At 47.2% G+C, this 144,179-nt stretch overlaps 1 protein-coding gene across 1 annotated transcript; it reads right to left on the minus strand.

Annotated features, from left to right (window-relative positions):
• Positions 1-14,396: 14,396 nt before the first annotated feature.
• LOC146832889 (peripherin-like) lies at positions 14,397-79,128 on the minus strand. The gene is made up of 9 exons (XM_085600334.1): positions 78,304-79,128; positions 61,690-61,750; positions 60,807-60,902; positions 53,123-53,287; positions 51,591-51,716; positions 43,908-44,128; positions 43,473-43,522; positions 30,620-30,699; positions 14,397-15,944 (listed from the first exon to the last, which is right to left on the minus strand). The coding sequence occupies exons 1-9, from the start codon at positions 78,825-78,827 to the stop codon at positions 15,897-15,899; spliced, it is 1,371 nt and encodes a 456-aa protein (XP_085456460.1). The 5' UTR covers positions 78,828-79,128; the 3' UTR covers positions 14,397-15,896.
• Between the last annotated feature and the right edge of the window lie 65,051 nt (positions 79,129-144,179).

Below are 144,179 nucleotides of genomic sequence, written 5' to 3' on the forward strand. Positions count from 1 at the left end.
TAGTTGGTTTACACAACTAAAGGCTACTCTCAGGCATTTCCTTTGAGGGGCGGCTCTGCTCGGGCTGCTTTGTGGACATGTTTTCAGTCAACCTACTGCAGTGGTTTGGCAACACCTGATATTCAGGCATACTCTGCGGCATCGTACCTTCTCATTTTAAACAATTGGTGGTACGGAGATAGGTCAGACCCCCCCTACGTGGTCGAACGGTGGCTAATGGGTACCACATCTTTACATTCAGTCCTGTATGCTGGTCTGACCCTGAGGGCTTTGCCTCCGGCGACTGCCACGGTCTTTCGGCTCTGGAGATGCACACTTCGGCAGCTGGGGTGGTGGGACAGAATAACAAAAGAGGCTCCTCTTTGGCATAATGGCCTCATGCCGCAGCTGGCTGTCCTTCCTGGCTTCTCTGGTTGGAAGTCAATAAGAATTTCTACCGTGGGGGATGTCCTTCATGGCCAGACACTGAAGTTCTTTCAGGAATTACAGCAAGAATATGCAATGCCCCGATCGCAATTCTACAAATAACTTCAATTCCGCTATGCCTTCTCTCCATATTTAGCACTCCATGAGACCATACCCAATTTTAGTCCTCTTGAAGCCAAAGTATTTATGGGAGAATTAGGGGAACACATGATCGCCAAAATCTACCGCACACTTGTCACAATTAGCCACACAATGCTGTGTAAAACACGGGAGGCCTGACAGTCTGACCTGGGCCCATTGGATGATGAGGACTGGACTGAGGCGCTGGCATCCCCACGAGGTGCTGCCATTATGACTCGACTATGATACATACAGTTCAAGTACCTACACCGGTTGTATATCACAAGATATCGGCTTTGGCGGGCAGGGCTCATCACTTCTCCGCTTTGCTTGAGATGCAGAGCGGCCGACGGTACCTTCATCCACACAGTATGGTTATGCACATCACTTTCGGGGTTCTGGCATGGGGTTGTTACATGCATGTCGTGGGTTTTGGGTTGGGACATCCCTCATTCACCCAGACTAACCCTTTTACATATAACCGACGAAATTGAGGGGAACATCTATAAACGTCACCTACTGCTACTGGGCCTCACACTTGCGAAGCGAGACATTGCAAGGGCGTGGAAAGATACCTCCCCGCCCTCTCTTGGGGCTTAGAAGAAGGGTCTAGATTTCTGTAATGGGCTGGAGATACCTGTATTCACTGCGATGGGTTGTCCTCGAAAACATCCCAAGATATGGAGGAGATGGGCAGACTTCCGGGGGATCTACTTGGAACCTATTCCAGACCATAAGACGGATTTATGTTAAATACAGCTGGTATATGGTGGGATGTACAGATTATGAGAATTTTGATTCTGCATTCATGGGTTGATTTTATATGCTCTATATTTTACAGTGGACTAATGACACTTCAGTTAATTGTTATTGCAATATGTTGTTATGCATATGATCCTTTGCATATTTGGCTATAAAAAGTCGACATCAATATTTGTACTATATATACTTTGCTGCTATGGTATAAGGCCTTTACAGGAGTATTTTGACTGTTGACAATAACATTTTGTTGTGAAAAAAAAATATTCACCTCTCCTCTTTCGTTATCGCTCACAACTGGCTGCATTCATCCCAGTCTGGGTTTAGGGCGGGTTTCAGCACCGAATCCGCCCTACTCGGAGTCACAGAATTTCTGAAGCAAGAACTCGATTCTGGTGGGACAGCCGCCTTATCCTTCTGGATTCAAGTGTGGCTTCGATACGGTCTCACACTCCACTCTTTTGGATATATTGGAGGCTTCAGGCATTGCCGGCACTGCCTTGAAGTGGCTATCCTCCTTACTGAAAGATCGAACTTTTCAGGTCTCATCAGTTAACAACACCTCTACTATTCTAACCCTGACCTCGGGGGTTCCACAGGGTTCTATTCTGAGCCCTCTACTGTTTAACATCTACCTACGCCCCTTGATGGATGTGATTGAAGAATCTGGTCTCACCATTTTTTCTTATGCGGACGATTCTCAGATTATTTTCTCACTATCTGATGCTCAAAATAAAGATCCTTCCCCTCTCAGCAAGGCTTGGTTAATGTCGCCCTCTGGATGAACAGCATCGCCCTCAAAATCAATGGCAATAAAAATGAAAGTCCTGATCCTGGGAAACAACCCTAAAATTTGGGGCGTCAACTACTGGCCCGCCTTACTGGGGCCTTTACCTGCACAGGTGGATAAGGTTAAGAGTCTCGGATTCATTATCGATAAAAATCTCTCCCTGACACCGCAGGCCTCCAAGCTTACAGCCTCCTGTTTTTCCATTCTGAAATGGCTTAAGAAAATACTCTGGCTGATTCCCCTAAACTAACAGAGAACAGTGCTGCAGGCCCTGGTTACGCCCAGATTGGTCTATGGGAATGTACTGTATCTGGTTGCTGATAAAGCCTTGATTCGTCGCTTGCAGATCATCCAGAACACAGCTGCTCACCTTCTTTTCTGTCTGCCGAGATACTCTCCCGCCTCCTCCTTGCTTCATAAACTGCACTGGCTGTGGGTTGATAAAAGGATTAAATTCAAGGCCTTGTGTTTCATGTTTCGTACTAGACACAGTCTCACTCCTTCTTATATCCAAGATCTGGTGTCTTCGTATGTCCCTACCCGAGCGCTGAGATCAGCCAATCTCGCACTGTTTACTGTGCCCAGGTTTTGCAAAGCTTGTTTGAAGGGGTTCTCCTTCTCCGTTATCGACCCTAAAATCTAGAATTCCCTTCCGATTGCTCTCAGATCCTGTAACTCACTGCTTCAGTTTCATAAGAACCTAAAAACTATGCTTTTCAGCGGCCCTGACTGAACCTTCGCCACCTTAGGTATTCTTTCTCTTTGCTCCTGTTACTGTCCGCTGATAGCACCGGCAGACCCTTTTGGGTAGCTGTGCGCTTTACTAAAAAATAAATAAAATAACCCCTACAAGAGCACCAGAGACCATGCCGAGCAATGCATCTGTTCTCTTACAAGATGCTGACTATGATAGGTAGGTCTCACCAGTGACATTTGTTGACGCAACACTTGATGAGTGGCTTGATTCATTGTAATGTTTGAGCCTCCAAAGGAAGAACTTCCAATATTACAGAGTGCCTCAGATGAGCAACCAATTGCTGGTCCGTCAAATGTGTAGGCTAGCAACAGCACACATGCATTATTTTCTTTCTTTAAGGACCACACATGTGCTATGTGTGCATCCAATGCCATTGACATATTCTCCGATGAGGATTGAAATCAACATCTGAATCACCCACTGACCTGCATCCAACTTTTGCACCACAGAGACTGTACAATGAACTGGGAGAACGGTTTGTGAACAGACTCTTTCTATTTTTTTCATTCTCTGTTTTATGCTGCATATTTTTAATCTGATCTATTTTTATCTTCAATGGTATGTTTAATCACTAAATCACATCTCTCTTTAGGACACACTTTAGACCAATGATACTCAAAGTACGGCCCGGGGGCCGCATGCGGCCCTCCTGACCTTTATATTCGGCCCCCTGGGCAGCAGCAGCACTGGGCTGCCGGTTACTCGACTCAGCACTAACATGAAACAAGCATTGGCATAGCCAATAGGTCTCGCTTTTGGGACCTTATAAGTGTTTAGCCATGCAACAGTTGCATAACTAAATACTTATAAGGTCCCAAAAGCAAGCCCTATTGGCTATGCCAATGCTTGTTTCTGTTTATTACTGCTCTGTAGTAATGGCGGCGCACGGGTGCCACCATTACTACATAGAAGTAATAAACAGGAAAAAATAAAACTGTCTCACGGAGAACATCAAAGTGGCACACCATAGACCACATTTTGCAGCCCCCGGGAAAATATTTGGGAGTACCCATGCTTTAGACAGACAGCGTTTTACATTTAATCATGAATTGTTTGAAGCAATGCAAGGCCTAAAAGTATTCATGCTGTACTTTGTTCATCTTTTATGTATGTATATGTGTATTTATATATATGTATGGATTTCCTTACATGCTAGCTAAAAACCTATAGGTTAAATTCCACCCCCCATTACATCACATTCAGACATACAAGCCAGGAATGACTTCAACACCCTAAGGTCCGACTCCATTTTAAGTAGTTCTAGACTCCATCTTAGGTAATGGGAGTTGCTATTTTCTCAATTTTATGTAATGTTAGTTGCCATTTTCCTCAATATATGCAGAATCAGTGTCCTGTTTGCCATTGACGTAGATGTTGTCTGGCCTTATCATTCCAAGGACTGTGAAAGCATTAAGCCGTTCAGACAATGACATAGTTATAACACCAAAAAGGGATATCCGTCTGGGACAAGTGTCTAGTTATCACAATGTCAAGGCCAAATTAGAACAATCACAAACATATAGCCAAAATAGTGTAGTCTGAATTGACGTCCATTTACCTCATATGTTCATAAGTATACGTCTTGAATGCACCTTTATGCACATAATCTATGTCAGACATTTCTAAGCATGTCAGAAATTCCAATCTCCGATAAGAATTTGACCCCTTGTCGGGAGAGGTCCTTCACCCAGATTATCACACAAGATACCGCCACAGATGGTCTTGACTTCTGCCAGCGCATCAAGAAGATGCTACATTGCACTTGATGCAGATAACGAGCTGAGGCCAGGTGAAAGGCTGCTGCTATGTCGTCTGTTTTTCTTTTTCAGAGAGCACTGGCTTCACACCTCACTAAAAACCACAGCTTTTGCTGTCAACAAGGTATGCAGTGTGTTGGTTTTCCCTAAGAAAGTCTAGATTGCAAGTTCCACTTTCCATGCTCTCCTAGTCTAATGCATAGAAGTAGGGTTTAGGGAGTTTGGTTTTAAATGACATTTTCACTATGTTAGAAATGTTCATTTTATTCTCGTGGTTCACAATGGGCCTATATGCTTTTTTGTATGATATTTTGTGTGCTTGTTTTAGATGTGGTGAGAAACTGGTTTGTCTTGTTGCAATAAATGCATTTAGTTTAAAATTGTCTATTCTTCTTAGTAGCCTTCGTGTGTGTGATATTGTGAAGAGTGAAATAGATTTGTTTCTGGTACCACGAAGCCCCAGATTCCAGTTTAGGGATTGTTAGAAAGGATTGCACTTCAGTAATGCATTGGGTGGGATTCTGTGGGGATACAGCATTCAGTGCTGGTGCATTGAACCAAGTTTGCCTGTGTCACATGTAGGTGGGAAAGCAAATCTTGTGGAACTATGCCAGAGTCGTAGTTTATGCAACAATGCAATGCAGATGTACTGAATGCACCTGACTCTAGTCAGACTGTCATCGTACAGATGAATGCCCCTGACAAAGAAGTTGGAGTGGTGTAAGCTCAGCGAGGTAACAAAGGTAAATAGCGCCCAGTAACCTTTATTAGTAAAAGCTTATAATACAAAGATAGTGTGGGCAATGTGTAAGTTCCACCATCACTTCCTTAGCACTAGGTTTGCAGTGCAAACAGATCATATGCTGTTGCATTGAAGTGGTTGAAAGCTATGAAGGGAGAGAATCCCAAGTTGTTGAGATGGTCTATCTCTTTGCAAGGGTTAGATTTTGTAGTGGAGTACAGAGCTGCACTTAGGCACTAGAATGCTGATGGACTTTCCTGCCGGTGTTACCGATCTGATGACCCAAACGTTCCAGGTTAGAAGTTGGTTCGGGATAGTCTGATCTGAGAAGAGCATTTGTTGGGATGGAAAGTCCCTCGTACGGTAATGAACATGTACCCCTGCCCTGTGCACCCCATCTACAATGATATCTCCATCCTTGGTAACACTTTTTGGTCTTGAGCGAGAATGGATCATGCATTTGTGCTATGACTTACGTTTGTCTCATGGACCACGGTCTGCTTTGACTGGGAGGGGCAACCAAAGCGCTACCCTCAAGTGGTGGAAGGCTACTGCCTTCACCTTAAGAAATGGCCCCAATGGGCCAAAAAAGGGTCAGTGTGCAAATGTTCTATCTTTTGACTATCTATGACTTTTGAAGGTGGGTCATCACTGTGGTAGCTAAAATAAATGTTTTTAGAGTGATTGACTTGCTTCAGGATGTCCAAAAAAACAACATTTTGAGCATGAGTAAAAATCTATTTAAAAACCTTATTTGGTCACTTTCAAGGCCTTAAAAGGCTTCTTTCACTTCTAGGTGTGAAATAAACTAAATTTTCTGTTCATGTGAAAAACGCTGTAGTTTGGTAGAAATCACTGATATCAGCCCTTAATAAATGGCTCCAAATGTCAAAAATGGTCTGTTGTGCAAATGGTTCATCTTCTGACTATTTATGACTTTTGGAGATGGATCATCACTGTGAGAGCTAAAATCAACATGCTTACAGGGTGTTTTATGCTCCCAGAATCTAAAACATCAGATTTTGAGTATGAGTTGAATTCTAGAGCTTATTTCGTCACTTTAGAACTTAAAATTGGTTATTTTATTTAAGGGTATGAAATAAGGGCCATTTGGTCTCATTTTCTGTACACATGAAAACTGTTGTATTTTGGTGGAAATCGCTAATACCGTCCAGGCCATAAGAAATGGCTACAAACAGACAAAATTGGTCCTGTTTCAAATGTTTCATCTTTTGACTAATCATGTCTTTTGGAGACGATTCACAACTTTGGAGGCTAAAATCAACGTGTTTGGGGTGATTTTTGTGCTGCCACAGAGCCAAAACACAAGATTCTGAGTATGAGCAAAATTCTACGAAAAAGGCTTATATTGTCACTTTTAAGGCCTTAAAAAGGGTTCTTTCACTCCAGTATGTAAAATAAGCTCCATTTTGGGTCATTTATTTTCTGTTCACATGAAAACTGCTGTATTTTGGAGGAAATCGCTAGCATCGTCCTTTAATAAATGTCCCCAAAAGGCCAAAAATGGTCAGTTTCTAAAAGCTCCATCTTTTGAATATTTATAACTTTTGAAGGTGGATCATCATTTTGGGAGCTAAAATTAACGTGTTTAGAGTGATTTTCATTCTCCTAGAGGAAAAAAAACAAGATTTTGGGTATATGTTGAATTCTACAAAAAAAGCTTATGTGGTCACTTTGAAGTTTGTAAAAAGACGTATTTCACTTCTGGGTGTAACACCAAGGCTCAAACACCTAACCTTTACATTATGGGACAGATTTACTAAGGGTTTGCATTATCCTTATCAATGTGACACAAGGCAACGCAAGCCTTTAACTAGGATTTATTAGGCCATGCAAAGCCACCCTGCGTGACATAGTAAATTCTATGGAAAGCAAGGCCGCACATTTCACTGCCTTGTACTACCTTGTGGAGGAAGGGGGTTCCATGGGTAGAGTGTGGGTGTTCTTATGCACCCCCTTCCCGCCGGTGACACAATCCCAGATTTACAGAAGTCTGTAAACCTGGGATGGCGCCAAAATTGTGCTAGTCAGCAGCACACAAAGAGGAAATGCCTTTCAGGATTGTTTTTGTACATTGGCACTAGGTAGCCATAAGTGCGACAGCTCTAGGTGACAGAAGAAATGCATTATAGATTTACGAGCCCCGTGCGCCACATTTGCGCCACCGCTGCATCACTTCTGTGACGCAGTGGCGGCATAAACCATGTGCTACGTTGCGCCCTATTTACAATGTGACGCATCTGGGGGGGGGGGGGCGTTCCGGCGCAGGAACGCCTCGGAAAAGTGCCTGAGTGAAATCTACAAGATTTCACTCAGTCACTTTTCCGACGCCGCTGCATCAAAACCTTGCGCCTGCTTGAAGCAGGCGTAAGGCGTGACGCACCATGTTAAGGATAGGCCAGGTTGGAACAGTGCTGGAGTTGCGTTGCGCCTGCTACACCAACTCCAGCACTGCGCCAACCTTACGCCGGCAGATGCGACACGCATCTGTTTATCCATGTGCCATGATGCGCCGCATTGTAAATGCGGTGCATCTGTGGTGGCACAAGGGTAAACTTGCGTCACGTATCTCTCCTGGCGCATCCCTACTGATTTGCAGGGATGCGCTAGGAAACGTAAATCTGCTTCTGTGTATTCCTTCTCTCTCTTTCATGCAACGCAAGGTTGTCTTGCTATGTTGCGTGAAATATTGGTAAATCTACTCTTAGGAATCTAAGACGGTAACCTCTAGGCCACAATTTACTTTTGACCATGTTGGCTTGAAACATAACTATGGCACTCAAGTCTAAAACACAAGTCAGTAAAAAGCTATAGGCGAGCCTATACTGGAAGTTGTATCATTTACAGAATAGAAGGAAGAGAGAGAGCGTGAAAACAAAACATACAGAGTGCAAAGAATAATATTTGACCACCAATAAAATTGAATATCACTTTAAAAGGTTACTCATTGATTTTTGTAACTCTATACAATTGACCTGTCACTAGACCATGGAGACACCAAACTTTGAGCCCTTGACCTTCATATTGAGCTTCTAAGATCTTAACCACTAGGCCACAATTTACATGGTGTGCCCCCCGGTGTGCATGCACCAACTTTCATGCACGGCATGGACTGCACTGTCCATGGCGTGCAGGAACGGGTTTTGGAGCTCCCATTGCGCTGCCTTTCTAATAAACACCACCGTGGGACCACCAAAGGACTGCCCACCAGGCCACAAGAAAACTTGTAATCTGGAGAGCGGCTGGCGGTCAAGTTTGGCGGTGTGGGAGCGGGGCCCCAGTGTGGCGGCAGCTCCCACACCACCAACTTTGTAATCAGGCCTTAAGTGTTCGAACCTTATTGTCTCCAAGGTCATGTATCTGGTCCATTACAAAGTATTTCCATAATCAACAAGTGATTTTCAATCTTATTGATGGTCATGTATTATGCTTGGCACCATGTATTCTTTATTTTTACTCTCTCACTTCCTTCCTCCTACTCCTTCAATGATACAGCTATCAGTGTACACCCACCTATGGCTCCAGATTTACTTGTATTTTAAAGTCAGGTTTCATATTTAATATTTTGATCCAACATGTTAATGAGACACGTGACTTGGTGGTTAAGATCTTAGATTCTCAAAGTGAAGGATAGGTGTTCGAACCTTTGTGTTTGCATGGTCATGTATTTGGTCCATTACAAAGAGCTACGATTAGTAATTTAAAAGTTGAATTTCGTTTTTATTGATGGCCAAATATTTTTCTTGGTACTATGTATCTTTTATTTTCACCTTCTCTCTCTCTCTTCCTCATTTTCTGTAAATGAAACAGCTATCAGTGTACACTCACCTGTACCTCCACAATGATTTCTAATTTATAGTCAAATGCCATAGTTATCTTTTGAACCAACGTGGCAAAGAATATCTTGAGGTCTAGTAGTTCAAGCCTTACACTTGCAATCTGAAAAGTAAGTGTCTGAAACTTGCGGTCTCTATGGCCGTTTGTCTGGTTCACTACAATGTGCTAACATAATCGACAAGTGATTTTCATTAGGTCTGACCTAGCGTTGCAGCGCACATGCGCTGCTCGCTTTACGAGGCATATTGTAGTAGGGTATGTAGTAGAAGTGGAGTGGAAGCCCCGCCCATCTTTTTCATTGGCTGGCATCATCTTCCATGGTAAACGATGGCTTCCGATTCCATATGAGGCTTCTTAGTCCCTCCATGTTACCGCCCTGTCTCCTTTTGGGACCGCCCTTCAGGACTGTATCTTTTACTTGTGGCGTCACACGGGCTCCATAATTCGGTAAGCACTCTTTTATTTTATTTGCAGTGTGGGCCTCTTTCACTTTCGGGACCGCGTTTGTTTATGTAACTAATTTGCTGCGGGATTTTCCAGACGGGCCGCTTTCACTTATGCGGCCGCGCTTGTTTTATGTCCGCAGAATCGGCTAACACAGCTGGTTAATGTGCCTGCTGCAAAGATGTCTGCGCCAGCGGTAGGAGGTTGTAAATTCTAATGGTGGTGGGGGGCAGCTGTTTATCTTTCCGGTGGAGGATTAAATGAGTACCCTTGGCTTACGTTTACGCTAATGGATGCTGTTTCACATTTGACCGCAAGTAAACAGGGCCATGACAACTGTTTCTTGACTCTTTAGTGAATGTTTGTATTCTTGCTTTCCGGTGTGGTTTGGGGGTGATGCAGCATTTCCATAGTGCCTACTACCCCCAACGAGGTCACAGTTTTCTTCCGGATGGATGAGTAAGTTATCACTCTGTTCCTGGTGCACAGCGTGGGTTTATGTAGTGCGGCCTATATGTGACATGATCTGTACGTCACATCCTTGTGGGACTGGTCTTCATGTTGCGTGTGAGGTCCGAGGAGCGCACAATATGTGGTGCCCCAAAGCATGGAGTGAAGCAGCCAGATGTGAGGGGTAGCGCTGCGATGCATGCCCTAGACGTGCTTGTGCAGCAGGGAAGGGGCTTTTGCCTGCTGCAAAAAGCAACACTTTTGTTTTAATAGGGTAGAAAAAATTGCTTCCACCCTTTCATGAACATGTTTTGTATCATTATCCATGCAAATTTATTGTCTTTTCAAAGCAATAAACAACAAAATGATGGAAGGAATGCTCGACTGTAGCTCAGCTGTTGATGATTGGTTGGTGCCGCATTCTCGGCCATAGTTTTTTTTGCCTCTGTGCCACTCTGAACAGACACCAGCCATATGCAAATCTGTCCTGCTCCTACAGGATAGTGCAGCTCAGGCTGCCCTGCTAGGACCCCTCCAGATGGGAGCACTAGAAGCTGCGCCCCCTTTCATAGCAGTACTTCTAGTGAGTGGGCGCTCCTAGTTCAGAAGAGCCCCAAACACGCCGCAGCGTAGAGCTTGGATGTCTTGAATATGAAACAATCCCCTGGTGAGACATGTACAGATCAGAAATGTAATATAATGGACTACATCTTAAAATGTAATAGGTAGAGAACAGTAGCATTAGATGTGGTGCATAATTTGCCTCTAGTCATATAATATGCGGTATAATTGGCATTTCCTTTCCACATAGTCTCTCGTTCCATCGCTGCATAAATTAATTTATCATGATGGTCCTCGAATACACTACAATTGCAGTGGTCACGAGTGCAACCACATCCCCTCGTCAACAGTGCAAGAACTTTCTGTGGTCCAGGCAGAATAGCATTTTGTTGTTGGAGCACTCCCACCCACTAACTAAAAGCCCATTGTGGGGGGCCTTTTCTTGTAATTCAGGGCCACTTAGTGTTGGAACTTGAAGTCTCCCTCCTTAACCCACTTATAGAAGTACAGCCAGGCACTGGGGACATACGAGTATTGGTCATGGATGAGTGGTGTTGTAAGGCTTTCACTTGGCCCTCCTTGGCCATGTTCAGAGTTTCTACTTCCTCACTCCATGGGGTTTATTACACACACCTCGGTGTAGGGGGCACGCACGCGGGGGGGGGGGGTGTTATGAGTATCAATGAACATTTGGCACAAACTGCCTTAGTTTTAGGCCTCTAACTCTGCTCCAACAGGTACGACCCATAGAGATGTAGTGATGGAGAAAAGAAAAATAACACTATGATTGAGCAACAGTTTCTAGGCGCTTCCAATCATGCCACCACCCTGTTAGGCTAGCAGGATGGCTCAGTGAGTTCACGTTCACCCACTGATATATGCAGTTATCTGCAGACCGCAGGGTTGATTTTTGGCATGATCTGCTTGACTTTCCATTCTTCAGGAATGCAGGTGTGGAGATAAAATGGGAATTATATGCTTCTGTTGATAATACAGCGACAATCAATGTGCCTGAAGTCGTGGATTTCAGTCCGACCCGAACTTTGAATTACATTTTTTAGAGGGTGGTAAAATGAGTGTTTCTATTCTGGGGAACAATACAGATTACCCTTGCCCTTTACAGAGGTCTCTCTCGCTACAACTCCTTGGTATCTTTGCGTCTCTGAGAAGGTGGCTTTGTCTCTCTCTGCAGAGCTGGGCAGCCCCCCCCACTTCCCACCTCCCATGTGGGTGCCCATTCCTCCCAGCTGAGGAACTCGACCGGATCGAGCCAGCCTTTCCCACACCGGGATCTTCGCATAAACATAACAAGCATTTGCAATGCAATAGGTCTCGCATTTAGGCGAGTTTCAGCTATTAACATTGCAAATAACAATGCCTTTTATTTTTAATTTCGTTTTTAAAACCTAAATAAACGGTATTGCTATTTACAATGCCAATAGCTTAAACTTGCGTAAATGCGAGACCTATTGCATTGTAAATGCTTGTTTTTATTGGTGGTCAAATGATATTCTTTGCACTATGTATGTTTTATTTTCACCCTCTCTTTCTTCCTTCCACCCATTCTGTAAATGATAAGCTAGCAATGCATACCCACCTATAGCTCCACATTTACTTGTAGTATAGAGTCGAACGTCATGGTTAGGTTTTGATACAAAATGTTAGAGACACTTGTGGCCTAGTGGTTAAGTTCTCAGTCTCTCAATATGAGCGTTCAGAGCCTTGATGTCTCAATTGTTAAGTGTTTGATTTATTACAAAGAGTTAATGTGAGTAAAGTGGTCCATTATATTGTGTGGTTGTGCAACCTCACTGTATAGTGAACTCACAAAACTGTCTTGAGTCCAGTTAGGCTTGTTTGCAAAACCTTTGCTCAATCTTGAGTATATTGAGCAGCAAAAACATTGGTTCCTTTTAACAGAGCCTAGGGGCCGATTTGGGTGACAAACATGCACTCGGACAACTATCTTGGGTCCAGAAGACTCTGATGCAACCTTTGAGCTTCAAAACTTGGTCTCCCAGGCTGCGCTTCAGCGTTCAGTGCTTTCAGGCAGTCTTGGCTATCAAGTCGCCAAGGCAGGCTTCTTCAGCTTTCGTAGTCATGTAGCTGTAACAGAAAGTCATCCAACGGACACTTGGGAGTCACTCTTTCTGTCTGAGGCTCGGGGATGACTCTTCCTCGAGCAGGACACTACAAGCACAGCTCATTGCTAGCCCAGGAGCAGCAGGCACAGTCCAGCCTTTGATGGAGATTCTCTTTGCCTGGTCCTGGGAACATCAGGACAGTTCTTCTTAGGTTCTCTCTTCAGTATAGATGTGATCTAAGGTCTAGGTGGCAGGGGTGACACTTTTATGCTCACAATTTGCCTTCGGAGGAATTAGTGCCTCCTAGCCAATGGGATACCAGGTTTTCTCCTGCCTGATGAGAACTTCCTGCAATGTACTGAATGTAGCTATCACAGAGTGTAATATTCTTCCCATTTCCAAGATGGCAAACCTCTTTTCCCGATGTGTGACACTTGGTAGCCCACCCTAGAAGTGTGCTTACCTGAGGGCTACATGCCCATGGGAAAACTGATTTGGCAACTGTTTCCCTCTCTCCGTCCAGGTCGCCAAACTGTCTACCAGAACAATAGAGCAGCCCCTCTTACGTGTGGGTCCACCATTTGCCCTTCAGAGGCGGCTTCCCCTATGAAGCTCGCCTTTCGGACTCACACCCTGTCATGGAGAGGTAACACCTCTTTGAAAGGCAGACCACTATTGTGTCCTCTCCTGAGAGGTGTTCACACCTCTTCCCAGGAGGGCAGAAGGCAGTCTTGTGGCCAGCATATGGTAATGGCCACTGGAAAACTCTGGCAACAGAGCTGCAACTTTCTAAAATTGCCATTTACTCCAAAATTAAATTAAATTAGACTTGGGTATCAAGTCGGGTTTAATGTAACTTTTCTTTTGATACCTTGAAGTAACCACTTTAGTAGTCCCATTCAGAAGTTAGCTCAGCTGAGTGGTCAGTGTGTAACTCCGTACTTGCCAATGAGGCTACTAGTCTTTCCACAGTAAAAACAACAGTTTGAGGTTTTTTCTGTTAGGATATATAAAACGCAAGTCCTACTTTGTAATATGCAGCACCCTACCTTAAAGCTCGATAGGCCTAACTTAGGGATGACTTATAATACTAAAAGGGTAGGTCTGGACTTAGTCATTAATTTCAATGGCAAAGTCTAGTTACCAGTTACGATGAATCGCAGACTGTATGTGCCATTTGTACTTTGTATACCAAAAAATAATAACATTTTGCTATCAAAAGGAAATCCACTCATTTATATATGAATGTTTACTCAATTCTGCTACACATAATAAAAACCCAAGAACATAACCCTATTTGACCTGCCCTGGTGTTGGTCAAGAATTGCTTACTTTTCTATTATTGCGAGACCATGCGAAAGTCTGTAAAATTGACTTCTGGTCCTGAACATCTGTTCTGCATTTTGAACCTTTGTCCTGCAATGTAACAGTCACTGTCCAGAATTTGCCTCCATACCAGGTGGTTACACTACTTTTGTACATACACAGTTACCGTGGTACGAATGCGCAAATACGGACTGTGACCAGGTTGTGCACCATGCCTTAGACACATACATAAACTGCCAAGCTGATGCGCAACTACACATATCTGCCAAACACAGGCACTGCTTCAACACACTCACTTATTTGCCCACATACAAGTCAGGTCTCAGGTTAGTCAATATGAACTTTATTTGCTGGTTAAGCAGACACATGGCACAATAACATTGCAGCGGGGTATTAGGGGAGCACCAGAATTCTCCTTTGCTCCAGGCATTCAGAAGCAACATAGTAACCCTAGTGGCATTTATAATGCCCAGAGCACAGAACTCTGCCTACTCATGGAGGGAAGGACACTTGGTTAGGAGAGAATGAGAGATGCCGGAGGCCTACAAAGAAAATCCCACAAGAAGAATGTTGAGCTGGTTACCAGGCTCAGACACCATTGGAGGTGTGGTAGCAGAGGTCCCAGGGTAATACCCATTTGGGTGAGTGAGAGCAGGGTTCCTAGCCTGCAGCTCAATTTGGTGATTGGAAGTAGGAGCTTCGGGGGATCTTTCATTGGGTGAATGAGATAAGGGGTAATGAGGTTGCACTTTCATTGGATCAGCTAGAGAAGGGTTCCCAAGCTAATGTTTACATGGATCAAGGGAACTAGAGGTGCCAGGCTTGGTTCAAGAGCAGTAGTGCGGCAGAGTCAAGAGCACTGCTTAATTTGAGTTTGTGGTTTCCGGTGCTCAGCACTGGCACTTAATTGTCAACACCGGTACTTGTGACTGTCTGCCACAAGGTAGCGCTGTCTGAGATGACCACAACAACAGTCAATTTTTAACTCAATATACATTACAAATTATTATTACCTGCCGCATAAGCCATTCTTATAGTTTCGGGGGCTGAAATAGTCGGAATGGTCCCACTTGTAGGAGTGTGGTGGTTAGAAGGTGTGTTGTTACTATCACTGGCAGCATGGCAGGGGTAATGTGTGGTGCAAGCTGCAATGGTCTCCTGATGAGAGCCCTGGCAATTATTTACAAACTAAGCACTGGTCAAGAGAGCTTCTCATTAGATGGGAAGATATTAAAGAACGTAGATGACCCTTCCTTTGGATGAGGTGTTCTCAGACTGTGCTTCCACCAAGTAAGCCAGAGTTTGGGGTCCTAAGATGAGCCTCTGTTATGTTGAATGGGATTGTGGGACATGGGCGTTCCAGGCTGAACATCTATTGGATTAACGGATACATAGTTTTCTAGGCTTAGACTCTAGGGGTGACTGAAATAAGGGGGTTGATGATACACACACCATAGGATGAGACAGAGTAGGGGGTTCCAGCCCGTGCTCTCACTGAGTGAGAGTGGGGCTATCCTTTATGTTCTAGCTCTATGTTGAGCATTCAGCTGGAGTCCCTCACATTTTAAATGAATGGACAATTATCTCACTGCAAAGAATCCCTTTACTGCTTCACACTCCCCCAAAGCAGGCCAATCAGGCCTTTTAAGAAGTGTTCTTTGAGGGCCAGGGGAGGTCCATGATGGGAGAAGAGGTGAGTTTCTTAGTGTGATCAATGAGTTCTCTGCAGTGAATATGCCCTGGGCTGTTGTTGGCTTAATTTAGTTGTTCTCTTTGGGATTTCCAGATGCCGTGATTCAATTTCCTGTCCTTTGGATGAAGGTCACTTATCCGCCTCTGCTGTCTTCTCCTTCCTGGACTCAGTCACCACCTAACAAACAAAGAGAGAAGTTTGGAGGTTTGGCATGAGTGCACTACCAGAAAGGGAAATTTGAATTCCTGAAACACTAGCTTAGCAGCATGATGTATTTTGTAGGTACATAAACTTTACATATTCCCACATTCTAGAGTCTGAATCCAAAATATATTCTAAATATTTGAAAAATACCCATAAGGGAGTTAATTTAGGGCATTTTTGCAATGGTACATGCATCTTATGGAATCTGTCAGAACCATCATGTGAGATCATCACAAACTTTCTTTCCTTTCCTTGTGAGGAGGCTGTGTGTGCTGCATATAATTCTTTACTACATGTCAAACTGCAAGACTAGTGCTACAACTATGAAACTTTGTGGAGCTGAGCCCTAGGTTGTGAGGCTACTTCCTGGGATAGAACAGCATCTTGTCTGCCCTAATTTTGTCTTGTGCATGTCTCTCTTTCCTAAGGGATTTCCTGATTAGCTTTCCATCCAGATACAAGGGGTCCTCCATTTTGGGTAAAAAAAGGTGACATAGTTTGGGACATAACATTAAGGTCAAACAGCAAACAATGGGATGATCTACTGAGCGTGGTTCTGAATGTTTCCAAACAATTATTGCCCTATGTCACTACTCTATGTTCTGTATATAAGCGGTCATTCACAAGGGTGGGCTGATGTCACTATGGAGACTCTCTCATAAACAAGTGCTCCATCTCTCCACAAATTCCATCCCTGTCCCCTTTGTGTGCAATGCAAGGCAGTGACAGAGAACTACTTGTCAGGAAGACCCATCTGTGGTTACATGCGCTCTTAGAGCGGCATATTATGCCCTCAAGCTATTGGTGAGAGATTGAAATGGGGTGAAGGTTGGGAGGTGGATGGTTATACTCAATGTTTTTTTCTCTGTAAATCCGAGCCCCTCTAGCATAGGGCCTCGTTTGCTTTTGGTGTGGATGTTGGTTTTGCTTTGTAACATTAGAAAAAGTAACACATTACTGTTTTGTATATGTGATGATTATTTTCTGTTCTGTCAAGAGACACAGCTACTTTTATAGTGTAAAAAGATATGCAGGCTATCCAGTATTAGGTTTAAGCCAATAATAACGGATAAAACCCACCGAAATGAAAATAGCCCTCACCAGTGTAAACATATAAACACTGAAAAAGCACCTTTACTACCACAAACTGAATGCCATTCAAAGAAAGGAAAAGGTGAGTGAAAGAGTAATTTTTATTTCTTCCTGAAGGTGCTAATATAATGTAACTTATACAAGGCAGCAGCAAGAAAGATTGGGCTAACATTATTCTGCTTGAGTTTTGTTGTTTAGAGATGCCACTAAAATATTGTTTCTTCGTCCTTTTGCTTTTTGTTTTTTTTAGGTTTGTGGTCTTTAGTCTAAAGATGCAGGGTTTAGAAGCATGTTTCAGGTCTTTCTTAACTATTTTTGGCAGGGGAGATATTTGGTAGAAAATGTTGCTAAGGGAAGCCTCCAGTACCTTTTAATTACCTCAGATCCTGATAGCAGGAGGGAGGGGAGAGAATGATGTCATCTTCCTGGTCAGATACACTGCTCTGCGTTGGGAATACAAAGGCAAGCTGGTATTAAAGAAGGCTCCCTTTGCCAGGGAGTTTGTATTCTGGGACCTACCGACATTCAGAGCACTCACAAATTCGGTGACTATACCCCTTGGCGGGGAGCTGTGTGTGAAACCTTAAGAGACCTATAACCCAAGGAAGAATTCCTATCCTTTGAAGCCGCCCAGGATAGTTTTAATTTGGGAATGGGACACTTCCTCCAACATGCCTGTCTAACGGCTATCACTTGGGATATATGGACCTCATTCATGGTGGCCCGACCTCTAACAATAATAAAAACTGAGTTTCTCTTCTGTAACAAGTATAAAACCCAGTATATTTTCAAAAACGTCTGACAGTGTAGTAACAGAAATGTGTTTGCCCATCTGTCTCGTCATGTTCAGTTAGCAGCTTCCATGCTTGTCAGCCGATCCTCGGCCATCACCTGTAGTAGGTTAACAAAGATAACTGTAGAAATGAAGTGATCGTCTAAAATTATGAATAAAACCATACTGCCTATGATAGCTTCTCTAGTACATTTTCATTACCTCAGATCCTGATGGCAGGAGGAAGGGAAGAGAACTATGTCACCTTCCTGATCAGACACGCCACTCTGCTGTGGGAACGCACTGCCAAGCTAATCTTGAAAATGGCCCCCTTTGCCAGGAGGTTTGTGTTCTGGGACCTACCTGCATTTAGGGCACTCACAAACCCAGTGGATATGTCCCCTTGGCGGGGAGGTGGGTGTGAAACCTTAGGAAACCTATTCCCCAAGGAAGAATTCCAATCCTTGGAAGCCACAGAGGATAATTTTAATTTGGGAATGGGACACTTCCTCCAACATGCCTGCCTCACGGCTATCACTAGGGATATATGGACCTCAATTCCAGTGGCCCGACCTCTTCAAGCACCTTTCAGGCTTTGCTGGAACTGGTCAAACATTTGCACAACGCCATGTTCAATTTCCCTCAGGGCAGGTATCAGTTCTGTCATTCGATGAGGTCAATGTGAGTATTTTCCATCTGTTGTCTGCACCCTGTTAGTTTATACTCCTTTTTTAGGAGCATCCGTGGCTAGAATTTAATTCCCAATATGTCATCTCTAGGTAACCTCTCGAGCCACTTCCCCCGCTGTTGAGGCTTCCCTGAACAAGTTTTTGGGGTAGGGCATATAGATTTCTGTGGTGTGTGTTTTTGTGTGTTTTACTGACTCACTGCCTTTTTGGCACGATTGCGCTCAGATGAGCAGTGTATTTATTACTTCACAACCGGACCACAACTTGTAAGCCATGCTTTTTCAGGCATATCCACACCTCGTGTGCTCTGGTGTGTTTGACCCTCTCACTGCCATTACGTTACGTATGCGCACAGATGAGCAGTGTGTTTGTCACCTTAAAGCCGGATTCCGACATGTATGCCATGTTTGTTCAGGCAAGTCTTATCTTCGCATTTGCAGGGTTTAAACCTATTGTTACAGGATTAACAACACTTATTCAGACCTATACATGTTGCTTATTTCTCCTTTTCTCAGGTTGGATACTGATACTAAGGTGGTCGACTTCGTATAGGTGCAGAGCCGCCCTGACCACACACTTGAATCTGGGTATAACTACAGGGTTTATTAAGTGTCGCTGTCTTGAACCCCTGTTTCACTATTTCTCTCTTTTTAATATTTGCATGATCCTGAAGAATCGCCATTGGATCCATTAGGGACCACAATGGGCGTGAAACATTTCGACCTGAAATTACCATTTTCATCACTTAGCATCCTGTTTATTATCACGACTTGCACTGAGATTCACAGAGGAAAATACTCCCAACTCTGACAACCAGGTCACGAGTACCCCTCTTTGCTTTATTTTAAGCATATTGCACAGACCTCAGAATAAAATTCTCTTAGGGTACCAGTACGATATTTTTAACTCACTCGCACTATTCCCCACACACCCACACTCACCACTGCGGCGTTCCTCTGAAAAGACCTCCGCCAAAGAGCCCTCTTGCGGGGCCCGTGGGGGACAGCAGTGCCACCCCCACGAGGAGCAACGCCCAATGATGAAGCATGACCCTCTTATGGGTATGTGAGGTCACTTCTCTAATCAGGATAAATTCCCCCCTCTTCTCTTCATATCCAACCATTAACCCATAAAGGAGTCAGATCTCCTTTCACCTACACTTTAGGCGGCCAAATGGGCAAGCTACTTTATTTGGAAAAGTAACCCTCCAGTGATAGACACGTCTGACCTTGGGAGCACCGGTACTGGACCTTTTTCCGCTAGTTCCCAGTCCCCCCTCTTTTGTGTTTTTGTCATGTCTGTGGACAGCCCACCTGTACTGCCCACCTCTAGAGCGGCTTGCAATGGAGAGGTTGGGGTACAAATTAAGGACACACAAGAATATTTTGGCCTGGTGCAATCTGTCTCCAGCAATGCTAGATTCAAGCTCTCACTCACTTTCACTTTCTGCATCGTACTTACATAACACCGGTCATGCTATACAGAATAGACATTTCAAAATCCTAGCACTGTCCCAGTTTTACCATCCAGTGGCCTCTTTCTTACATCTTGCTTGGTACTGCCCAATGGTTTACATTTTCTGGATGAGGGCGGTTCTAAGGGTGATGGTGGTGGGGACAATACTCAGCCCGCAGAAACAGTTACTTGCCTTTTGGGGGACATTCGGTGTAGAAAAGATCAAAATATGGCTTTTAAATTCTTACATTTACTCAATGTTCTCACCAAATGGCTTGTTGCGATTACCTGGTTGGGTACGCTGGGAGGGGGAAGTGGGCAGTAGCTGAGATTTGAGATTGAAAAAGTGCAGACATGATGAAAAACTGAGTGAGGACCTGGATGTTTGGGCTGGACTGCTGCCACCTTCCTGGACTCCTCAGGTTCCCAGAAGGACGCCGTGGATGAGGGAGACGATTCTTCACTTTGGATGGATGCTTAGATTTTACCCCCCGCTTCCTGTGAACCCATGATACCGCTTCACCATGTGCGCCTTGCATATTGACACCAGATGCTGCATGTTATCCTATGTAATTTGAATCCTCACGGATTATGATGCAGACTTTGTACTGTATCACCCTGTGACTATGTGCTTGATGCCAACTGATTGTTGTAGTTTTGTTTCTGTTTTCTGCTGATCTTGACAGTAACTAATGAACACATTTTTTAAAGTGGTCTTTTGGCATCAGGTGAAGGCTGTCAGATGGCTCTCAGATGACATCTTGGACAGCAGAAGAACAATCCAAGGCACAGCCAGTGTTGCCCTTCCAGTTCAAGGATGCGGTACTAAACGTCTCCCTCAACTTTCAAAAAAATGAATCTTTGAAGATGCTGATCCATAGACGAAACAAGATATCTGAAGATGGTGCCAAATCAAAAAACACCCAGAGTTTTTCAGCCGATGGCATTAGTCGGACTACGGATCGCTCCCTAGTCAACGCCCACTTTGTTATTTTTCCAACGTTTGAACCCCTTTACAGACTTTTGCACTAGGTGTCAGAAGGGTTCAAAACACGTGGATCTAAAACACACTTTATGGATAAATCTTTCCTTCGCTCCAATCCACCCGCGATATTCAGTTACAGAACCATCTCCTATCCTGGAGATCTTGGGTGCTTTAGAGCCTGGGGGCTCTTCATGCTTCAAATTCTGGAGTCTCAAAAAGAAACAAGCCCACAGTGCATTGTCAACACTCCCACCGTTTCAGGGATGGCAGTGTCTCCTCTTCCATCCAGGATTGGTCCTTGACAATGACATAGAACGTCTCTTTCCTGTATGGGCTTCTCAGAACCCCCAATACACTGATATGTGTAGACCCTGTGGCTGACACATTGGATTGGAAGGATTAATAAAGCCAGCCATGAAAAACCCTATACATACCAGCCTCAGTGTTCAGCAACTTTCACCAGCCTGCACTTGCTTGCTCCAGGACCTAAAACTCTTAATATTAGTACAGCTTTGTCTCACCTCCGCCACCCGCCCTTAAAGCGGCCCAGTACAGAATGCTCCCAACTCATCTCTGCCCGGGCCATTGAAACCATCCATGCTAGTGTGTCCTTGACTCTCTAGGTTAGAGACAATAAACCATCTAAGTTATTAAAAACAATCTCACCTCAGACCACATTTCTCTGAAACCATCTATGGAATTGTGCCACTACCTCACCTCTGCCTGTGGGCCCTAAAACCCTTCTATGTAGCATACCTTGCATTGCACTTCTACCTCAGGCGCAGATGCCCTTCATGTTTAGTATATCCTTACCACGCCTCTGCCCTCAGACCCTACAACCGTCCGTGCTGGTATGCCCTTCTCTCACCCCTGGCCCAAGACCCTGAAACCCTTCATTTTGGCGCCTCACACCTCTGCCGTAAGACCCTGCATGTTAGTATGTCCTCATCTAACCTTTGAACACAAACCCTAAAACCCTCCATGCGATGTCAGTATCTCCTCTCTGCCCACAGGTTCTACATTTGTATATGATAGCATACCCCATGCCCCCAGGCCCTAATGCCCTCCATGTTAGCATATCCTTATTTCACCCCTGCCCTCGGGCACTGAACCCCTCAACGTTAGTATATGCTTATCTGACCTCTGCCCCAGGCTCTAAAACCCTCCATGCCAGTGCACCCTGCCGCTCATCTCTTGTCCCAGGCCCCAAGTCCGTCATGTTCAGAGCTCCCAAGTTTTGAGAATTCTTAGAATACTTGGTGGCATCACAGGAATTGATTACACAGACTTTAACACGAAGGACAGCATGAAAAGTGATCAGTGAAATAATACAAAAATAAGCAAAATGAATGTAAAAGTAATAAAATAACACCAACACGTCCTAATATTGCCGCTGACCGCGGACCCCGCAGGGGGCCACTCGGCGGTCGGCGCCTTAGTGGCCCCGGGGCCCCGGTCACCCCTCCCCACTCTCTCCTTTGGGGGGGGGGGCAGGGACTCAGATTGGTGCCCCCCCCCCCTTTTCGTGTCAGGGCCGGAAGTGACGCGGAATACGCGTCACTTCCGGGCCCAGGTGTGAGGGGGAGGCTATTTAGCCTTCCCCCACCCTCACTGGCGACCTCTTTGTCGCCCACCTCGCCTTTTTATCGGTCGTGTCTCGTCGCCGTGTCCCCGGATCCACGCCGCTGCGGTCGTCGTCTCGTTCAGATCTACGGTGAGTCTTGCTGCTCCCACTCCGCCCCGGCCCTGTCCCTGGGCAGTACCAGGAGGACGGGGCCCTGTGGCTCGGATGGCCACGGGCGGAGGGGGCGCAAGATTCAGGCATGATTGGCGTCTTGAGTGGGCGGCTATGAGCAGTACAGGGGCGGAAGCGTAGCGGGATCAATTTTAATGGTAGCAAGATCACGCCCGCACCCCCCCCCCCAAGATTTTCGCCCGCGCTTCGAACTGCCATCCCGTGCTAATTATCACCCTACATCGCGCTAGGGCCACAGGGGTTTCGATTCCCTTACCCTCCTCGCGCACTCAATTATTGTGGCCTACCGTTAAGGTCGGAGACTCTTATGCGCACGCCTGCAGGCTCAAATCTCTTGACTGGGTTCAAGTAGGTCCGCGATTATTACTCACAGGGCTGCGGTTTCAATTCCCATGCACTGCGTGCGTGTAGATATATCTTACAATGGTCTTTGCTTGAGTGTTTGTCGGGCGAGGGCTGGTTGCCGCAAGGCCGTCCGGGGGTGCCGGGGCGAATTTCGAGCCTCGTGGTCGCCTCCACATACTAAGCTAGTAGGACAGATCAGTGGGAGCACGCAGGCTCCATGGTAATGATGCCTGCAGGTTACAGGTCCGATTCCCATACAGTGCTTTATTGATTTATGGGAAGCATCCACCCCCCCCCCCCCTCAAGCTGCTTGCCCGACCGCCGACGGTGCGGGGGGGGGGGACGGGTAGGCAGCAGGCCTCTTTTTCCGGGCATAATGGTGCGCTGTCGCCGAGGAAGGTTGCGTGCCTCGCGGTGGTCGGAGCACGCGGGCTCCATGGTGATGTTGCCTGCTGGTTACAGGTCCGATTCCCATATAGTGCTTTATTGATTTAAGGGAAGTCATCCTCCACCCCCCCCCTCACGCAGCTTGCGCGGCCGCCGAGGGTGCAGGGGGTAGGCAGCAGGCTTCGTTTTCCGGGGCATAATAGTGCGCTGTCGACGAGGAAGGTTGCGTGCCTCGCGGTCGTGGCGCCGTCCTTTACTGGGCCCCCCAGGTGCGATACTGTCCGGGGGGGGGGCCGCGAGGAGGTGTCGTCTGCTGCACTAACGTCGCAATGAGGGGATGTAGCTCAGGGGTAGCGCGTATGCTTTGTAGGTACAGGCCCCGGGTTCGAGCCACGGCTTCTCCACGTAATTGCGATTTCTCGCAAAGAACCTTTCGTATTTGCAGGGGGCTACCGGTTGTGTACATTCAACCGTAGCGCAGCGGGTCAGTCCCTCTGAGGTATGTTTATGCGAGCACCCCTCTTCAATGCGTCAGTGCATAAGTTGTTTCGTCGAACGGCCCGAAATGCTTCTCGAGAGTGGGTAGAACGGGCCCTTGTTCGAATTAAGGGGAGAGGATGGGGTCCGTCGCCTGCGCTGCCGCCTCTGTTGCATGATACCAGGGTTTGAGTCTCGGGGTCGCGTCCGTTATGGGATCCCGAGCAAATTTCTTAATTTCAAGAGGCCTTCTCTTTATCGGTACCTAAATCTGTAATGTAAACACTGTACTATGTAAAGCGCTCCAATACCTTCGGGTTGAGCCCGCGCTGTATAATAGGAGCAAATTATTTAATTTCAAGAAGCCTTCTCTTTATCGGTGCCTGAATCGGTAATGTAAACACGGTACTATGTAAAGCGCTCCAATACCTTTGGGTATTGCTTGCGCTATATTATATGAGCATATTACTTAATTTCAAGAAGCCTTCTCTTTATCGGTGCCTGAATCTGTAATGTAAACACTGTAATATGTAAAGCGCTCCAATACCTTCGGGTCGAGCTTGCGCTATATAATATGCAATTATGAGCCCTTCTCTTTATCCTGTCGTCAGAAATGGCAGGGGTTGAACTAGGTGTCTTCACGGGTTGGAGTTAGGCGGGAACCCTAGTCGCGCTACCCCCCCATTTGCCTGTGATATATACGTGTTATATTCCCGGTCTGAACTGGCTGCATGCTCTGCTGCTGCTGTCTTAGTGCATGGCTTCCTGATTTAGTATTGGTCAGTACTACGGCAAGCCACCCACCAATACCACAAAGGTAATGCGGTATAGGTACCATACAGTGTACGACGTGTCTGTTGGTGCCACGCTTAATGGCCCGTGCATGGTATCACGGGAAATGGAACCCTGTCACTTATGCCAAATCACCCAAAAAAGTTTTGAGTGGCTTTTGATAGACAAAAGACTCGAAGAGGTGCATGGTGTCGCTGGGGAGGCAGTTCCGTTATGGAGTATTTACCGCCACTGCTATCCACCTGTCTGATACTTTTTCCCCCCCAATGAAATGCACTCAATGGATTGTCAGGAAATGACGTCAGGCCAGAATATTCACTCATTTGGAGATAGTGCTTATCCATGTGTCCTCGCATGGGCTTTACTGGCTAGGGTTGTAGAGCTGGGTATGTAGCTTCTTCAAGGGTGCCCCGTGGAGAGGAGTTCAGCTTTACCGAAAGTTACGAATCGATAAAAGATGTAGTTAATAAATAGTGATTATTTGGCATATATCCTTTGTAAAGACCTAACTAAAACGTCAAATGCAAACCTGGTAGCTAGAGGGCGTAGTGTTCAAACACTAGTACCATCACACATATAAGGCGCTGAAAGGGCTGTGCAAAGGGGGTGACCAAGGATTGCCTGCATAGAAGGTGACATCGCTGTAATCTTTCTTGTCAACTCGGAACCCAATACACTTTAAATCTGCATCTGCACATGCATAATATTCAACTTTTTATGATGTGTTGGTTGGACGCTAAGATGTACATTTTTGGGTCGTGGGTGAAATCAACAGTCTCTACTTTGTGATTTAATGCAGACTGTTGACGAGTCAGCCTGCAAAGGGACTAGTAGAAGTAGTAGTTATAGTTTATTCGATCATTTTTTGACCATTCCCATAAAAGCAAATGAATCAGGGTGGTCCGCATGGGGGCCATGCCCATCCTTTTATGCACATCTGCATTCGTGGTGCGCCCCATCCTCGGTGATTTCGGCCAGTATGACACCCCCCTGCTCCGGAATGGGCGGTGCTAGTGCCCGGCGCTTTAGGGTTTTCGCGCACAGTACAGGTTTGAAGGAATTTCGGTATTCCACGCGGCTGGGGCGAGCGGGGGCAAGGGGTAGGCGTTGTAACCTGTGAGTTGGCTGTTGGTTTAGGGTAACCAGTTCCGGCCCGCGGGGTTGCGTCCGCATTCGGCCATTACTATACCCCCCGCACCTCACTGGATAATCGGGTGCGGTGCTCGTGTTATCTGGTACACTCGATCACGTAATATTGTATTTTGAATTAAGCGCCCAGTGCCTGGATGTGTAACGTAAATAGGGCACTCATGTAAAGCGCTCCAATACCTTCAGGTCGATCTCGCACTATATAAATCTGCAACATGTAATTGTGGGCTGCCTATATAGGCAGATCCATGATACCAGTGCATGCATTGCTCGCAAGATTTTGCTCCATATACTCGAGCACGTAGGAGACTAGCGTGGGTTCACGGCCCCAAAACACCAGCACTGCACGGCTGGGAGCTGCCTGGGTCCCCGCTGATCGCGGGAGGTGCAACACATGTGGCGGTCCCTGGTTAAGGTTATCGCCCCCCCTCCCGTCGGCTACGCTGCCGCTGAGGGTGGGGGGGCATGCAGTGGGCTGCGTGCGGCAGGCGCAATGGACCTGGCACGGGGATCGTTTAGTATGATACGAATCTTGTAAGCTCCCCGTGCTTGAATGTGTAATGTAAATAGGGTGCTCAGGTAAGGCGCTCCAACACCTTCAGCTTGCGCTATATAATTATGCAACATGTATTGCTGGCTTCCTATAAGGCAGATAAATAATACAAGTGCATGCAATTTTCACATACGCGATTACTGGCATTAATAAACCCCCCCGCACCTCTATGGCGAATCTGTTGCGGGACTCGCGCGGTTCGGTCGGGGAGCGGGTAATATGGTATGAATGTCGTAAACACCCCCTGCCTGAAGAGGTAATATAAATACGGTGCTCATGTTAAAGTGCTCCAATGCCTTCCGGTCAAGTTCGCGCGATATAACTATTCATCATGTAATTGCAGGCTTCCTATAAGGCGGACACATGATACCAAGACATGCACTGTCCACATCACGCGATTACGGGTATTACTAATCCCCCCCGCTCCTCAAGGGTTAATCGGGTGCGGTGCTCGTGTGGCCGGGCACGGCGATCGTGTTATATGGTACGAATCCCCTATTCTCCCCGTGCCGGCTTGTGTAAGTACGGTGCTCATATACAGCGCTTCAATGCCTTTGGCGTCGAGTTTGCGCGACACAAATATGCAACATGTATGTGCTGGCTTCCTATAAGGCAGATACTTGATACAAGTGCAGGCATTGTTCACAAAATTTGCACCAATACCTTCCGGTCGAGCGCGCGCTAGATAAATAGGCAACATGTGGTGCAGACACATGATACAGGTACATGTATTACTCACAAGAAGTTGCTCGTGCCCACATTCGCGCGCATTAGGCGATCCCGGGCATTACGACTCCTCCTGCACCGGAACGGGTTATTTGGTCGGTGCTTGTGTCCGGCGCTCTAATTATTTGGTGCGCAGTACGGTTTGAGCTAATCACTAATCGACCGTGCCCGAATAAGGTATGTAAATACGGGGCTCATGTTCTGCACTCCCAACACCTTCGGGCGGGTCACGCGGTGACTCTGGCCAGATAATTATTATCCACGTGCCTGATGATGTATGTATATACGGTGCTCATGAACGGCGCGCCATTACCTTCGGGTCGAGTTCGCGCGACATATAAGGGCTAATTACAGTAAGGGTCGCGCAGTCCGATCCTGACCACACGTGACCACGTGTCGCTCGTCTCCAACCTTTTGCTGAAAGGGGGCTTGGGTCGCTTGTCATTGTTGATGTCTCGTTACCCACCCCCATTGCTTACGGCCTCGCCCTCCCAGGTGCATCAGTCCTTGGGCAGGGCGGACCAGTGTGGGGATAGTCCTAACGTAGAACTGTCATTGCCATGTTAGTAACAGTTAAACACGGGTCGCTGCCGACAGTCTAAAAGAGGTATGCTTAAGCCCGCAGATTGGCCCCGCCAACATGCTTATGTGGGCCGCCTTCAACGGTCACTGACATGGGGAACTCACACATATCTAACTGTAACCTAGACACCCGGGTGGGTGCCTAGTCGGGCAGGGCAACGCAACCGAGATAGAATGGTAGTTATTATCTAATGCTAAAGGAAGTCTGGATTGAGCCACTAGATGGGTTAGATATGGGTGCAGCTCAGCGCCCCAATCGCAGACATACGGTGCTGCTGTCCCAGTAATTGGGGTGTCGGCGGGGCAATCGCAAGGGGACAGTATGTCAATAGTACATTTGACACGCCCAGGGTGCCTAAATCTCCACTTCAACGGAGCAGGAATTTGGCACCGCTGGGGATGCTCTGGGTTTGCAGTGGGGGGCCCCCCGCCTCCCTCCTTCTGAGGAGCGTGATGGGAGGGGCGTAGTAGGACTTAGTCAATCCTCAATGCTTGAACTTTACTGACGGCGCGCAATGTTAAGCCAGACAGATTCCCGAAGCTGGTATACCTAGGGGGTTACATCACTGAGGGATCTGTAGGGGCATAATTCCCATAAGGAATAGGGGATGGTGGGCAGGGGCAGGAGTCACCCCTTGCCCACGGTCACGCGCTGGCAGCTAGGAGCACTCCTGTGCTCCAGGTTTAGCAATCAGAGGGGGCTGGCCAAAGGTTAAGTGAACCCCCTCTCGCCTTCATAGCCTAAGAGGGCAGGCCCTGAATTGTGAAGAGGGTAACCTGCCCGCATGGGGGGCGAATAGTTCTTGGCACATCTCCCCAGGCCCAACGGGTCCTTTATTTCAGCAGACCCTATTCCGATTAGGATAGCGTCTCGGGCCTTGGGGGCTTAGATGGGGCCATCTACAACACCGGGAGCTATAGCTCAATGGTAAGTCTTGGGTTCGAGTCCCGCAAACGCTGTCAAAGTGTCATAAGTTGGCAAAATTTCAAACTCTTCTTTAACCAGGAGCCATAGCTCAATAAGTCTTGTGCCTACGGTTGTAATGGTCTCACAGGACAAGGGTTCGAGCCCCGCGAGCACTGTCAAACTGTCATGGGGTGGGAGAATGTCAAACTCTTCTGTCTGCAGGGATGGTTCCTTTCCAGCTAGTTGCAGGAAGCACTAGATAGGAGAGGTGCAGGTAATACTATAGCGGGTTGGTGGGGGGCCCTGGCTGCGACGGTTAGCCGCCTCCAGGGCTGTGGCGGAGTTACAGGGCGATCTGGAAGCAGGCCGGTACAAAGGGTACCTCTGCGCGGCACCACGTGGTGCCTGAGCCAAAACGAGGAGCCTCCAGAGAGGTCCCGGAAGCCGGTCGGCGCCCCGCTAGGCCTGCGGGCGGTTGTGGGCCTGAACAACCGGGGGCTTGCTATGCGACGCTCCGCCCCGAGAGGGGGGGTGTGAGTAAAATTTTCAACGGCACGTGATCGAAAAAGAATCACTTGGGGGGCAGCACTTGGGGGTCGTCCCCTTGCTGCCCGGCTCATCAGGCGGGCAGGTGAAGTAGATGGCCGCCTGCCCTTGGATCGCCCGTAAGATAACCCACCTATTACATATCCTGGAATTATGTAATAAACCTGCAGCATTTGTTACCCACTTACAACTGTTTCTTGTGTTTTCATTGGGTAACCTAATTTGGGGGAGGGGGGTGAGCGGGGTGCCCATGGGGGTACTATGCCGCTGACCGCGGACCCCGCAGGGGGCCACTCGGCGGTCGGCGCCTTAGTGGCCCCGGGGCCCCGGTCACCCCTCCCCACTCTCTCCTTTGGGGGGGGGCAGGGACTCAGATTGGTGCCCCCCCCCCCCTTTTCGTGTCAGGGCCGGAAGTGACGCGGAATACGCGTCACTTCCGGGCCCAGGTGTGAGGGGGAGGCTATTTAGCCTTCCCCCACCCTCACTGGCGACCTCTTTGTCGCCCACCTCCCCTTTTTACCCTCCCTACCGCTTACCTGGCGTAGGTGTGGTGGGGTGGGGTTTTTTGCTGAACGTTTTAATATTTTCCTTTTCGTTGCAGGCGGAGTTACAGGGCGATCTGGAAGCAGGCCGGTACAAAGGGTACCTCTGCGCGGCACCACGTGGTGCCTGAGCCAAAACGAGGAGCCTCCAGAGAGGTCCCGGAAGCCGGTCGGCGCCCCGCTAGGCCTGCGGGCGGTTGTGGGCCTGAACAACCGGGGGCTTGCTATGCGACGCTCCGCCCCGAGAGGGGGGGTGTGAGTAAAATTTTCAACGGCACGTGATCGAAAAAGAATCACTTGGGGGGCAGCACTTGGGGGTCGTCCCCTTGCTGCCCGGCTCATCAGGCGGGCAGATGAAGTAGATGGCCGCCTGCCCTTGGATCGCCCGTAAGATAACCCACCTATTACATATCCTGGAATTATGTAATAAACCTGCAGCATTTGTTACCCACTTACAACTGTTTCTTGTGTTTTCATTGGGTAACCTAATTTGGGGGAGGGGGGTGAGCGGGGTGCCCCTGGGGGTACTAAGACTCGTGGTTTGCTATAGTAGCAGGCAGCACTCTGATGTCTTCAAAATCAGTTCCTCATATTACATGCAGAGACCTGTAGGAAGATTCCACTAAGTTGCTTCATGGTGGCTTTATAACTCCCTGGAGCTGCTCTACACACATCACATCTCAGAACAAAGTTGCGTTTAAAGTTCACTTTCTAGTCCTTCTCACCAGGTGCGACATTTAGCCTGTTATGAGTGAGAGATCAAGCCGAGCTCCAAATGTGAGAGTCTCACTTGCAATGAGTTTAACTAGTGGTCTCTTCTTGTTATGTCGCTCACTGCCCCACCTCTACGCCCAGCCCTGAGTTGGCGCCATCTTTGTATGGGCGTTTCTCACCTCTCCATCTCGAGTCTCAATGGTTTTAATTAGAACTGTCTTCCGACTCGGGCCATCGGAGCTGTGATCGACGTCTGGAGCTATGAAAAATGCAAAGAAGAGGAAAACAGTAGGGAGGGCAAGAAGGATGAGATGGGAGGACAGGAGAAGAAAACAGAGGAAAAAGAGTGGGGGAGAAAAGGCAAAATGAGAGTAGGAACGATAGAAAGCAGTTCATTTAATAACAACTACCTATATTTCCTTTCTAGCCCTCCCCTCCATGAGTCTCCCCTATACCACATCACCTCTTCCCTTACTGGACACACAGTAGAGGTTACAGGTGGAATGGGGGTGCTTGGACATCTCCCAGTGCCTCCTAAAGGCGAGTGTGGCCGGGGCAGAGTCAGTCACATGTCAGGCAGTGACCGGCATGCTTTGACTGTCTCTACCCAAGTCCTACTATCCTACTGAGGCGTTGCTCTAATGTGGGCCCGGGATGCTTTCCTACAGGCCACTCCACCTCTGCGGGACACACTCGGAGCAATGCTCCCCAGGGAGCAGCCAGAAGCATTCCTAGGCCGCATGGCGTCCCTGCACAGTCACAGGGGCCCCAAGTCTTGAACACTGTAGCCCATGTCTAAGTGCACACTCTTGACTAGCAGGGGTACAGCAAGTAATCAGGACTGTTCAGGCTCCCAAGCATAACCTTGCCTCAACTAACTCAAATTTGACCCATTGCAGGACTGCTCCATGCTTTGAGAGAACGAAACCTTCACCAACCTCGGTAATCATAGACTCGGGCTCACTGTAAAGGCTCTGGGTGGAAATGCCAGTTACTTCCTGTGACAGGGTCTCAGAGGCACCTTAGATGCAACGTCCATAGTCAATGCTTCCCATTCATCACCCAATGCATTATGAGCACCCGAGAACCGCCTGGCATCTCGGAGCAGGAATCCTGGAGGCAGAAGAGGTCAGAGATCCTCCAGAGCAGTACAGAGCCCCGAAGATGCTACTAGAAATTAGGGGTTGTAATGGGATCCCTAGAATTGATCACATTCTAGGGACGCCCTCATTGGTGCATTTATAAGATCTCTTGTAGTTTTGGGGCCCACTGGAGGTGCAGCCGCTGTTACCTGGTCTATAGACTACATTAGACGTCATGCAATGAGTTGTTTCTCCTGATACAACATGTATTGTCTCTCCTGGCATGCTCACCAATGACTACCTCCTTATCTTGGTAAATAAACAGTCACCTAGTTAGCTGTCCAATATGACTGTCTTGTTTTGAAAAACAAGACATCTTTCCTTATTTTGAATTTTTCTGCATTCTTCTCTCTGGTGCTATTTTCACATCACAACATTAAATACTGTGAACCTTATTTAGAAGAGAGTAACGCAGCGCGGTGCCACAAGCCATTTGGCTGCGCCGTGCTGCGTTACTTTCAGAGCACAGGGATGCGTCATATTTACAACAATATGATGGATCCCTGTGCTCTCCGCTGCATTGGCGCACAATTGCCTGCCAGCACTATGATGCAAGGGTGTCTGTGTTGCAGGGATGAGTGTTTTTGTGCAGGAAGGGATACTTTCCTGCACAAAAACAATCAGGAGGAGTTTTCCTCTTTCTATGTGTGCTGTGCATGCATAGAGAGAGGAAAAAACAAGGAGAAATAAAAAATATTTCTCCTCGTTGCGCCTCCTAACGCCTCCTCTGGGGAGGCATAGGATTCTTTTTTTTTTTCTTTTCTTTTTTTTTCTTTTTGTCCTCATATATGCCACCAGTATATACTCTAGATAGGAACCCCATATGCCTTTCACATTGTCAAATTGATACCACCCTGGACTCAATGCGTAGCAGTCAGGGGTCACCCAGAGGTAGGCTGTTTCCTTATCCTACTCCCCTGTCCTATGATGGAATACCTCGGACCAGGGGAGGACAGGACCGACACAAACCTCTGCCATAATCATCGGACCGTTATATCGACAACCAGGCCACCAATTTCGACCACACATTATCCGTATTCTCTGCTTGGCACGCCATGTCCAGCTTACTGACTTCTATAATGTTTCGTAAACAATCAGTAAACCTGGGGGGGGGCGCTGACTTCCATTCTTTACAGATCATAGGATTCTGGCGTATTCCCAGGTTTACGAAACACTGTAAACCTGGGAATACGGCAGAATCGATGGGTGTTGCATGAGAACACCCACAACAACACCCATGGAACGCCCGTCATGCAAAGTGCTGCATGAAAAGGGAATGTATTTACAAGGAAACGGAAAGGCACGCAGGGTGGCTCTACGTGTCCTTGTAAGCATGGAGCACCAAATTGCGCCGCTGGTGCGTCACAAAAAGTGACACACCGGCGATGCAAAGGGCTTGTGTATATGCCCCTCTATCTTCTATTCTCAATATTTGGCCCATGTGTTGATATTTGTATTCATTATTTATGTTTTGAGGTGTGTTTGATAGATACAGCTCCTGCAACATTGGACTCTGTCCAAAATATTTAGGAAATATACTTGAGTGGTGATGAGTAGAAAAAAATGTCAGAAGATTTTCGCCTGCTTCCAATTCAATCCTTTGATATCAATTGACATTAAAGGTCTCAGCCCATGAATGCTTGTATTCCACTTTCTAAAAAGAAATCTCAACTCAGTCAGGAGTGCTGCATCCATAGCATTTTTGCCTGTGGAGATCTTCATTTGGGGATTAAGCAGTGCTGTATTGCGTGTTAAAATTGAGACCATCTTCGTGAAGGTTTGCAGGTTTATTGCAGCCCCCCAACTCTGAGCACAGAAGATCACGAAGCACAGGCATCATGCGAGTTATGGCACCTTGGGATCACTCTTTGAGGACCAGTATTCTAAGTGGAAAAGACTTCTGAGGCCGAGTGTAGGAGAGTGGAATCTGACTAATGGTTGCCCCCAACTTTTTGCCTGGTATTTAAGTGGTTTTTGACTAGTCTGGCTGGGATTCTGCTATCCAGGACCCCAGCCTATCTGCTTTCTCCCTAAAACTGTTGTGAGTACTCTAGGTACAAACATAATTGGATGCTGGGCATGCCCTTCCAGTCCCTTGTAGATGGTACCCTAGGTACCCAGGGCATGGGTCCCCCAGTAGGCCTACCAGGGCTGCAGCACTTATTGTGCCACCCTGGGACAGCCACCCAAACTGACACCACCAGGCCACTACTGTAGCCTGGGTAAGGTGGTGCTAGCACCCCTTACAGGGATGTAGGTACCCTATGTCCCATACCATTACAACACATATACTCTCATAGGTCACCCCTATGGCAGGCCCTGGTAATCCTACAGGGCTGGGTGCTGAGGTATGTGTGAGGGGGGACCCCTACGTGAGTAGGACCTCCCTGCAACCTTCGTCAAACCGTTACTGGGTTGTTTGTAGTGTAGCCATACCATATACTCTAAACCGCATTATAAGTGAATCGCGTCATCGCGATAACTTGAGAATGGCTACACAGAACCATATCGTGTTTGGTGTCAAACATGAAGGAATCATACCCCCAGTCCAGCCATGGGCATGGGGGCACGATTCCCCCTTGCTAGGAGGGTGATATGGGAAAAGCGGTAGATTTTAGACACCAATTTAAAAGTGCACATGTACCACAAAATGGCTACTGTCCGCCACCTACACGACTCTGGCTGGCTGTTGCTGGGGAAAATCCCAGCCTCGCCAGCTGGACAATAGGGCTCCTGTGGCAGGGAGGTGCCAGCACCTCCCCAGACAGGATAATGTGGATTGGAACAGGGTGGGTGCACCAAATGTCCATTCAGAGTTGCACGTAGGCAGCTGCAGAGCCCCAATTCTGCATACACCGCCTGGAACCGGTTCAGGGGCATCCTGCCCCTCGCCCAGGCGGGAAACACACAAAGGGGAGTGGGTGTAGCCACCCTTTCCCGCCTCTACTCTGATTGGTAGGCTCGCTTTTGGACCATCCCCTAATCTTGGGGATATATGGGAATAACTTTGCCCTAGAGCCTTAGATTCGTCCAGAACTTCACAGAACTGACCTTCGACGAGCTGCTGCCCAGCTGACTGAAGAAATCTCCCTTGGGATAAAGGAGTTATCCCCCTGCTTGGCAGGCACCTAAAAGACTACAAGATACCCGGTTGGAACTTCGTGGCTCTCCCGACCTTCGACGCCTTCCAGCAACCTCGAGGTGGGTCTCCAGTGCATCCCAGCGTCCTGTGAGTGTGCCCAGCAAGTCTGAGCACCCTGGACCACGTGGGTGTCGAGATCCCCGCATACCCCGAGACACCGGCCACCTCTTGTCCAGCACACGACCCCGACCAGTGGGGAAGTTGTGCTTTGGCCCATTTCTGAGCCAACCATCCAGCAGCATTTGTGCCGACCCTCAGCTCCCTGGCCCGCTCCGGTGGCCCGTGGGAGCCCTTTTACGCACTCCATTTTGCTGCCTTCCGCGGTCCCTTGTCCCTCGACTTGTGGGCCCTGACGGAGGACAAACTTTGCTTCCAAGAGTTCCCCTGGTTGCTCCAGGCCTGCTCTACGCTCCCTGCAAAGGAGAGCACCCTCAGACCTCGTGGGTCTGCACCAGCAGCTGCTTTGTCCATCTTGCGTGGGTTGCGGTTGCCAATGCTTAGTGGATCCAATCGGGACACTAACACCGCAGCGACCCTCAGCCAACGTGGGACAGTCGCCCTCCAGAAGCTGGCCTTCCTTGAAGCCTCCCGGAGCCCGTGACTGCAGAGCCCAGCTGTACCTCCTACACCTGAAGCACCCGACTTCCACGAGCTCCTTGCTGTGAGCTCCCTGGTCACTTGCTGTGACCCAGACTCTGTCCCCTCTGCTTTCAGGTTCATCTTTATCTTCTCTTCAACTTCAGTCTTCACGTCTTCAACGACACTCGCAGCTAGCAGCAGTTGGGACTACTTTTCCATAGGAAATCAGCCCGCGACCCGACACCAGAATCGACCTATGCACCCGGCTTCCCTGGGGCAGGTAACAGTGGTACTTCGGTACTCCCGTGGTGGTGGGCTCCCCAAAGCCTTAAGTCTCAAGCCTTAACTTTGTACTGTTGCTAGAAGTGTCCTTTAACTTAAAATATTCAACCGCGACATTCTCCATAGGCTATCATTGCGATCCCGATAGCAGCTCTTTGCACTGCACGCGACTCCCGTGGGTCCCCTTCCTCTTAACTGTGGGTGGATTCTGAAGGGGCAAGCGATCCTGAATGCCCTAGGCATTGCCTGTAGAATTGTCGTGGTTCTTATACCACTATTTTAGTATATGGTTTGGTCCCCCCCTGGGGCCCATTGATTTCTGTGCTAGTTATTGTGTTTAGAAATGCTTGTTTGAATTGTAACTTTGCCACTAGCCACATAAAGTGACTGTGGGATTCTGTCTAGAATAAATACATATATTTTATATATATACCTGTGTGGGCTACTCTTTCATTTGGTTATTCAAGAGGTTATTATGGTAAAACAATAAGCTTAACACTCCTTCAAGACTTAGCCTGAAGGCTGCTCTCCACAGCTACCACTAGGATAGCTTTCTTTAAAGGTTGTCTTAAACCTAACATCAATAGGAGTCGAATTGGACTGGTGCAAGGTGTTCCTATAACTAGGAGCAGCATATGCCAGGCCAACTTCTCACATTGGTGTGCAGCGGTTGGATTCAAGCTTGCCATTGTTTTACCAGATAACAAATTGAATTTCTAAAGTGAAAGCCACTTGGTACCAAAGGTACATATAAATTCAAGCTAGAATACAATAAGTTCTACTGAACTTAGAGTTGTGTGTAGAGGGTTTAGCACACCTTGACTACAACTCAAGAGAGGGTTCAGTAGGCCACACTTAGTGTAGGTAGATACATCACTACACTAAACATGTCTTCAAGTGGCACTAAGGCTATGGAAGGACCCCAGAGGGTCCCAATAGATAAGTATGATAATTTCACCTTTGCAGAGCTCAGGGAAATGTGCACCCTTAGAAGACTGAAGACAGAAAGAGGTGCCAACACAAAACGTCTCAAGGAGATCCTGCTCATAGCAGACTTTATGGAGTCCATAGGATCCAGAGGGACGGACAATGTGGGTGGGCACCCCTCAGAAGAGGACACTCCCAGAGTGGAATCTGAAGAGGAACAGGAAGAGGATGAAAATCCTGACCTGGAAGAAACAGACCACTCACAGCATGGAGGTGATGGCCCAAGAGGCACTCCCTCCACCCTTAAAAGGGGAGTGGTGGGTCCAAGAAGGAACAGATCCCCCTCAGTGGGATCCAACCATTCTAAGGGATCCAAAGGGTCCTCTGCCTCTTCTCAGAGAAGAGAAACCTCTCATGAGAGGAAATGCAGACTGATCAAATTTGAGCAGGCTAAGCTTGAGCTTAAAAGAGAACAGTTAGCATTAGACAGGGAAACCCTGGAGCTTCAGAAAGCTTCAAGAAAGTGGGGTCTAGAGATACCTGGTGGCAGTAATGAAACCCCTAGAGTTAGAGAGAGAGTCCCTGACAATAGGAACCTCCACAAGATTGTGCCCCCCTATCAGAATGGGGATGATATCCACAAATGGATATCTGCTCTTGAAAGGGCCTGTAGAGTACAGAGGGTCCCTGTAGAGCAGTGGGCAGCAATCCTGTGGCTCTCCTTTTCAGATAAAAGGTAGAGACAAGCTCCTCTCTGTAAGAGAAGAGGATGCTGATGATTATTATATCTTGAAAGCTGCTTTAATAGATGGGTTTGGCTTAACCACTGATCAATACAGACTTAAGTTCAGAGACACCCAGAAAGCACAGAATCAAGATTGGGTAGACTTTGTGGATTGTGCAACCAAGGCACTGGAAGGTTGGTTAAATGGCAGTAAAGTTAATGATTATCAAGGATTGTATAATCTCATTATGAGGGAGCAGATTCTTAATAATTGTCAGAACCAACTTTTACACCAGCACCTGGTGGACTCTGATCTGACCTCTCCCCAAGAATTGGGAAAGAAGGCAGACAAATGGGTCAGAACCAGGATCAGGCCTAAGAACCAAGTTGGTGACCAGAAGAAGGATTCCACTAAGCCCAAAGAGAAAGGTGGGGATGATAAACAAGAAAAGTCCTCTGAAGGGCCCCAACAACCCAGTGCTGGGGGTGGGTCCCAAAATACTTCCTCTAATAACAAGAAACCATATTGCCATGTGTGTAAGAAACCTGGCCACTGGAAAACTGACTCCAGCTGTCCTAAGAATGGCAATAAAGAGAATGTTCCTCCAAAACCTGCTCCAACACCTCCTGTTACTACTAGTAGTAATCCCCCAGGTGGTGGGAGTGCACCCAAAAACTTAGTTGGGTTCTCTTTGGGGACACCAGTGGACTCTGGCCTAGCCAGGTCCCCTGCATTAGCAACTATGGTCTGTGATGGTGGCATGGGGTTTGCCAACTTTACCATGAGCCCCAGTATTCTGGGCAGGTACAGACAAGAACCAATAATCAATGGTCAGAAGGCTGTGGCCTATAAGGACACAGGGGCCAGTGTCACCATGGTGACCAAGAGGCTAGTGCCCCTAGATCAGCTTTTACCTGGGTTTAGCTATCAGGTGACCAACATTGATGGAATCAGGACAGATCATCCCATGGCAGTGATAAATCTCAGCTGGGGAGGGGTCACTGGCCCCAAGAGAGTGGCAGTGTCCCCAAACTTGCCTGTAGATTGTCTACTGGGGAATGATCTAGAAATCTCAGCCTGGGCTGAGGTTGACCACAAGGCCCATTTGAAAATGGTAGGAATCCCTGAGAGAGTGGATGAGACCCCGAGGGCCTCACCTCCACCCCAGGAGGAAATAGAAAGAGTGAAGCCTGAAACTATGGATCACTCTACACAAACAGAGAGCATAGGGGAGGAGGAGCAGTCTTCCCCCCACCAGACTACAGGTAAAGGTCCAGTTTCTCAGGGAACTGATCCTGCCCCTTGTGAAGTAACTGCCCCAGAAGTGGACAGGCTTGGCCTGCCCACCTCTCTGATGGCAGGGGACCCTTCCAAGGTGGTACCCAGTCTGGAGCAGGTATCCTGCCCCTCTCTACCCTGCCTCAGTCAGCCCAGGGCTGCAGAGGTCAGGGAGGTCAGTGGACCCTTACTGGGCCCCTGTCCAGAGGAACACCCTCATCAACAGATTAGGGACACCCAGCAGAGTAGTTTCAGCCAGGTGAATATTCCTCTACAAACTGAGGGATCCCCCTTACCCCTAGGTATAGGCACCCCTCAAATGGATGTTGTTGAGCACAGGGAAACCTGGGGCCTAGCTGCCCCAAACCTTCCAGTGCCCTCCACTATTCCAGCCAAAGGGATCCAACCCCCAGCTGTAGGCAGCCAGAGGTTGACCCTTAGGGCCAGATATGACACCGTCCTGGGCAGAAAGGCTTCCATAGTGGCCAGTGATCTGAGGAGGTTGAGACCAACCCAAGTAGGGTCTCACTTCCAGACTCAGACACCCCACCAGCCCACCTCTGACCCAAAAACCAATACAGGTAATTTTCCTAGACTTTGGAGAAACTCTAGAACCCCTTGGGGTAGGATTTCCCAAGTGGACCATGACACAGGGAGCAACCATGTTAGTACAGGTTCTTCCTTATATGGCCACTCAGGAAATAAAGGCTTATCTGGACAAGGTTAGCCTTATCTCCTTTCGTTTGGGGGGGGGTTATGTAGGAGAGTGGAATCTGACTAATGGTTGCCCCCAACTTTTTGCCTGGTATTTAAGTGGTTTTTGACTAGTCTGGCTGGGATTCTGCTATCCAGGACCCCAGCCTATCTGCTTTCTCCCTAAAACTGTTGTGAGTACTCTAGGTACAAACATAATTGGATGCTGGGCATGCCCTTCCAGTCCCTTGTAGATGGTACCCTAGGTACCCAGGGCATGGGTCCCCCAGTAGGCCTACCAGGGCTGCAGCACTTATTGTGCCACCCTGGGACAGCCACCCAAACTGACACCACCAGGCCACTACTGTAGCCTGGGTAAGGTGGTGCTAGCACCCCTTACAGGGATGTAGGTACCCTATGTCCCATACCATTACAACACATATACTCTCATAGGTCACCCCTATGGCAGGCCCTGGTAATCCTACAGGGCTGGGTGCTGAGGTATGTGTGAGGGGGGACCCCTACGTGAGTAGGACCTCCCTGCAACCTTCGTCAAACCGTTACTGGGTTGTTTGTAGTGTAGCCATACCATATACTCTAAACCGCATTATAAGTGAATCGCGTCATCGCGATAACTTGAGAATGGCTACACAGAACCATATCGTGTTTGGTGTCAAACATGAAGGAATCATACCCCCAGTCCAGCCATGGGCATGGGGGCACGATTCCCCCTTGCTAGGAGGGTGATATGGGAAAAGCGGTAGATTTTAGACACCAATTTAAAAGTGCACATGTACCACAAAATGGCTACTGTCCGCCACCTACACGACTCTGGCTGGCTGTTGCTGGGGAAAATCCCAGCCTCGCCAGCTGGACAATAGGGCTCCTGTGGCAGGGAGGTGCCAGCACCTCCCCAGACAGGATAATGTGGATTGGAACAGGGTGGGTGCACCAAATGTCCATTCAGAGTTGCACGTAGGCAGCTGCAGAGCCCCAATTCTGCATACACCGCCTGGAACTGGTTCAGGGGCATCCTGCCCCTCGCCCAGGCGGGAAACACACAAAGGGGAGTGGGTGTAGCCACCCTTTCCCGCCTCTACTCTGATTGGTAGGCTCGCTTTTGGACCATCCCCTAATCTTGGGGATATATGGGAATAACTTTGCCCTAGAGCCTTAGATTCGTCCAGAACTTCACAGAACTGACCTTCGACGAGCTGCTGCCCAGCTGACTGAAGAAATCTCCCTTGGGATAAAGGAGTTATCCCCCTGCTTGGCAGGCACCTAAAAGACTACAAGATACCCGGTTGGAACTTCGTGGCTCTCCCGACCTTCGACGCCTTCCAGCAACCTCGAGGTGGGTCTCCCGTGCATCCCAGCGTCCTGTGAGTGTGCCCAGCAAGTCTGAGCACCCTGGACCACGTGGGTGTCGAGATCCCCGCATACCCCGAGACACCGGCCACCTCTTGTCCAGCACACGACCCCGACCAGTGGGGAAGTTGTGCTTTGGCCCATTTCTGAGCCAACCATCCAGCAGCATTTGTGCCGACCCTCAGCTCCCTGGCCCGCTCCGGTGGCCCGTGGGAGCCCTTTTACGCACTCCATTTTGCTGCCTTCCGCGGTCCCTTGTCCCTCGACTTGTGGGCCCTGACGGAGGACAAACTTTGCTTCCAAGAGTTCCCCTGGTTGCTCCAGGCCTGCTCTACGCTCCCTGCAAAGGAGAGCACCCTCAGACCTCGTGGGTCTGCACCAGCAGCTGCTTTGTCCATCTTGCGTGGGTTGCGGTTGCCAATGCTTAGTGGATCCAATCGGGACACTAACACCGCAGCGACCCTCAGCCAACGTGGGACAGTCGCCCTCCAGAAGCTGGCCTTCCTTGAAGCCTCCCGGAGCCCGTGACTGCAGAGCCCAGCTGTACCTCCTACACCTGAAGCACCCGACTTCCACGAGCTCCTTGCTGTGAGCTCCCTGGTCACTTGCTGTGACCCAGACTCTGTCCCCTCTGCTTTCAGGTTCATCTTTATCTTCTCTTCAACTTCAGTCTTCACGACTTCAACGACACTCGCAGCTAGCAGCAGTTGGGACTACTTTTCCATAGGAAATCAGCCCGCGACCCGACACCAGAATCGACCTATGCACCCGGCTTCCCTGGGGCAGGTAACAGTGGTACTTCGGTACTCCCGTGGTGGTGGGCTCCCCAAAGCCTTAAGTCTCAAGCCTTAACTTTGTACTGTTGCTAGAAGTGTCCTTTAACTTCAAATATTCAACCGCGACATTCTCCATAGGCTATCATTGCGATCCCGATAGCAGCTCTTTGCACTGCACGCGACTCCCGTGGGTCCCCTTCCTCTTAACTGTGGGTGGATTCTGAAGGGGCAAGCGATCCTGAATGCCCTAGGCATTGCCTGTAGAATTGTCGTGGTTCTTATACCACTATTTTAGTATATGGTTTGGTCCCCCCCTGGGGCCCATTGATTTCTGTGCTAGTTATTGTGTTTAGAAATGCTTGTTTGAATTGTAACTTTGCCACTAGCCACATAAAGTGACTGTGGGATTCTGTCTAGAATAAATACATATATTTTATATATATACCTGTGTGGGCTACTCTTTCATTTGGTTATTCAAGAGGTTATTATGGTAAAACAATAAGCTTAACACTCCTTCAAGACTTAGCCTGAAGGCTGCTCTCCACAGCTACCACTAGGATAGCTTTCTTTAAAGGTTGTCTTAAACCTAACATCAATAGGAGTCGAATTGGACTGGTGCAAGGTGTTCCTATAACTAGGAGCAGCATATGCCAGGCCAACTTCTCACACCGAGGTGCTGAGATAGGCCCTTAACTTTGAACCAAATACCCACAATCCTAATGGCCTTCACTGGCCTCCTTCGGAGTCCCATTGCCAATCCACAGAGGCTTGTTTTGTACAGGGCCTTGCGGGTAAACCAGCCTTACTATTTATGGCTCAGTTGAAGCTTGGCCGGTGTTCCTGGAGCTCTGTCTTTTAAAGCTTACTACCTCCTTTAAGAATGAAGATGTTTTGCAGACCTGTGCACTAACATTCTTGTATTTTCAGTCTGTTTATCAGCACTGTACAAGGACTCCATAAAAGACACCTTTACCAAATATTGTAATGTTGAATGTGGACTAGTAAACATCCTGCCTTTGACTATTTGGGCATATTCTTATGCTTTCTCTCTACGTTTGAGGGGTAGCCCAGGAATAAGATACTTCCGGAAGAGACAAACATGTGCGGAAGTTCAAATTTGTAAAAGACTGTCCATCTCAAGCATTTTGTCTAACATATGGGAAAGTCTAACTCTCTCCACAGATCTGAAGGTCCTTTGCTACCCTAGAGATTGCAATACTCAATAGGACTCTTACTCCATTTAGTTATTCTTGTTTCTATGCAGAATGGTCACAGTAAAGGAGTTTATTATTTTTGAATATAGGAAGATCACCTCTTCAATGGAGGGAGTTGACATGGTAGCACATGTTTAGTATAAAATAAACAAACCAAAGCTTTCACACTTAGGAGACTTTGGGTCCCAAAGGACCGTCTTCAGTGTTGCAGAATCTGAAGGTGAATTTATGTAGTGCTCATACTGTAAGACTAAGCGATGATATGGCAATCCAAGGACATTATTAGTGCATATAACACATTCAAAGGTGCTCCTGTAGTCTGACGGGATCCCAAAAGGACTAGTTTAGCTATTCAGCTGTCAAGGTTCTAGTATTGGTCATTGGGCACTTAAAGCTCTAGTTAACAAGCAAATGTATAAGTGGTGGGATTATGTGCCTATAATTCCCCTGGAGCAGAAAAATGCTTGATTAATTTCTAGAGAGGTTCCTAGAACTTCTCTACTGAAGAGGAAGAGTTGTCAGGCCATTGATAGGGGCTCTTATAAGCCCTGTAGATGCTCTTTATATTTCCAATGTCTTGACATTCTTGAGGGCCATGCGTGAGGTAGGAAGTTCCATGAAAGGCAAGGTCAGCCGTACACAATTACATCTTATTGCTTCGTAGAATATTCTTACGACTTGTATTAGAGCGCATTCCTATGGGTTACAGTCCACATGCCATTCACAGTGCTGGGGATCCGAGAGCACACTCACACGTTGGCTGCTTTCCAGGTGCTGCGCAGGACCCTTGGTATGCATTGCGGACATTTGCGCAGGTCATAGCACATCCAAGTGGCAGGCAGGGGATTATAGATCATGCAGCTTAAAGAGTAAAAATGTTGTTCATTTACCAAAGGGCTGACTCACCAGGGCTCTTGATGCTGATGGAGGCGTAGGAGTGCATGGGCACAGTGATCCTACAAGGAAGACGGAACTGGAATTAGGGGAGGCAGCAGAATCTGCACACTGTGACTTCATCCTAATCCACTCATGTGGTCACTCACCGCCGCCTTTCCACACACCTTAAGCAATCGATTTACCATTTAGGCTCATGTAGCCATGAGCTCACTCACTATCACTCTTCTACACATCCAAAACCCTCACCGGTTCACCAGTTACACTCTCACCTTGCACGTAATCACTAACACTCTTACAGCTACCAAAACCAGCATTAGTTCACCCTCTGGCCCCCATCTAGAGATGCCTCACTCACTGCCACCTTCCACATGATCAGCACTACCTTTTTACATCAGCACATCAACAACCTTCGCCCAATCACCTTTTAAAATTCAATACACAAACCTGCTCTCCTCGCCTTCCAGGAGCTTGCGGTATGTCGCAATTTCGATGTCCAGGGCCATCTTGACATTGAGAAGGTCCTGGTACTCGCGGAGGTGCCTGGCCATCTCCTCCTTCATGTGTTGGACTTCTTGCTCCTGACGACTAATGGTGTCCTGGTAGTTGCTGGCCTCTGCATAAAACTGCTCTTCCATCTGCTTCATCTGACGCAGGAGTGCCTCGTTCTGAAACAGGAAAGTAAACAGAATCCCAGGTCAATGAAATGTAGTGTGGAACGACGCCTAGTGACAGAGCTGAAGACATCACACAAATGCTTTCTGCGCTAGTGCAAACATGGAAAGAGGGGTCAGTGAGAATTGTGCTTCTGTGCTTGCGTTCCTCTCTTCCTCTTCCAGAAGGGTTCAGAGGCAATAACTTACATAAATCTGCTGCTGAAGCCGAATGTAACTCTTCTCTTCCTATGGCCCCAGATAGGTAGCGGTGATAGTGCCACTGTAGTTTTGGTTCAATCAGAGTTTCAACAGGAAGTTCATGTATTGTTTTCTTAATAACTTTGGACTTTGGGGCCATTGGAAGAAACTACATCAAACATTAAAAAATGATTCACTTTAGGTACTTCCTGGCAAGTTTCATGCAGATTCATCAAGCGGAGGTAAAAAAAACCAGAGCAAGTCCCAAAAATGCGAGTTTCCATTTTAATTCCGATAGGGTTCTTTGCTTTTCGAAATAAAAAAATGGCTAAACAGAATTACACCAAACGTGACAGAAAGTTAGAATTTTACTGTTTTTGTTGATTTGGTGTAAATGCTTTCAGTAGTTTTGAGAAATTAACATTCAAAGAAATGCTCAGAGGGGCATGAGGAGGCTAAATTGTAAAGTTATTTTTCATTTGTCCTTAACTTTAGCACTGTTTGATGGATTGGCACGGAATTTGGTAGATACTTAACATCTTTATCTTACTCTTTGTATTTTTTAATTCATGCAGATTTGCCAAGAGGGGCACTTTAAAAGGTGGAGGTCAAAATGTGTTCATTTACTTCTAACGTTGGCATCATTTAACAAATCCACATGAAATCCGACAGATATTTAAAATATTTAACCTTCGTTGGGTGCAAGTTTTGTACAGGTTCACCAAGAGGGGAGCAAAGTTGAAAGAGGGGCCGCAAACAATTTCACGTGCTCTATGATGAATCTGCATGAAATGTGGCAGGCTCCAAGCATGTCAAGCCCAGTGCAGGAATTTCAGGTTTGATGCAGATCTGGAAAGGGGTGCAAAGTTAAAAGGGGGTGCGAAAATTCCATGAATTGTTAAGAAATTTGGTACAGTTTTGTAGATCTTCACAGCACTTGACTCAAACTAACCATGTTTCTTACTATTTTAAGTTCCAGGCAAACCCATCCACCAATAAGAGGGTGGGAAGGGGTGTAACATTTACAAACCACTACAGAAAGAAACCTTGAGGGGAATGATATCAAACTTAGTCAGTGAAGTGTAGGTACTTGGTTTGAAGTAAATCCATGTAGTAGTTTTCAAGACATTACCATAGCAATAATGTGTCAGCAGGCTTGAATGGGTCATCAATTAGATATAGCTGGAACATAAGTGTGTTAACAGGCCACAGTCAGGTTTGCAGACGTTTTGTGGACCTACGCATTTGACAAAGAAACTTTTAGCTCATGTTGTTAATTTTGAATCTAAAGTACCAAAGTTTGACCCCAAATCCATTAAAACAGGGTACAGGAATAAAATACCTTGTCGAGGCTATAGACCAGGCAACATGGCCAACTCGTGCTGTGCGTATTTGAAGGTCATGTGCATCAGGGGTTGGCATTCTGCGGCACACTAGCACATTATAACACTCCCTCCTACACCTAGAACTGTGCCCCTTGTTGATGGATTTATATAAAAATCCTTGATATGACACCCAAGATATTAGCAAATAATGTCTTTTTTGCCACCTGCTCATTTTCCCCCCCATTGTCAGTGTAGAGTGCCACCTGGCCTCTACCTATGCATAGTGTATACACCCTCCCCAGGGGCCGGGTATGGCCGGTAGCGATAAATAAAAGGGTAGTGGACCACTTGAGGCCACACCCATATAGTGGAAGTATCTGTGTCTGTGTGCAGTTGTTTTGATCAGCCTGCCCAAGACCCTGCAATTAGGCCCCAGGCCCTTTACACTGGCAACAAGGGACTCCCGGATCCCACAACGGCTTGCTGCGGTGTCACCTGTCCAGCTGTGTACCCTCAGGCCCTGCGCGCCTCCTGGACCTCATCCCTGGTGCTCTATGCCTACTTTTGCCCCAACGGGCGGATCAACTCTTGTGGGAGTGCGGCTGCACCTCTGTGAAGCTGGGTGGCACAGCTGCCTCATCGCAGCCTCAGCGAGTACAGCAGGTGGAGGGTGTGCCCCTCCCTGCTCCTCCCAGCAATGGACATACCACCGGCAAGCCGCCAAGGGACTCCCTAGTGCAGGAGCTGCTGAGCCTGACTACTCTGCACACAACTAGTGGCCACTCGAAGCAGCACACCTGGCCCTGAGCATCGGAAGGCCATGCACCCATTGCCACCTGCCGGTGCGCCTGTTGCAGACATGGCTCCAGATCCACCAGCAGGTCCCTGTGTGCACAATCAGGCCACCTCCTTGCCCGCCCTCGCAGAGAGCCAGAAGGCATATCCATTTCCAAGAGCTGACAGCACTGGTGGATACTAGGTGAGCATGTGAGTGCCCTCCCACCGCATCCAGCACGTGCCGGACAGCCATGGTGGACAAGCGGCAACCAACAGGTAGGAGCAGCAGGTTATTTGGCTCTGACAGGACCCAGCTGGCATAAGTGGACTTCATGTCTGAGCAACTATTTATTTCCGCGTCATACGAGAAGCTGATGGCATTGTGAAAACGTCTCTCCTCCTGCACTTGGGGGGGGGGGGGGTGGTGACTGCCTGCCACGGGAATTGAGGATGACCATGACGCATCAGTGAAGGCCCCTGACGATTACTTTGACCCGCAGTAAAACCAAGTGGTTCAAATAGCGTCAGGCTAGCCAGATTGAGGGCAGAGAACATTGACACTTTTCATGCCTAGCTGTGGCATCTCACCGGCACATGCATGGATGATGACCAGCCCAAGGAAGTGCGGGCCCAGCTCATTCAGGGTTGCAGGTCTGCCAACCTCTGACGACTCACCCTGAGCCAACCTGGCATCTCGCTCGACCCCATTCTGGTCATGGCCCAGTCGTACAAGCTCTTCTAACAGCCAGGTGGAGTAGATGGAGCTCGCCCTCAGCAGACCACCAATGCCTCCGGCACCTCTGATACCAGGCCCTAGGGTCAAGATGGAGAGAGTTGCTGCCATCTTTAGAAGAAGTGGTAGATCACAGTCTACAATAGAACTGGCCCTGGTGCCACCAAGGTGCAGCAATTGCAGAATGGAGCAACATCAAGGAGAAGGCTGCCTGGCGAAAGGCAAGACATGCGCCAAATGCGGAAAAGCTAACCACTTTGATAGTGTCTGCAGGAACGAGGAACAAAAGTGAAGGCCCCTGGTGAGACATAGGCAACCAGCCACTCGGAAACACCTCACGCTGGATGACAGCTCATCACAGGGGAGCGGAACAGGATCCCACTCTGTCAAGGGAACCCCAGAGAGTGAAGATGAGGCTGTCAGGGCCGGACTGGAAACGCAAACCAGCCCTGGTAATTACGTTGGACCGGCGGAGGATAGGGAGGAGTGTTGTGGGTTGATGGTGGGAAGCACTGCTGCAAAATTGTACCCCAGTTACAAAAAGAGCCCCACTGGTCCATAACTGGCCCCCACCCTTCCTTCCCACTGGGAAAACAACCGGTGCCCGCTACGGCCAGTCTGGCCCTAGAGGTCGTCAATATCTTTAGGGCACAGCTGGAAAACAGAAACAAACGTGGCCCCCAGGTGCACTGTTATGGTCGGCAAAGTAGCAGTGCCCATCCTAATCAAGGCTGGATTTAGGCCCAGATCTCTGCACTGGGGGTGAGTGTTTGACATTGTTCAGCATTTTTTCCATCACTTTTTCTTTTTGCATTTATCGCCCCAACTGGGACAAGTATACCAAGACGTGGGTCCTGTGCTCGCTGTGCCACCGGAGTCAAGCTATTCTGGCTGATGAGGGGTGATACCCTGAAACCAGTCCTGGGATGCTTATTTCCAGTCTAAGGAAGACCTGGCCTAGCAGTTCGGGTTGGACTGTTCTCATGGGGAGCCGGGTAAGGCTGATTTGCATATAGCTGGGTCCAAACTGGAATGGCATGGTGAGCAAGAAATAATGCTTTTAGGCCCAGATCTCTGTACTGAGGGGGAATGTTTGACATTGTTCAGCATTCGGTCCATCACTTTTTCTTTTTGCATTTGTCGCCCTGAGTGGGACGGGTATGCCCAGACATGGGTCCCGTGCTCGCCATGCCACCAGAGTCAAGCTATCCTAGCGGATGAGAGGTGATACCCTGAAGCCGGTCTTGGGATGCTTGTTTCCGGTCTAAAGAAGACATGGCCTAGCAGTTCGGGCTGGACTGTTCCCATGGGGAGCAGGGTCGAGACTGATTTGCATATGGCTAGGTCCAAACTGGAATGGCGAGCAAAAAAAACTATGTATTTAGGCCCAGATCTCTGTACTGGGGGTGAATGTTTGACATTGTTCAGCATTCACTCCATCACTTGTTCTTTTTGCACGAATCAACACACAGGGCATCCGTCAACATTATGGACTATGAATAGTTCGTGAAGCTCGTACCATGGCCTCAACTGGAGTGGACCAAGACCAAAATCTGCCACTGGCCACAGCCATTGACCTAATCATAGAATAGGGAGACTGTAAAATCCAGAGCCGCTTTCATGTCACCAAGGAGGGTACCGACACTCTGGTAAGCTGCCACACCGCTGTAAACCTGTAAACCTGGGCCACGTCTACACTGACCAAGTGAGTGTGATCCTGAAAGAATTCTCATGCCTCTAAGGTTTTCTGCCGTCTGCGAACACTCAAGTCAAACTTCACATAGACCAAACTGTCTGTCCAGTAGCACTACAGCACCGCCTGTACCCATTCACCTCAGACATCAGGTTGAAGAGTAACTGAGAAAACTAGAACACCTGGACATCACAAAAAAGGTGTCAGGCTCCACTCCTTGGGTCTCCTCGACAGTTGTGACACCCAACCCACGGCACCCAGGAGAGGTGCGCCTTCGTGTGGATATGTGCTTCCTGAATGCTACCATTGAGCAAGAGCATCATCTAACACCTACCATGGATGATATCATTTCAGACATCAACGGGGCACAATGGTTCTTCAAACTTGACCTCAAAGTGGAATACCACCTGCTCGAGCTGGACCCTGCATGTCGCTAAATCACCATGGGAGGTACTGTCTGGCCTAGAGAGCTGAGCTACTTTGGACGGGCTCCTGCTATGAGAATCCTGAATTGTGATTCCCAGAAGCCTATGAGGATCTGTTGTTGCCATGGCTCATCCGGGGCACCATTGCAGAGCGAGATCAAGACCAGGCTGAGGAGAAAAGTCTGGTTCCCCCGGATGTATGAAATGGTGTACGACATGGTCAGTGCTTGTGTCCCCTGTCAAATCACAAGGGGAGGATCTGTGCCGAAACCCCCCCTTGCCACAGAGGACAGTCCTCAATGGCCATGGACTCACCTCAGCATGGATTTTCGCAGCTTCACCGAAAGGAAGTCCACTGTTGTAATTATGGACGATCACTCCAAATACCCCGTCCTCTGCATTCAAAATGCTTCACCAAGTGATAGACAAAACATTTATGATGTTTGGACTGTTGGAAGTCATCAGAATGGATAATGGACCTCTGTTCCAGGATACTGAGTTTGAAAACTACCTTTCACAGCCTTGGAGTGAAACACAGGAAGATCATGCCAGCCTGGCCGCAAACCAATGGGGAGGCTGAGCGCTTCATGAGAACCCTTAACAAAACCCTCAGAATTGGGGTCGACCTGGAGTCTGCTCGCACAGGTTCCTAATGGCTTATCGACAAACACCTCATGGAATGACAGGGTGCACCCCCATAGACCTTCTCCTGAAGTGACCTGCAAAGGACACCATTCCGTCCAGTAGCTGCTGGCGGCCATCGGCACTGAACGAGGAGGTGGTGCAAAGGAAGCACTGGACAATAAACAAAATAGGCCAGCCTGCGCAGAGGGGCACAAGCACAGACTATCAAAGTGGGGGATCTAGTGTTCCTCATGGATCATCACCCCGGCAACAAATTCAGAACACCCTATGAAAGGGACCCGTGGAGAGTCGTCCACATGTTATAAACCTTGGTGTCACAAGGGAGTGAGATGGTGACTAGCAATGTATTGTGGTTTAAAAAAACGCATGGTGCAGCACACCCAGACACCGCTGAACCCCGGCCAACACTCCCAGAAGAGGAGTGGGTCCAAGAAGGAGGGGCAGTGACTAGCCCAAGGGCCCCAATGCTAATTCAGGAAAGGACCTCAAGAGAACGATCGGATTAAGCCCCTACTCCAGCCATTGTTCAATCAGCAAGGGTGTGTGCTACGGAGCGCAGTCTTGAGGGGGCAACGGATGCCCGGAGCCGGACAACAACATCGTACCACCTGAGGCTAAACCCAGATCCCAGTTGAATCCTCAAGGACTATGCATAGGTGGCCCAAAAAGACCTTTTCAAGGACTAACATGAGGCCTGATGTACAGTGCCACCCGACCTCTACCTACATAAAGTGCATGTACCCACCATAGAAGCCAGGCATGTCTGATAGAGATAAATAAATGGGTGGTGGACCACTCGAGGCCTCACACATATAGTGGAAGTTTCGGTGTTGGTGTACAGTTATTGATCAGCCTGCCCGAATCCCTGGGTTTAGGCCGCAGGCCCTTTACAGTAAGATCTCCCTTAAACTTGAGATTCCTGGACTGGGATCAACTTGCTAGCATCTGAATCATTTACAGTGCCAACGTTATTTGACTTCTGCATGTTACCCTTTCATCTAATCTGTTATCTAAACGTGATATGGGCCAGCTACAGTCTGTGCAGATCTTTGCTAGAGCACCAAAGTCTCTTGCATATCAAAGATGATATTTTCCCTCCTTTGATTGATCTGCATAAACCTTGGCACAACAAGAACGAAATAAACATGCTATCAGTTTGTCAAATTTCATGCCAATTCATGAAAGGGTATCACAACTATTAGTAAAAGAGCACTTTCTGAGCACCTCCTTTGTAAATGTGCCTCATTTGATGAATTTGCACAAATTTGAATGAACTAAATTGACTTGAACATGCTAAATGTCTGCCTCATTCCATCTACATTTGTCAAATGGTAAAACATATATAAGCAAATCAGCATACAGCACACTGGTGGCGATAGTTCCAGTGTAGTAACGGTGGAGTTTCTATAGGAAAGGCATGTTTTTTCTTAATAACTGTGGTGCCATTCTACATATCTGCATGAAACTTTCCCAAAAAAAGTGGATCCACTTTGGGTGCTTAAAGGTAAGTTTTGTGCAGATCCGTCAAGCGGGGGACAACAAAAATGGGGCAGTCCCAAAAGCATGATTTCCCAGATTAATTCCCAACTGGGGTCCTGTGCTTCAATACAGGAAAATGGCTTCATGGAATTGCATCAAACTCAACACAGATATACTCCAGCCTGGGGATTGTACTTACAGTTCCCTTTAACCCATCAATCTCACAGTTGAGGCTCTGGATCTGACGCCGCATGTCATTGGACTCCTGCTTGGCCTGCCGGAGGGCTTCTGTGTTACGGTTTGCAGCATCTGAGAGGTCAGCAAACTGTGAACCAATGACAAGATGTAGTACAGTGAACAAAAGAGAATAGACTTATATAACAGATGGGTACATGTAACGGGAACAGATCATAGAGAAAGGAATAAGTAAGGATATAATTTGTTACAATTGTGACACATGCACATGACCACAGAAGAGTCCACAGGGATGGGCAGTGAATTAGGAGGGTGCTGGTGTCTACTTGGTAAAGAAATAAAGAGAGGGAAGATATCAAGAATACAAAAGGATGAAACGGGGTGAGATCAACATTTTAAGAGAGACAATGAAAGAAAAAGGATTCAAACAACAAGACCAAAAGATCAGAACATAGGTAAGATATGGGAGGATAAATAGATAGAAGAGGAAGAAAGATAAAAGGAACTAATTGAGGAAAAGAAAAGGACACTGAAAGATAAAAGGAAAATAGAAAGATGTGGAAAGACAACGAGAAAGAGAAGACACAAAAAATAAAGAGTGATGACGTAAGAAAATGCAGGAAGAGGGTGAAAGAATATAAAAACTTCAGGACAGTAAAGATGAACAGGGAGAGGCAAATCTGCTCAGAGAGGTTTGCAGAATGCCACTCTGTACATCCTAACTCACTTTACAATGCAGTCAATCCTTACCTTCCAATCTACCTTGCAATTTCTTTCTAAGCATAATGTGTAACCCCACCTACCTTCCTTAACCTCTATCCTGTCCTTCCTAGTGGGGGTTGAGTAAAAAAAAAAAGGAAGTCAGATCATGCACAAACTTCTGAAATGTTGTTGTTCCGCTACTGCCTGCTATTGATAAATAAAGAGACAGAGAGCAGTCAGTCAACTCAACATACCGCAAACTGCCCAGTTTGTGAAGAGTTTGTGTGGTTTATGTTGTTCTCCCTGAACCACATTACACCAGAGAGAACCAGACACATTGAATGAAACCTGCTCTTTTCTCTGGGCCAAATTGAATGAAACCTGCTCTTTTCTCTGGGCCAAATTGATTGAAACTTGCTCTTTTCTCTGGGCCAAATTGAATGAAACCTGCTCTTTTCTCTGGGCCAAATTGAATGAAACCTGCTCTTTTCTCTGGGCCAACTTGAATGAAACCTGCTCTTTTCTCTGGGCCAACTTGAATGAAACCTGCTCTTTTCTCTGGGCCAACTTGAATGAAACTTGCTCTTTTCTTTGGGCCAAATTGAATGAAACCTGTTCTTTTCTCTGGGCCACCTACCGGGTGGCGAGTTTAAATAGCCCAATATCACCGCCGAAGCAGTTTTTAAAAAGTGGATATCTCCCATTTTGCCAGTCTGTACTTCTTTTCACCCACCTCTATTTCAGAGTACCTACAGCTCTACCTATCCCTGAACCAGCTGGTTCCTCAGCCCTACCTGCCACCGAGCCACACTTTCCACCACGCGCTGGCAGTACCTTGGACTTGTACCACTCCTCGGATTCCTGCTGGTTCTTCACAGCGATATTCTCATACTGGCTGCGGATTTCCCGCAGGGCGGCAGTCAGATCTGGCTGCTTCGTCGCCTCGATCTCCATGTGCAGAGGTTGGCTGTGAACCGTCACCTGGACATCATTCAACTCCTGAGCAGCAGGGGGAAGTAGCAAAACATTACATGTATGTCTCAATTCTCTCTAGCATAATGATTTGTAATTACCACAGTATTACTTGTAATTATGCGTTATTACGCAAGAGGCATAATGCAGCATTCAGAACCGTTTTCGTACAGCAAAATGCACCCTGGCTTTCAGTATGGGCCTGGGGATGCATTTCGTGCTAAGAAAATAACTCTTAATGCTACATGACACTAACAGCAGTAGCCAGCAGTAGCACCCTCTCTCCTAGCTCGTTGTTCCGGTGCTCCTGCAGTAGGATTTCTGCCCCAAAATACTCTTAATTACTCAGGCTGGCGTAATCGCATAGTTTGGAAATTTCACATTGGAGAAGTAATGCGCAATTAGTGAAATTACTCCATTTACTCAGGTGTAATTACAATTTCGCCCAGGCCTAATATTTACTGGAGTGAAAAATGTGCGGTATGTAGTGGGACAGGCAGAGTTTTGTATGGAAAGCACCAAACTCTGTATGGTAGGCCTCATTTTTCAGGGAGTGTCTCATAATACGTGCTATTTATTACACACATACACACACACAATAAATACTGAACACAGCTCTGTCAGATATTATTGAGTGGGATAATTATTGCATTCAACAACATGGTACTTGTAATCGAGACCCAAGAGTAGTAAGTAATAACTTGGCATCAGCGTTAGTAAATGGAGTAGATTCTACAGGGTGTACATGAATATAGCAATCGTTTCTTCCCATTATGATTACTGTTTTTGCTTTTTATTTTTTATGAACTCCCTTACACACTCAAGGGTTCCTTTCTCTCCTATTTTAGAACTCAAATGCAAGGCACTCTTTTTTTTCTCAACAGTGCTCTTTTCTGACACCCATAGGACTGTGGCAGCATCTTACAAACCCAAGTATCTTTATATTCTTGCAAATCCGTGTGAGACTAGTGATGTTCCAACAGCATTCAGGGCCAGATGTATTAAGAAACCGTTTTGCAATTCCCTAATTGCGAATCCTTCTGATTTGCAATTAGGAAGTCAAAAAAACGGCATGTATGAAAGTGTGTTGAACACTTTCTGCGATTCCCAGTGGGTCGCAAATGACCTACCTCATGAATATTAATGAGGTAGGCCGCAATTTACGACCAATTAGGAATCCCAAAAATCACAGGGATGGTGGCCTGCTGAGGTCAGCAGACCCCCATGTCTGTGATTGCTTTTAAATAAAGCAATCTTTTCTTTTTTGTAAAGCAGCCCATTTTTCTTGAAGGAAAATGAGTTGCCTTACAAAAACAAAAATGAAAAGTTTTCCTTTCCTTATTTAAGAGCAGGCAGTGGTCCTACGGGCGACTGCCTGCTCTTAAAAACGTTTTTGCATGCATTCACAAAGGGGAAGGGGTCCAGGGACCCCTTCTCGTTAGCGAATGGGTACCCACCAACTTGAAGTTGGTGGTAAATGCAAATGTTTTGCAACTGCATTATCGGTCGCAAAACATTCATACATACCGCAGCGATTCGGTATTTCGAAGGGACGCCCTAAACACGCCCCTTCCAAATACCGAATTGCAAACCCATTTTGCGATTCGGTAACCGGTTACCGAATCGCAAAATAGGGTTTGATACATGGGGAAAGTGTTTTTTGCGCTCGCAAACGGGCCGATTCTGTGAATCGGCCTGTTTGCGAACGCAAAATTGCATGATGCATGTGGCCCTCAGTTTTTTTACTTCATCCTCTGCTAAGAAGCCACCTGGATAGTGCTCAGATGCTAGTTTAAAATGTAGAAATTCTGATTTACAATCTCTGGGCCATGTTAAATTTCCCCCTAAACTATTCTACAGCTGCAGGTAGAATAATAAATTAGCCACATCGGCTTTTTGGGTGAATGTTACATTTTCTTACATGTTTTCTACAACTGGAGATATATTAGAAAGTGATGTAATGGTCCTGAGTTTAAATCCTGGCAAGGCAAGCTCAGCCTTTCTTCTTTCTGAGGTGGGTAAATTAAGTACTGTAAGGTAATGCCTCTTTTTGCATGATCATCCCCAAGGTTTTGGACTAATGCTGCTGGGTTTTCAACTCTGAGAGTGCAGTGAAGCGTGCTAACCAGACCTCCGTGTTGGTGTTTTGACCCTACAGAGTATGTGTCTGATTGATTCACACCCAATCGGTACAACTTTACTTACTTATAAGTCCATAGTATATAGAACCAGTAGTACACAGGGCCTGTAAGTAAAAGTGTCACACTAAGACTGCAGCACCTATTGTGTCACCCTGAATTTGGTGACATTCAAACAAGTCTCTCAGCCTGCCACTGCAGACTGGCAGAGCAGTTTTTACCTGCTAATTCGACTTAATCAGTTTCACTAATGGCAAAGCTCAAACCTCCCTCATTAATATTTATGTCACCCCTACAGCAGGCCTATAGAGTCCTGGGGGAGGGTGGTGCATATTGAAGATGAGGACATGTATTTTTATGTGTCATGGCAGTAAAAACACCAAATTGCCATTTTTACTGCAGAATCATTAGTAGCCCCAGTGGCGAGTACAGGGTTACACGCTGAAAACTCAGCTGTGCTAACTTCTGAATGGGATTATTAAAGTTGATACTTCTAGGTATCAAAATGATTGTTGCATTAAATTTGACTTGATGCCCAAGTCGGATTTAATGTAACTTATCGAGAAATGCAATTTTTAGACCGTTGCCACTCTGTTGCCCAAGTCTTCCTGTGGCCAATCATAGATGGCCACAAGCCAGCTTTCTGCCCTCCTGGGGAGAATTGTGAACAACTTCCATGAGTACAAAAAATAGAGGCCTGCAGTTTAAAGAGGTGCCATGTTTCCCTGGCAGGAAGCCACACAGGTAGGAGCCCAAGAGGCGAGCTTCAAATGGGAGGCTGCCTTTGAAGGGCAAACGGTGAACACACATGAGAGGGGCTGTTCTTTTGTTGAGGTAGACGGGCTGGCATTTGGGACAGAGAGGGGAAACCAATTGCCAAACCTTTTTTTTCGGTGGGTGTGTATCCATCATCTAGCCGCACCTCTAGGGTGGCATACCAAGCTTCACACACTGAGAGAGGGGTTATGCCATCTTGGGAGTGGGCAGAATAGTGCCTGGCATAGCTAGATGCCACACTTTGATGAAGTCATTATCAAGCAGGAAAGATCCTACTAGCCATTTGGCATGTGACCACCACATCCCCAGGAGCATTTTCTGGACATAAATATGGCACCTCTGGCACCCAGACTTCAGATTACATCTGGACTGGAGAGAGGACTATAGAGGGACTGCCCTGCTGTTCTCTGAACCTGGCAAGAGAGGCTGCATCAACCACTGGACTGCACCTGTTGAACCTTGAACTAGCAAAGAGCGGACTGTGCCTGTGGTGCCTGGCTCGTGGAAAGATTGCTCCAGAGCCCCAGACAGAAAGGTGAACTCCAAGAGTTAGATGACTGACTTGCTCTTACAGAACCAGGGCCACAAAAGCTGAAGAAATCTGTTCTGGCCAGTCAGTAGCCACAAACGCCTGACCGCACTGACCGCCTATGTGCGACCCAGATGATCGAGTCCCAATGCTCAAAAGTTGCATTAAGTCTGCTGGACCAGGGAGGGTTGCGGAGTGCAGTTTGGTCACCTAAGACGGACACTAGCCTTCACTAGGGAACCGCTGGTTTCGCTGTGACTGGAGACCAGTAGCCTAGTGGCAACTGGACTTATGCTGGACCAAAAAGGACTTCAAGGGGCATGGTCCCCTGTGGCCAAAATTGCCCCATCTGGACCGTGGACTGAGGAGTAGCCCCAAGAATACCTCACTCAACCGCACAACATTCCCTGCATCTTTAGTATCCTTTATACCTTGCATTAGGACCACTCCATTGAAGTATATGGCAGTTTGCCCATATAACCTGGAACTGTACTTGAGACTACTTTGATGCCACGGTAACTGTTCTACTCACCTTCATTCACCCACCCGACCTGTGGGTTTGGTCGCCCAAATTGGGCCGGAGTAGCCGAATAAACCCCTTATAGTACTTACAAACAGCAGAAATGCGGTATGAAGCACCACAATACAAACAAGTTATTAATAATGTCTATAAAGGCCCCAATTCTGATTTAGAGAGAGCAAAAGCAATGCATGGAATTCTACCCCATCTCATACTTAGTTGGTAGGTTTTTCGACGCCCATTTTTTCTGGTTGCCTGGAGAGTCTGGCCAGTTTTTTCCCGGTGTAAATCCAGCCAGAAAATGCGGCTTAGGCTTTGGCAGAAGCAACAGCCAAGCTTCAACTGTCATTATGTTTCTGATGAGGGGAGCATTGAATGTTCTCTCCTGCAAAAAATGAACTTCCCCTTCCCTCCCATACTCCTCCAACATTTCCTCACCCATACCCCACGCAGAGGTCCCGGTATACATTTACCACCTGCTCAGAGCAGGTAGTAACTGTATGTATTGAACTCCATCGAATTGGGAATTTTATGTGGATTTATGGCCCTAAAAGTCAGTTACACTCAGTAAGTCCCCATTCTATGGGATTTAACTTGTACTTTATGGTACTGGGATGATTGGACTGCTCAGGAACATTAAATTAGTACCATCCAAATAATAATCAGGATCAAAGCATCTTCCTGCTCCAGTCTGTGACCTACGAAGTTACAAGGAGAAGAAGGGGTAAACTATCTAAGCAGCTACACAGCACCAACCGAGCCACATATGGATGCAGGGTGCTCTATACATACACACTAAAAAAGAGAGGGTTATCAGAGAAGGCCCAGCCATCCATATGGAAGCGTACACTAGACAGAGATGCTGTCAAACGATTACAGTGATATAAAATGGCCATGGATGGTAGTTCTTGACATGAGCAGTAGCCATGCACCCTTTTTAAAAGCAGGGTTGCCGCCTGTTGCTGTACAAATACACCTCGTGGGAAAGTAAGGAAGAGCAAGAGAATTAAGTTTGGCCACATGAGCAGAAACTACACAATCTTCAAAAAGCTCAGATTCCACAGACTTCTGTTGGGCCAAAGTTTTGAGCAGTGGCTCCCGCCTCTCTCAGGCTTCAGAAAACCACTGAACTCAAAGTGAGGCAAGTCCTAGTCAGGTCATTGAAGAAGCCTCTTCAGGCTGTCACCCTGGTCTTGACATATTGAGACATCAATTGCTTGGCAGGTTGCTGCCCTGACCTTAAGTGCGAGTTGGCCCATCCCGTATTACCGGTCTGTCCACACCGCTCCATGGGAGTCCAATAGCTTTTCTTAGCTCCTAGAGGCCTTTGCTATTTCTAGTATACATGAATTGGCCTCCCCCTACCCTTTTATGTTATAATTATATCTGACAAACACTGGTAAAGATGCTTGTAGACAAGATAATCACTGCTTTATTTAGATATTTTGGACTTTTGCACTGTCAAGGAGGTGAAATTGACAACTCACGTGCATTGAAGGATACCGTGTTACTGTGGATGTATGGAACGCCAGTGCCTTGTACTCTTTTTATGTCACGCACTATACCAATCGCTCCATGCATTTTTGCGTTATTCGTTCTCCTCTCTCCTAATGTTTTACCTCTGCAGTCATATCATTCACCAACCAGCAAAGATTATCTTTCCAGTTCCACACGTATACTTGTCATTCCTCCAGATGGTTCCAAACCTGTGGCCCTAGTCATTAGGTTACACCAACATGCTTATTTTTCGTTTCTACAGCACCCATTCTGCCATTATTAAGGCATCTCAGCACACTCAGTTCTCCGGGGAAACAATCATGGACGTCGATTCAACAAAATGCAAGCGGTAGCGGAAGTGACATCATACAACATTTGACCTTAATGATGTCACAGGAAGTGACATCATATGAACTTTGACCCTGCATTGTCCCAAGTAGTGATGTCACATAACCTTTACCCTGATGACATCACAATAACTAACATTGGTGAAGTTACATAATTGCATAATTAATATTATATATTCTTTTAGGAGAGAAAAAAAGGGGGGGGTGTTCTCTTCTGAAAAATGTTGGGAAAAAATGAGCTCTACTAGTGCATTTCCATGCACAATTTTCACATAAATTTGCTAAAAAGCCATAGATTCTACCAAAAAAAACACTCACTAAATATTCAAGTCCTTTCATGGTGTGCCAAGCTACTGAAAACTGACAACCTCCATGAGTTCACCCAATTATGTTTTTTTAATGTCCTATGGGTGCCCCCTTATGTAAAAAATTACCTCCATAGCTAGGACCAGCATTTTGGCATGGTGGCCCCTTCTGCCCAAAGATTATATACAATATGCCAGTGCCAGAGTTTTCCTAAAGCTGCTTCTCTGGGACTACGGACATACCATATGCCAAAGGTTATGTCTAGTATGTCAAGGACCACATTTTGTCATGGATGGCCCCATGACCTTGCCACAGTTGTCTTCCCATATGCCAAGAATTTCCTCCAATGTGCCATCACCATCAATTTGCCACAGATGCCAATTATGCCAAGAATTTCCTCCTGGAGGCCAGTGCAGGCATTTTTTCATGGGTGCTCCATGCCAAAATGTACCTACAGAGTGTCAGCAGTAGCATTTGGCCGAGGGCATCTCATATGCAAGTATCGCCTTCAGTATTCCAGTGCCAACATTTTGTCAAGAGTGCTTCTTTAACCCAAGAAGCATTCCAGGTCCCACAGCAGATCTGCAGCATAACAACACAAGCTCACTTACATTAACGTATTTACACTCATGCTATCATTAGCACTGACTTGCACTCATTCATTTTCACCTTCTCTCCTGCACTCACTCTCACCCTGAATCACTAATTCGCACTCTCTCACTCACTCTTACTCACTTATACTTACTCACTGATTTTGACACACACTACCATGATCCCATATACAAACATAGATGCTCACACATACACACTCTCTCTCACACAAATTCACTCTCACCCACATGCATGCACACAACATACATTAAAACCATTTAGTTTTTCTTATATAAGATGCCAGTGAAGGTCCAGGTCTAGCTGTTCCACTTGTTAATAAACTAATAGTGAATAATAGTTTATTATTCACTATTAATGTAATAAAAATGAACAGAAAACGAGGTTAGAGCCAAACTCTGATAATGCGAGACACCCCTGTGTTCTTGCAAGGGATCTTGCCACCTCTAAGACCAGGGGTCACAAAGGCGGTGCCAGGGGTGGCAAGGGGCAAACTAGGGGTCGCAACTGCATTAATCCATCTCACCCTACTTGAGATAGAAAGGGAGCGTTGGCTTGGGGACCAGTAGTATCAGTGCTCAGAGAGGACTAGTTCCAGAGCCATTTAGGAAGGCATTGAAGAACTGGCTTTTCTCATAATCTGTGCTAGTATTCAGCCTTCTCATTTATGTGCCCATTGGTGGACACATGTATGTGGCCAACAATGCACCGCTCCTAGGTAAATATATGCGCTCTCTGACTATATAATGAAGCTTTACCGAAGGCCTCTGCTGCGGGGAAGCCGCTCAGCCTGCTCATTGTCCCTCAAAACGCCCCAATGTACCTCTTCGTGGAGTTTCTTCAGGAACTCAATCTCATCCATCAAGGACTCAATCTTGCGCTCCAGCTCCAGGCGCGATAGGGTAGCATCGTCCACATCCTGCATCGACGTGGGGTCAAAAGAAGGAGAGGACAATGAGAACGACTGACTGCAAACAACAACAGAGGGACAAAAACAGAGGAAAGGGAAAATGTGTGCAAGAAATGGGTTCACATGGGGAGTGCTGAGGTAAGTAATGCAGAAAAAGGCTCCAGTGAAAGAAAGTTTTTGAGGGGAGGAGAGTGGTAGGAGGGGAAAGAAAGTGTGAGGAGCAGGCCCGAGAGTGTGGACAATAACAGAGTGATGATACAGAGGCAAAGGACATAGAGGAAGAGGACAGAAAGGGTGCGTGCAAAGAGGTGTGAAGACAGGTTGTGAGGGAGAAGAGAGAGTTCAAGGGAGAAAATGAGTTGTGACAGGAGATTTAAGTTTGAGAAAGAGAAGTGGGTGCGAGGGGGGAGTTAAATATGAGGGCAAGATGTGCTGGTGGAAGAAGAAATCAGTGCAAAGGAAACAGAAGGGTGAAGGGAGAAAGATAGGTGTAAGAGGTAGCGATGGTAATAGAGATACCAGGCATCAACAAAGCAAAATGGATTTTTTATATACATTGTATTACATTTTTCTATGTATACACCAGATTTTTCATACCCTAAGCAATGTATACCCCCCTCTTTCCCCGAAAAATGTATTTAGTTTCATCATTTCACCTGTATGATTATTTTCTACTGTATTGGATTACATACTAGTTTCTTAACTTATCTTTAATAAATTTACTCTTTAAAACTTAAAAAAAGAAAGCAAAATGGAGGGGAGAGACAAAAAGTGAGAAGCAAATTTCTGAGCTCACCTTACGGAACATAATGAGGTTGTTTTCGGCTTCTTCCCGCTTGTGAAACTCCTCATCCAGCCTGTGCAAAAGAGAGATGACAAGTGAGTGAAGCCACATCAGCAGCAGAAGGTTTAACTGCACAATCACTGCTAAAGCACCCTCACCTGAGATACACCCGTAGGGGCGGGGCCTGAGACTTGCATGAGTCCCTGCTCATTAGTGCCTTAGCAAGCCCGTCGCCCCACCCCTTCAGAGACACCAATCTATGATGTCTTTCAAACCCATGTTGCTCCTTCTATTCAGTAACTTAGTAAGCCTACTCTCCATTCCTGACACTACTTTAAGCCCCTTGTGACCTCCATGCCTTTCTTATTCTACACCTTAGCAAGCCCAGCCTCCATCAAAGGCACTACTCTCAGAGACATGCATAGACATGGTATTTATGGCCAGCCCATGTTCACCTTCACTCAGAGACACTAGTCTCTGCTGTATCTGTTGTCTAGTGTTTCTGCATCATCAAACCCTCCCTATGCGTGAAGAAAATATAACAAGCATTGGCATAGCCAATAGGTTTCGCCTTTGGGAGCTTATAAGTGTTTAGCCATGCAGCACGCAAGCTGCAAGGTTACAAACTTCAGAAAGTACATTCAGCAGCCGGTCACATTTCATATATCAGCGGCAGGAGCAGAAAAATACCACCCTGCATGCCCTGTGGGAAGGATTAAGCAAGAGCATTAACAAGAGAGACATGGAAAGCAGCAAGGCAGTGTTGGACAGGTTGAAGGGTGGGTGGATGGGTGTGGGTCAGTGTTGTATAGGTTGAAGGATGGGTGGAGGGGCGTTGGGCAGTATTGGATGGGTTGAAGGGTGTGCGGATGGGCGTGGGTCAGTGTTGGACGGGTTGATGGGTGGGTGGATGGGTGTGGGTCAGTGTTGGACGGGTTGAAGGGTGGGTGGATGGGTGTGGGTCAGTGTTGGACGGGGTAAAGGGTGGGTGGATGGGCGTGGGTCAGTGTTGAATGGGTTTAAGGGTGGGTAGATGGGCGTGGTCAGTGCTGGATGGGTTAAAGGGTAGGTGGGCGTGGTCAGTGCTGGATGGGTTCACGGGTGGATGGGCGTGGTCGGTGCTGGATGGGTTCAATCATGCAACAGGCCACGCTTGGTGTTGGGTGTAGGTAAGAAGCCCACGGGCGGCAAGGCTGGGCAGGTTCAATGCTTCTCATGTGTGGCTGTCCCGGGCGCTGCAGGCACTGACCTTGGCTCAGGGATGAATTGGCATGGCTTGATGCAGAATGTTTTTGGTTAGTTTTGCTTGAAATCGATAAGACTGGCGAGGACAGGTGCTGTTACATGGGCAGGGTTCAGTATTGAGGTGCAAGGGACAGTGATCTAATGCCTCTGAGCAGCAGGCGACAGCCCGATATATGAACACAACAAGACAGCCCTCCTAAGCCAAGCAGCCCTCCAACTGCAGAACATGTGGTGCCGCGAGATAATAACGACTTCTCACGGGTCCTGTTCAATAGGTAGACAAACTGAGCCCCGCCCCCCTCCTATACTGCACTGCCCCTTCTGCTGCCACCAAAGGCTCACAGACGCAAACAGCACCTACGTCTTCCTCGGTCTCAAAAATACTTCAAGAGTGCTCAGCAGGTTCATGTGCATACTGCGGAGACATGTCGGTACCCTTCAGATCACAGTGGAAATCCAAGCACGGCAGCTTAGCGATCAATCAGCATTCTACAGTGCGTGTGTGCAGTGGAAAAGGAGATTCCACGCTACCGGGGCACATCTTGATCGCACATGCCGATGCCTACCCGCCCCCCTTGAACCACTAAGTATCGTCAGAGATGCTCCTACAGCAGAAACTGCAACTAAAACAGGCAGCTCATGCCATAATGAGGGGTTACATGCGTGCAGACATTCGTGTCCTAGCGCTTGCATGAGTAGCACATTCTGGTACTTGTAGTCTTGCTGCACAGTAAATCTGCAAATACTATAACCCGAGCTCTGCTCACTCCGCAAAGAGCATTAACTTAATTCAAATACTGTACAATTTCTCTGGTTGGTAGTAAAAGACCGTGGTTTATTTAAGTTTGCTGCTCGACCACTCGCAGTTGTGTCGACTATCACTGCACCCATACATCTCAAAACAATGTGGCAGCTTGAATAACAGCCTGCAAGAAAATGAAAGCCAAGCCAGTGCGAGCAGGCACATGTAAACAAATGCATGCGCCAAAAAAAGGTAACTCCAACAACACGTGGGCAGGCAACCGGGCATGATTCAATGCCTTGAATAACAGCCGGCAAGAAAAGGAAAGCCGAGCCAGCGCGAGCAGGCACATGTAAACAAACGCGTGCGGCCACACTAATTGTAAACAGATGGCCCCTGCGCGCCGCTGCTTGCTCCCGCAAGGTGGATGCCAAAACAAGCATGAGTCTTTTAAAAGTGCAGACCAATTCCAAAAGGTCATCCCCTAGCGCAACGCATGCGCGCTGCGCTAGGCTCGACCTAAAAACGAGGGGAGAATTGCTTAAATTTACATTATTTATAGATGCTCAACTAATAAAAACCATTGTATAAAAAGAAAAAAAAATTGTCAAAATAAATAAACACTAGTCCTATAAAACTTCACGTTTTGCCAATATTTAATGAGTTCAAACCACTAGATTTTGAATTTTTGCATAAAAAAACAAAAAGATAGCTAAAAGATCAAGCTATGTAGCATGAAAATTTGGCAGAATGATCATCCAATTGCTGCCTTAAATTGGCTGTCATCCTGACGTGAAACATTCTATGAGAGCTTTGCGGGGGGGGGGGGGGGGGCATGAAGTTTCCTTGCTGAACAAGTCAAAAAATTGACAAAATGAGCAGTTGGTCTGTAGTCCGTGTCTTGCAGGGGTTCAATCACAGCTCTTCCGCACGTGCGGCTCCCTCTTGTTAAAAAAATGGTTATTAGCCAATATCTATGTCCTGTCTGCTGGGCAAGGCAGGTACATGTTATATGTTCTTGTCTCCCGTCGATAAATACGTAACCTGCATTACTTTCTCCCAAATGGGTTGTGGCAGCATGGGCCAGGTCTAAAGTGGGTTGCCTGCCGAGTCAATCCATGATGAACTGCCACTTAACTGTAGAACTGTAGAAGACCGGCCAGCTGCCAAGTAGGGCTGCGGGTGCAGGGCTTTGTAGCTATTAACAAGAGGGTGGGCATGGATCGTCTTGCCAACCTACTCTTGTCATTGGTGGAGGAGAGCCGCCCATGGCTTTTTTAACAGAGGTTTTGAGGATTGACAAGGTAGTCAATGACTGCCTGAGGTCCCCTAGTTGTAAAGTTGTGATTACCTGTTCAAGATAAACTCGGGCTGGAGGTGATGGTCCTTGGATCCGCATTTCTGGCCATAGGAGCTGGTTTAAAGTGTCGGATTTCGTACTACAAAGTTTATGGCAGAGTTTTACATACAGCTCCTGGTGCATTGCATTTTATCTGGCGAGCCCAAACTCCAGCTGAATTTGGGACGGAGATGTGCTGTGTGGTAATCTAAAGGCCTTCATATACGTGTTTGAGACCAGGCAGTCCAGAAGCTACGCGATCCTGCCACGCAGGGCTTCAGTACCATATGAGATGGTCGGGATCAATTTGTCCTGATTACACCTAAAAGTGGCTTTAATGAGGGCCCAGGCATGCGCTTTGCAAGTTTTCCAAAGACGTTTTAAAGAGCTCCAGCTCTATTGCAGATGTATTTCCTGTGGGGCAGGAAAGAGCCACAGCTGTCAATTAAAACTCCCAAATACATGTCGGTGTTATCTTTATGATAAATAAATAAAACCACTTACCTTGCGCTCACCGCATCTTAAGTGGGTTTATTTATTTATTTAATATTACTTAACACTTCGTCTGTCGACTTACACCAACCCCCACCCCGGCCCACTGCTCTTACCGGTGCGAGCCGCTACTGGAAAGAAAATGGTACTGGAAGAGCCGCTTAAGCATGGAATTAGGAAATGTGAGTATTCTGAGACCGTTGAAGACAACACAAGTGATGTACACTCTCTTCCACATATTTCTAGGATTTTCCCACCACTCCATGTTTCTAAGGTCCACGCGTGACTACTTAAGCCAGTCCCGATTTTTCCCTAAAAGTCTCGGACTTGTAGTCTTATTTAACTCTGTATGAAACCAGGACTACAAGTCCCAGAATTGTAAGAAAAAAACTGAATCTGGACTAACTAGTCGCCCATGACCCTGAAAAACGTAGCAGCTACGTAGCGTTGGGAGTTAACTAAGCCTGGACGAAGCACTACGCTACGCTCGCGTAGTTTGCGAAGTTCGCGCTACTTCGCACTACGCGAACTGCACGTAGCACAGTGCGAACACGCATTTTTTGCTTGCTCGCGGTCCTCAACGTCAAGTTGGCGACCGCGAGCAAGCAAAATGACATCGCGGCGAGACTTTTTCCTTGTTCGCGATCAGCAACATCAAGTTGGCGATCGCGAGCATGGAAAATAAACCTCCCGGCGAGATTCCCAACGCGAGGAGGTCAGGTTTCTCATTGCGAGGGGTCGCGTATGCTCGCGACCGCTCGCGATGAGAAACTACCAGTTCGCACTGTGCAAGATGCCATTTTCAATGATTGCACAGTGCCGGTTGCTTGTCCGCACTGTGCAATCATTGAAAACAACATCTTGCACAGTGCGAACATGTTACTACGCAGTTCGCGAAGTGCTACGCGTAGCGCGAACTTCACTTTGCGTAGCTTCGCGACGTGCTACTTCGCGAACTACGCCCACCCCTAGAGTTAACCCAGGCACTCCTAAAGTTATATCACGATATTTGCACCACCAGGAGCGGAGTATGTTGTCTATTTAAAAATTATGTTATCATCCTACCTTCGAATTGGATTGCTCTAGATATAGTGTTGAAGAAACCCAGCCTATTTTCCTTCACCCACCGTTTTAAATGCAAGCACTGCTGCCAAGGTATAAGATTGCAGACGCCCATAAGGTTGAAGCAAAGCCACCAACAGCTTTGGAGTTTCCCAGGTCCCGGATGGAGTAGCTCATCCTGTCTGCTTTTGCTTTGCATTCTGGAACTTGTTGTACTCCTTTAACACCATTATAAAATCAGTACTATAAGGCTGAGATGGCAAAGCAAAACTAGGCACTGGATGAGCTAGGCATGCATTGAGCGGGGAAACTTGTGATCTGTACCAGCTGCCCCCACCCCAATGAGTCAACCCTAAGTCGCTCCCGTGGCTTTAGCCAACAGAACTGTGCATGCTAGAGCCTGTAATTTCCATTTTAATATATATACACATTTTAAATGTGGGGCTTAAGAGACCATGCTCCAAAGTGTCAGTGACTACAAACCAGTAATGGCTGAAGGTTGCATGCTTGAAATTAAAGGAGGAGAAATGGGGTGGCACTTGGCGGTTATGATGAAGGAGGGGCTGCAGAATTTTTATCCTGTGCCACGGCAGGGCCATATGGATGTTCCAATGAGGTTGCCAGCAGCTGCAGATCATGATGGCCGTCTAGAATGATTTGGAATTATTTATAATGTTAAAGCGCTGTGGTAGAGCTCAATGACACGGAAAATCCCACCACAATGGATATGTTGGGTAGACTATCTCTCTTAGAAAGGAGGACATCATTGGTCACAGTGAGCATCAACCGCTGCAGTCTGGGGTGGAGCCAGGGCTCACAAGGCGAGGGTTTTGTTGCAGTACAGGACATAAAGAGGATCTGAAAGTCCTCCATGACAACCATCTCTAAGAGATGCATTCGCTGTCTACCACACCCACCTCTAAAATATTCCTTTCTTCATCTAACACACCTGTTTTGAAGTGTGGCCTTCGCCGTCTAGCACAGCTGTCTCTAGATGTATTTGCAGTCTAAACACCCAACTCTGAGATAACCCTTAGATCAGATAACACACCCATCCGAAAAGGTGCCTTTTCTGTCTACCACAGCCACATCTAAGAAATCTACTAGTCATCTAACGAACACGTCCAGTGATCCCTTCGATCATTTAACACACCCATCTCTACGACATTAACTTGCTGTCTAACTCACCCATCTGAGCGATCCCTTTGATTATCTAACACACCGATCTCTAACATACCCATCTAGCGAACGCTTCAATCATCTATCACACCTAACTCTAAGTAACACCCCCACCATCTGATGTGCACCTCTCCTTGACATCCCTTCGATCATCTAACACACCCATCTCTGAGCGATCTCTTTGTTTAACACACCCATCTCCAAGACATTTACTAGCCGACGAACACACTCATCTCCGAGCAATCCCTTTGTTTAACACACCCATCTCCAGAGAGGATTTACTCCCCGCCTGACACCCCCCATCTTTAGAGGTGGACTCGCCATCTAAAACACACATCTCCTAGTGACCACTTTGATCATCTAAGACATCCATCCATCTCTCAGGGATATCTTGTCCGTCTGACACAGTCATCTCCTGGACATGCCCTCAATAATCTAATACACCCACCTCTAAGAGTACTACTTGCTATCTAAACACACCACTCTTCTAGACATCTATTTGATCATTTAATTCACTAATTTACACGAGATACCCGCGTCGTTTAACACATTCAATCCCTCAAAGAGATCACTTCCATCATTTAACACACTTATTTTTATGAGGTGCCTTCGTAGTCTAACACATCCTGCTCTTCAAGGGATGCCTTCCGCCTCCTAACAACCATCTGCAAGAGATGCATTTGCTATCCAAGCACACCTTTCTCCTGCTGATCCCTTTGAACATCCAAGGTATCCAACTCTAAGAGATGCCACATGGTCTAACACATTGATCCACTAAAAGGATGCCTTCAACCATCTAACACACCCATCTAGCAAACCCTTCTATCACCTAACACAACTAACTCTAGGAGGTGCCCTTACTATCTGATGCATACATCCGTGCTTAATTTGTAAAAGAATTATTGTCAGTGTCAAAAGCTTCTGCTACGAAGCTGCGGCTGGTGTAGTTTAATTTTCACGCGACAAATATATGGCTGCACAGTCTTCATTCTACATCATGTCAATTTAATTAACTACTAGTCATCCCTGTCCCATTATCTCACTCCTACAAGTTCCTGCTTCCTTCTTATGAGACATTTTTTCTGTCTTTTTCTTCACTCTTTTTCCCCCTTTGTGTGTTTTCCCTCTTTCTTTTGGGAAAGGTCAGATGAGGAAAAATAAGTGCCGGTCCTCAAATGTGAGTGCCCCAAATATATGGCCCCCACCAGCAACCAGGGGCTCAAATTAAACACTGTATGCATCTCCTTAAAATACAAATAATTTTATTGCCCAATTACTTAAAATCATTTTAATTTAAGTTCCCTTCAATCATCTAACACACTCAACTCCAAGAGATGCTCTCGGTATCTCACAGCCATGTCTTAAAGAGATCCCTTCGATCTCCTAACACAACCATCCATAGAAAAGGTCCTTCCTGACTAACACACCCATCTCTAAGAGATGCCCTCATCATCAAAGATACCCATTTTTAAAGGGATGGTTTTGACCATCTAATACACCCATCTCCAAGAAATTCATATCCTTGTCATCTAAGTTACTCATCTCCTAGCGATCCTTCGATCATCCGACATGCCCATATTTAGGAGACACCCTCGTTGTGTAACACATCCACCTCTTAAAGAGATGCACAGGTCATATGGCACAAACGTCACTTAAAGAAAGCCCTTCAATCACCTAACACATCCATTTACAAGAAGAACCCTCATCATCTAACACATCCATTTATTAAAGAGATATTTTGGCTATCTAATGAGCAACTCCGGGAGATAGCCTTGCTGTCCAACATACAACTTCTAGAGATGTCTTTGATCATCCAACACACCCCTCTCTAAGAGATGCCCTTGTTGTCCAAAATGTTCACATCTTAAAGAGATGCATCTTCCTATGACACATCCATCTCCTAAAGAGATGCCTTCAATCTTCTAATACACCTATTTGTTCAAGTGTGCCTTTTGATCAACTTAACATATCATTTTGAAAACATTTGCCCACCGTCTAACGCATTCACATCTAACACACCCATTCCTAAGAGATCCGCTCGCCATCTAAGCTACCCATCTCTTAAAACGAGGCCCATGCTTGCCTAACAGCCCCAGCTCTGGGTGATGCCCTATATTGTCTAACACACCCATCTCTAACAGATGTCAACGAGGGTTTGTCACAACCCACTTCACAGGTTTTTCAATTGTATCCTATTTAGTGTTTCTATGGGCTACTGAGCCCAACTAGGGTGCCAGAGTGTTTTACATACAAAGGAAGTAACAGCAGCCACTGCATGTTTGAAGTGCATACAGTCCGAGAACTGCAAAATCAAAACATTATGTAAGATGAAAAGTCTAATCAATACATATAGTGCAAGATTATGTGCAGAAGTAAAAGAAGTAGTAAGCATGAAAATTATCAATGTACACACCAATCTCATAAGCATTCCTTGTATCGTCTTTTATACCCATCCTATGGAATGTCCTCATCTTCTAACACGCCGCCTCTTAAAGAGATGCCTTTGCGGTCTAATGCACCCATCTCTTAAAGACATGCCATCGATGACCTATCACTCCAGTCTGTTCAGGCGATCCATTTAATCATCTAAGTCACCCACCTCTAAGAGATCCGATCTCTGTAGAGACGTGCCCCGGTTAATGTAACACTTGGATCTCCAAGAGATGCCATGTAGTGCCTAATTGGGTACTATGTGCATCTCTAGTACACGACGATTGTATATACTACTTATCCCAAAAGATGCCAACAACTGTAGGATACACCCATCTCCAAGAGATGCATTTGAGAATCGAACATGCCTATCTGTTGGCCACCTCAAACATCAAACAGCTATCTGTAAGCGATGCTCTCATCGTCTAACCCATCTGTCTCCTAACGGTGGTCTCTATTGTCTAGCACCCACCTACCTCTAGCAGGTGCTAATGATTGTCTACCACACCCACCTCAAGAAACGCCAACAATTGTTCGATACACCTTTACTCTGAGAGATGTATTTAATCGTTTAACACACCCATCTCTTAAAGGTATGTATTCGCTCATTTGACACATGCTTCTGTCCAAATAAACACTTTGATCATCTGTCGCGCCATTTCTGAGAAATGTGCTCATTGTCTAACAAGCACACTTCTCAGAAAGATGCCTTCCATCATCTAACACGCCCATTTTCAATGGATGCCCTTGATTGTCTATCACACCCAGCTCAAGAGATAACAACAACTGCCGGCCTCAACTGTTTTCAGGAGAAACTGTTGCTTGTCTAACACACTCATTTCTTAAACAGATGCCTTTGATCAAGTAATACACCTAATGCAGGCATTTCTAAAATAAAAGCCCTTGTCTGTGTAAGACACCCATCTACAAGAAATACACACGATCATCTAACCCAACAATTTGTGAAATAGATACCTTGGACTGTCAATCACACATATCTCTTGGAAAGACGCCTCCTCATCCCAACACACTCATCTCTATGAGAAGCTTTCTGTCTTCAAACACATTCTTTCCAAGTGATGCAAACAAAGGTCTAACGCAAACTTCTCAAAAAGAAGCCCTCGATCACCCAAGATGTGGTGTGAGCAGCAGGTCACATTTGTATTTGGCAGTGCCAGCACAGCTTTTCATCCACCAAAAGTTGACCATTTGAGTACTATTCCATTTAGTAAAAGTTAAACGTTATTCACAGCATTTAGAGACAGCCAAAGTGTGATATTAGGATCCGCACCAAAACAAGTTATTATTATTAACACCACAATCTTCAAGAAATGCCCCTTATAGTCTAAGATATTCATCCTGCATGTGATAAAGAAATGCCCTTCATTGTGTAACGCACCCATCTCCAAGAAATGCCCTTAACTACTAAACACATGCATTACCACCCGATGCCTTTAATCATCTAACGCTTCACCAGGGTACACCCTGAATTGTCCAACACAAATGTCACTCATATAGTAATATCCTAGACCTCCCTTGATTGGTTTTACACACCCATATGGAAAAGGTGTCATGGATTGTTCAACACAATGATCTCAAAAAGATGCCTTTGATCTTGTAATTCGCCAGTCTCCATGAGATGTCTACTGATGTCCAACACGTAACACACCCATCTCTAAGAGGAGGCTTGGATCATTTAACACACTGATCTTAAGAACAAATGCCAACAATAGTATAACACACTCACTTTCAAAAGATGCTTTCAATCGTCTATCACCCCCATCTCCAAGAAATGCCAATGATAGTCTTACAGACCAAACTCATGAGATGCCGTCAACCATCTAACCTAAAGTGCCTGAGATCTGCTCTTGAGCATTTTATAAACTCAACCCCAAGAGATGTATTAGAACGCCTTAAGACTCGTATCTCCAACAGATGTCAACTGATGTCCAACACGTAACACACCCATCTTCAAGTCTTAAATCTCATCTTTTCAAGAAATATCCTCAAGGGCCTAACTCTTGTATCCCCAAGAGATGTCTCAAATGATCTAACACTGCTGTCTTCAAGATGTCACTGATTGGTTAATGCACCTAACGCATCTAAAGCATAAGCGCTAGAGGTATGGGTGCCCGGGATGCTGCGGCACCCCCAAAATAATCATGCTTAAGTTACGAAGGTGAATGAGCAATAAAGATGCCTCTAAATGTTGTTTTTGCTGTGCTAACAAAGACAGAGACCAAATGTTAGGCTATGTCTTCTGATGAATTGCGGCTTATTCTTTTAACATGAAGACTGATGTTAACTTTTCCTTCTCTGATTGCAAAGCGAGACACTTTTGTAAAGGGAACAATGTGGCAATCTTTCTGGTGTGAAAGAAAAGCTGAAGGGTGTTGTTTTTTTCTCTAACCCACAGCAAAATTTAAATACCAATAGATGAACTGTACAAATATTTCAAAATATGTCAGCATTTAGGAAACCACAAATTAATTGCTTTGTTGGTATTTCTAAATTGTGGTGAAACAAAGATTTTAATGGAATCAAAACAAACCAAGACCCTTTTCTTGGTGATTCCTATTTGCTGAAACCTGATTTCAACACATTTTCCTTTGTGCGCTATATAGTTTTATCAGCGAAACTGCATGTCTGTGCAATGTTAGTGGCCATTTCAATGGAAAATGTGCTGTCTGTAAATTACAGTGCACTACCATACTATGCCATGTGACAGTGTGCTCCAAAATTCACCCCCAGCTGCATACGCCACCCTTACAGCTCTCTTGCTGCATGGGCGTGGCTCATTTGCTACACTTGTTCTTTGTGCCACACTTGAACTTTTCACAGTCCCAATGAGTTCAGTGATGTAATACTGGTGGCAGCACCTTCATTCTGAAAATTGTTCCAGCACCACTTATTTCAAGTGATGCCAACAATCATATAACTAACACCTCCCCAAGAGATGCTCTTGATCATCTAAAGTGAAAGTAAAACTTAACTGCATATCAGGCACATTGCACCCTTATGCACAGAAACAAGACTAATAATTTAAAAAAAAAATCTTTATTGCAAATTGGTTATATGATATCATTGTGCATAAAAACAAGGCTACAAATTGCACAATCATCTTCATTTGCGAACGGGCCCCAGCAATACATAAACTATAAAATTCAATTTATCGCCACAGCAAGTGAGCACCCTAAACAATGACCTAAAGCACTTATACATTTTACAGCTTTTGCGCAATCTGCATTCGTCATTCCAATTAAATAGTTTATACATGCTGCCTGTGCAATATAAATCAAATATAACCTAAACATTGGGTTTAAATAAAACGTTCTTGCATTAATAAGTCGCTGGCAATTACAAAGGGGATGAGTACAGGATTCTGAGGTGACCCCGCATAATGGGCAACTCAGGTTAGATGATGAATATCTCTGATCCCTATACAAAGGTTTTTCGGTTTAGAGGAATCTAAAGTGGAGAAACTGTCTCTAACACTAGGTTTCTTAGAAACAGCTAAATAACCTTGATCATAGGCCACGCCCATCTCAGGAGAAGGCCTCACTCGCCTGCCACACCCATCTTCTAGAGATGGTACAGACTGCCTAACGCCCATCTCAGCAGATGCCAACCATGGTACATGTACAGCCACCCCCACGAACGGCTAGCACACCAACCACAAATCCTGCCTATGAGTGTTGGATAATGACATGCACTATTAAGCTGAGACAGTAAGGTAAGGTTAGCCCTCATTGGTTGAACACGACCTGCAAAGAACATATTGGAATTGTGGACAAAAATATTGCCATATTTTGTTTCTGGTTGGGGCTTGATGGGGGTGGTGAGGTGCCAGGGCAAGCCAAGTTGGGTTGAATCATACTGTTATTTCGCCTTATCTTTACTCCTCCCTTTTTCTTTTAACGCCGGGATGTACTGCTATGCCATTGACCTACAACAGGCCTTCCTTCATGGCTTTGTCGCTGATAGTCAACCATAAAGGGAAAAATGTAGGGAGATTTGGTGACATGTTGACTAGAAATGTCATTGTAAGCCTTTTCCATTATTTTAAATAATGTATCCTTCTCTTCATATAACAAATGCCTGCCTTGCTCACTGTATTTGTACATCATATGCATCACTCTTCCCTTCTTTTGGGAATTTTGTTAAACCAAAAAAAATCAATAAAAAGATATAAACAAAAAAATGAGTGTTGAATACTAATCTCCAAGAGGTCCGAATGCGCCTCCTGGGAATTCTGGCAGATTCGAGAGCCTGTCCTTTCTTGCGTTAACAATCCTTCAACGCCTTGCTGTTGGCTAGGGTTAATAATACTACAAAAGGTTAGGGGCTGTAGTAAAGGATTAAGTTAAACACTTTGTACTACATCTGTGTTTCAAGAGCGTAAGTGGGCAGAGAGGTCGAGATCCTGCCCATTTATTAAAAGTGGGCAGAGCATGAGTTGCCTCCATATTTATCCTTTGCTTTCCCAGTGTTTTACCTGCCTGGTTCTATACCAGGATATGTTGTTTTTTAAATTTGTTTACAGTGTTTGTCATGTCCACATTTGTTAGTAGTGTTTTATGCATTCATATATTTTCTAACTTTACTTCTGGCGCCTTCCCCACTGGAGAGTTTCACACTGTGACCTTTCATTCCGTCGCGACCATATACTACCTAGGGTCCCTTCCGTCTCATATATCACGACCTCTTTGTCTGCCTCCTTTCTCATATTGTGACCTGATTTGACCACCCCGGCTCCCTAGAATCATGTCATAACTTCTAAGGACACCCTGATCTGTTATTTCCCTTTCAGTCCTACATCGTGATCTCCCCTTCCAGGCACCTATCGCGACTTTGTATTGCCCTTGCATTCTCATATCGTGACCCTTCTACCCAGCAGTCTCTTTGTCGGGGTTCTGCAGACACCTCGTCTCGGGATGTGGAGAGGGGGTGCAGGATTGACAGGGGCGGAGGGTCAGAGCCACGCTTGGGCTCAGCTGGGGATGCCTTCCCAGGGACCGAGGGAGCTGACCTCATATTTTATTCATGGCCCTCTGACCACAGGTCCCTTGATTCAACCAGAGGCAAAGGCACAAAGTATTGATTGTATCACAGTTTCTTGGAGCCACAAGAAACAACGTCTGTGTCCTCTGAGTGTGTGTGGCGATGGGGGAGACATGGGGGGAGGGGAAGGCAAACCGGCCTGGAGAGTGGCAAAGATCGCTAAAGGTGGGGCACAGTCAGGTGCATATCAGGTAGAAGGTCATAGGGTAAGGGTGCGGCTGTGGGGCATCCTGTTTGCGGGCCCAGCACCTCCAAACAAGATTCTTTTAAGCCCACTCCTACCATGGGACAGCACCGGGCCCACCCCTGTGCCAGATGATTCTGGCAGAGCAAATTCTCCCGGCATCTTGTGGGCGGTGCCCATCCCTGGGACAGCTCATGCCTACACCCAATGCAGGGAGCCCGACCGTGGTAGGGATCTCCTCCAGCACTTGGTACAGGTATCCTGGGTCTTGAATGCTTCTCTCCCCTTCCCTCCTCGGAACTTCCAGCAGGCCCCGCCCAGAGACCGCACCTGCATGCTACCCCCTCAGAAATCCAGTGCAGAGAGCCCCTCCCTCCAGCCTAACCCGCTTCCCCCGCACCATTCATCCGGAGTTCCACCCAGGGAATATAGCGACCCCCGGGGGCACCACCTCTAACACCCTTCTCCGACCCATGGCTACAGCCTTGTCCCCGAGCCCCTGTGCACTGCCCCCCGTCATGGGGTCTGCACCTGCACCCTAGGAAGACAGCCCCACCCAAGGACGGCACCAGCCCCTGTGCGGGTGCTGCACTCTGAGACTACACCTAATGTTCCCAGCACCCTGTAAAGGTGGCCCCGCCCAGGATGGAGCCCGCCCACTCAGTCTGTGCAGTAAGCCCCCGTCACAAAGCACTGAGCGACGACCAAGCCCGATGCAAGTGCCCCCTAATGGCCTCCTGGAATCTGCACCCCACGCGCTGCGGAGTCAGAGCCCCACCCCAGCACTGCACAAACGCCTCCTCCTTTCATCTCCGTGGGCGGGGTGCCCCGATGCTGAGCCCCGCCCACCACCCTCCGCGGAGTCCTTCTTTATGGGACGAATCGTCCCCACCTCCCAAAGATAGCGGTAGGACACCCACCCGTGGCGCTGCACTGCCCATCTCCGACCCAGCAGCCAGGGCAGACAGACAACCGCGGGTCAGCCCCTGCCCATCCTAAAAGGACCAGACCTGCAGGGTTCTGTGTAGAGAGCCCCGCCCTGCACCCAGCGCAGAGAGGCGCACTGAGGAACTCCACCAGCCCCTCCTGCCCACTCGTATTCTGTGCAGGGAGCCCCACTCAAAGACCACCGTACCCCATAGCGATTAACTTCCTGGTTTCAGATGCAGGTATTTCGTCGGGACTCCCACCCTCGGTCCCCACACGCACCCTAACTGGGAAACATTGAGGCCTCTTGCACTGTGGGAGTTGCAGTTGTGGGCTGCTTTCATTGTACCAAATGGACTCACGCCCCTGATTATAAGGATGTGCAGGAATAAAGCAAAACCCCAGGACTGCAAACATAGTGCCTGACCAGGAGAAGCTGGAGAGGCCATCCTGGTGGGCCCCTTCTCTCCGACAGACTGACCTCTCTGCTGGTGGCTCTCCGGGGTTCCCACCACTCACTTCTGTGTCCTTCTGACACTATTAGTCCCATTCCACCCCATGGCCCACTTGCCACCACCCCGTATCAGATGCCCATGCCCCATAACCTCCTACCCTCAGTTTAGTAGGCGTGGGCTCTGTGGCAACAAGTGGGGCAAGTTGTTCCCCGTGGGGTCCTGTGACCCCCCTGATTCTCATGCACTCCTCACCTCTGCTAGAGAAGGCCACACCCTCCAGTGGTTTGTCCTTAGGGTGCCCGCTGCTCATTGACCAACATACAATGGTGACCGGTGATTGAGAAGGCCCAGTTCCTCAAACAGTTGGTAGCAAACCCCTTACACCTCTCAAATCTGTGTAAGAAGATTGTTGTTCCGCTATTAGGTGGTTCTCTCTGTGCAACCCCTTAAACGCATAAGACCCCACACCTCTGCTTGACAATGCCCAGATCCACCAACAGATGGCTCCCAATGTGGTCCCCCTTTCCCAGTCTGCCTTAAAAATCTCACCACTGCTTGTCCGGCCCTGGCCTCAAACAGGTGGTCTCCCTGGGTTCACGCCACCGCTGTCCCAAACCCCCTTCATAACACCCCTCACCTCTGTCTCGCAGGTCTGTCCCTGGATTATTAGTAGGTAGTCCCCCTGGGATACCTTTTGTGTCTAGACCTCCCATTCCATCGCCTCTGCTTAAGAAGGTCCAGAGCCTCCAACAGGTGGACTCCATCTGATCTGTTCTGAGACTGCCTTAGAACTCTCACCTCTTCTTTGAGCAGGCCCAGCCCTCGAATAGGTTGTTGTAGACCCGCTTAAACATCCCACCTCTGCTTCAGAAGACCCAGATCCTACAGAAGGGTGTCCCACTGGGGTCCAACTGGTCCCAGGCTCCTCAGTTGCTCTCGCCTCTGCTTGAGAAGACTCAGGATCCTGACCTGCACCAAATAGCCCCCTCACCTCTACTTTAGAATACCCAGGTTCAGGGACCAGTTGGCCCCCCTGGGGTCCCGCTCCTCCCAGCCCCCTCACCTCTACTTTAGAATACCCAGGTTCAGGCACCAGTTGGTCCTCCTGGGGTCCCATCATCCCTATCCCCCTCACCTCTGCTTGAGCAGGCCCGGATCCTGCACCAAATGGCCCCTCACCTCTACTTTAGAATACCCAGGTTAAGGGACCAGTTGGTCCCCCTGGGGTCCCGCTCCTCCCAGCCCCCTCACCTCTACTTTAGAATACCCAGGTTCAGGCACCAGTTGGTCCTCCTGGGGTCCCAGCATCCCTATCCCCCCCACCTCTGCTTGAGCAGGCCCGGATCGTGCACTAAATGGCCCCTCATCTCTACTTTAGAATACCCAGGTTCAGGGACCAGTTGGTCCCCCTGGGGTCCCGCTCCTCCCAGCCCCCTCACCTCTTCTTTAGAATACCTAGGTTCAGGCACCTGTTGGTCCCCCTGGGGTCCCGCTGCTCCCGGCCCCTCACCTCTGCTTGAGCAGGCCCAGGTCCTCCAGCAGGTTGTCCCGCTCCACCGTCACGCGGTCGCGGTCCTTGCCCAGCAGCTCGAGCTGGCCCCGCAGCTCCTTGAGCTCCTGCTGGAAGAGGTCAGTGGCCCGCCGGGGCTCCTTGGACTTGACCTGGCCGAGCTCGACCACCAGCTGCGCGTTCTGCTGCTCCAGGTAGCGCACCTTCTCGATGAAGCTGGCGAAGCGGTCGTTGAGCTCCTGCAGCTCGGCCTTCTCGTTGGAGCGCGTGGTCAAGAAGTCCTGGTTGACGGCCTCGGCCAGGGCGAAGTCCACCCGGTCGTAGGAGGACCGGACCACGGGGGCGCTGGAGCGGGCCCGGTAGGCCACCGGACGGGAGACGTGGATGGGCGAGGGGGTGGCCATCAGTCTGCCGGACGTCGAATAGCGAGAGGACGAGGAGTAGGAGGCCGGGGAGAGGAGAGGGGCCCCGAAGACCCGGCGGTAGGAGGTGGACGCAGTCCTGTGGCTCCCAATGTGGCTCATGGTGCGGCTGGTGATGGAGAGCACAGGCTGGGGAGAAGTGATGCACTGGACAGGGCAGAAGTACTCTGGGAGAGAGTGGAGAGAGGGCAGCAGGCAGACACCGAGATAGAGGAAAGGGGTGGGTAGAAGTGTGGTGGACAGGTAGAGGTTGGGAGAGACAGGAGGGATGCTCTGGTACAAGTTGCCTTTATAAGTCACCAGCAGGCTGGACCAGAGGAGTACAGCTGAGCCACTCCCAGCTGGAACAACGCCCAGAGCCTGTACAGGGAGAGGAGGCGGGAGCTGGGATGAGAGGAGAAGGGGCACTGCCTGAGAGCCCTGCCCCAGTGCGGATGAGGGGGCGTAGGACGAGAGAGGGGTGCGCTATCTAGAGCCGCGCCCTAGGGTGTGGGAGGAGCTAGAGATGCCAGACAGGGCGAGACCCGCAGAAGGATGGAGCAGGGAGATGGGGACCAGAGACCGGTGTACGTGCACTGCTGAGAGTTCTGCCTATAGATGGACGATAGGTTAGGGGCTAGGGAAGGGGTGCGCCTTTGAGGGTCGTTTCCTAGGCTGTAGGCTAGAGGGGGGGGGGGGGGGGCAGCGAGACACCTGAAGAGAGACCCGCACAAGGATGGAGCAGGGATCTGGGTTGACAGAGTGCGCACGTGCTCTGCTGCCCTGAGTCCTGTCCGTTAACATATGGAGGGCTGGGAATGAGAGAGGGGGTGCACCTTTGAGGGTCGTGTCCTAAGGCGGCTATACGAGGAGCTAGAGATGCGAGACGGGGTGCCTTGCGGAGAGTTCGGCACAAGGATGGAAACTCCCCCCAAGCGCTAGAGTGGGTGTCGAGGGGCGGAGGCGCCTCGATGGGTATGGAAATACATGAGTGCAGTGCTGCGAGCCCTGTAAGTAATGATGGGGAAGTGGACGGTATGAGGGCATGCTCATGCTGCTAATATCGGAGAGGGATGCGCTGCTGTGAACCCCCTGCCGGCTTCGGGCTGGGGATGGTTAACTACTGACAGCACTGTATAAGTTTTGAGTGCGGAGAGGGTGTGCGCTGCTGAGAGCCACGAACACGTGGGATCTGTGTGGTGAGCTATTGATGGACCCGCAAGGGAAAGGCGGGGCCGGGGGGGGGGGGGGGAAGAGTGGTTGGTACTGCCGAGAACCCTGCCCATGCCATGGGGGTGTGGAGCTGGCCAGCGATGGGAGGAGAAGTACTGCTGAGAGCCTATCCCAAATGATGTGGTCGGCACGCCAATTCTTTATTTGAGCCGGTGGTTACAGGTGGGACCAGGGCTTTAAGGGGCAGAACAAACAGGGGGGGGGGGGGTGCTTGGAAGGCGCGCTGCCTATATAATTATAGGCTTGGCTTAAACCTTGCGTAGCGTGTCACCCTGGCAACTGGCATATTGTGCACTTTGCAGAGAGGCCAAGCACTGGATGGCCACGTATAGTGCCGATATAGGCAACCACGCTCCGCAAGAAGAACATAGAATGCACAGCAATACAATAAACACACAAGACATATTTGTTGGAAAACATTGTGCTGCAGGTTTATTTCATACAATAAATATATGCCAACGTGGTGGGTTAACTTACGGGCAATCCAAGGGCAGGCAGAAGAGACTAACGTTAGCTGCCCTGCCCTCCTGATGAGCCAACTGCACCGTGGCCAACCCAATCGGTGCTACCATTTTCTGGGGATTATCCCCCTTAGATAAGGTGGACCACCAGTCCATCCCTTTACACACACCTACTTAGAGGTGGAGCGTGTTTAGGCAAGCCCCCGGTTGCTCAGGCTTACAACCGCCCAAAGGACTAGCGGGGAGGCGCCGTTTTCTTCCAGGGTCCTGCCGTAAAGACCCCTGGGGTTGTCTGGCATATGCACCTCTATTGTGCTCCTGAAGAGGGTACCCCTATGTACCACTCAATACAAATGAGGGAGAAGGGGTGCATTTAGAACCAGCATACAGGCCCCAATAAATTCAATGTAGCACCAAAGGAGTATGCAGTTCCTGTAGGGTGGGGTTAAGAAGAGAAGGAGGCTAGGTTGGTCAACACCCTTATTCAGTAGTGGTGTGGGTGTCTCCGAATTTGGGAAGTGGGGCCCTCACACACCCATTTGGGTGTCATGCTTCATCGTCATAGGGCTTGCTCCTCGTCAGGCCGGCGCTGCAATGCCTGACGGGCACCCTATGAGGGGCTCTTTGTTAGAGATCTTTTTCCCAAGCCGTATTGGTGAGGTGTGTGTGAGGGGCCTAGTTAAAAGTTAACGTCATGAGTTTTCCTGGAAAACAGGTGCCGGGAACCGACCCCTCGTTCTGTCTCGAGGATGAGGCTCACAGATTAAAGTTAATTTTGGAGCACCACCCCGCCTCATTTTATTTCTTCTCACATCACCTCACATTTACACCACTAGGCCTCTCATACGCACCTCACCTACACGGCTTGGGAAAACGATCTCCGACAAAGAGCCCCTCATAGGGTGCCCGTCAGGCATTGCAGCGCCGGCCTGACGAGGAGCAAGCCCTATGATGAAGCATGACACCCAAATAGGTGACACCCACACTCCACTACTGAGTAAGGGTGTTGACCAACCTAGCCTCCTTCTCTTCTTTCCCCACCCTACAGGAACTGCATACTCCTTCAGTGCTACCCCTATGTACCATTCAGCCTCCAGATCGCCCTGTAACTCCGCCTGCAACATAAATTAACAATTTACCATGTTCCTTCCCTGGCTACACACCCCAGCCAACACGCCGGGTAATGCGATAGGGAGGGAGACGGCTTGACCAGGAGGAACCAAAAGGACAGACTGATGTGTGGGGGCTGGTGTAAGTACCTCGCCCCAACCCTCCGATGCGCCGGAAGTGACGTGGAATCGGCGCCGGACTTTGGGGACTTCCCAGGGTTCCGCACAACTAGACGTGGGAATGTGCCTAATGTGGCACTAAGGTGGCCGCCCTTTTGAGTGGGCCCACTGCGTGTGCCGTGGGCAGCCTCATAGTGCCGATATAGGCACCTTCCACCTGCAAGAAGAATACAGCATGCCCAGCAATACAGTAAACACACAAGGCATGTTTGTTGGAAAACATTTTGCTGCAGGTTTATTTCATACAAGAAATATATATATATATATATATATATATATATATATATATATATATATATATATATATATATATATATATATATATATATATATATATATATAAATATATATGTGGTGTGTTAGCTTACTGGCGATCCAAGGGCAGGCAGCGGTGACTAACCTAAGCTGCCCTGCCCGCCTGATGAGCCAACTGCACCATGGCCAACCCAATCAGTGCTACCATTTTGTGGGGATTATCCCCCCTACATACCGTGGACCACCAATCCATCCCTTTACTCATGCCTTTTTAGGGGCGGAGCTATCCAGGCAAGCCCCCGGTTGCTCAGGCTTACAGCCCCCCAAAGAACTAGCAGGGCACCGTAGTTTTCCTCCAGGGTCCTGCCGTAAAGACTCCTGGGGTTGTTTGGCATATGCAACCCTATTGTGCTCCTGAAGAGTGTACCCCTATGTACCATTCAGCTTCCGGATCGCCCGGTAACTCCGTCTCAGCTCTGCATGTGGCAGCCGTCCCATCCAGGGCACCCACACCAAGGCAGACAACTTTCTTCACTTACAACCTGCTGTTACCTGGCTTCGCCCAGGTCCAAGAAGAACAAGTCCATGCCCACCTTTGGCAGGTGACCCTGTCCTCCTCCAAGTACCCCAGGGCATTGGCATGTATCCATCCATGTCTGATGCCAACATGGGCCTTCTGATTAGGGGTTAGCTAAGCCCTATATTTACCCCTCACTGCCCAGGCCCCAATTTACAGGATTCGCTGTTAAGCATAGTGGAGTTCACCGCCAAGGCCATCAGTATATTTGTTGACTCATTAATGTTTGTGGCCCACACAATACCCATATCTCTACCCGCTGACCTCCAATTGTATAGGAGTACAGCGCTGGCAAGAAATATTACCCCATAGCAAATTTAAAACTACTGCTCTCTTCATAACCACAGTTCTGGGAAATATAATCCATGTGCACTGTGTGCAATTATGTGCAATTACATTTGGAGGTTGACTAAGCCCTTGTTTACCCCCCTACTTGGTGAGTCCCAAATTGGAGGGCTCAAACTGATGTTCACGCCACACCAGCAAGTGAAATATGGACCCCCGGGGGCGGGTCATCGGGCGGGGACAGGGTGGAGACTGATGGTCGATAGCACCCACCCCTGCCAGAGCTAGCACCTTAGGCATGGCCCTCTCCTCCTTAGGAGTCCTATGGCATGTTGCGGGTGTAGGTTGTTTCATGTTCTTATAAGGACACCAGGTGAGCCCCCTCATCTAAACCTAGGCCAAGGTAGGTCTAACCACAGGGGGTGAGGTCTGAGGGCTTCTAAGGGTACTCCTATTCTTCTGCTACATTCAAGACCTTATTGCCTGCAAAACCCATCAGTCTGACTGCGCTTTTCCAGTACTGTGTTGCCGTACTGTTGCCCCCACCCCAGCATATGAAGTCCATAGACAGCTTTTCGTTAAGGGTATAATAGAGTTGCATAAAGGTTTGCCAATGCTTTTGGATTTGAGGACATGGAGTAAACATATGAGCAAAATTACCTGCCCCTTCTTACATATGATTGCAGTGTGTTCGGTAATTGACAGCATTTGTGCTCCAAACCCTTGTTTTACCACACTGTTGGAGTAACAGCACACTTTTGGAATGACAAACTTGACACCCCCCCCCACCAGCTGACGGGGTCCGTCCCTTCATCTAAAATGCAGGATCCTGTCACCTACACTCATCTGTTACAGTATTCTGCTTCATTTCTTATAATAATAGCCTGCAAGCCCGTCACTGTCTGACTGCGATCTTAAGAGGCTGAGAAGCCATGCTGGTGTCCCCACCCTCACGTGACTAGCCCAGAGCCAGGCTTCTGCTGATGTATACCAGAATGCAGACAAGTGAATGGAAAAGCAAATGGGATGGTGAGAACCATACTTGCAGCTTGCCTACCCTTTCATAAATTATGGGAATGTTGAATGTCCAATAACTTGTAGCCTTTGTGCTGTAACCTAGTATTTCCCGAAACTTTGGAACCCCACTACAGTTTTTAGACTGACAAACTTACGCAATCCGCCAAACTGCAATGGCCATAATGCGGGCGCCTTTGGCTTATCTACCATTTTTGTTGAAATGACTAATACATTTAAACTAACAGTTTTCTTGATAAAACTATGACCAACAAATTAATAGTGTGTTGAAACCGGTTTCCGTAAATGTTTGTCTTATGTGCATCAGCGAGTACAAGCGGCTAAGTGTGGATGGGTTGTCAACGTTGCCGGGCAGTAGTGCAACACCTTTGCCCAAGCAACACCTGACAATATGTGCCAGTGGAGGTAGAAGTAAGAGTTATATCCAGCCCACCTTACTTCCTCTCTTCCAGTTATCTGTGTATAGTGCTTGTTGGAGCATAACATAATTGTATATTTTTGGAGCACACATGCGCCCGTAGGCATGATGGAGCTGATTAATAGATGTTACCCCACTCACTGATAAATATATACAGATTTCTTTCCCTTTCTTAAATTGTGGGAATGCTGAATGTTTTCTAATAATTGTGGCCTTATTGCTCTAACCCGTTGTTTCCGCAAAACTTTGGAACCACAGCATACTTTTAGGATGACAAGCTTACGCAACCCGCCTAACTACAATGGCGCTGAGGCTGGCAACCTGTAACACGCACTCGTTTAGCTCATTTTCTGTTGAAATGAAAATTACACTTGCACAGGCCGTTTTATTGATAACAAGTTAATGATGTATCAATCCGGCTTCAGTGAATGTTTGTCCTTTGTGCATCTGCCAGTAAGTATGTACCTTGATTTGTTTGGCTGTGTTTAAATTCTTGCTAATGATTGGACATCCTTGAGCCGTGTTATAGACTTCCTGCAGAACTACTTGTTCGAGGAGGTACATCTTGAGCAATGTGAAACCATAAATCTGGGGTTAATCTTGCCTTCCCTGCTTGACCAAATTGTGTGATCCTAGGTAATGGTCTGAATTTTGCTTGTCCCTTCATTTGAGATGAGGGCACCTTTGAAATATATGTGGTCAAGATATCCCAGCTTAAAACTCTCTCTTATGTTTGAATTATTAAACTATAATGTTATCAATCTATCATAACAACCAACAACCCAGAGGGTTCATTGTGTTAATGGCCTCTCCATGGAGGAACGCTTGTTAATCAAATACTCTTTTTTTTCACAACATAATTTTATTGTTGACATCCAATACAATACAGGGGCTTCAAAGAGCACCCCGTGCAGATGTACATGGTGACAAATATACAAAACAACATTTTCAACAATAATAAATAATTGGTTCCACAAAGAATATATAGCAAAAAAATTGATATCCAGAAAGAAAAGGAAAACAAGAGGAAAAAAGAAACAAGAAAAAGAAAGAAAAAGCAAAAGGACATCTGTGCCACATTGCCTCCTTTTAAGAAACATAATAACTCCTGATAAAGAGAAAAATTCTGCCATCCATATTCAAAGTGAATGCAAAAACTACGTCAATGCCAGTCAAGTAGTATCATAGTAATAGTTCTTCAGCATCAGACGGGGGGGGGCAGGGGGGGGCGGGAGGAGGCTCCAGATATAATCCTCTATAGTCGGCCCACCTTTTCAAAATGTTGTAGTGTTTATGGGGGCATCCCCTTGCCACGAAGACCGGGAGCTCCAGGCCCATACAAAAGTCTAGACCTTTCTTCCACACCCCAAGTGACGGCGAGGATTCATCTTTCCAGACCATGGCAATATCTCGTTTGGCCAGTGTAAGGCCCAGGAATAAGCGGTGGCGCTTATATCTATTCCCACCCAAATGTCCTCCGTAATATGTAGTAGAGAAAGTCTTGGTGAGGAGGCAACGGTCCATCCCAAGACCTCCGACATGCATGCAAACACCCCCCTCCAGAACTTTGATAATATTGGGCATGACCACACAGTATGGAGGAATGTACCCTCTATAGATTTACAAAGCAGGCAATGTGGGGATGCGATGAGTCCAGCACGCCATAATCTGTGTCTGGTATAATAGGCTCTGTGCAGGTATTTAAACTGGATGACATGCAGACGAGCCGCAATTGCTGCACTGCGCGGGGACTCCAGAGCCTCCACCTAGTCGTCCTTCTCTAGGGAACCCAGATCTTTCTGCCATGCCTCTCTGGTTTTAGACAGTGTGGTAGGGGTGTTGTTACTATGTGTGCAATATATTGTACTAATTTTATGGTCTCCTTAGTCAACCATAAAAATCTTTGCTTCAATGGGGTTAAATTCGGGGATTACTGTCAGGTGAGACAGGTATGGGGTAAAGGCATGTCGGAATTGGAGAAAACAATAAAAATGCGTACGGGGATGGCATATTCTGTCTGTATATCTAGAAAAGACTCAAGGCTGCATCCATGCACTACGGCCCCCTCCGTGTTAATCCAGTGGCCTCCCAACCCCGGAACCCGGACAGGTGTGTTAGCTGATGCAACTGGCCATTGTTCCACAGTGGAGTTTCCCTAGTAAGTCTCCCCACCAGCCCATCTGGCAGAGCGCTGCCTTCCAAATCTTAAAAATTGTGGCTGTGGCCGGTTGTAGCTCACGAAGCTATGTCGCTGAATAAAGAACCATGTGGAGGGCATTATCCCCCAACAGCCAATGCTCAACTGCATACGCCGGGTCCCGATGGTCACCATACCACCAATCGTTGAGGACAAGCAGATGGGAGGCCATGTAATATGCCTGGATATCTGGGGTGGCCACTCCGCCGGTGTAAGTAGATTGAAAGCAAGTCCTCAGAGCCACCCGTGCCGTACCACCCCCCCCAGAGGAAGCGGGCTAGAATCGCATTCAATTGGCGAAACCATGTAGGTTTTATCGGATAGGGATGATTCTGTAACTGGTACAGGAGACGAGGGAGGGAGATCATTTTAAAGATAGCGGACCTACCAAACAGAGACAGAGGAAGGTGGGACCACACTCGTGTTTGATCTCCCACCTGTGCCCATAGGGGGGCGAGGTTCTTATTCCACGCCAGGGTCTGAGACGATGAAAGATAAACTCCCAGATATTTAAAGCTGTCTGGGGACACCACTACCTCCTGCGACCAGTCGCCCAGCCGATCTCCGCCCGCAGCGGCCACAAAAAGGATTTACCCTGGTTTATATAGAGGCCAGAGGTTTCGCCAAAGATCTGCATAATGCGGAGAAGATGCGGACCGGTCTGGTCTAGATTTGTGAGAAAGAATAAAACATCATCCGCATAAAGCGCAATGCGATCGGAGATGCCTGGTGCCCACTCGAAACCTCGCAGCTGCTCATCTATCTGTATCCAAGCCGCAAGCTGTTCCAATGCTAGAGCAAAAAGATAAGGAGAGAGCGGACAGCCCTGGCGCGTCCCTCGCCCAATAGAGAAGGCTTTGGAGACCGAATCAGCCACTCGGACTGAGGCAGTTATGTCCGTGTAGAGCAAGCGAATAAAGCGGAGCAGCCGGGGGCCAATGTTGAGGCGATCTAGCAAGGCAAAAAGATATGTCCAACTGAGGGAGTCAAAAGCCTTGTTCATGTCTTCCAAAAGAAGCGCAGCAGGATTGTCAAGCTTATCAACCGCAGCGATGGCATTATGGGCACGCCTGATGTTATGTCGTGTATCGCGGCGCGGCATAAATCCTACCTAATCAGGATGGATCAGCTCCGTAATGCACGGGACTAGACGATTTGCAATTACCTTAGCTAGAAGCTTAGCTTCCACATTAAGTAAAGAAATCGGGCGATAGGACGTGAAGTGTGCTGGTGGACGGCCCGGCTTCAAGAACACAACAATCTCAGCATGTCGCCAATCGGGCGGAAGGTTTCCACACTCCCAGGAAGCCTCCGAGGCCGCTAGACAGGGTTTTAAGAGTTGGGTGTGATATTTTCGAAAGAACTCACAAGGGTAGCGGTTTGGGCCTGGTGTCTTTTTCACTCGCATAGCCAATAGTGCAGGCAGGAGTTCATCTACCGACCGGGGAGCATTCAGCGTGTCTTGTGCTGTATCGGACAAAGCGCCAGGAAGTCATCAGTAAATTTCTGCACCCTGACAGCAGGCAATACTTCCTGGGGGGCATAAAGGTCTGCAAAGTAAACGGCAAAACTGTTGGTAGTGGCGTACGGGTCTGTAGGCGCAGTCCCATCAGGACCACGTATACTCGGAAGTGTCTCGGGCGCAGTGCCTGCTGACACAGGCGGTGCAGCAGTGCACTCGATTTGTCTCTCCACTGGTAAATCCGGCTACGGGTGACAAGCCAATATAGGTGGGCCTCGTTGAGGAGCTCACTGGCATACGTCTGCTGCACTGCCAGCAGTTGTCTGCGCACAGCCTGTCCTGCTACATCTCTACCAGCGCGCTCCAAATCAAGGAGCTGGGCTTCAATTCTGAGCAGCTTGTCAGGTCGCAGTCTACGCTGGTCAGTACAGAAGGCAATATCTGCTCCCTGGAGAGTGGGTTTCATAGCCTCCCACAGGGTGATCGGCGACACCGCCGTGTCGGTGTTATCTATTAGATAGTCCGTTAAAGATGTATGCATATGTGTCCTATATTTCTCATCCCATAGTAACCATGGTGACAGACGCCACCGAAATCGGGAACGCCTGGGGTCCAGGGAAAGGAAAATGGACACCGGGGAATGGTCAGATAACCCCCTAGGGAGAATCGTAGCGTCGGTCAGTATATGCGTGTGTGTCTCCAAAAGGAAGATGTAATCTAAACAGGAGAAGGAGTCATGGGCAGTAGAGAAATAGGTGTATGCATGCGTGTCAGGGTGTATAGTCAACCCACCCCAAGCCGCGGTCCAAGGGCAATAGTTTGGAATCTGGAGGCTCTGCAACTCGAGCCATAGCACGCCATCTATCCTGTGAGGAGGACATAACATCATTCCAGTCCCCCCCAACTATTGTTACCGACGACAGAAGGTCGGTCCAGAGCACTGTCATCTTTTCAACTAGAGACCACGAGAGAGGGGGAGGGGCATAGACACTACCTAAGACAATGGTCTCCCCATATAGCGGCCCGTATATCACAATAAATCTACCCTGTGGATCTGACCACGTGCGGCTATGAACGAAGGGGACACTGCGATGTATGAGGATTGCAACTCCCCGGGAGCCTCTAGTGAAGCCAGCATGGTAAGTGTGTGCACACCCAAACCATCCCAGACAAGGTGTCTTGGTGCCCGCCAGGTGAGTCTACTGCAAGCAGAGAACCCCCGCCCTATGTGGATTGGCTTGGCACAGGACAGCACCCCGTTTAATCTTATCCAGTAGGCCATTGACATTCCATCTTAGGACTCGGAGCTCTGTACTCCCGAACTCGGTTAAATCTTGCAGCATATGCGGTGATGATATATAGTTAAGAACCTGATAAAATGGATGGCATTGACAATCTCAAAAGTACACATGGCAGAAGATGTAGTGGCATTAACAAATGACAATAAATAAATCAAGAAATCCTGTCCCTCCCCCACCCAACCCACCCTATACCTCAAAACAGTAGAAGTATCTGTCGCAGTGAGCGTCGTACCACCGCCCCAACCGGGGCAAGGCACAGCCCTACACCAACGGATTCCCCATAGAACTATCCACAAACAAGTACTAGAGTCTCAGAGCTGAGAAAAGAGGATTGGGGAGGAGTTATCACGTAGGCCCTTATACAATGCCACCAGCATAGTAAGCAACCAAATCACAGTACTCAAAACCCCCCATATCAGTGTTGTATAATCGAAAGAGATAGAGAAAATAGATAAAGTGAGTTAACGTTCACCAGCCAGTCCAATCTATATAAAGCCGTTGCCTTCAGCCTTCAGTCTCCATGGTGCGCCGGTGAGGAGTCGCGGCAAACACAATCACCCTGGGAGCCGGAAGCGCCTTGGGATTTCGAACGGCGCCTAGACCGTGATCTCCGGTTTGTGTTCCTTTTAGTCTTAGGAAAGCGCTGTGCGGCCTCTCCAGAGGAAGACTCTGAATCAAAACGTGGCGGGGTGTGTGCCTTGAGCTTCCGTCATTCGTCCGTCCAGGCAAAAACCTCTTCAGGGGTATCAAAGAAGAGAGCATGCGATTCATGAATGTCTCTCAGACGGGCCGGGAAAAGCAGGGCATATTGGAGTTTAAGATCTCGCAGCCGGGCCTTAGCAGCCGCGAATGACTGCCGACGTTGCTGCACCATTTTCGTGTAGTCAGGAAAAATGAGAATGTGGTGAGAATTATACTGAAATGAAATACACTTTTTAATTAAGAAAAGACTGTTTATTCGGACGTATGTTGAGAGATTGTTATGGGTGCCAGTAATGCCCTTACCAGGAATCCTTCTCTATGTGTGGTAGGGCAAGGGTGTTTCGCCGCTGATCCTGTTTAAACCCCAGTTTTTGAATTACAACAAAAGGTGTTTTACCTAGTGCATCAGACCATGCTCAGTCATCTCAGCGCTGGGATTGCGTTGCTGTCCTTAATCGCAATGAAGAAAGATGGCCAATCAGGGGAGCTATTGACATGCCTACAGGTATTGCCAGTGGCTGTGCTAATCATAACGTGTGTTTGTGCGCACGATCACCTGGTGTGTCTCCTGGCACTGAATAATGATGTTCCTTGATAAAAAACTCAATGGTAATTATTTTATAGACCTCAGAAGGAAGAAAAGCTGAGTAGACCTGCCATTATGTGAGCAGGCTGCGTAGAATGTCCCTTCTGATCTCTCAGTTTTAAGCCAATATTGAAGCATAAACGTATGAGGCATTTGGGAAAAGAAACCTCCAGATTTAAACTTGGAAGCCGTATGGTGCCTTTATGACAACCTGGGAAGAGCAGCAAATAAGGGACCGTTGTGCGCTCTACTACGTCTCTAGGGACTTTTGTGATGTGAGTTTTTTTACCCTTATGTTATTTGAAATTAATAAGGGTCGGAAACCAGTCCTTCCACCTCCTGATCACAAGTCATAACCCCAAATGTGAGAAAGTTTCATCCCTTCTCGCCGGGCCCTCCTGGCCACAGCAGATTCACGTTTTGCTCCATCTGTACAGTGGCAGCATTCCTTCCATAAAGTAAATGAAGACAAAGTGTGATCACCCGTGATGGCACAAGCACTTAGTTGGAAAATGCAGCGAAGTATCCGAAAAACAGAATTAAATAAACAGTACTCCCTCTCTCCCATCACGATCCCCCGTGGCTTGCGGCATGAAGACGGCGTGACCAGGAGGAACCAAAAGGACTGCCGCTGGCCGCGTCCCATGCAGGGGGACATTAGCAGGTCAGCCTTCTAGTGGCCGCCCGTCGGAGCCTCCCCCCCCCCGGTTCCACCTATCTCAGGATGCCGTGCCTTGGGAGGGGAGGCCCCCCCTACCATTGGCCCTGCCGGGGGAGGCGGGCCACTGGGCGGGCGGGGCTAGGCCTACTTATGCCTCCTGCCCCTGCAGTTCGCCCTCTGCTTCCTGTTCGCTCCTTCCCGCGCGAGAGTCGGTACAGTAAGGGTACCCCTGTCCGGCACAGTAAGGGTGCCCGAGCCAAGGTCCGGAAGCCGAAGGAGGTTCTGGGAAGACCGCGACGGCGCCCCGTTAGTCCTTCGGGCGGTTGGGGGGCCTGACCAACCGGGGGTGTGCCATAACACGCTCCGCCCCCCGTGAAAAGGGGGCGGGAGTATTAGATCACGTGATCCAAAGGAGGATCTGAAAAGTATGTGCCGCACTGTCGGGCATCGACCCACCGTGCGTGCTGGCTCGTAAGGCGGGCGGAGCAGCGAGGGGCTGCTTGCCCTGGATCGCCCGTAAGATAACCCACTCTATCGTCATACTTATGTTGTATGAAATAAACCTGCAGCAGTTCTTCACCCATAACAAATGTGTCAGTGTAATCCTTGGGTGACGTCTGTGCATGCGTGTGGAGTGGAGCGGATGACGGTGCGGTCACTAAGACTGATTGGCGGGGGGTAGGTATAAGTACTTCGCCCCAACCCTCCGATGCTCCGGATGTGAAGCGGAATCGGCGACGGACTTTGAGGACTCCTCGGGGGTCCGCACAACTAGACATGGTGATGTGCCTAATGTGGCACTAAGGTGGCCGCCCTTTTGAGTGGGCCCACTGTATGTGCTGCGGTCAGCCTCATTCTCAACACCTTTTGTCCCTGACAGGAAGTGAGAGAAACCCACACTGCCTTCAGCCACAACTCAATTGTACCCCGTTATAAACACCTGGATGGGATTCAATTTCAGTTGTGCACTAGACAAGAGTAATATGATGCCTGGAAAAAAACCTAACACAGCATCCTGGAGAAAGCAAACCGTCATAGTGAATGCAAGATTAAATGAAGCATGTGAAATCTAAGCAGGATCGACATGGAATACCTTAACATTTTTTACACTCATTGTCGAGAAATCGGTTAGTGTTTTTGCCTTTAGAGTTAAGAATATGAATACAGGGCTGAAAGGGACCCTTTTCAATGGCCGTAGTAAATACTATCGGGTTTAAGACTCATAGGAACCCCGCCCACTTAAAGCCTTGGAGGGGGGCCAGTGGCACTCATTTTTGGGGACCGGCATTTATTTTTTCCTCAACAGACTTCGATTCAAAGCAAAAGAGAGAAAAACACAAACTAGGGAAAGAAGGCGGGAGAGAAAGACAGTGAAACCGTGATAACGGGATGAAGCAGGGATGAAAAAAAGTATCTGCAGTAGTGAAAAAAAGGCACATGGAGTGTCTGGAGGTGAATTAAAGAGGCATGAGGTGAAATTAAGGCTATGATGCTTTTGTATTTGGCACCCCGATTACTGATAATGCTGACTGTGGGCTTCTGAACAAAACATTGTCCCCCAGTACTTATACTTTTGTAAATTAAAGAAAGTCTTCAAATAACTCTGTCCAACTGAAAAGAGGGAGAGTTTCACTGCTGACAGCCTACCCGAGGACAGCATTAGTGTAGCAAGGGTGTAGTGGGCCCCAGAGCAAGCAAATAACATGCATTTACAATGCAATGGTCTCGGCATTGGTAAAGTTAGAGCTATTGGCATTGCTCATGACATTATTTTTGTTTATGTTTTTGTTTTTAAAACATTTAAAGAAACGGCATTGTCATGAGCAATGCCAATAGCTCTAACTTTAACAATGCCGAGACCGTTGCATTGTAAATGCTTGTTACAATTAAAGCTGGCATCATGGTGTATTTTAAATATACGAACATGTCACGCCACCTTAGTTGAGTGCATGAAAGGTGAATCAGCGCAGCTGGCAGCCCGGTTTCTGAAATATTTGATGGCAATAAGGGCTTCTCTGAACTCCCCCATCGTATAGAACTTTAACTTGTAAAGCTGGGCCATGTTATGTACTCCTTTTAAGGTTTTTTATGTCTATAGTAACCAAAACGATGTTTCCATTTTCTTAACTTTTGCTTAATTGATTGAAACAACCTGTCTTTTTATCTTGTACAATAAGGGAAAAAAATGTATATTGTATATTTATTTGTGATTTCATTGCAATGGTTTTAATTAATTGTGCAATAAAAAAATATCTATTTATCTTATAGTCGATGTCCATAAGCTGTTTCTAACAAAATGAAACCTATGTACTTTTACAATTTCCTAGCATGGGTGCACGCCCCATTCCAAATTTATGGTATTAAAAAGCACAAGCTGCAATAAAGAACATTACTTTCGTGACAAAAGTGAATTTCACGTCCAACATAGTCTACTTCCAATTCCAACTACTATGGGGTAGTTATTTTTTGTTTGACAAATACACCATAGGAGTTTCATCTTGAGCTGTATGGTTGTCAAACACCATGTGTGATCTCTTGTCTCTTTCTCCACAACACTCACCCCTCCAGCACCCTCTTGCTCCCCTCCCTTTGTGAAACCCTGCCTGATGAGCTGGCCTGTAGGTAGTATCTGTCTCGATCCGAACATATAAGCTTTGGTCAGCAATACTTCAATCAGTCTGCGAGCAATGTTCAGTATTAGCAGTATATTATACAACATATCGTACTATTCGTTGTTGCTTGTGGTATTTCATTAAATTTAGTCCCGTTAGATATAAACTACGTCTTCCTGAAACGGTTAGGCTGGATACGAGCAAAAGAAAAAATAAGCAGGCATCAAAAGGATACTTCTGAAAATCTGTAAAGGGCACAAGACATTACGTTTACAGCGGTAATGTCTGTTACCACCCTTTGGCAGCACTAGTGGCAAGGACAGCACTTGTATCAGTGGCTAGTGAAGTAAATTTAGTTGTAAGAAGAGCCAAGGTGCCAAGATGAGGAAAGGATACACGGACTGCATGGCCGTGCCAGTAGTGGTGGGGATGGGAGGGGTGAAGGGGAGCAGGAATGCTTGAGGAGGTAGACTTAATCTCAACGCCCTGACAATCAGGTAAGTTAAACAACATGGACTTTTCGAATTCTTAAAAATGTTATTCTCAAATACGATGTCCTTTCGCCGCCGTGTAACTGGCAGGAAGAGAAAACTACAGCAAAACTGAGAGGGCCAACAGAGCTATAGAGAAACTCAAAACACGAGGACTGAGAGAGAGTGAAAAACATTCCATTTGTGAGAAAGGAAGAACCTGGAGGAAGAGGATAAAAAGACGAAAATAAATGATAAAATATTTGGTGATCTCAAGGGTAAGGAGAGGAAGAAGGGGAAAGCAAGAAAAATAGTGCCAGGATAAAAATACACGGGGAAAGAAGACGGAGTGGGATACAAAGAGGACAGAATATGTGCGAGCGCTGAGAAGATTCGGACATACCTACAACCGTCTTGTCGTTTCATCACATATTTAGTTTAGGCTTAAGTTTGAATGCATCTCAATGTTTTCTAACTGCTTCAAAGATGAACCAAGATTGGTAGTTTGGTAGTAAGGATTTTTGTGAAGTACAAGATTCAACTTAAAACTCAATTAAAATCAATTACTGTGGGAACATTTGCAATGATTTCATAATACTTCTATAGATTCCTGCAGCTCTCATCATATGCATGCCTTCTATAGTTCTGTTCAGACAAATCTACATTTCTAAACAGAGTTTGTCTAACACTAAACGAAGAGAATGAACAAATATAAAAAACAAAATTCTAATTGGCCCACATGTACTTCACTTCAAGTCACCACTGCACCACGTCTTCTCTGGCACATAGTGACACACTCACACTCTTCTGTACAATATCAGTAAGAGACAATTCCAAGCTCTACAGTTTGTACATGGCAGATACACTTTATATCGGCATTAAATTATGGAATCGCACTGGTCCAGCACAATTTCAACTGTACTGGCTCACAATTAGCAAATTAACTTGAAATGCCTGTGACATGTCTACATGAAAATCCACCCGGAAAAAGTCCCTTTCTGGCTAACACGGTAGTTCATCTCACCCACTAAAGTAAGTCACAATAGTTCCAGTGTGGTTTAGGTACAAGGAAAACTGCTTAGGGGCACAATCCTTAAGGTAATTGCTCACGCCGATAGGATTAAATTTAACTCCCCCTTCACACACACCTGGCACTTAGGACCTTCCTGGAAAGTCTTTGCTTGAATCAAACTTTCTTCTCCAAGATCTCCCATGTCAATGTAAGTAGCGATCTTTTGCAACATCACCCCGTACATGAATCATATTGGCCCTAACACTATTATGTACCAAAATAATTAACTTTGTAGCCTTAACTGAAGCGCCCTGCTGCTGCCTCACGCCTAGAGGAGCAGTAGGGAGACACGGAGCAGATCGGAGAGGTTGCTGGTCCCGGGCTTTAGGAGCGGTACTCCCCGACGAGGCCTCGAGGGGCGGAGGCTGCTCCGCTGGAAGGCTGGGATGGTCCTGCCGACACACGGCGCCCCGGCTGAGAAGCTTCATGCAGGCCCACGACTTCGCCGATGAAGGATCCCGGGACTTCTGCCGAGCGCGCTGCAGGGGAACCTTGCCCGGAAGTGATCGGCACTGCGGGGGCACGCTTTTCTCCACGGTGAGCACCAGCGGGGGAGAGCGGGCGTGTGAAGCTCCTTGTAACAAGGAGGAAGCTGCAAGCTGTGAGCTGCACGAACCTGATGCTGGACACCACCGCCTTTCTCCGAGGTCAGCCAGAACTGCAGCGGAGAAAGGCAGCGGCGTTTCCGGATTCGGGTGCGTGTTTTGCTTTTCTCTCCTCTTGCCATTGGCTGGAGGAGATAATCAGAAAAGTTGAAAAAAACACGCCCCGAATCCAAAAAGGACGGGGCCTGTTCGAAGTGACGAAGCTCTTCTCCAATGGCTGGCCAGCATTCAAGAGGCCAGCCAATGGAGAAGAGGGGAGAAGAGGGGCGGGTTCAAGCCCCTCTTCTCCAAGTCATTAAATCTCGGAGCGAGACTGCGCAAGCGCAGCCTTCGAGCCGAGACCTAAAAAGGCTTCTGACCAGCAGCGGCTCCTCCGATGAGGTGGAGAAATGTTGCCCCACTGCTCTGCGAGCAGTTTGAAAAGGAAAAATAAAATTATAAGAATGCAATGTTTATTTTTCCGTTCCTCCTTAGGTGCAGGCAGAGCTGAGATTGCCAGAGCAGGGGCCAGGGGGAGGAGTGGTGAGCACACTCTAAGTGCCGATGGCGGTTTGGCTGTCTGTCTTGGGCCGGCCAAACAGTCATGTGCATTTGGCATGTTCTCCACCGGCTGTATTGCACAGGATGGGTGGAGAACATGCACAGCCTCCCAGCCCCTCTCTGAGCGCCGAACTACGGCGCTCAGACCAATCACAACGCTGCTGTAACATAGCGCAGTGATTGGCTAGGGTAATCTGGGAGCCTGTGTATTCCTGCTTCCTGCTACTGGAGTCGTTAAGTCCAGCGAAGAGCTGAAGAGGACTGAGGACCGAGAGGCAGTGGCCGGGCCGGGTGTGAGGCACTATAAGTACAAGTGACCATATTACGCCATGTCCGTTTTGGGAGTTCAGAATCCTATTTCGGTACCTTGAACAAAACCTCAAAGGGCTGCCTTTGAAATTACTCTAAATAGAAATACTTAAGCATCTTAGAAGGAACCACATGTCTCTGTTGTTGAAACAAGGCCCTTCAATGTTATTTCAGGGGATAACATTGGCCCTGATTTGCAGCCTTTGACTAACAAAGTATTTAGATGCCAAACCTTTTGAATGATTAGAACCATTTATTCCGGCATATGACATACTTGGTGAGCAGAACACCTTTTTTGTAATATTTGTACAGTGAGAGCTACTTAGGCAATTAAAGAGATATTTCCTATGAAGGAAGTGCAGTGGTCGGGGCTCTCATTTAGAATGGTCTCAATATTCATCTTAGATTAGAGATAGATTTTAATCCATAGTTTCTTACAATAAACGTATTGGTTGGTTATCAGCCATCATACACTGAAGTTTCTCTCAGGATATATTTTTATGATGTATTATGCTACTTCTTTCCCCATATATTTTGATACTGTGTTTGTTGATTATTAAAGTTGTAAGAAATTGGATTTGTGATTGATGGGGGTGAAAATACTTCTCAAGCAACAACCACATATCTTGTCAGGGTGAACCACAAAAGTCACTACTTGTGTTTAACCCTCTGCTAGCTTGCCACAAAAGCAGTTATGCTTAACTTAGAGGCAATGTGTAAAATAATGTATACATCTTACAAACAGTAATAAAGTGAGAACACAATACAACAAAAATCCCAAAGCAATTTAGAAAAAGAGTATCCATTGTAATAAAAAAGACAAAAATACAAAAATTCAATCAGTAGAACCAGATATATGTAGTTTAAAAGTTTTAAGTAAAAGTAGCATCAAAAGCAGAAAGCGCTAACTGTGAATATCTGGTCATCATAGACGGGGACAAAGTCACAAGTCCAGGCCGACCGTGGTGGAGTGCCAGCCAGATACAGGGACCAGGATAGTCCTGCAGAAAATGTTACCATATGAAAGTCTGGTGCGCAGAATTCAAAACTTCAGAATTTAACAGAAGGTGCTCAGCTGATGCCAGCCAAGGCTGCAGGACCTGAGGAGGCACCTCTTGGGGATCAGGAACTCACTCCAGAACAGGCCAGCAGGGCTCAGGCAGGTCCAGTTGCTGGTACAGGCAGATCCAGTTGCAGTAAGCCAGTTGGGCAGTTGCAGGGGGCCTCTGGAGCTTGTTGTGTCTGTAGCTCAAATCAGGAGGTCAGCCAACTCAGCCTTGGAGTCACTCTGGTGGTTCTGGGTTCAAGGAGATGGCCCTCTCTGGTTCAAGCTGCAAGGCAAGCTTCAAGCAACAGGGAGGTGCTCTGAAGAACAAGGCAGGCCTCAAGCAGCGGGGCAGTCCTCCGAGAAACAAGTCAGGTCTCAAGCAGCAGGGCAGTCCTCCGAGAAACAAGGCAGGCCTCAAGCAGCAGGTTAGTCCTTTGAAGTACAATGCATTCCTTCTGAAGTCATCCACAGGCCCAGGAGGGTGCTAAAGAGTTGGACTAAGAGTCCACTATTTATACCTGGTGCCTGCTTTGAAGAGGAAGAAACGTCTGGAGTTTTCCCCCCACAGATGGTTCTGGAATCTCTTTCCTCCCTTCCCAGTTCCCAAGATGTCTTGGATTGACAAAATCCAGGTGTCAAGTTCTTTGTGAGTGTGCTGAAGCAGCTCCTTTAAAATGTAAGTGGGGCAGCGGACAGCTCTGCCCCTACCATCCTGGCGCGATGGTCCTGTCCCAGCTACACCCAGGTCATATTATTCTTTGTCTGGGCCTAATATGCATTCCTGATGGTAGAGCAATCAACAGGCACATGCAGCTGGAAACTCCTACAAGGCTTTAGAAAATTTAGGGCACTAAAATCCCAACTTTTTAAAGGTGCCATTTTCAAAATCGTAATCCAAAATTCCACTATGCCATTATAGAGGATTTTAAATTATAATTCATTTGAGTCCAAACAGGACAGCTCCACCTGCTCCCAGTCAAAAGTTAGCACTTCTTAAATGTAATAAGGTAACCCAGTGTTATTGCATGGGAGAGGTAGGTCTTACAATAGAACAAGCATTGGCATAGCCAATAGGTCTTGCCTTTGGGACCTTATAAGTGTTTAGCCATGCAGCAGTTGATGTTGTTGCACCAAGGATATTGTGCTGCATAACTAAATACTTATAAGGTCCCAAAAGCGAGGCCTATTGGCTATGCTAATGCTCCCGTGTGAGGACACCGTATGGTAAAATGTTGTCCCGAGGAGTAAATGGATCTTTGGTAAGAGTGACATGCGGTTGTCACTCGTGCTCTTTGTCTCAATGCAGACCTATGGACAGCCCCCCGTCTCATGCAGGAACAGTCACTCTGTCTGTGCAGAGGGATGGAGGAGTCCTAACAAAAACCGGCGAGTGGAAAACCAAAGTACAGGGTGATGAAAACATATACCAAACACCCAATTAGTAGGCTTTACAAGATATGAATAAAAACAAATAAATAAAAAGTCGGCCACAAAATTGATCCCAGGATGTCATGTGCTCAAGCCAAGACGTGAGAAGGATAGAGTTTAATTCATGGTCCTTGTGCAAAAATGCAGGCAAGTCATATTTACTATTGTGAAGGGTAACGACACCCTTCAAAGTAACCGCCCCGCTGTTGACGGGACAGAATTTGCGACCAGAAGAAACTGGAACAAACCAGGTACCTAAAGCAACACAAGAGTAATGACTAAAGATTGCAGAGAGAAATGATCTGTCAGGGGCTGTCCACAGCGGAGACTTGCTGGTTGAGCTGTAAAATGAGAGCAACTGTTCCCTGTAATTACATGTGCAGCCAAGAGAACCATAGGTCATTGCCACAAGGCGATAACGTGTAAGCGTGCATCCCAGACAAGCTGTATTATATTAGAGTACACTATCAATACTTCCAACTACATCTGTTCTCTTTATTGAAAAGCATACACCTTACCTATTACAATCACATGACGTGCATCAACTGCCTCAAGCAGTGTGTGATGCGGTGATGGACAAAACAACTCGCTAGCAAGGAATTAAACCTCGTGGAATCCGTAAAAGAAAGAGAGCCGGAGCTCTTAGTGGAGTGCCAGACGCAAATCTAACAAGCTGCGCAACAATCAAGACGCGTTCCTTACTTGTGAGGGACAAATTACAGGTCAAGGAAAAAGAGTCGTGCACCACAGGTCACCGCGTCCAAACGCATCTGTTAAATAAAGTATGCAGTGATTCGGTGAAACTGAACAACCAATTTCGGCAGACACGATAGAGCATTCTGGGATGTGTAGTATCTCAAAAGGTAACGTGTAGATCTGGGAGATTGGAAAAAAGGCCCCTGGAGTGGTACATAACAACAGTAAAAGCTTTAATTAATCGAAAGATTGAAAATATCACTCAAAAAGAACCCACCTCTCTAAGACCAACGAGGGGCGGGCCGCCATACATCTCTGCCCTGTCAGTGCAACCAATCTGAGCCGAGGCAGGAGGTGGTGGTGGTGGAAGGGAGAGTACAAACACGAGGAGATGCAGCACGAAGCTGCAAGTAACACGAAAATGTTATTGTAAAAACACGTACCAGGCTCCATGGTAGGTGCCCTAGTGGCACAGTTAAAAGTAGTACCAAAAGAGTACAAATTACTACCAGCGTAGCAAAACTGTAGTTGATCGGTGCTGCTTCCGATAAAAACGGAAGTGATGAATCGGAGCAGCAACCAATAGGGAGGCCAGAAATCTGAGTGACACATAAATAACCCAATTGCAAGCAGCAGGCAAACAGCAGCCGGATTACTCTCGCTATACTCTTTACTTTAGGTCTTGCGACAGCGCACGCGCTGTCTAGGCTCAACCTAAAAGGAGATTTGGTTTTTTTGCAATTGCCAAACTGGCTTCACAAACAGTTGTGAAGCATGGGGCACGCTTTTCGAGAGCCAATTTAGGATTCAGGCTCAGGCTTCATCATTGGCCCAATCATTGACTTGCATATGCATGCTTTTATAGATACCTTGCATGGACAGCTAAACATGAACAGTATACAGCAATTTAATAGGAGGGCTCTATTCCCCTTCACGAACGCAGGTATAAAAATTAAGGCATTTCACCTTAATTAAAGTCCTCAAGACACTCTTTTAGTCAGGCAATATTCTAGGAGCCAGTATTTGTGGTGCTGTTGTTATGTTATGTTATGTTAATTAATTTGTAAAGCGCAACGGTTACCCTGGGGTGTCCTGGCGCTAGTTACCTTTCCTACTGGCCGATACCAAGAAGAGTCAGACTATTTAGTGGCAGTGGAGAAATTCTAATGGATAAACAACCAAGTCTTAAGTGCCCTCCTAAAAGACAACAGGTCCGGTGCATTTCTAAGCTGAGCCGGAATCATTCCACGCCTTAGCTGCGCCGAATACAAATCTTCGGCCTCCCCAGGAGACCTTTTTTATCTTCGGGACCGTCACCAATTTAGCACCTGAGGAGCGTAGAATTCTTGTGGGTGTGTACCACTTAAATTGATTCTGTAGATATTCTGGACCAATCCCATGAAGTGATTTAAAAACGGTGCTCAATGCTTCAAAAAGTTCCCTCTTCCTGACAGGGAGCCAGTGCAACTTCTGAATTTCCTTGGAAATAGCCGCAAACTTAGGGACCCCGGTAAGTAATCTGGCGGCAGCATTTTGAAGCCTTTGTAATTTATTCAGGAAACGTTCCTGAATATTTAGGTAGAGGCTGTTACAGTAGTCAAGCTTTGACAGCACCAGGGCAGTGACCACTGTTTTCTGACTCCCTGCTGGCAGGAAAGGCAGAATTTTTTTCACCATCCTCAGACAAAAGCTGTAGAGGAAGACACTGAATTAATTTGGGCCCCCAGATTCAACTTATCGTCCACAATTACTCCCAAATGTTTCACTTTTTGGACCGGGCCGGGAGTTTCCACATAGTAACAGACCACCAATTTGCATTCCAAAAATTGGGGATATTTCCGAAAATTATCACCTGTTTTATCAGAATTTAGCTTCAAGCAGTTTTCTGTCATCCAACGACTCACTGCCATCATGCATTCATGAAAGCAATTTTCCATGCCTCCCTCCAATCCTGGCCGCAGAGATACCACAATTTGGGTATCGTCGGCATAGGATGTCTGATCAAAACCCAAGGTCTTAATAATAGGGGCAGGGATGAAACATAGACATTAAACAGGGTCGGGCTCACAGAAGATCCCTGAGGAACCCCACAGGGCAACACAAACGGCCTTGAACAGTGCTCACCCATGGCGACCACTTGGGATCTATCAGCAAGGAAGGATTTTATAAGATTCCATGCCTTGCCCTGAAGTCCGCATGCCCTTAACCGGTCCAGCAAAAGCTCATGGTGGACCGTGTCAAAGGCAGCGGACAGATCTAATAATATCAGGGCGGCCCTTCCACCCAAACAACCACCTTTCTGATGTCATCCGTGGTCTTCAAAAGGGCTGACTCCGTGCTATGACCACTCCTGAAGCCATATTGTGTTGCATCCAACGCCTGGGATCTATGAAGAAAAGCCCCCAATTGTATATTTAATGCCTTTTCAATCATTTTAGCTGGTAGAGGGAGCCTAGATATTGGGCGAAAATTTGAGGGGTCAGCCGGGTCTAAATTGGGCTTTCTTAGAAGGGGTAAAATTTACGCCTTTTTGCCAGAGCCTAGGAAAGCACCCGGTATCAATCATGGAATTAAAAACTGGGGTAAGTGCCATACTAAGTGGTTATGCTGCAAGTTTAGCAATGGCCACCGGACAGGGGTCATAAGGGGATCCAGATCTAGCCGTTTCCAGCAGACAGCGTACTTGATCTAAAAGCAGGTACTCGAAATTCTCGAGGACTACAATAGAGGCGTTACTCCACCCCAAATCATCCTTATCCCGGTCACTTCTTAATGTCATTGATCCATTTAAAGCCGAAAAGATCACTTCAACTTTATTCAGAAAGAAAGTGGCGATCTTTTCACAGAGTTCCTGGCTGGGCTGTAATGGAACCGGACGCGGGGGGGGGGGGGGGGCGGGGGGAGAGATCAAGAACAGTTTTAAATAAAACAAAACTTTAGCTGAATCTTTTGCAAGCTCGATTTTATTCACAATTTTTTTTTGTTTAGTAGCAAACAAAAGTTGTTTATAGTTTGCTAATCCCTTTCTATAAGCCCGCTTATCTACTTCCTTGTATTCTCTCCTCCATAAACGTTCTAGACGTTTACACCTAAGTTTACCCTGTTTCAGTTCCTCTGAAAACCAGGGGGCAGACGGAGTCAATCTCTTGGGTACAATGCTCCTGACTGGGGCTAACTTATTACAAGTCACATCTATGCGCTGACCATTGCTTATCTTTGATGCAGTATGCATGGAAGTCAGCTTCAGTCACTGTTACAACCATCAGACTTTCATCTATAGCAGAGTTGTTCTGGATATGGGCCACTTCAACACCAACATTCTCATCATTACAGTAACATTCAACCACACCAACACCGTCCTCCTGCAGACAGGAAATCTTTCAAAAGGCCCTGGGTCTAAATGGATCAGCACATCCCTTTAATGTAAGGTCCAGGGGGCCGGCTCAGCACTGATTTTGACCCCGATTTCCCCTGATCACAGCATTGATGTCTTAACCAATTTTGTGGCATCTACTGTAGAGCATGAGCCGCTAAGACATGCGCAGCTTAAGAACCTAGCTCCAATTCATAAGCATCTCATTAGCACTGTTACCTGTCACCTCAAATAATGCCTAGTCTATTTTAATCAAAACCTCCTGACAGAAGTCATTGATGAAAACCAGCTGCACCCATGGAGACTTTAATAGAGAGGAGCCCTTAGAATTAAAGGTGCACAGTGGTGTGGGAGAGGTGGTGGGGGCAGAGATATAATATGGACAGGCATGCGCAATATGATGGAAGGCATGGCTACTACCAACATTAGTCTTTGAGCTAGACTATCTATGCAGTCTGGCACAAACCCTTCAGCTGTCACTTGTATTCGTGGTTCGTAAAGTAAAGCCTTCATTATTATGGTGAGAGCTCTAAGAAAGTGCTGCATATGCATACTTAGTAATGAAACTTCAACCTGCTACCGACTGAAACTTGCTTTAAAAGAACCATTTATATATTTTTGTGATTTTATAAAGTGAAGACAAGGCCCAGAGGTGTCAGAGCGCCTCATAGTTAAGCCAAAACGTGTCAATAACAAATAAAAATATACATGTGCATTAAAGGTGGAGTGCTCACAGGGTTAGTTAGCCACGCACATTGTTCTTGAGTTGTAAGTGATGGCAGTCAACCCCATGCACCAAAAAAACAACAGTATCCCTTGCCCCGAGTGGCCAAGCGTGAAACGTGAGAGATCCTGCGCATGACTCAACTAACAGTTCACAAGACTTTGTTTCCAGTATCGCAGACTGCTCTTGAGGTCAGCACACATCTGTCTGCCACGTATTGATTTTTTCTTCACAGTGGCTCCGATATAGGTGTGTCAACCCGGAAACATGCTCATACGGGCTCTGCTTCCAGAGTGTCTTATCCTGGACAGAGCTGTAGTAGAAGCTTTCGGTTCAGATACGGGGCACTGGATTGAGCCGGGACAACCCAGAGTGCGAGCAGAGTTTGAAGCCTGGAGTCGGAACAACAGGGCAGGATGGCCACTTGATAGTATAGTTCAGAACCCATAGGTTGAGTGTAGGCTGCATAAATCTGTGTGATAGGTGTGGGATCACAGATTCCAGGGAAGGAAAACAAGCCCGGGAGTGGTGCGTGTGTGCGCGGGCAGGCTGCTCATTTTCAAGCAATGCACTTGTGCTTGTGGCGCGCCGCTGGGCGCTCCCGCAAGGTGGATACCGCCACAAGCACGAGTGTGTGCTTGAAAATGAGCAGAGCGACGGCTAAAGGCCCTCCTAAACAGCGCATGCGCGCTGCGTAGGCGAGACCTAAAAAGGGAATTTAGGAGTTTTTCTCTACCAGAACGTGTATAACTTAAAAACACATGTCCTACTTTTTAAATACAATACATCCTGCCCTATGGGCTGTTTAGGATCCAAGTTAGAGGTAGCTTAGGGATTAAAAAGGAAGGTTTAGGCCTGATAAAAGGTAAATATTACCAGATTGAATTGACAGTTTAAAGCTGCACACAGGCTGCAATGGCAGGCCTGAGACATGGGCTACTTAAATGGGTCGCACAATAAGTCCTGCAGGCCCACTATTAGCATTTAATTTACAGGCCCTCTGTACACGTAGTGCCACTGTACTAAGAACTTATAAGTAAATTAAATGTGCCAGTTGGGTACAAGCCAATATTACCATGTTTTATGGAGTGAGCATACACTTAGCACTAGTTAGCAGTGATAAAGTGCACGTAGTCCTATAAGCCAATAAAACAGGTTCAGAACTCAGGCAGGCAAAACGTTTGGGGGTGACCCTGCAGAGAGGACTAGGTCCAACAACAGAGTGTGATATTATACTTAAAATAAAAAAAAAGGAGATGCTGTGGCTAGTCAACCCTTGGTTATTTTATAGTTTATTATGGGATCACACACTGTCTCACCCCACAACAATAACTTCTGAACAGCTCTGGCCTTCCCATTTCATCACCATTAACAGAGGTGGATGGAGAAGACTTAGGAGTCCTGGTTTGACACAGCAGACTGCCTGGTTCAAAGGCAGCTTGTGAAGTGCCACTTTTGGGATTACCCAGCCCTCCCTCATTACTACAACCCATTGAAGGTCTTTACAAAGCAGAGCTTTCCCTTGGCTTACACAGCTCTTACATGTCCTAAACAGTAGAGCTATCTTTAATATTTTATACAGCTCTCAAGCCTTACACCGCTGAGTTATCACGCAGGTTACACCAATTTCACACGGCCTTGAACTGCACAGCGATCACCCACATTACACAGGTCTCACTGGTCTTACAAAGCAGAACTATCCATCTGGTTACACATGGGGTAGGACCGGCCTTTAGGGCCATCAGACAGTGCCCACAAGGCTGGTCTGTCAGGTCAGTGTGTGGGTTGTTTTTTGGCTGTTTGTGGGAATGTTTAATGGTCTGTTGGGCCAGTTTTTACTGTTCATTTCACGGATACTAAAACAAATATTGCCTGTAGCAAGCTCAAATCTATGCAGTCTTCCCCACCTTGCAAAACACCAATAAAGCATGTCTTTACAAGTTCAAGACTGTCCCAATTTGCAAACTGCTCCCACGTTTTGGCTACCTAATTATTTTTACTAATGGGGGCCACTTTTAATTTGGTACCCCACCCTATTCCGAGTCCCAGTCAGTCCGACCCTGGTTACACAGGCTTACCAAGGCCGTGCACTGCAGAGCTACCCTAATGTTGCACAGATCTCAAAATACCTTTCGCAGCAGTGCTACCCCTCAGGTTACATTGGCCTCACAAGACCTCCTACAGCAGAAGTATGCCTCAGGCTACACACAACCTCACACATTAAAACTATTACTCAGGTTACACACATCCCTCTGGTGGCACACATCTCACATGCCTTACACAGCAGAGCTATCCCTCTGGTGGCACACATCTCACATGCCTTACATAGCAAAGCTTTCCCTCTGGTGACCCACATCTCACATGCCTTACACAGCAGAGCTATCCTTCTGGTTGCACACATCTCGCATGCCTTACACAGCAGAGCTATCCCTTGAGTTATTCGGATCTCACATGCCTTACACAGCTGAGCTATCTCTCTGGTTGCACACATCTCAGGTGCCTTACACAGCAAAGCTATCACTTGAGTTATTCGGATCTCACATGCCTTGTACAGTAGAGCTATCCCTCTGGTTGCACACATCTTAGGTGCCTTACACAGCAGAGCTATCCCTTGAGTTTCTCGGATCTCACATGCCTTACAAAGCAGACCTTTTTCTTGGCTTACACTGATGTTACGTGCTTTACGCAGCAGAGCTATCCTCAAGTTTCACGGATTGAAATTATTGTTGAGCACTTGAATAACGCACAATTTGCTATTATTATGGCATCGCATTGCTTTCAGTAGTCTGGGGCATGACTTTCTATAGGTTTTTGCCACTGACCAGAGTCTGATTCTATTCTTTTGAGATATGAGGTCAGTAGGGCTGGTAAGCCAGTTTTGATGATCCGGGAGGTTTTTGTGGGTGAAGGCAGAGGGCTGCTCCAAATTGCTGACATAGTTTCTGGAAAAGGTGCCCATTGCCCAGCAAACATGAATGTATGGTAAATATGTATCACATGGATTATAGAGTGGAATTAGTGCTTGGGTTCCACAGAAGGCATGGATCACACATGACTTGCACAGAATGGATATACCTCTCCTTACAGATGCCACATGCCTTAGAAAGCAGGTCTGTCCATCTGGTTAAATATGTCGCACACACCCTGCACAAAGGGCTACTCTCCGGTTACAGACGCCATGTGTCTTAGAAAGCAGGGTTATCCCTCATGTTGCAGATATCACATGCCCTAGACACTAGAGCTAGAGAGTACCCCAAAGTGCTTAATTTGAGCAGGTTGTTTCCGGTGCTTGGCACCGGCACATAATTGTCGACGCCGACACTTATGAGACTCTGTCACATGTGACTCTGTTTGTCCGATTTAGACATGAGCTCAACAACAGTGTGCTCTTGTAGGAGTGTGATGGTTAGTAGCTGTGTTGGTACAGTTATCTGCAGCGCTGGCAGGAGCAAGGGTGGTGCAAGCTGCAGTGGTATCGTGACGAGGGCCCTGCACACTTTTTTATTTTTACAAAATAAGCACAGCACCCACTATTTTTAGAGCGGGGACTCCGCACCCCCCACCACAGGCTGGGATGTGTCAGTCCAAAACCAAATAGGATGATGGACGGAGTGTTGAACATTGCAAGCACTCACCCCCAGTCAACTGATCTGGGTTTAATCCATCATCATTCTTTAGCCCACTCTGCCACCCCAGTTCAGACATGGCCATATGCAAATCAGTCTGACCCTGTGCCTCATGGGAACAGTCCAGCCTGAACTGCCAAGCCATGTCTTCCCTGGACCGGAAAAATGCATCCTGGGACCAGTTTCTGGCTAATCAGCCGTCATCAGCCAGGCTAGCTTGAATCCAGTGACAAAGTGAGCAAGGGACCCCCGTCTGGGCATACCCTGCCAACTTAGGGCAAACAAAGCAAAACCAAAGGGGATGATGGACGGAGTGTTGAACATTGCAAGCACTCACCCCCAGTCAACTGATCTGGGTTTAATCCATCATCATTCTTGCGTCAGTCACCTTGTACCCCAACAGTGAGCTGCTCGCTATTGAAAAGTGCATGTGTGTGTGTAAACACCCTTCCCACTGGTAGTGCCCCCTCTATTAGTAAGAGAGGTCTCGTGGAGGCTCACCTTTACATCACGCCACTCGCCCCTCTATGGCCTAATAACCTGCAGCACTCTGGGCTTTGAGGCTGGATAAAGAACACCAGCGGAAAACAAACACGCGTGAACATCAAGTATCACTCTTCAAACACACACACCCAGCTCATTTTGTTTACTTTTATAAACGCCACGCATCTGTTTAAAAATAGTACCCATTTCAGCTATTTTGGATCTCAATTGCAAGTGGAAACATACAAAACCTATGTGTGATTTTCATAAAATAAAAACGAAAACTGTGCTGATTTCTCCCTCATTGTGTTAACTTGTTTTTGTAAAATAGGCCTGTTCAATTTTCAGTGAGGAATAATATAAGCCTATTGCATTACTGACTGTGATGACTCTACCTGTGACGTCATTGTGAATTAGACCCACCACTATTTTTCTTAGGACTTGTGTCCTGATTTTGAGTTTCATGGATTACTCGTCGGCCCAGAACAACTGTCCCTGAGGTTACAGATGTCAGCAGACTTAGAAAGCAGGGCTACCCCTCAGGGTACTGATGTCACATGCCTTAGAAAGCAGGGCTATCTGTCGAGTTACAAGGAAAGGACACACCGTGCGAAGAAGTAGCGCTCAGGTTACAGATGTCACATCATCCACATGCTTTAGAAAGCAGGGCTATCTGTCGAGTTGAATGGGTCCTACATGCTTTGCACAAAAAAAGTTATCCCTCAGGTTGCAGCTGCCACAGGCCTTAGAAAGCAGGGCTATTCCCCAGGTTACAGCCCAGGTTACAGCTGCCACAGGCCTTAGAAAGCAGGACTATCCCTCAGTTCATAGGTGTTGCATGCCTTAAAAAGGAGGGATGTCCCTCAGTTTAAAGGTGTCGCATACTTTTGAAAGCATGACTATCCCTCAAGTTACAGGTGTCACATGCCTCAGAAAGCAGGGCTATCCCTCAGATTACATGTGTCATGCCTTATTAGAAAGCAGGACTATCCCTCAGGTTACAGGTGTCATATGCCTTACAAAGGAGGGCTATCCCTCAGTTTACAGGTGTCACTTTCCTTAGAAAGTGGGCTATCCCTCTGTTTACAGGTGTCACAAGCAGGCTATCCCTCAGATTACAGTTGTCACATGCCTTAGAAAGCAGGGCTATTCCTCGGGTTGCAGAAGTCTCATGACTTAGAAATCAGGGCTATCCCTTAGGTTACAGGTGTCACATGCCTTAAAAAGCAGGGCTATCCCTCGGGTCACAAGTGTCCCATGCCTTAGAAAGCAGGGCTATCCCTCAGGTTACAAGTGTCCCATGCCTTAGAAATCAGGGCTATCCCTTAGGTTACAGGTGTCACATGCCTTAAAAAGCAGGGCTATCCCTCGGGTCACAAGTGTCCCATGCCTTAGAAAGCAGGGCTATCCCTCAGGTTACAAGTGTCCCATGCCTTAGAAAGCAGGTTACACGTGTCCCATGCCTTAGAAAGCAGGGCTATCCCTCAGGTTACAAGTGTCCCATGCCTTAGAAAGCAGGGCTATCCCTCAGGTTACAAGTGTCCCATGCCTTAGAAAGCAGGGCTATCCCTCAGGTTACAAGTGTCCCATGCCTTAGAAAGCGGGGTCATCCCTCGGATTACAGGTGTCACTTTCCTTAGACAGCAGGGCTATCTATCCAGTCTGGGTGAGCCGGCATTGGCTGGTCACTTACAGGAAAGGGGGGGAGGCGAGCTTCCTGGAAGAGCCGAACGAGACCACAGAGAGAGAGGGGTCTGAACTACGGTCAGGCAAAGGAGGGAGCGGGATGAGAGAGCACGTGAGAGGCGGGCGAGGCAGGAGGAGGCAGCAAGACGAGGAGAAAGGGAAAGGGCGGTGGAGAAGCAGGGAAAAGTGATGCAGAAACCGAGAGAAGGAAGAAACAGAAAATGGAAAGGGGGAGAGAGGCAAGGCACGCACATAGGACGAGGAAGAAAGAATAATGGCGGGGGGTGAAATCCGTGGAGAAAGGAGACGGGTGCAGGGTTGTTGCCAGAGGAGTGGAGTAGGAGGCAGTCCGGGACAGGGAGGAAAGAAAGGGGAACATATTACAACAGACCCACTCGACCTCCTCCCTCCCTGAAATTGGGGATAGTCTGAGGCGTCCCTGATTAAATGGAGAGGCAGGGATTGGAGACAGTCCGATGAACCTAAACTTCCGGTCCTGTTGCCTCTGAGATGGAGAGACAGCCGGTCAGACGGAGGATATATAGGGAAAGAGAGAAGAGGAGGCAGCTGGCGGGAGTCCGTGTCATGTCCCATGAGGGGTTTGGGCCATTAAAGCTAATATCGACACTTACACATCTGCACCGAACCCCTCCCAGCCAGGATTAGAGGGAACTACCCCCCCCCCCCCCACCCACACACACTGCTCTCGGGGGAGCCCAGAAGTACATCTGAAAATTAAAAACCACCCGCTCCTTTGTCTGTGCCCCTCTCTCCCTTAGATTGTATTACTTTGCTTAAAAAGAACATTCATACCTTTGACATGGCTATTTGGTTCTGTGACCTGCACCGTGTGTGTCTCTATGTTTATTGTGTCTCTTTCTGTGTGCATGTCTCAATTTATTCTGTGTGTGCGTGCGTCACTCTGTTTTGGAGAAAGGTGAGTGGTTTCTGTGTTTGTTTCTATTCCCACCTTTGTATAGGTGCGTGTTTTAGATTTGAGTGTGCGTATGCTTGTCTATATGTATTCTATTTATCTATGTGTGTCTGCCTGTATCGCTGTTTATTCTATCTCCGTATGTGTGCCTCTCTCTGGGTATATATTTTATCTGTCTGTGCGTTCCTGTTTGTCTCTATTTAATTTAATCTGTCAATTTGGGTGAGTGTGTGCGCTTGTCCACATATATTCTGTCTGTATGTGCGGTTTCTTGGTGTCTTCATGTATATTTGTCTGCTTATTTCAGGGTCTATTTCTCTTTGTGTGTATGTGTCTCTATGTGTATGGGCTTGATTCTGCTTCCAAATGTGTCTGTTTTTCTGTGTGTCTGAGGTGGGTCTGTGCAATGCCTGCATTTGTCTCTGGGTTTATCTGTGTGTGAAAAGTGTTTGGGTGTGTTACGTCTGTTAGAGGCATATTTACAAGCCCCTATTGCTACCATAACATCACTTTTTTTGACCTTGTGGCAGCATTACGGGCTTCACCTTATTTACAAGGTAATGCTAAGCCAGTTAGCGTGAAAGGGGTGGGCAATGGGTGTTGTGGTGGACGTTCCGCCGCAACACCTATTGATTTTTACCCTGCCCATTATTTACAAGGGCAGCATGAATAGGAGGCAGCGCCAAAATTAAGACCATGAAAAAACTGGTCTTAACATGGCAAAAAGATTAAAAATGCGTTATTTCTCGTAATTTTTACAGTTTTTTTACAGCACACAGAAAAACGCCATGTATGATTGTTTATGTGCAGGAAGGACATCTTCCTGCACATAAACAATCATTCTCCACAATGCAGGCACTATTACACAATGGTGCAAGGGTTCCTACGTTGGCACTAGGCATCTAAATTTCACGTCAGCGCAGGGGGAAACGCAGGGCTGCACCGTATTGTTGTAAAAAAGGTGCAGCCCTGTGTTTCAAAAGTGGCGGAACGTGGCGTTAAGAAGGCTAACGCCGCGCTCCATCACTTCCTTTTACATATGCCCCTACATTTTTTCTCTGCCTCTTTATGTATGTATGGGTGTTTGTGTATGCCTGTGTGTGAACGACTGTTTATTTTATATGTTTTATTGTGCGCAATCGTTTTTGCGTGTTTCTGTGTGTGTATGGCTGTTTGTATTTAGTGTGTTTGTGTTTGCCTATCTAAGCGTATATCAGTGAGTGAGTAGGTGTGTGCATTTTGTGTGATGGTGTCTTTGTGAGCGTGTTCCTGTGAATATGTCTGTCATAACTGCATCTTAGTTGCCTGTAAATGTGTGCATGTGTCTGAGGTGTGTCTGGTGTGTTTGTATGAGGGTGTCTTTGTGGGCGTTTCTGTGAACGCGTGTCTGTGTTGTGTATTTTTCTTGTCAGTGCATGTGTGAGTTTCTTATGTCTGTGTATCTGTCTGTCTTGTGTAGATGTGTGGGTCTGTTAGTATGTGAAAGTTCTTAGCTGTCTTTATCTGCCAATGAATGTAAGTGTGACATTCCGTGAACGCATCAGTGCCATTTCTCGCTGTTGGCAATGCATGTCTGTTGTCTGTGTGTGTGTGTGTTTGGTCTGTGTTAATCTTGTCTGTGTGTTGATAAATGTGTATGTGTCTGGGGTGTGTCTGGATCTCTCTGTTTTTGTCGCTGTGTGTGTTTGTGAGTGTGTTTCTGCGTCGTGTATCTTTGTTGACTCTTTGAATGTGTGCCTCTAGTTATTTGTGGCGCCTTCTTCTCCTGAATGTCTGTGCGTCTCTTTGAGTTACCTTTCTGTGAATGTGTGTGTGTGTATGTTCTGCCTGTGTATCGAGCATCTGCTTTTTTGAAATGTAATTCGGATGTTGTAATGTAATCTGGCTGCATCCAGGCCTCTCACATCGACCTTCTCTTGGCTTCTCTTCCTTGCCCATAAATTTGCAGAATACATTTATTACTAATTAGGTTTGGGAGCGAGGGGCACTCTGGGTGCTACTGGTGTTAGCTGGAGAACTACAGATGCGAGAAATGGGGGGTTTATTGAGATCTCCATACAAAATCTACAGCTTTTATTATTTTTAAATCTGTAATACCCAGAATTCATGCCGAGGACATCCTCCAAGTCATCAATCTGGGATAATACAAGGAAACACATTTAGCAAAGGCCCTTACAGCAAATCCGTAGGAGTAGACAGGTTACGCCACTGTTCTAGCACCTATTCTGGTAATATTTGCAGATTGGGAGATTATTAAGAATGAAATGGGGTTTTATATAGCGCCTACTGCTACCCAGCAGGCAGATCAGGCGCTAAAGACTCAGCTGGTAACTCAGCTGGTAACTAGAGGAAAATATTTTAGCGAATAGCGATATCTTTGGTAGCTTTCTGAATGACAAATGATTGGCAGTGCCTCTTGGATCGTATGGTAGAGAGTTCCAGAGGCTGGGCAGCAGGTAAGAGAAGGATTTACCTCCTACTACACACTTGTTAAATCCAGGGATCACTAGTAAATTCCTGGAGCTAGGATGAAGCACTTCAAATGGTCAGTATCTAATGCTCTTATTTCTGGTACATCACTTTGTGGCTAAAGAAGAGTGCTTTGAAGACCATGTGTTTCTTCACTGGGAACTAGTGAAGGATGATCAAGTGAGCCTTTATGAGGCGCATCTAGGGACTTTAAGGATTAAATAGGCGGCTCATTCTGCACCACTCGTGAGCGGAGGATTCAAAATTTCGAAAGACCTTAGTAAAGAGTATTGACATAAATCAGACTGGAGGGCATGAAGGCCTGTGTCATCATGTGGCGGTGAGAGATTGGCAGAATGGGGAGAATTGTTCGGAGGATCCTGATTCTAGGGAATTTTTTGGTGATATGGCTGGAGATGAGATGTTGTTATCAAATACCACATCTCAGTTTATAGCTGTTTTAAGAGATTTTACATTTGACCAGTGTGGTAGGAGTGCTGTATGAGACACTCTGTATCGAATGCCACAGACATGTCCAATAGGACCTCCACTCAGAGACACACACACAAGTATACACCATTTCCTTTCAGGCTTAGGATGCAGCATAAATTATGCAAAAAAGGAATGTGATAGAATATGTCATGATTGATCTAATGTGTGAGCTCATATTCAGTGCATGGCTTGAGTGTGAGTTATAGTTGCTTGAACTATCTATAACTGGTGAATTTCTGGGTTTTTTCTGATTAAAATATTAGGTTTAAACCGACATTTTCACATAACTATATTGTCACTTTAATCTTTGTTTTTTTCAGTGAATTTATGATTTTTTTTAATGCAAAGTAAGATATTATTACGATACCCAACTTTAACGTCACTTTAGCTTTTGGTTTCTCACTGAATTTCTAGGATTTTTTATACATACGTAACTATGCCGAAGGCCATGTGTGGCGAGGGGTTGATTGCGCCCAACAACCAAGCGGGTTGCCGTCCCCTGCTGTGCACAGCCATGGGATGTGCGCAGCATGGGATTGGCTGCAAGGCCGACCTGCTCTTAACCCCCAATGGGCAGCCACCCCCTCTGCCGTACACAGCCAAAGACTGTGCACATGTGGGTTGTCCGTAGAGCCAACCACCCGTATGTGGCCAACTCATCAAAGACATTCATGCCCCTTTTTTTACAGCACCTGCGGATACAGGGCAGTCCCGCTGACTTCAGTGAGAGTCCTGTGGGTTCGTGGTAACCCCAATTATTTGTTTTTTGGCCCTTGGGGTGGTCCTTCTGGGACCTTTCAAAAGTTACGGGGGTCAGGGTACCCCTCCCCTGCCTCCTATTTCATTTTTCTAATTTTCAGGGCACGGGGACCAAGTCCCTGTGTCCTGAAATGGCGGATGCAACATTTCTCCATCTGTTGCGGCCAGCCAACCACAGCGCAAGCTCCTGTGGTAATCGCAGGAGCTTCTCACCCCTGCAGGAGTGAGACAGCAGATGGGAAAAAAGCTCCCTCAGCCAATCAGATTGATCTATTATTTGAAGTCATGGGCCTGTCCCACAAACCCAATCGTCCAGATATACTTAAGTTGTGATCTTAATTTCTCAAAACAACTGGATGGATTTACACCAAATTACAAAAATCACGTTTTTTTGGGGAAAGATTTAGATTTCTACCAAATTTGGTGTAATGCCGCTCAGCTTTTTGAATTGTAGCGCTGTTTGAAAATCCTGATGGAAATTGCGTTTTGGGACTCCCCGTTTTTCTCGGCCCTCACTTGACGGATCCCCTGACACTTTCAAGGAAGGAGCTGAGGTAGATGAACTTTTTTTCTGGAAGGTATATATGTATATCGTTTTTTGACATGTTCAAAAACAGAAAGTATCATTAAAATTGATTTATCCTTATCACAATTCACTAAAAATCCACTATTTCATTCCACAAGAGAGGCGCTTCTGTAAACAAAATAAAAATCATGCATTAAAAACACACAAACAAGGGCAACCATGTATATATTGCCATACCAGTGAAAATACATTTGCCCCAGAAAAATGCTATTTAGAGTAGATGTGTTGAAATTAAAGGGCAGGACCACCTGGCATAACCAAACATTAGGGCTCCCCCCCTGCAAAGTACATGGAGGGGCCCACAGGCCAGGGTACTGTGCTGAGGGGGCCCCCTGAAGCTCGGGGGCCCACCGCACTGCCGGGGTTGCGGGGACCTTTGTAACGCCCCTGACAGGACCTACATGCAATAGTCTGGAGCCACACAGGATACTACACACCTCCCTTTCTTACAAACAACAAGTACAATTCTAGTTTCATGCCAACTTTGATGTGATTTTGTTCAACCTTTTTTTCTGTATTAGAGAGCATGGTTTCCTATGTGAATTTAAATATGAAACACTATTTTTTTATGCCATTAACTCACTCTTCGTTTCTCCCTAGACGGATTAACAGAAAGTTTGACATGCTGAAACGAATCCAGCTTGGATTAGAACATTTTGATGCAGATGGATTTACACAGGATACATAATGGATAGCTGTTGAATATGGTCCAGTATTGCCATTCAGGGGATTCTTGTGACGTATTAAACCACAAGGCTGAGATTAAAAAACATACAGACGTTTGTAAGTTATGGTTAGGATCCAAAATAGTAACTCGTACAACAGTTTGACAAATCTTCACAAAACGTGTCATGCCAAACACTCATTGAATGAATTTTTATTTTGGAAGGGTTCATGAAGATTCATCAGACGGCACCAAAGTTATTGACAAAATATAAAACGCTGTTTCAATGGCAGCTTGGGTCTAACCATACCTACCCACTGGCTAATAATAATGGGTAACTTTCTAATAATGTACAGTGGTCCTGAGGGTTCTGGTGACATCATAAACCATGAGGTCCAGGTTACGAATTAAACCCCCCCAAAAATTGAAGTGGGTAAGTTATAGTTAGAACCGCTATTTATTCCTCGCACAACAGCTTAACAGATCTGCACGAAACTTGCCACGCCTAACTCACATTAAACGAACTCTATTATTGGGATGTTTCGTGTAGATTCATTGAATGGAGCAAAAGTTATAAAGAAAACAAAAAAAGACATGTCAATAGAAAGGTGCATCCAACCATAACTACACAGAGGCTAATAATGATAGATACTGTGTACTACTATAATATGGTCTTATAGTGCCACTGAGGGGGTTCTAGAGACATTCTAAACCACAGGGCTGAAGGTCGAGTGATTTGTAAATGTCATCTTAATCCCAGGACGGCAATGTAGGAAAATAAAATACAAGTTACTTGTTATGTTTTTTAGATTACAATGTATTACATTTTTATTTTGATATTGAAATTAGCATTAAAACATGTTTTTTACAAATAGAGAAGATTTAAGAAAATCAGTGAGTGAAATACTGAAGAACACAGTTTGTTGTAAAAAGAAAACAAAATTATTTAATTATATACAGAGTTTCAGTTAAAATATATTCCTAAAAACTCATTCAGGCTTTCAAATTTAGAGATTTCTTGAGCAACTGCCAGCAAATTAGAACTAACATTGAACCCTGATTGCCACCAGAATGTCCAGCTTTCATGAATAGAGTGCTGAGAACACAAAAGGCAGTGGTGATACCTAGAGATTTTGGAATCTGCTACCAGGAAGGTAGAATTAGTAATGGGCTCTGATTGCATTTAGAATGTTAAGTTTGTTTCTTGACTTTCACAAATAGACTTCAAATAAAAAAATGAGGACCAGCTGGGTTCACAGATGTTTGAAGCTTTTCCTGTAATGTTCAGAAATGTTCAGCTTTCAGTGGCCCCGATGGCAATATGAATGCTGCAGGTTTGCTTTGGCTTTCATGAAGAGATTACTAATTAGACAATAGGCGATGGTGAAACTTTGAAGAGGCTGAAGTACACAAAAAATGATGGATGGAAAGCTTGAATTGATTTAAGCCGCTGGCTATTACTCAGGTTGCATCCTAATCCATCAATTTTGCACACCAAGCCATCTCAGTTTGAAGCCAGCCATATGCACATCAGTCTTGACCCTGCTCTAATAGGGACAGTCCAGCCAGAATTGCTAGGCCAGGTCCTGCCTGAACCGGAGCAAATGCACGCCAAGACCGGTTTTGCCCTTATTGGGGTTCATAAGTTGTGTACTGCTTGGCTACAGTGGCACAGTGTGCACAGGACTTATGTCTGGGCATACCCATCCCACTAAAGGTGTCACACTGGAGTATACAAAAAGTGGTAGATGGAATGCTTGAATTAATCTCAGCCACTGGTAATTACTCAGGCCACATCCTAATCCATCATTATTTTGCACACCATGCCACCTCAGATTGGACCCAGTCATATGCAGATCAGTACAATAGCAACAGTCCAGCCCAAACGGCCAGGCTAGGTCCTCCGTGAACTTGAACACTAACAACCCAGGGCTGGTTTTGCCCTTGTTAGTGCTCATCAGCCGGGTATAGCTTAGCTTCAGTGGCACAGGACATGCCTGGGAATACATGTCCTGCTTTCAAGGAGCTGTCATCATTTTGGAACTATCTGAAATGTGATAGCCATCACTTAGAAAGAGCGATGAATATTCATTATCTCAAAGTTCGTCTTAGTGCCCAGTGTTAGTGGGCTAGACAAGTGACCAAGAGAGTGCCCTATTTCCATACTGATGCAGGGCCATGGTGAGGTTTGTGCAGAATCTAGGAGGGCAAACTATTTTATCTGCCTTTGCAGTTCATAGAGCTAATGTTCAATCTTCAGCTGTGTGTGGCTATGAAATCTGAGAGTGCACTAATATTTCGATATGACTGACCCCAGAGAATAGGTTCATAAAATATGTATTGCTTACCACACAGTACATTAAACATACCTGTACACATCAAATTAGACCATAAAACAATTGATTCAGTCATACGGTTTAAACCATTACTATATTTGGTATGAATATGTATGATAGAGGAAATACATTTGGTAATCTCAGATGAGCCAAATATATTTGTGACCAACTACGGCTTGATTGTCCTGGAAACCATTTGTTTAAAAACAGAAACAATATCCACAGCCACTCCCCAACTGCTGAAAATTGCATATGGCAACTGGTCTGAACATGAAACACAGACAAACCCTGGAATTGGTAGATGGACAGAGTTGTATTTTGTTAGCCAGGGGTCAAAGAATACCTGGACCGTGTGGAAACACAACTGGCCGAGAGCCTATTTATAAAATGTCACATAGATATGGTACCACAAGCAGCTGTGATACATACTTGGTCAGTTAAAAGTGATTTTAGACACACTGTAAGGAATAAATCCTGCTGTTGTATTATGGAAATCAGAAATCCTGTCTCTCATGAAGAGGGGGGAATGTTATTTGGGGAATGCTCGCCTGATCAATCAATCAATTAATCAGGGTTTGTAAAGTGCGGCTACTCACCTGTGAGGGTCTCAAGGCGCTGTGTGGGGGGTGGGAGTCAGAATATCAGACTAAGTGCTAAATTCATCCGAAGAGCAAGGTCTTGAGGTTCTTCCTGAATTGCATCAGCAAGGGTGATTTCCTGAGATGGATGGGCAGGGTGTTCCTTGTCTTGTAGGCGAGGTAGGAGACAAACATTCCTCCGGTTCTGGTCTTGCGGATTCATGGGATGGTAGCCAGGGAAAGCTGGGCGGAGCAGAGGTGTCTGTTGGGTATTTGAAATGTGAGGCAGTAATTCAGGTTTGCATGTCCAGCATTGTGAAGGCCCTTGTATGCGAGGGTGAGGAGTTTGAAGGTTATTCTTCTGTGGACTGAGAGCCATTGGAGGTTGTGGAGGTGTTGCGTGATGTGGCTGTGATGAGGGATGTTGAGGATTAGTCCTGCTGCGGTGTTCGGAACAGTCTGGAGTCTTCAGAGAAGTTTCTGGGTGACGCTGGCGTAGAGTGCGTTGCCATAGTCGAATTTGCTGCTTTTGAGTGCATGGGTGACTCTCTTCCTGGATTCCTCTGTATTCACCATTTTCTTGTAGGATTTATGGCAGGAAGAATCTCTGAGTTGCTATGTACACCCTATGTTAGGGTGATCAGACGTCCCGGATTTGTTGGGACTGTCCCGGTTTATCACTAGCTGTCCCGACAGATTTCAGGAAATTAGGTCATATCCCGGTTTTTATAGAGGGTCGACTGAAAACAAAGGGAAATGCATTTTTATATTTTCCAAAACAGGGCTAGTTAACAGCTGTTATGAGAAAGGTATTTAATTAACAGACATGATATTGACTTTAAAAATTGCATTTTATTTATATTCGTAGTGCCTCTTCTGTAATTCTGTGCTGATGAGCGCCATTATTCTGTGCTCTTGGTCTATGTAAAATTGTAGTCCTTTTTCTACTTTTGCAAAATGTCCCGGTTTTTGCTTTTAAATATCTGGTCAACCTACCATATGTTCCTCAGGACTCTCATAGAACATTTAATCTCTCCATCTCAACACCACTTGGCTCCTAAACAGAGTTCATGGCCTTTCTGAGTGACCAGCCTGCCCCCTCTATGTAATGAATTTCACTCCTGTTTATATTGTTTGGCACAATTGGTTTTTCCAATTATGGCTCAGGTTAAAACATTTTTTTATTTTTCTAAAAATATTTTTATTGAGTTTTTCTGTTTCCGCACAACAACAAATCAAATAATTTTACACATCGTCCGAGATGAACTAAACTATCATTAAACTCAATGAAAAGGGATTAACATGAATTCAAAATTTTACACATTCTCCTTCCACCTCATGATAGGTTTCCAGATGCGTTTCCCAAGAATTCTACCTTTTCTCCCCTTCCTGTCATAAATCCCTTTTTCTAAATTATACATGGAAAGAAGCCTAGCCAACCATTGATGAAAGGTTGGGGCTGCCTTATCCAACCACGCTGTTGCCACACACATTCGTAGCACCAACATGGCCATAAATAGAAAGTAATGTAATGTGCATTGCTCATCGCCCCCGCTTACCCCGAGAATAATCCAAACTGGCGTAAGGGTAACGCTGATTCCTAAAGTTTTATCCAGGAAGGATTCAATAGCCCTATGTAGTAACTGGAGTTGAGGACAAGATGCAAAAATGTGGATTAAATCAGCATCTACACTATTGCACCGGGGACACGTAGTACCTACGGTCCCTCCCCACTGAGCTATCCTAGCAGGAGTATGGTACAAGGAGTAAATCGTTTTATAATGTTGGGCCTGTAGCCCTGCCGAGCAAAGTATAGTCCGTCCCAACTCAAGAGAGTCTTGAGGGGGGAGGAGCCTAGCGCGCAACCAAGATGGCCGCGTAGGTGCGAAGCTCCCGAGGACCTCCGCGACCTCCTGAATTAATCCTGATTATATCCTGTCTTTGACGAGGGGACTGTGTCTGTGTACCCGAGCTGAGGCGGCACCCGTTTTCCGTTTTCGAATCGGACCCCGGACACTGGTGGGAGCACCGATCGAAGATTGCGGCCCTCTCCGCGCCGGCCCCCCGGATTGGAGTTGTGGGGCGATCCGGGGACAAAGCGAACAACAGCGGCGGGCAGGGCTGGGCGACTCGCGTACCCCGCGCTTTCACTTTCGCTTTTGCGCCCTCCTTGCCCTCAAGCGAGGTAGGGTTGCGGAGCGGGGTGCGGTGGCGTGGCCTTGCCCCTGTGCCCGGCCGGCCCGCCGGCTGTGAGTTGTCCTGCGGTGCAGTGGTCAACCCCCCCCCCGGAACCCGTGAACTGGTTTATCGGCCCTTTCGAGGAGATTGGCACGACTTTGGGAGTGCGACATGTCCACAAAGCAAGATGGTGACCGGGCCAAGGTGAAATCGACCCGCCGCGGCCCGGCACATCAGTCAAACAGTATGGACCGCTACACCCTCCAGAAGGGATCCCCAGAGGCACAGCGTACATCCCCCGCGGGCCCGGCTGAGGCGTCTGCTCAGCCTGCGGATCTGACCCTCCGGGACGTCATGGGCGCCATTGCCGAAATGAAGGCCTCGGTGGACCAGCGCTTTGATACTCTGGCGCAGAAGATAGACTCGGCCCTGGTGGAGGTGGGCCTAGTGAGAGCCGACTTGTCTAAAACAAATGACCGGGTCGATTCCCTGGCCCACACCACCTTAAGTCTCACTACAGACATGGCGGCCCTTCAAAAGGAGGTGCACCGGCTTGGCCAGGCGAGCGCCATGATGGACCGTCGATTGGAGGACGCCGAGGGTCGGGCCCGGAGGAACAACGTTCGTATTGTCGGGGTGCCGGAGGGACGGGAGGAAGAGGCGGCAGATTTGTTTGTGGAAGACCTGATCCTCACCCATCTCCAGCCCCGGGGGCTGAGTAAACTTTTTGCGGTGGAACGTGCTCACAGGGTCCCCGGAGGAAGACCTAAGGTCGGAGCTCCGCCGCGGCCTCTCATTGCCCGGATTTTTAACTTTCGGGACAGAGACGCTATCTTGCAGACTTCCAGGCTACAGGGACCGGTCAAGCTTGATAATATGGACGTGAATTTCTACCCTGACTTTACTCCGACGGTCCAAAAGCAGAGACTGAGTTTTCTCGGAGTTAAACGTCGCCTACGGGACATGAACCTTAAGTACTCAATGCTTTTTCCAGCTAAGCTGAGGGTGGAGGTGGATGGTCGCACGCATTTTTTTGACCGTCCCGAGGCGGCTGGGGACTGGTTGGATACTCTGCCTGGGGATCGGGGCCGGGGGGGGTGGGGGGGGCGCGGTTGGCGGGGAGGGCGCACCGGATCAGAACTGAGGGGTGAATAGTAGGCCTTGCTCTGGACAACATTTTTTTCCGTTCACTGATCGTGTATGCTCCCCTCCTATGGAGGTCGTACGGGGTCCGTTGGGGGCTTTCCCTCCTCCTCTGGGGGACTAGTTAGTTTTTCATCTATGGGGCGACAGGCACACTGCACTTTGGGGGGGCTGTCTGGGCTCATGCAGGGGTGCAGGGAGGGGGGAGTTCTGTTGGGATGGGTGGGTGGGGGTGGAGTGTTGTTTGTTTGCACCGCAAGGCGAACCCTTTACTGTATTGTTGTTTTTGAGATGCTCTTTGGGGGACGATTGATGGCTTTCATGTATGATGGGGGGTAGGGACCTGACCGTGTTATCATGGAACGTTAATGGACTGGGGGATAGGATTAAGCGTGGTGTGGTCCTGCAGTATCTGAAACGAATTTCACCAGATGTGATCTTCCTGCAGGAGACACACCTTATAGGTAATTCCTTTCATGCCATGAATCGGAGAGGCTATCGCTTGGTGGCCCATTCGGGCTTCACCTCGGGCTCGCGGGGGGTGGGCATCATGATTAAGAACTCGCTCCCATTGGAGATTGATGAGGTGCGCCATGATGAGAGGGGACGTTACACTGGCTTGGTGGGTAGAATGGAGGGCAGAGTGGTCGTTTTTGTATCAGTGTACGTTCCGCCGGGGTTGCAATCTACCACGTTTGCGGACCTGGGGCGCCTCCTCCTTGACCTCCCGGATGGGCTTCTGGTAGTTGGGGGGGACTTTAATGCGGTGACTTCAGGGTCTATGGATCGTCATCCCCCCAGGGACCTCCCCCGGGCACAGGCGTGGCTGTCCGGCCTCTTAGATACACTAGGATTGGTAGATTGCTGGCGACTGAAGCATCCCGCTCAGCTGCAATACACCTTCCACTCGGGTGCCCATGGTAGCCTTTCGCGGCTTGATTATATCCTTGTTCCTGCGGCCTATGCTGGGAGGGTGGGAGAGGTGCGCCATTTGGCGCGGGGTATTTCAGATCACTCCCCACTACTGCTGCATCTGGATGTCTTCCCGAGGGGGGAGGGCAGGGTGGCCCCAATTAATGCCTGGTACCTGCGCGACCCCACTATTCGAGCCGAATTGATCAAATCCTTGCAGCGGTACTTTGAGGAGAATGTGGGGTCTGTCCCTTCTGCCATTTCCCTTTGGGAGGCTTTTAAGGTAGTCCTTAGGGGGGAGGCCCTCTCCTTTATCTCCCATGCCCGGAGGCGCGAGCGGGAGGAGGTAACCCGGGTGGAGGCCGAAATTACTGAACTAGAGGGTGCCCTGGGGAGCGGGGTGACGGATGCCACATTGCATGTTTTACACCTCAAGCAGGCGGCCTATAGGGCCCTCGTCACGGAGGCGGCCAGGGGCCTCAGTAGAGAGCAACAGGGGCGACTGTATGATGTGGGTGATAAGGCTGGTAAATTGATAGCGTGGTTGGATAAAAAGGAGAGAGCGAGTCGTGTGGTTCCGTTGATCGAGAGGATGGATGGTGTATGTGTCACCGAGCCGGACGCCATTGTCTCCTGCTTCGCGGATTATTTCCGCGAGGTTTATTCCCCGGTTTCTCCCTGCTCGGAGGAGGATTCCCATGCCCTGCTTCGGGACATCGCGCTGCCCTCCCTTTCGGTGGAGGACAGGGATTCGCTGGACGCCCCTCCCACCTCGGACGAAATTGCCCTTGCTATCCGCTCGGTCGCATCTGGCAAGGCCATGGGCCCCAACGGCATTCCTATCGAGCTGTACAAGCTGCGACCGGATGTGCTGGCGCCCCACCTGCGCGCGATGTTCCTGGCGGCCTGCTCGCGGGGTTCCCTTCCGCCGGACCAGCGTCTGGCCACGATCGTGGTGATCCACAAGGAGGGGAGACCCCGTGAGCGGGTCACATCCTATAGGCCTATCTCGCTCTTGAATGCGGAGCCCAAAATCCTCGCCAAGGTGCTGGCCAACCGGCTGGTCGGCGTGGTGGGCGACTTGGTCCACCAAGACCAGTCCGGCTTCATACCCCATCGTAACACGGCCCTTAATCTGCGACGCTTGCACGGGGTGCTCGCGCGTGTCCCGTTCGTGCGGGAACCGGCCATCTTGGCGTCCTTGGATGCCACCATGGCGTTTGATACGCTTGAGTGGCCATACATTTGGGCGATGCTGGCGAAGTTTGGCTTCGGACCGGGCTTCATCAGCTGGGTCAAATTGTTGTATTCCGGCCCATTGGCGCAGGTGGTGGTGAATGGACGAGTTTCGGCCCCATTCGCACTGGGACGGGGTACGCGACAGGGCTGTCCCCTGTCGCCTCTCCTGTTTGCACTGGCCCTGGAGCCCCTGGCGGAGTGGCTGCGGTGGCACCCTTCCATCCGTGGTCTCCGTTGGACCCGCGAGCATGAGGACCGCGTGTCCCTCTACGCTGATGATATCCTTCTATATCTCGCCTCCCCGCGTAAATCACTGATTGTCCTAGTTGATGTTTTGCGCTCATTCGGTCGCAACTCAGGCCTCGTCATCAACTGGGCGAAATCCTGTGTATATGTGCTTGCCGGGGAGGCTCCGGTCCTACCACGGGACTGTCCGATCCAGATCGCCTCCCAGGGGTTTCGGTACCTGGGTATATATATTACTCTGGACCCGGAGGCCCGCTACGAGCGGAATTTGCTGCCCCCTCTCCAGCGCTTGAAAGAGGACGTGGTGCGTTGGCGGCGTCTGCCGCTTTCGCCGCTTGGCCGAGCGGCCTTGTTTAAAATGATGTCGTTGCCGCGCTTTCTGTACGCTCTCCAGAACACTATGGATTTGGTTCCGGCGCGCTACTTCCGAGAGGTGGAGAGTTTGCAGCGTCGCCTGTTCTGGGACGGGAGGCCACGTATCGCCTTGGCTAAATTGACGCTCCCGTGGTACGATGGGGGGGTTGCCCTCCCGGATATTAAACGGTATTACTGGGCCTCCCAGCTAGCTGCGATTAATCATGGCCTTTACGGGCCCGCCCTGAACCCGGCATTTGAAATGGACAAGATGCTCCTGTCCGGTGGCGACTACAATAGGGCGCTTTACTCTGGCGCGCCGGACCCTCGCCTGACGGGACCGACGCATGTCATGGTGCGTGTATGGCACGCGGCTAACGCAGCTATGGGGTGGAAGGACTGTTTGACCCGGGCGTCACCGCTATATGCATCGGCGAGGTTGGGCTCCTTGTGGACCTCGAAGGGCTTCGAGAAATGGGACACGATCGGCATCAGCACAGTGGGAGATCTCTGGACGAGGGGGGGATTCAAAACTTTCGAGATGCTGCAGACGGAGTTTCAGTTGCAAGGCAGTGAGTACTTCCGGTACTTACAAGTCCGCCACGCGCTGGGCTCCGTCTTCCCGGATGTCGCGTCCATTCCGGAGTCTTCCCCCCTGGAGGACAGAGTGCTGGATGGCCATGTCCCAGACAGCACGATCTCCCTTATATACAAAAAACTGATTAACGACCGATCGGGCCTGCTGACTGGCCTCCGAGAGGCCTGGGTTGCCGATGGGCTGGAGTTGGACGACGAGGACTGGATGTCCGCGGTGGCTTCTCCGAAGGAGGTGGCCATCCCGGCTCGCCTTCGCTTCGTCCAGCTTAAGATCCTCCACCGGGTCTATGTGACGGGGCCAAGACTTCTACGTATGGGCCTAGCTGAGGATGGACTGTGTAAGCGTGGCTGTGGTGCTTTGGCAACTTTCTTGCATATTCTGTGGGAATGCCCAAAGGTGGAGCGATTCTGGCGTGGTGTGCATGAGGTCCTGCGAGTGGTTACGCGGGTCGTGCTGTTGCCTGAGGCGAGGAGATGCTTGCTGAATGTGTGGGAGCCAACTGACTACTCGGTTCCGCAGACGCGGTGGGTGACTCTGGGATACATGATCGCTAAGCGTGACATTGCTCAATTGTGGGGATCCCAGAGGCCTCCGGCGGTGTCGGCCTGGAAAGAACACATGGATTGGTGTATGTTTCGTGAAAAGGTGGTGTATGTTGCGAGGGGTAAGCCTGGGGCGTGGGTGAAAATCTGGGGCTCCTGGAACGCCTATCGCGGGGGTATTTGCGAGCCGCCGCTGCTGCCGGCTGCTTCACCAGCTCCGTCCCCCTAGCCGACCCCCTCCCCCAGCCATGGGCATGTGGTTCCCCAGTCCCTGATCTGTTCTCATTCCCCTCTTCAGAGTTTGGCGATTGGTTGGGGTTCCCCACTTAAGGAGCGCGTGCTGTCACTTGGGATTGCGGGTTGCCTTGCGGGTGTGGTTGTTTTTGTGTTGTTGTGTTTTGACAAAAGGAAACCGTATTGTTGGTTTGGAGTTATGTGGCCTGCACTACTGATATCTCCTGATTTACCCTTTTTGCGCCGCCAAGAGATTTTTCTGTATGTATGTCATATGCTACTGCTACTCTAGCGGCCGGCCAGACGGTTGTAGGCCCATACTTGTAACTATTTGAGATGGTAATAAACGGTTTCAAAAAAAAAAAAAAAAAAAAGAGAGAGTCTTGAAAACAATCCTGGTCCACCCGAGATTATCTGCCCACTTCCTCCCATATTTTTCCAAATCATCCCCCTTTGAAGCAGAAAGCTCAGAGTAAAACCTTCTAATAGAACACTCTGTACCAACCTCAATCACATCCAATATCCTATTCTTAGAAAACCCAGCAGAGCCCCCCTGTTTGTTTGCTAAATAACACCGGACCTGTAAAAACGTAAAGAAATTATTATTATCAATACCATACGCTCCCTGGATAACAGCGAACTGAAGGACTCTGTTAGTCCCCATCAGGTCGCCAAATTTCCGGATTCCCCGTCGTCCCCAATCAGCCATAACAGAATTTGCAAATTTTCTCCCGGGAGAGAGACATTCCTATTAATCCGAGTATAAGCATTGAATCTGCCCAGCCCAAATTTTTTACAAAATGACGCCCAGATTTTATAAGCTGCCATCAGTGTCTTAAATCTAGTTCTTTTAAAATATCTGGGATCAGTATATTTATGAAAACAGTTCTCTGCCTCCTCACCGATAAGTATCACATATATATCAGTCGAACCTAGCTTAACCTGTGGATCCGAGGCATCTCACCCCAGCAGCCCACACATATACTGGAGGGCTGCTGCCCAGTAATACATCTTAAAATCAGGACCGCCCACCCTCCCCTGTCCCTAGAAAGAGTCATAAAACGAAGGGCCCTCCTGGTCTTCCCGTGCGCCCAAATAAATCTATTAATTAAGTGCTCCAATGCCAGAAACCATTTACCCTCAAAAATCGATGGAATTGTCCTAAATAAATAGAGAAACTTGGGCAAAATTATCATTTTCACAACATTGGAGCGCCCTACTAAGGAAAGATGGAGATTATGCATTCTGTCAAGGTCTTTTTTAGCTTTACTAAACACAGGTTCGATGTTTCTATCAACGATTTAATCTAAATCAGCTGATATGCTAATCCCCAAATACACTGCGGAGTTGACGACATGTACATCGTCACATACCACTTGACTATTCTTAATAATCTGGGTCTTAGGACCATTTAACGCATAGCCTGAAATCTGAACAAAAATCGCAGCCTCCCTTTCCACTTCCAGTATAGCGCTAGTAGGAGAGGGAATTACTATCGCCACGTCGTCCGCATATGCCAGGGTTTTAAAAACTTGGCCCTGTACCCTAATTGGAAGGATCTTATCATTTGCTTCCAACTTGCGGATCAGCGGATCAATATATACCGCAAATAACAGCGGCGAACATGGACACCCTTGGCGAGTGCCACGCTTAATCTGCAAAGCCGACGTATACCCTCCATTAATTCTCAGTTGGGCTGTAGGGGATTGATATAGAGCCTGGATCGCCTTAATAAATCCCTCCCCAATACCACACCAAGTCAGGGCCGTCCAAAGAAAGTCCCAGGAGACCCGATCGAATGCTTTTTCTGCATCCAAAAACATAACCGCCATGGGGTCTCCTGAGACTTCCAAGGCGTCGAAGAGGGTGATAACCTTACGAACATGCTGTGCAGTACCCCTCCCTGGGATGAAACCATGTTGGGTAGGATTGACCAACTGCCGTATAATCTTACACAGCCTAAGAGCCATTGCCTTAGAAAAAATCTTAGCATCCGAGTTCATAAGGGTTATAGGTCTGTAAGACCCTGGTTCTAAAGGTGGTTTATCTTTTTTTGGTATCACCACAATATCAGCGTCTGCCCAAGAATTTGGCACAGAATTTCCTAATTGGGCCTGCAAAATTGTATCAACCAGATCAGAGCGAATTACCCCTTGAAATGTTTTATAAAATTCAATGGGAATCTGGTCAGGTCCCGCAGCTTTACCCGATGGAAGACTATTGAATGCTGCAGAAATCTCTTCAGGGGTCAAGGGTGCATCAAGTGCCTCCCTGTCCCCTTCGGAAAGAAAAGGAGCAGAGACATCCCTGAGATACCGTTAGATATCTAAGAGGTCCCCTGGCTGATCCTCCCTATATAGCCTGGCATAAAACTGTCTAAAAACCTCCCTGACCCCCTCGGAATCCACAACTGTGCCTCCCTTACCATCCGATAGCTCTTCAATTTCTCCCGAGGCCAATCTCTGTCTTGTACGAACCGCAAGTATGTCCCCCACACGCTCGCTCAATTCGTGACATTGCTCCCTTTTTAGGTCGAGGGACCGTCCGGTCTGCCGAAGGCAGAACCGGAAGTCCGGAGATCTTATGATACTTAGAGTGGCTATTTAGCCCGCCTCTCTTTTTAGCTCTCCTCCATTGGCTGGCTTCCTAAACGGAGGCCAGCCATTGGAGGAAAGAGCCGTCCCTCCAAATAGGCTCCGTCTTTTTCAGATTCGGGGGCGTGTTCCGTGCTCTTCTTTCCACTTTTTAGCCACGCCCTTTTTAGGTCTCGGCTCGAAGGCTGCGCTTGCGCAGTCTCGCTCTGAGATTTAATGTTTTGGAGAAGAGGGGCTTGAACCCGCCCCTCTTCTCTCCTCTTCACCATTGGCTGGCCTCTTAAATGCTGGCCAGCCATTGGAGAAGAGTCTTTGTCTCGCAAAACAAGCCCCGTCCTTTTCGGATTCGGGGGCGTGTTTTTTCGCTACTTTTCGCTGGGCGTGTTTTTCTCTCCTCCAGCCAATGGCAAGAGGAGAGAAAAGAAAAACACGCCCCCGAATCCGAAACCGCCGCTGGGTTTCTCCGAGGCATTTCTGCTTCGCCTCCGAGAAAGGCGGCGGTGTTCATGGCTCTCGCTGCCCTATCCTCGCAACCTGGGGCCTGTGGTGAGGTGTGCTCTGATGTTTACGTTTCCAACTCAGGTCACAAACCATAACACGTTTAAATCCTGGATTCTCCACTTGACACCAACCGTGTGATCTTGCGCAAACCACTTTAACTCCCGGTGCAAAGTTCCGGATTCCCCGGGAAAGGTCTAAGCTCCAATATTAACCCCTTCAGTGCCCGCCCCTTTCCCCGCCCTGTGCCGGCCGTTGCATTAGCGGGCGGGGTTTATGACGAGCTGGTCTCGTCATGGGCACAGCGCAACCGCGGCCCATGACGAGACCAGCTCGTCATGGGCATTGAAGAGGTTAAGCCTTATCTTGGAAGACTGCATCCTCCTGCACTGGAGCCGCACTGTTGGGGTCCCCCGTACCCCAGGATGTCCTCGGTGCTGGCAGAGCTGCAGAAAGGAGGTCCAAGGGTCCGTCCCTCCCGCGCCGCTACTTATGCGCCCTTGGCTCCTCTGTGCACTGCACCCTCAGCTGCAGCGGGTGGAGAACGAAGGATCCGCTGAAGAGTGGGCGCGGTGCCCTGGCACCCCCGGGTCCGCACGGGTCCAGCTGGGAGTGCGAGGTGAGTGTGTGGGGTGCCACAGGTGCACTCTTCTTCCCCTGCAGTTAGCCTTGCGGAGCTCTCAGCTATGGCACAGTACCGGTGCTTGACACGGATCCTCCCCCCTACCTTTAAGTACAGTGCATCCGCCCTATCCAATTACAGCGGCATTTCCACCCCCGCGGTCCCTCCCGGCCCCTTGTGCGCTCTATTGTTTGCTAACAAGCTTCTGATGCAATTTAAGAGCCGCCAGACTCTGCCAGGCCGGGAGGATGTGCCTTATTCATGAGGCGCTGCGGTGGCGAACCTTCAAGTCTTGGCACCTCCCACAGTGCCCTCGTGTGATGGGCAAGGCGCTATAGGTCACCCCTCTAAAGGCAGCTCAGTGTGTTGGGACCCTACTGCAAAGAGTACCGTTAAACCCAGGCTGTCATGATTGGGCAGATATAGGCCGCAATCCTTACGAGGTCGATATATTTACAGCCATATGCGAAACTCAACCTGTTATCCTTCGGAGATCTATATAATCAGGGCCACTTGAATTATGAGATTCTGCAGCCGCAGCGTTTTCCACATAATTATAGATTTGCCCCATTTGCCACTTGATCCATCCACTGCTGTATCTGCAGATTTTAACCAAACAATGCGTGTAGCTGAATCGCATCAAACGTTACTAAATATGTGGTGACCCCTGTTTCCGCACAATAGAATGCCACCCGCAAAGGTTGACTGGTTATCCATCCTTCAGTTGTTTATGACCGTATTTGGTTGTTAAACTGGTACCAATGAGGTCAAATCTTTGGCCAGAAAGTGTTAGCAAGTATAAAAAAAACACAAAATAATGAAGCAATACTATAAAAAAGTGCCTCATTATACTGCATAGTTGCCTTTTTTGCCTCCTAGTTTGGTCCTCCCTTTCTGCGTCATTCGAGTGGCCCAGGAGATAATAAATATCATAATTCAAATTAGGCATGTCATCTTTCCGAGGTCGATAAAAATAGTCCTGCAGGTGACACAGCCTTTAATCCATCTGAGGCTGCTAATGTGAAGGACATTCTACTCCCTCCCTCCACTGTTCAACAGCAATCTAGATGATACCATGAAAGGGGCGGGGGAGGGGGGAAATAAATGCTCTATAATTGTATTATCTTAGCTTTTATTTGTCTCGAGGATTGTATTCACAATGTTAGCATACACTATACATTGGTTCTTTTCTCTCCGGCAGATCTAGCATCTTTGAGCTTACCCCATTACTGCACCTCCTTTCAGCACTGAAGTTGGCAGACATAGTGATTGTGGTGCGGCTGTGGTGGGAAGGGAACGTTTGGGAGTACTTGTGAGGGGGGAGATTAAAGTTAACAACCTCTGACTGTTCGGGGCAACGCGTTCTGCTTACATGATGAGTGTGAGCTCAGATGCATGATGGGTCGTGTAGTTTCCTTGGTCCTTGCGAGGGTAGTTAATCCTACCCAGATTGTATTTTTGTTACAGGTTCGGATTTATAATTCTCCTGTAAGAATGAGTTAAAAGTAGGGCTACAAGTCTTAGAAGGCACAGCGAAAAACATGAACTCGGCGAGCTGCTCACGCATGGATCAGGGCACACGAGAACTTAAACAAATTCGCCTTCAAAGTCTCCTAAGTGGTCGAGGTCAAGAGGCAGGTCAGTGGGTCCTATAATTCAAACAGAGGACGTAGACTTAGGGCTAGAGCAGCCGACTTTGGAGCTGACGCACAGGGTTCGAGTGTCGGCCTTGGTTCAGCATCCTGTGATATCTTAATCTTCCCGTGTTTATAAAAAATGAATGTGTCTTGTGTAAGGTAACTGGTGGTCATTTAAAGCGCTCCAATACCTTCGGGTAGAGGTTGTGCTATATCAACCTGCAAAAAAATAAACAATGGATTTAGGAAGAGAAGGGGGCCGCAGAGGTGGGTGTTCATAGCTCTTTGACTTCACAGCCTGTAAGCGCTTTGTGAATATACACATCGTTAGTTTAAACAAGCGCGCGCCTCGCGCTACAAGTGGGAGGGGTGGGGGGGAGTGCAAGAGCACACAAAGCGTTTCTCTTGCAGGAGCATTTGAGAGTGATTAAGCTATTGACATTGTAAATAACAATGCCGTTTCTTTAAATCTTTTAAAAACAACAACATAAACAAAAATAATGTCATGAGCAATGCCAATAGCTCTAACTTTAACAATGCCGAGACCATTGCATTGTAAATGCTTGTTGTTAAATAGGTCGCGGTCGCCTTAATAGCAATGCTTTTGTTCACCTCTGCTTTGGCACATAACATTTTAAAAAGTGCCTGATCTGGAGAGGCCCTGGAAAGGATTGCCAAACTCAGTTCTTCCTCTGCATCCGAAACTGCTTTAACCAGCTTTTTGACTCTAATCTCCTCTTGTTTTTGTTTATGCAAACTAAAGCTTAACGTCTCCCCGCGAATGCCAGCCTTAAAAGCGTCCCAAATGACTCCTGAGGAAGTGCTACCTCGATTAATCTCCTAAAAAGTTACTATCCAGTCATTCATGTGCTTAAGATAGCCTTCATCCTTAAGTAACCCTCTTTCAAAAGTCCATATCCGCTCCCGCCTGGCCACACCTGTGATTTTTAATGTTAACACCAGCGGCTTATGGTCAGAAATGATCCGAGGAAATTTCACAATCTGACTTTTTGACAATAAAGAGTTTGATATAAAAAAATAATCCAATCTGACACAGACCTTGTGTGGAGCAGAGTAGTAAGTAATACCATCGTCAGATGAGTTCAAACGTGCCCACAAATCCACTAAAGAATTATGACGTACCAGATTAACTATCTCTCAACATGTTTTTTTTTTTACGGCCTCCGTAACGTTGTCCAGGCTCTGTACCTGGACCCCCAACCCCGTTTATATTAAAGTCGCTGCACAAGATAACCAGCTCGGGCCAGGAAGCCAACTCTGAGTCAAGAAATTCAAAAATATCCGGATCATCCTCGGTAGACCCATATACCGATCCTATGGTAACTACTTCATCATTTATTATACATTCCAAAAGGACCCATCTACCCCATTGATCTTCCTTTTTTTTTTTTACTTCAACATCCTTTCTTTTAGACAATATAGCCACCCCTCTAGTCTTAGTCCCCTGTTTCAAATGAGCAAGGAGAGAAAAACCCAACTGCTCCAATAAATAGCCCCTTGTCCCTTCTACATGCATCTCCTGAAGACAGACAAAATCAAGTCGCATTGATCTCAAGGTGGCCGCGACACGTTGCCTTTTCAGATGATCATTCAACCCGCACACATTGATGGAAGCAATCCTTACACTCATTAGAACACATCGAATACCTGTCCCATCCAATTAACCAATAGATCAATACACAATTTCCTCGTCCCTTCTGAAAAACGTTTCATTCTTTTACTGCTACACGTCATATAACTACCCAACCATCTCAGATGTCGTGCTGTGCTATACCATGTGAGGTGGACTACTTGGGTTGTTCTGCCCCAACTGCAGATCAGCTCCCCCACCCTCTTGATAAAGTTGCGATGTGGCGGAATAGTCCCAGTGAAGTTTCCTGTTAGCCCCAGCATTTAAGGGGCTGAGCGGGGGTTTAGATTTTGACTTAGTCCTTTTCTTCTGCTGAAAGCCCCTATGAGTTGCGGGCGCCTTCTGCACTGACGAGCTCACCGCTGAATCCAAGTCAGAGCCACTAGATAGACTTCCGTCACTGGATAAAAGGGAGTCCGAGTCGTCGTTAAGGGAGAAAAAGCAATCCACGTCTGGAGAGCTGGGATTTCCCTTATCCTGAGTTAGCCCGTATGCCTGTCTTGTAGCCCCCACATCACCAGGTGCAGAATAAATTGCGAGGGGAGTCTTTACAAGGCTGATCATATTATCGCTTGGTAAAGCCTCTTCCCCCCTGGCGGCTCCTCTAGCTAACTCGGGCTTAGAACAAACAACATCGTTCACCCCCATCGTAATCAAACTCATGTCCCCACCAGCGGACTTGCCTTCCTCCATGATCCGCGTGTCCTGGACACCACCTAATGGCCCCGTAAGCACAGCGCTCGGCTTGCTTTGCATTTCGCCGGGAAGTGCCTGCAACATTGTTACCGCTCGTTGCCCAGAAACCGCACTTCCAGCGTCGTCAGGCCGCACAGCTCCAGACTCATTTTCGGCCGCCTTCGTGAAGAAAGAGTAAGGTAGGCTGCCAGAATACAGATTCCTTGGGTTCCTTAGACTTAGCCCCATCCGTCTCAGCTTTCGCCACTGCTGATTTTCGAGTGGCTCCGGTCGGATCTTTACCGCCGCTGGTCACTGCGGATCCACCGCCGACATTACCTCGCGGCTCGTCGTGTTTTTTAGTGTTTCCTCTACGCGGCTGTGTCATGCCATGCTGCATAAGAGCCAGAGCTGCCGGGTCCTTTGATGTTTCCTTGACGCCACCATTCTCCTGTTGGTCCTTCTGGCCGTTCAGGTCCTCAGTTGCTTGGGCCCCCTTGGTGCCAGGTTGTGCTTGCCTCTCAGCTCCTGTAGCCACCTAGACAGCCGACCAGAATGATAATGTATCAAAGATGACGTTATCTGCGGTAACCACCGGAGCAAACAGAAGTCCTGGGCCCAGACAGCCAACCAATAATTTGCTTGAAAAGGGACCTCCAGCATTCTTTACAACATGATTAAAGCATGGGAAGAGGAAGAGAGAACTGCGACCTCTCGCTGCAGTCAGTCAGCGGCCATCTTGCCAAAAAAAGCAGCCGCCAATGGTTAAAAACATTTTAAATGAAGTTGGAAATTGGAATAGTGCCTTGTACTTTAAAAGGCTCAAAGAGCATTCCGATTCGAAGAGGACTGCATTTAGCTTTCTGCACCTCAGAACCTCCATTCGCTGGCCCTTATCAGGGAGGCCCTCGCTTTCGCATAATCTGCTCCTACCAAGATAAATCATAGAGTACACAGGAATAAGCTTGATACGTATCCATGAGGCAACTTTTGGGGAGTCATGGACCTCCGTTCCCCATCGTCCACACACCATAGATTGCCCTGAAGAAGTTCACTTCAAATAAACGAAACGCGTTGGCTGGAACTTGTTACTATTGGATGACGTTTTGAATAAAGGACTCACTAACACAAACAAATAAGCCTACGGGATTTATTGAGAAATACTATTTGAGTGGTGCACCACTCCATCTTTGTCTTAGTCTTCTCTCTGCCTGGCAGTTTGCACCTAACGACGGCGGGTGCAGGAGGTGTATGTGCACACTATTTGGAATTCCCTATGAACAAAATCGCACAGGGAAAATAGCAGGAAAGTGCGGTAACCTGGTCTGCCGTAGTCTGCTTTTTTCTAAAAACGACTTTAAAAAGCTCGCCTTCTTGTTTCCCTTCTTTGAAGCCGCCACGGCGGTAGGCTCTGTTGCCGCTGGATCAGTGTAGCCAAGTGGAGTTGTAAGAAGGGAGAAGTTTCTGGAGGTTCTACAACTAGTGCCATTCTTAAACCTTTGAACAGAAGGCATAGTTTTGCTGCTCTCCTGGGAGTCAGTGGAAGGGTTTGAAAGAGGGCAACGTAGGAAACTCGACTTAAAACCCAATGCAATTACTGATGTAATTCTTTGGAGCCTCCGCGTTGAAACTGTTGTAGCAGTCTAACATCCTCATTCCCGCCTTACTGGTAAATGCAAAATAAGGTGCAAATGGTATTTCCACCCAATATGACATCCTTAGTGATGCACAAATTTCTCTCTGACCCTAGTTTTTAACTTGAGCAAATTCCTCCAGCTACTGTCTGGAGCGGGCGTCTCCAATGAGTAGGTCATGAGCCACTGGTAGCTCTCCTGCTACCAGGAAGTAGCTCTCCTCTCTGCAGTTGCGCCTGTTAAATTAGAAAAGTTTACTTTGTTTTATTAAGAAATGGATATGACATTCAAAAACTGCATTCTTTTCAGAACTCCTAAGCTGAAATTTGGAGAAAATAGTTGAATTTCCAACATATATGTAAAGCTGATATCTGAATGATGAATCATATGGAATTGGGAAGACTTATTGTTTGTATATTACCTTGCTGCCACAGGCTTTGCAGCTATGGCTGTTATGTGTTACCCATGTTGAGGCATTCCAAATTGCTGAAGCATTTTTTTTACATTACTGCTGATGCACTGAGGTCATCACTAATGGTAATCCTGTACAGGGTGAACACTGATGTTGTCTTGTCTGATGTGGTCACACACTATCACAACAATGATAATATTTGTTAGTGGTGTGGGATGATTTTCAATAAACATAAGTAGCTCTTGTTAAAGAAATGGTTGGAAAACTCCAGAAAAAAGTGGTTTTGTCAGACGTGATAACTGTTTGCGCGTATTATACTTTACTCTGCCCTGTTGAACTGAGAACGAGGAGGTAAAATCTCCGATAATGGTGCCTCCTGGCCGTTTTATCAGAGTAACTCAGAATGAGGGGCAAAGTGGGAACCAAAGCTCTTGTGAGTCCCCCCAATGGTTGTTTTTGGGGAATGGATAGACTTTCCAGAGCATCAGAAGCTGAACGTTGAGGTTTTTACTAAGGCGATGATCCATGGGGCTGTACTGAAGATGGCCCAAGATGCATCACTTTTTGGTCAGGAGTTGGAGTGTCAGAGGTGAATGGAGTCAGAGGGAAAAGGGGAAAAACATTATAGTGGGGGTTCCTGGTGCCTATTATTGGGTGAATAAGTGTCTTCGTCAAGCAAATGCACAGGTTCTCCGGAAGACTTGCGCCACATCATGCTGCAATGAGCTAGCAGGAGACGTAGGAGTCCCGCAGACAGACTGAAATACAAGCGAAAGGACACCATGGCTCAAGAGGCGAAGGGGAAGAAGCTGCACGGTATGTACTCAGACTCCTGTTCCATCTCTGCCTCACATTGTGTATCCCTGGGATCCAATTCCATATCATTTCTCACATTTTACTTCACATAAAATCATTGCACCATCCTCAGTAGTCCCTGGGGGAGACATTTAATCAGTCGTGTAACTGGTACCAGGGCTCTGGATTGCCACATTACCCCTTAAGGGTGTTGTCATCTTATTGATGTACAGAGAAATGTTGACATGACCTCATCCATCAGTCTCATGCAGTCCCTAGAACAGTATTAATCACAAGAGTGAAGGCCCCTTCTTTTGGTGCTAATAATGTGACGTCGCCCTGTAATGCACACCACTTGCCAACATTGACTTGTAGCTTTCTTTCATGGAATACCTGTGACCTCTTTCTGAAGTCTGTCTGACCATTGGCCCTTTGTTTGCATTTACTATTTCAGGTCTAGTTTACAGTTATGCTGCAGAAAGTTTAGGCAAATTAACAGGCCCCAGAAGGTCTAGAGGTGCCGTAGCCAGGGGAGGCAGCCCTACAGCCGCCTGTCTTCACTACAAGTCCAACTGTAGCTTCACCCAGACAGTGCTTGCTTCTCCTGCATCCAGACAGTTTCTGTTCCCAGTAGGCCATGATCCCTCTGTTTCCACAGGTTTTAATCCCCTCTCTTCCCAACAGTTCTGGTCTTTCTTCTCACATCAGCTCCCAGTAGCTCCTGCCTCTCTTAGGGGCATATCAACAACAACCGGCGATAATTATCGCAAAGCGCACTTAGCGCTAGGATAATTATCGCCGGCTAGCGTGGATTTTTATCGCTGAGATAGCGTGCTATTAGCAACGCTTATCTCAATAGCGATAACAATCCTCACGCTAACTGGCTAACGTGAGATTATCGCTGGAAACCCAGCGATAATCTCACGTTAGCTTGTTGATAGGGACTCACAAACTTAGCCATGATATCCACCTTCCATAGGATATCATGGCTAAGTCAGTCTTGAAGCAGGTGTTAGGAAAGTAGCGATAACAGGTGTTATCGCTACTTTTCCTGACGCTATGCTTCATAGCGTGGGGCTTGATGATAGGAGAAATGTCGCTGAGCGACATTTCTCCTATCATGTCAGGTCAGGAACGCCCACTTTGCATCTCATTAGAGATGCAAAGTTGGGCGTTAGAAATCCCCACGCTAAAGCAAGGTTTCACGCGTTAGCGTGACGTTGCTAATATAGCGATAAAATTATCGCCGCTTTTCGGCCGAAAACGGCCGCTAAAGCGGCGATAATTTTCTATCGCCTCGTTGTAAATATGCCCCTTAGTTCTCCAGCAACCTCAGGCCCTTTTGTATCCTCTTTCTTCCTTCAGACCTGCACACTTTCTCTTTCCTATAGCGTCTTTAGCGACTGGCCTCTTCTCTCTTTTTCTTGCTTGCTTGGTTTTCAACTTTTCTCTGGCTTTAGGAGGACCACTCCCTGCTTGGACACCACACACAAACTCTCAACAGACATGTTAGACAGAAAAGTGCGTGCACTTCTAGCACAGCATATGGTTGGCCATCACTGTGCTCTAAACAGCACACAATTCCCCAACACTACATTCAACTGTACACTGCACACATCCAACACAGCACTGATCGACTGTATAGTTGGATATCCCCACGATCACACCTATACTCTGCCAGGGCACACCATACCTATCATACAATAGAACACATTAAGACAGAGCTCCCAACATGCAGCCACATATATATTTGGCTATTACAGAACTCAAACAGCACTTGCTACCATCAATCAACCATCAACCACCCCGAACTTTTCACACAGATTATTGAAACCAGAATCCTAGAAGATATGCCAGCAGTTCATCATAGCCCTCTGATGAACCACCAAACACAAAGAATTTTTCACACATTTTATTGAATCCATCACATTCACTTACATAGAAACATATGCTCTGGGCAATGCTGATTGGGCATGTTCACAAGTCGAACCAGAATCCAGACTACTAAAGAAACTTCAGAACCATTTGGAAATGTACGCAGGGCTTTAAGTGGGCCGGGTCTCACTGGTGCTGAGTACCCGTACTTTTTAAAAAGGGGCCTTGAAACGGGTCTCTGTTTTGTGCCTTTGCACAGGCGTTCCGTTTTTTCCCGGACTGCAGTGACAGCAGGCACATCGATGCTCACTTCTTACTAGTGGAAGTTACGGCATGACGTCATGCCAGGTGAGCCTTGTTGTAGGGGAAGGGAAATCCTTCAAAGCTTCATTTTCTCACTGGATTCCCCTTCTCTTTTTGAAACTCAGGAGCAGCAACATTGCCCTGGTGTCACCAGGGCTTTAAGTCGAAGCTTTTTCAATATTATATACAAGCCATAGTTGATTCTTATTTATCATATGCAACTAACAACCATTGGCAAAGCCAATAGTCCTGATTTGTTGTAGGTGTGATGTTATTTGTTGTATCATATATCTGGATACAATGACATAAACAGCAAAATACAAGTCGGGTGACACACTATGCCAAGCACAGATTTTTAGCTTATGTTTTTTTAAGCCACTCCCTTAATTACATTGGCCGCACCCCTTTGAGAGACCCCTAGTTTTTTCATCCCACTTAAAGCCCTGAATGTACCCTTAGAGTATCGGAACAGAAAGCACTGTCTAGACATACGTGTGCTAAATAACAATAAAAACAACAATGTACCAATGGCAATAATTGTATTGCAGAATTTATTTAGCGCTTACTGCACCTGTGTGGGGCACTGATGCGCTAATGTAACATTTACTACACTGCTCTCTAAATAGATTATTTGTTTCTCCTCCCCCCAACAACGGCAATTTGTTATTGTACAGTTAATAAAAACACTACAAAATATCAATTATAAATACAGAACATTAAAATAAATAGTTAAAACCATATGTAAAACTCAATTTTCATAAAACGTAATTAACTGGGTCTAGAATCTTTGCAGTTGTTCTAATTGAATCCAGGTCCCTGTAAAAGATGTATGATAACGTTGTATTCCCACAGGTAAGTTCTGATATTAAATATATAGCGTTCAGTTTGTCTTACACTGCATTTATACATGTTATTAAACCACTACTCAGCTGTATGTCTGAATTACTGAATCATTATTTCACTGCTAGGGCACAATCCTGATCCCAAAACGGCCAGAAGGATGGAATTAGTCACATTCTTCATCTCCGCCTCACTTTCATCTCTTCTTCCAAGGCAACAGGATCCTCTCTCCTGCCCTCCTTCTCCAGGTCTCTTTCCATCTTTGTTTCTTCACTTTCTGTAGCTCTCTCCCCTCCCTTCCAAACTCTTGTCTCCACCGTCATTCAGTCCACAGTTATTTGTGTCTCTCCCCTCCAGCCCCGTCTCTTCCACTCCTCTTTGCTTGCATTCACACTCACCCTAGACTCGTTTCTTCTCTCTATCGCCCAACCCTTTCCCACTCTCCGTCTCTTGTTCTCTTTCCTCGACCCCACCTCATGTCTCTGTGTGCCTCCTTTCGTCCTTCTTCTGTTATGTTGTGGCATTGATATAGCGCTTCATTCTCTTCATCACAGGGCACTGTAGCGCGTTTTGAATGGCTAGCATGCCACACTCTGAGGAGCACGTGGTCGTTAGGATGATGTCTCTGTAATTCACCTATGTCGGAGGCGTTTTTAGGTTGAGCTTAGGCAATGCATGCGCTGTCTCTCGAGACATGCTGTATCTTCTCTATGGACTTTCAGCACGCCTATCACTTTTAATTGGTTCCTTCCTCTGCCTTTCAAAATTCCTTTGGTTTGTTTAGTGAATATCTTACATTTGTCCCACCTTTTGCCTGTTTTGTTCCCACCCTAGAGACTGCCCGTTACATGCATCCTTTCACTATCCACAATATGTTTAGTTTCGGCGCACTACTTTTTTTTATTTATTTAGCCTTTGTTACAACTTTGGATGTCGTCCGTCTGAAGTCGCCACTCTGAGTCCTGTCTTGTCTCGCCAGAGCACTCCCATATGAGCCGCTCATCGGAGTCCCGTTCGTTTGGCACCACAGGTTACAGATAAGTAATATTACGTGGATGTGCACCGCTTTTAGGCATAATTTAAGGCACTCACTACGACTGCACTCACTGCAACTACCAGGCGGATGCACACCACAAGAAATAAGAAATACTAACTCAGCATTCCTATTAATGCATGGACCAGCACCGCTTGTAATGAAATTCACTAATAGCAGTTGCGAGGATTTGCACGGTCATGCACCACTTATTAAGCCCACAGTAACTGTAACTCATTGTATTAACCCTTCCACCACTAAAGCATTGCATAGATGTGCACCGCTTGTTGCTCATTGTATGTATATATATATCCTGAACCAATTAGTCCAACAGTAGATACATTGCACGAACGCACAGAGCTTATCTTGGAGGGTAGAACTTGCTCTGTGCTGGTTTATGTTATGAATGGCTAGCCTTCCCGTTCCATTATGGGTGCCATGATTATGCAATCTAGCTGTTGGTAGACCTCACAGTCGTGCACGTAAGGTTGTGGCCATTTCAGGTAGGCCGAGCTGGCTTTGCCCTGCGAGTGGAAGCCATCTTGTAGCTGGGCTATCCTCTAGTGTGTGTAGTGAAGGGATTTCACACATTTAGTCAGTTTTCTAAGGATTAGTTGGAATAGCGTCCCTTATGTGCATTAAGCGCTTGCTTTTTAAATAATATAAAAAGCCAAATTGTTCACAGTAACAGAGAAACCCTTGCAAATTAGGTTCACTCTTGCGGCTGCCTCATCTGTTTGTGGGGGTGGGTGGGGTGTATGGGGTTGATGAACTCATCTGATACAGAACCCAGGCTAGTGTGCTGCAAAGGTAAACACTTGGGGATTGTTTGCCGATCTGTGAGATTTAGCCTGCATATAAAATAGATTATGCATAAAAGAAGGCTTCAACTTACGATTTTTCCTGTATTTTGGCTTTGCTAATATAGCCTCCATTACACCATTTTACTACCATAAGGACAGCTGGTGTTTTTCCGGCTTGATAGATTTATACTGAATGCGCTCTCCGATCAATTAAATCACAACAACAGACTATAAAAGTTACTCTTGAAGCCTCTACAACGGCTGTTTTTTAATTTACTCTTGCTCTTTATTCAAGTGACTGCCTTAACAAACTTCACGGCATTCCCTTCCTGGTGAGTTTATACTGAGCATGTTCTTTGATCAATTAGATCATGTAACAGAGCAGAATCGTTTTTCTCGAAGCCGCCACAACGACTGCTTGTGATTTACCTGTGTTCTTAATTTAAGTAATTGTTTTATTAAGTTACATTTGCAATACTTACTGAGTTAATGAATTAGTCAGTGTACAGCACCCAGGATAATGTGCTGCATGGGTAAACGCTCATATGGTCCCAAAGGCGAGACCTATTCGCTATACTAATGCTTGTTTATGTTGTACCCAAGTGACAAGAAGGGGCTCTTTTTTAGGTCTTGGCTAGGCAGCTCTTGCGCTGTCTCTTCGAAATAATTTGTATTCAGCATATGAGCTTTAAGCGCCGCCCATGTTTTCGCCCTTGTTTTTAATTGGCTCCTTTGACTGTCTTTTCCAAATGCTTTTGTTTCTTTGGTTAATAGCTTTACTACTCCCTCCTTAGTACCGCCTTTTCGCCTGTTGTACACTCCCATAAGGACTGCCCCTTTTACATGTGTTGTTACTCAGTATCTATTATTTACAGTTTATGAGCACTATTTTTCTAATGACTTTATCGGAGCAAAGCAGTGTCACGCCGCACTTCACCTCTAACAATGGTGGCCGCGTGTTCTTAGTTTTCGTATGTGTGGCTCGACAAACTTTTGTAAGCAGACTGACAAGCGCGTTTGATCTTGAACAATGGCGGCCACACACTTTTCTTACATGGGTTCGCCAAAATCCTTTTTTAAAAAAAATTATAAATTTTTATGCAGCGCGACACGCCACGCTTGATCTTTATGGTGGCCACGTGCACTTCTTTTATTTTGCCAGCCTTGCCAAACTGATTTTGAAATATTTTTTTAAACAAGCATGGCACACTGCGCTTGTCTTATTGTGTGCCTCAGCTCCAGTATCAGCACTGCACCCGCTTCAAGGATGTTGTGCTCCATATTTGGGTCTCTCATTCAAATGCAAAACAAAACTGTGTGAGCGCTCGCCACGGCTTGAAAAAAAGCCAGTAAAACCTTTTATTAAGAAATTTCCCTGTGCCACCCCTCCCGCACGTCACTGCCTGTTATTTTCAGTGACTTCATATACCGTGCCGTTAGCTCTCCACCCAATAACTTCTCTCCCACAATTCCCTTGTGCAACCCCTACGCATCTTCCCCCTTCCCCAATCACCCCTTAAAGGCACACTACTAAAAAAACCTGCACCGCTGTTTTCCAACCCAACATGCCGTGCTGCCCTTCTTGTTGCATCCCTACCCCATGTTGTCCTCTTTCCAGCCCGTCACCATGCCGCCATCCCCCTTGTTATTACTAATTTGTTGTTATTTCCGGTCCAGAACATGTTTTTAGAATGTTTGCTTTTGTTCTATTTTAACGTTGGGCTTTGTTTAATTTATGTGCTTTATACGATTTCATCTGCATCAGCATGCCCCCCCCTCCTCCCACAGGTGACATAAGCTGCTAAAATGCCTTCAAAGTTTTTCATTTTTTGAGAGGAGGTGCGGGGCCTGGGAGGAGTGGGGCTTTATGCTAAACTGCTCTTCGGATGCCTTTGACTGTTGCAGTTTCCTTCTTTTGTCTTGGTGACTGCTTTCCTGTATGCTCTGATAATATTCGGCCATGTTTATTCCAAGTTTATTTACACCTGAACGAAGACTACAACTCCCAGAGTGCACTCAGTACATTAAACATCATGTATTTCAGTGACATGGAGTTACCTATGAGCAACATATATCGGCTCGGCTTTATTCTGACATAGCTCATACCCAATCTATGGCCAAAGGCTCTTCATACACTTTTAAGCCGAGCACTCATTAACAAAAAAAATGTGGCTGCACCCCCACCCACCTTGTGACGTAAGCTGCTAAAAAGCCTTGAACATTTTTTAGTGTGTGAGAGGAAGGGCGGGGCTGGGAGTAGTGGGGCTTTATGCTAGGCTGCCCTTTGGGGGCCTTCCCCTGTTCCAGCGGCCTTCTTTTGCTATGTTTCTTATTTATGCGGTGTCCTCAACAGCAGATGTGGCTAAACGCATTGGAGTGTTTTGCACAAGCACCTATTACATTACACTACACAAGGTCAGATCCTCGTATCTTTTGTATGTATGTATTTATGCCATCAGCTCAGAATCCTTCACGAAGGCACTTTTGCAAGAGTACGTTTTGGCAAACTAGGCCAGCTAACTGGGGCCTTCCCGATTGAGAAAGGTGTTAGGCAGGGTTGTGTCCTTGCCCCGACTTTATTTTCTCTCTTTCTCAATGGGTTGATTGAAGATCTTCTAGCCAAAAATGATATAGACTCCCCCAAATTGGGTGCCCGAAGATTTCCCGCCCTAATGTTTGCAGGTGACACGCTTCTGCTTTCAAAA

The sequence above is a fragment of the Triturus cristatus genome, chromosome 4_2 (assembly GCF_964204655.1).
Source record: "Triturus cristatus chromosome 4_2, aTriCri1.1, whole genome shotgun sequence".
Classification (NCBI taxonomy): domain Eukaryota; kingdom Metazoa; phylum Chordata; class Amphibia; order Caudata; family Salamandridae; genus Triturus; species Triturus cristatus.

Excerpts from the sequence above, each read along its gene's own strand:
- LOC146832889 (XM_085600334.1), bottom strand. The coding sequence starts at position 78,827 with ATGAGCCACATTGGGAGCCACAGGACTGCGTCCACCTCCTACCGCCGG. Across the intron at positions 30,700-43,472 it reads CATCAGCATCAAGAGCCCTG|CTCCAGACGTCGATCACAGC; the intron begins GTGAGTCAGCCC and ends CATTTTTCATAG. Across the intron at positions 15,945-30,619 it reads TTGAGACTCGAGATGGAGAG|GTGGTGACTGAGTCCAGGAA; the intron begins GTGAGAAACGCC and ends TTTGTTTGTTAG.